The 106,386-nt window shown below is 42.2% G+C and overlaps 1 long non-coding RNA gene across 2 annotated transcripts; it reads right to left on the minus strand.

Moving 5' to 3' along the window:
- Window positions 1–20,747: 20,747 nt before the first annotated feature.
- On the minus strand, window positions 20,748–105,908 carry LOC309675262. 2 transcript variants are annotated; one of them, XR_014269477.1, is made up of 4 exons: window positions 105,857–105,908; window positions 99,635–99,721; window positions 98,372–98,479; window positions 20,748–20,955 (listed from the first exon to the last, which is right to left on the minus strand). It is a non-coding gene; the product is annotated as an uncharacterized lncRNA (long non-coding RNA). The 2 variants fall into 2 exon arrangements; XR_014269478.1 differs by lacking the exon at window positions 20,748–20,955 and having other exon boundaries at window positions 98,107–98,479.
- Between the last annotated feature and the right edge of the window lie 478 nt (window positions 105,909–106,386).

Genomic DNA, 106,386 nt, shown 5'->3' on the forward strand with positions numbered 1-106,386 from the left:
TTAAAATACTAGATCGGTTGCCAGTATGATGATCAACACAATTTTCTGTGCTACTTAAAATCTTTTTTCTGTTTACTGGCTGCAGTTAGAAGGTTATAAACTACAGAGCATGGATTCCTAAGTCTTTGAAAGTCAAGTTTCTGTATGCTTTCTTTTGAGTTTCATGTTCTTAGCAGAGGAGAGAAATCACAATAATTACAGCTTAAAATATTCTCATTTCATGGTGTGGCTAACAAGTGAAACTACAAGTAATGATGTAATCTAACATGTCAAAAAAGCAGATGAAAAGAGGAGACAGAAGGCAGGATGGAGCCAAGGGATGCGATGTGCCATGTCATCTTCTAATTAACTAACTGATCCTTTAAACTGTCAAAATCGGCAAGGAACTCCACGGCCCAGTGTCTTATTAATATTCATACTAGGTCACTAGAAGCTATGATTTCAGTCCCAGTGGTTATAGTTAGACATTAAAAAAAAAAAAAAAAAAAAAAAAAGCCGGGCTAGCCAGGGCTGCCACAGCTCCCCGGTCAGAAGGCAGAGAAGACAGACCACCCTGCTTCCGACAGACCTCTGCTGGGGGGAACTCTCCGAGGATGCATATTGATTTCTGAATTATTATGGGGGTTGTATATTGAAAAAACAATTATTTTTCTTCTTGCCACATTGTTAATCACATTGAGCTCCGTGTTGTCAAACGAAAAGAAAGATGCACATAACGTTTTGGAATATGAGCCCATTTTTAATTTTGCGCACACCAAATGAATATGCAGTTAATAAAACCCCGTCGTTTAGAGGAATGGGTGAATTAATTTTGCCTTGTAGGATGCAAGTCGGGATTGTTTTTGCAGAAATCTGGGGCCCGCAAGAAAAATAATCTCCCATAATCTTCTTATAATACAATTATTCTCTTGCATTTCAGCCTGCCAGTCTTTTCCCACTCCCACTAAGCAGAGTTTCCTGAACCTTGAAGTCTAAGGGAGCAGCTGACATTTGGTTTCTCCATCCCTTTTCTGCTTAATTCTTCATGGCAGGACAGTGCTTTTTTTAAAAAAAAAAAAATAGATCCTCTCTGCTCTGTATTACACGTACTGTTTTGGGGCCCTGTGTAGGTCTGTACAGACAGGGACGTGCCTGTGTGCCGGAGAAGATGGGGACAAGGAGATAATTCAGCACATTCTGAAGTCAAAGGGATTTTTGACATTGGCCTTGTATAAGTAATTTGAAGCCCAGACTATTTTGAGGGCAGTTAATCCCATTTTACACTTGCCATTTCTATCTCTGCACGACACAGTAGAAAGCAATATATTATGCAGCACTTTATAGCAGTACGATCAGTAAAGGAGTGGCCGCGCCATCAATCACCTGCTATACTTCTCAATGAAAAAATAATTAAACAGTTTGAATCTCATGATTTGACATCCTTTATTTAATTGACATACTAAAGGAGAAAGATCTTGGGTGACCACCCTGCTCCTCCTATTCTTTTCCCTGCCCTTCACCAGTTTCCTTTGATACAAGTTTTTAACCATTTCACCCCGCACCTAGAAGAAATAAAACTTCGCATCAAGCCCCGGCGTTCACAGCCCTGTGTTGGTCCCTGTCCCCTGGGAAGAGGCCGATCAGGACAGTTTTTGGTAAGGTAACCAGCTGCCCCTGGGGCTCTTCCATCGGCCGTGCCCCGGGGGCAGTGTCAGCAGAGCGAGGTCCTGCCCCGGTCCCCGGGACCTCGGAAGCAGTGGTGCGGAGCTCGTGGCCTCTTTCGCGAGGACAGGCTTCCCTGAGCCACCAACACGCAAAGCCTGTGCCAAAGAGGTGCGGAAAAACGTACCCGCTGTGCCGACGGAGATAGGGTATTTGGCTGGGCAGCCTCTCGGTGCTTTTTCACCCGGAAAGAAAAATTAATCTCTGAGCAAAGATATCAACCCAAGTATTTAACATCACATATTTCACTCCGTTGTTTAAGCTCTAGCATGGATAAAAGACAGTCTCAATAAAAAAAAAATAAATAAACCCCCGAAATCCTCTAAACTGCCTAGCAGCTAGGTTAACATCAGGCACGGAACTGCCTGACCACAAATCTTGAATATGTTGACGGTAAATGTCTACTAGGAGCATATGTTATGGATCAAAGAACACACTGATTAATCCAGGAGAGACAAAAGTCTGTCACTTTGGTCATGGTGGCATGATACCGCAGAAGACGGTACTAAGGAAGCAAATGAATAGAAAACAAATGCCAATGAAAAAAAAACCATAGCTATGAAAGAAGGTTACAATCTAAAAGACAGTTTTATTAGCTCAAACACTTCCACCCATGGGTGCAGTTTTCGAACACGTTTCCCGTTTTCTTAAAAAACGTTAAATTCTCAAGATTTTTTTTGGATCTTGATGTGTATCTGTTTCCCTGCTATCATTTATATTAAATCTATTCAAGCGGTTTATAATTTTTATTGTGAAAGCTGCCTGCGTGAAGCTAGCTATGTACATTGGTATATCATTAGGAAACAAGAATCTGGGATCACAGCAGTGCTGTATTCAGAGCTAGATTGTTTTTTTCCAGTACTTTGTTGGCTTATTTTCTATCTCTGACAAGCATTTCAGTAGAGTAGTATCTTGTTCGCATGCAGTTTTACTTCATCTGAGAGTGTTAAAGTAGAACACCCTCTACTTGAAGTCTACTTTAAAAGAGAAGACAACTTCACCTTTTTAGTGTTTTCCAGTATTTTTCCATACCGTATCACAGGTATAGGCATGAACACTTCCCTGTATCTAGTATGTCTTCCTTATGCTTCAAAAAACCTCTCATATAATTTACGCAGGAACATTTATGTTTCGAACATTTTCCATTTAGTTTCAGTGTTTACTTGAAAGTGTTTCAAACATTTTCTCTCTCTGCACTCATATTTCCTTTCTCGCTCTAACATTAATTTAATTTTGTTTTGAATTAGAAAGGGGGAAAAAAAACAACTTTGGATAAGACTTTCAAGCTTTAATACTGAAAATATTTCTTGTGCAGGAGGCAGCAGGGCCAATAGTCTGTGGGGATCCTCTGCTTGTAAACCAGGGGATTTGTACCCAGATTATGTTCTGAGGCATCTGATTCTTCGGAGAGAACGGGATTCCCAGCACTCTTTTTAGCTTCCAGAAGAGTTTCTGATTAAGCTCTGCTGAAAATGTTCCCAATTCTGTTTGTCATTCAAACAGTGTTTTAATGTGTCCCCTACATTTTGAAAAGATAGCCGCCTTCGTCGTAATAATATCCTGTCCATGCATGCATGTATAGTTGCTAACTTAATGTATAATTTATGAATTAGATTTTTCAAAAGTAGTCTGTGAGTGGGTATATTAACTACACACGTTCTGTAAATTTTCCGTCTCATTTTGGTAAAGGGTAAGTTATCAGTAATCTCAGAAGAGAGATACGTGTGTGAGTGCGTGTGCATATTTTATGTTGGCAATATGTATTTGCATCATGATATCTAGCAAGCGTGTCAGAATATACACGCACCTACAATTTTACCTGATTTTACTGCAAAGTGACAGTATGGGTTTTCTGAAGGAATAAAAATTGCTGTATTCAGTAGGTTCTTTTAACAAGGCGCTGCTCGGTTGTATTTGTCCTCAGCTTGTTCTTCTGCATAATTTAAAAGACAGCTGTCATAGCTACACGCTGTCCTGTCTAAAATCTGACATTTGTACAGTGTTAAATAAACCCCATCCTGCGCTCAGTGCTGTGACCGTGTACTCTGAACGCCCTCCCATCGCCTTCCCAGCCGCCGGCGCTGGGGATCCCCGGGCAGGGCAGTGGGGCGCAGAACTGGCCAGGCTGGGCTGCACCCCAGGCACCGCCGTACTTTGGGAAAGGGCTGGAAATGAACGGGGGAGAGGGAGAGGAAGAGGGAGAGGAGAGGTGGGGAGGGAGAAGAGAGGGAGAAGGAGAGGAAGAGGAGAAGAGAGGAGGAGGAAGAGGAGAAGAGGAGGGGAGGGAAGGGGAAGGGAGGGGAGAAGAGAGGAGAAGGAGAGGAAGGAGAAGGAAGAGGGAAGAAGAGAAGGAGAGGAGGGAGAGAGAGGGAGAAGGGAGGGGAGAGGAAGAGGAGAGAGGAGAGGAGTGAAGGGAGGGGAGAAGAGAGGGAGAGGAGAGGAGTGGAGAGGGAGAGAGAGGAGAGGAGTGGGAGAGGAGAGGAGAGAAGAGGAAGAGGAGGGGAGGGGAGAGGAGGTGGGAGGAGAGGAGGGGAGAGGAGAGGAAGAGGAGAGAGGAGAGGAGGGGAGAGGAGAGGAGGGAGAGGAGGAGAGGAGAGGAGAGGAGAGGAGAGGAGAGGAGAGGAGAGGAGAGGAGAGGAGAGGAGAGGAGAGGAGAGGAGAGGAGAGGAGAGGAGAGGAGAGGAGGGGAGAGGAGAGGAGGGGAGAGGAGGGGAGGGGAGGGGAGAGGAGATGAGGTGGGAGGAGAGGAGGGGAGAGGAGAGAGGAGAGGAGTGGAGGGGAGGGGAGAGGAGAGGAGAGGAGAGGAGAGGAGAGGAGAGGAGAGGAGAGGAGAGGAGAGGAGAGGAGAGGAGAGGAGAGGAGAGGAGAGGAGAGGAGAGGAGAGGAGAGGAGAGGAGAGGCTGTGTAGTGGTGTTGGCCGAGCTGGCTGGGACGGTGGCGGTCTATCTGCCAGGGAACGCCGTGCAGCAGGTCTGGGTGTCCCATGGCTGTGCCATCGCAGGGCTGTGCCGGTGGCACCCCCTTACCCAAAGCTCACCCCAGGCCGGGCTGTGGCTGAACCTGGCAATGGTTTAGAGGAACAGCACTGAGGCAAGAGCTTGAACGGAACGATGTGAAAACAACAGCGACAACTCATCAAATCACGTTACACTAGCAGACCAACTGGGAGTTTCTTTAGAAAAAAGAGTTAAAGTTAATTGCATGGTAAAGACCGTGAGATCAGGATCCAGGGGACTCAGGAGCTGATTTATGCGCTGCAAATGTGTATAGCCTTTGGAGAAAAGGCCATTTCCTGTTTAAAAACTTAAAAATACTTGATTAAACTCTGCGGTTACCAAACCAAACACATTACACTATTTAGTCCATTAAAACTCCGAAAGCCTGTTACTTATCGTCCGGTGACGGATTGATTGTATTTAATCTTTCCTCCTTCCGAAGTTGTTTTCATTTCCTGCAGCCGCGCGCACTCCCCGAACAACCCACCGGCAGAGCGTTCGCCGGCCACCGCCGGAGCCCATTATAAACATCTATTGTCACTTGCACAATATTTATATGAAAATAGCTACATTTTATGAACTCGTCTTATTATCATTGTAACAGACCCATATGAAAGCCAGAGCTGGCTGATAATAAGCATACCTAAGCAAGCGCCACGGAAAAAAATCTTATCGGCAGCGTCATAAGCTCTGAGACATTCAAGTGTTTACTACACTGCACCACTTTATGAAAAGCACTTTTTAACTGAGGCTAAACACAGAATAAGCATGTTTCTTAAAGGGGAAAAAAAAAGTGGATCTTGACCTTTACAATAATTGTCCAATAATAGTTTGTTATTTACCAAGTAACAAAGGTAAATACTATTATTAGACTAACTTTCCCAGCTGTGGCTATAAATACACTGGGGCAATGATGCAGTCAGACCCTTTCTTTCTCACACCTACTCACCGACATTTTGTACAGCTGAGGCTCTCTTAGAAGTGGCTGTCAGACTAGTTACAGGAATTTAGGAAATAGAAACTCTCGCTAAGTTGCAGCACAGCTCAAAGCCCTGGTATACAACCTTAGTGTCGCAGATAATTAATTTCCATAAAAATCAAGTTCAGAAATCTTTTTCTGTGGAGTTTCTCAGTGATAATTTCATATTTTAGGTCTGTGTTTATCACATAAAAGCTTCTTAAGGCTGTTTTCCAGGTCTGTGCTTCTAAATGATTTTCCTTTCCCTCTGCCACTCACGCGTTTAAAAATACATAGCTGTAACAGCAAAAGGATGCTAAACTGCAGTATTCATGAGTTTAATTTTGAAATAAGGGAATAATTTTTTAAAAACAATGTTATTGAAGAGTTGTAATACATACTGTACTTCTACTGGAGATGATTTTATATTGAGAAGTGCAACTGTTTGCTTGGTTTTGGCTTTCATTTAGAGTTCTTATTAAGAGGTGTCCACCCTAATTTCCCCCTTATCACGTTGTGTATAAGTTGTGTTGGGAACTTTAACAAATTTGGGAGAAATGGTGACAGAAAGTTACTGACTTTGTAATTCAAGGAACAGTAAGTCTGGTGATTTTTCCTTTCTCTTAAGCACAAATACCTATCTAAAACTCCGGATTTGCGTTAGTGCTTTTTCAATTCAATGCAGGGATTCAGTAGGCAGAATTAAAGAGACGGTTTCTGAGTTCTCCTGCAGAAGCTGAATTTGTCGGTTTTCAGTACTGTAATAAAGAAGAAAGGGGAGACTTTCTGTTCTTCCAATGAACACATCAGCTCTGAATGGTGGGGGGCAAGAATTGCTGTTACGAAATATAATGTAGCCAGAAACTTCCAAAGGGTGTCATGTTGGGATTTTGAAATGCCTAACATTGATTTAATTCAGAATGATGCCCCAATGGAAACGGGATTCTTATCTCTGCGAAAATATCTCTGGGAATCTAAAAAAGCTTTGCCTCATCAGTCAGGTACAGTTAACGTTACATCTTTAAGTTCTTCAGTAAGTCTATTTGAGATAAGTCTATTTGACTGTGTGGCTTTTAAAAATGACCATTTGTTAGAGAGTGTATCAGCAGGAAGAACTTGTGTGTATTTATTTTTTTTGCCACTACTGCGGATATAGCCTTTTGGTTGCTCTGGTAATTACTCGGATCAGGCTACAGGACTTGTATGATTAGCCTGCAAACTTTGCTCCTACCTGGGAGAGACAGGATTAATCTTTTCAACTGTCATAGCAGACAGCCGGCATTGTACTCTTGGTCAGGGTGGTAACTTCTTAAGTCGCGTGCTTAGGGTTAAAATCGTGCTCTTGAGTCGCAATATGTGACTAGGATTTAAGTATCTGTTTTGTGTGATTAAGAGTAATTCTGAGCAATTAAAGAAAACAGTTCATTTGTGGCAGGTGGCAGAAAGCTAAAGAAGATAATTACTCTTTTTAGCCATCTGTGTTAACTGCCATTAGCAGAATTAAACTGAGATTCACCACTTTGAAATTTGAGGCAAAGTTCCTTTCTCCTGACTACATAATATAACATTGTCTGAAGTCTAATTACAAAAAAAAGTAATTTCACCCTGCTCGCCATGAGGTGCCTATTTGTTAATTTTATTAAAAACGTTGGCACTGCAAGATATGATAAATCGAACAACTGCTTGTACTAAATGTCTTTGAATTACATGTTGGCTCTGAAAAGCTGCTCAACATCGAGTGAGAAGTTTATCCTGCAAAGTCCTGATCTATACCATCAGCAAGTGCGGAGATGAACTTCTGTTGAAAAGAAAAAAACATTTCTACCCCTTCCATCAAGTGTCACAACTCTGAAATAACCCCGTACCCCTCCCTGGGTCTGCTGACGATCCGAGCGCTTACGCTGCTGCTCGTAACCTCATCAAATGATGAGGAATCATGTCACAGCTGAGGCACCTACGCTGCAGAAAGGCTATGAGCAGATGTAGAAATATTTGTTGGGACGTGGAAAATACACATCATCAAAGCAAAAAAGCGAGCATAGGAAATCTCTCCTCCCATGAGCGGCAGCTGGAGGAATGGGCGCAGAGCGTAGGTACTGCTGCCTCTTGAAAGCACTACAAGCCCTGCTAGGGAGGTCAAACAATTCCTGCTCTCTGCAGCTGTGCCGAGGATGGAGCACCGAGCAGTTATAGACCGATGGAAATGAAAAGTACGATTCAGGCAAAGCAGTCATGTCTGAAATTCTAGCGTTTCTTCTGATTTCTCTCTTTTCTGGAAATTGTCAGGAGGCTGGGACTCATGAATACAGTGCCTGGCTCACGTTTTACCTTCTGGGATTTATCAATTGCATCTACTCTCTACTTTCACTCTGGGTATTAGGATTGTGGTAAAATTAATATCTCATGCTGTAATCACACAAAGACACAGACCCAGCCACTCTATTAGCTGGACAAAAGGTTACTCTGGAACAATTGTGAAATTTCCCAAATACTAGTGATACTTTTGAGTACTGATGTACTCGGGCTTGGGATTTTTTTATGGTAAACATTATGCTTAATCACCGGCAGGAGTTTTCATGTTCACAGGATGATCCCAGCTAATTACTGAATCTTTCTTACTGATTAATACCAACTAAGTTTCATTTAAAAATGAATCATAAAATCATAGAATTGTCTAGGTTGGAAGAGACCCTTGGGATCATCGACCCTACTCTACAAAGTTCTCCCCTACACCATATTCCCCAACACCACATCTAAACGTCTCTTAAACGCATCCAGGGATGGTGACTCAACCACCTCCCTGGGCAGTCTATTCCAATGCCTGACCACTCTTTCTGTGAAAAATTCTTTCCTAATGTTCAGTCTAAATCTGCCCTGTTGGAGCTTGAAGCCATTCCCCCTTGTTCTGTCGTTAATTACCTGTGAGAAGAGACCAGCACCAACCTCTCTACAGTGTCCTTTCAAATAGCTGTAGAGAGTGATGAAATGGGTGGATTATGTTAAGGGAATTATATTGGACTTTAATGACTGTAAAGACCAATTATAAATTTGAGAACACATTATGATTCCTCTCGTGTGTGAAAGTTTACCACTGTGTTTTTCAAAACCTGGATCTGTATTTAATGGTAGTACTTATGTAATTCTATACTACAATTATCCTTTAACAAGGAGAGAAATAGGACATCTAGAAGAATACCCCACAAGCAGTCTGGTTTTGGAAAGCACTGCTTTGTAAACGCAGAACAGAACGGTGATCTGAGATGGTCTTCAAATAAGGCAAATGTTTACAGTCTGATCTTCAGCTGATGTAACAGACATAGTAGAAATGAGGGACTGAGAACAGGAGCCCCAAAATCTAAGTTCTTACAAGTTCTTGGCAGCATTACTTGTGTGACGGGCTGTCCGATGACAGCGTGGGGTACTGCTCCTGGAGCTGCCACTCTGACTGTGCCAGAGGTTTTGTTCTTTTATATTCTTATCACCTGCAATATTGCATCCATCTTGGGAGCCCTCAACATAAGAAGGACATGGACCTGTTAGAGCGGGTCCAGAGAAGGCCACAAAGATGATCCGAGGGCTGAAGCACCTCTGCTGTGAGGACAGGCTGAGAGAGTTGGGGTGCTCAGCCTGGAGAAGAGAAGGCTCTGGGAGACCTTAGAGCCCCTTCCAGTCCTTAAAGGGGCTCCAGGAGAGCTGGGGAGGGACTTTTTACAAGGGCACTTAGTGATAGGATGAGGGGGAATGGCTTCAAACTGGAAGAGGGAAGATTTAGAATAGATATCAGGAAGAAATTTTTCATTCTGAGGTTGGTGAGCCCCTGGCGCAGGTTGCCCAGAGAAGCTGTGGCTGCCCCATCCCTGGAGGTGTTCAAGGCCAGGTTGGACGGGGCTTGGAGCAACCTGGGCTGGGGGGAGGTGTCTCTGACCATGGCAGGGGGGTGGAATGAGATGATCTTCAATGTCCCTTCCAACCTAAACCATTCTATGATTCTTTTCCTTTTTCCGCAGGCTTGGTCTGAAGAGGGAGTTCTCTGTGTGCGTGTGTGTGAATATGTAGTCTGTGTTGGCAAACTTGGATAAACAAAAGCTGCTTTTTGTTGCCAAGAAATATGAAGTTTCTCCTAGCATCAAGTATTTGAACTGAGTGGGTAATATGCGAGGAAAACATCCCCAGTTAGTGCAAGGGCAAGATCTCTCCCTCTGTGCAGGGACTTTGCGCATCTTCGGATGCACTTTCTGTAGAGAAACACTGTGCCTTACTGGGTTTTTTAGACTTCAGGTTTATGTAGTCTGAGGTGGAGACATTATGGACCCTCTAATGGCAACTGGCTGTGCAGACAGTATTTCTCTTTGTTTTGCGATTGCTGGTGGGGAGGGAAAGGCAGGTATGGTTGCTCTGCAGAAATAAAGGACTTACAGCATCAACTGACCTATGTTTTCAAGAGGGATTCCTGGAGGTTTGGTTCCCCTGCCTTGATTTCCGAGTGTTGTGAGTGACTTTCACAAGTTGACGGCGTGTTCTGTGTTTTCCCTAGAATATACGTAAAATCAGCAACTTCACTGTTAGTCTTAGTTAGTGTTAGTTAGGCAAAGTTCATTTGCCGAAATGTAGATATCCAGTGCCATCTAAGATGCCTTCAGACACCCACCCGCCTGGCAGACGGGACGCAGGACTTAGGAGGACCCTCGGAAGCAGTATCTGGAGGCCAGTCCAGATACGCCACGGTGCCTAAAATGCCAGTGAACTTCCACGCTGAGGCAACCAAATCCCATTTCAGGTTTGGTATGAATGCTATTGCCAAGTTGATCAGGCAGTTGGAAAAAGCCGAGTTGTAGCTACATCTAGATAAATTAAATACGCATTTACATAGATTACATATGATTCCGTACAAAGTTTCTTCCGATGTTTATTGCGCTTTGGCCCATAAGTCATTGCAATGTTCCTTTAGCTAGTGAGATGTCTTTATTTGAAATAAAGTAAGTATTTGCTATGGTGGGAATATAAACAAGTTGAATTCTAACGAATAGCTTTATGTTAAATATAAAGGACAGTTATTCAAATCTCCTCTGTGAAGCAGAAGTAGTGGAAGTGATGTTGCTAGGCTTGCTTTGCTGTGTAGCTGCGTGTCCTTCCTAGATACTTCTTCCTTCATTATTCCCTTTCTGAGCTGTGTTCTGGGACTTCGGTACAAAAGAAAGAAGGGAGTGGGAGGCAGAAAATGTGCAGGAGAACAAAAGCCCTTCAAATAACTCTTTTAGACACATTTCACACTTTAATTGAATAAATTGTACAGAAAATCCTATGTCTGTAGTATACAGCTCCCCAGGTGCTCTCAGCTACCATATCCGCAGCTGTTTATATTCAAACTAGGTAATTTAATACACTTATATCTGTATATATTGTACAGCGTATTTTAAAATCAAATGGCTGTGAATTTGGACTTGGAACAAAGCAAACACTCTCCGAAGAGACACTGCCTCTCTCCTTGGACCTTGCAGTTAATCTCTGGATATCTAAGCAACATTAAAAATAGCACATTATGCTGAGATATAAGCTCCATTTCCAATGAGCGCGTAATGTCACTAACATGACATACATGCACAAAAAACTGTATGTATCATGTCAGTTGGCAAATCAGCTCCTGCCTGCTGTTCCCCAAGGGGAGGGATTCATGCATGAGGCTGCCAAAAGAAGGGTCATGATTCAGTTTGGCAGGGGCATAGCCTGGACACATTTTCCTTTAATTGCTCCTTGTCATGTGAGATGTGGTCCTGGGTGACACTGTGGCTAGAATAATACAGAAAATAAATACACACAATCTCATATATGCCAGAATCTCTAAATGCTCTGTTTATTTTGCCAGTGATCATTAAAGATCAAAATAATTAGTGTTGCATTTTCTCCCACATTTTTTCCCATCATTCCTGCCCAAGTGATGCAGGAGTCAACATAAACAGTACATAAAACAGAATCCTTTTTCCTGGCTGATTTCTAATCCTACAGTCAAACTGCTCGCACCTCACTTTGTAACTTCATCAACACAGGGAAGAAAGGCTAAAGATACTTCTTAAGTCTCCCTGGAAAGCCTGATGGCTCGGGCTGTCCTACAGTTTATTCACAGCGGGACACAGTGTAATTGTCATCCCTGTTTCTCCCCTAAAGAGCTGTTCTCTGCTGAAGGGAAGGAGAAAAAAAAAAAACGTGAACAAGATTTTACAAATTTGGCATATGGTAGAGCAACTGCAGAGGCTGAAAATGAGTCAGTAGCTACAAACTACAGGACAGAGTACCATTCTGCACATAACGACACCTCTGCTTTTGAAACTGTGCAATACACGAGCCAGGTCTGATCTATGGGAGGTGCAGTTTCTAGGAGGAGGAGGAAGAAACTGCATGTGCGCGTACACTTTGGGGCGGCTTTGCGGGATACAAGGAAAATTAATGCTTATAAATACTTCAAGGGACGGTGCCGGGGGATGGGAACAGGCTTTTTTCAGTGGTGCCCAGTGATAGGACAGGAGGTAACGGGCACAAACTTGACCATGGGAAGTTCCATCTTAACATGAGGAGGAACCTCTCTCCTGTGCGGGTGGCAGAGCACTGGCAGAGGCTGCCCAGAGAGGGGGGGAGTCTCCCACTCTGGAGACATTCCAAACCCGCCTGGACGTGTCCTGTGCCACTGCTGGAGGTGCCCCTGCTCTGGCCGGGGGTGGGACTGGGGGAGCTCCAGAGGGCCCTTCCACCCCTGACCAGTCTGGGATTCTGTGAAAATTATAGGAAGGGCTGGAGGGGATGCACGGTGGAGTTTTGGGTTTTGTATTAAAGCGTGAATGCAACGCGTTCACAGGTAATGCATAATGCTTCCAGGAGGCAATCCTGGGGTCTGTGTATCGTTATAGTGATCCTATAGCGCCTCCCCTGTGCTCACATCTCATGAAATGATGTAAACTGGCCATGAATGACTACGAAGGATTCCCCTTCGGATACCGCTGGGTACGGTTGTGTCCCGGCCTGTTTTATGTGTCCCCCTGAGCCAAGAGTGCTGCTTTGCCATGGGAACGCTCTCCTGCCCTCGGGTCACTTGGGGACTTCATGGCACGGGGCAGACAGACGTTCGGGCAGCAGCGGAGCGGTGGGGTGGTGGCGGGTGGCTGCGGGGCGGTACCCTCGGCAGTGCGGCGGGACAGGCAAGCAGAGGCGATACTTCAGACTCAAGATGAGTGGTGACCCAAAAAAGTTGCACAGGACCCGGGCACAGTGTCCCGAGAGCCCCGGGGAACCGGCCCGCAGAGCCCGACCACCCTGGCTTCCCAGCGGATCGTTTACCGGCACCAAGAGAAAGGGCTTTGTCCTCAATAAGCTCTCCGACTCCTTGTGCAATTATCATTAAGAGTGTGTCCAGTGTTTGAAAGAGTCAGCCGTTTAATTGTATAAAAGCAAAGGTTTAAGTACAAAAGCTGCCAGGCGCTCCCACAATTATCATTTATCAGCCAAACAGAATGTCCTCGGGTTATGTATTCATCAAATGTTTATTGATTTAAGCTTTGGGCATTTACAGGATTAGGAATTATTACTTCTGATTTAAATAGTGTTTAGAGGACAGAAATCAAATACAAAACATTGTATTTATAAAACAACAGGTTTTTAAAGAATTGCACAACAGAAGCACGAGAGAACAGGAGCCTTTCACCAATGTTTTGGAAGGAAAAAAATGGTCTCCATATAGAGCAACTTGCCAAGTATTAAAAATAAAGTGGGCCCATTTTTCACTTCAAGAGAGATTTTGCTCTTCCCAGTGGCTCCGTTCGGAGCAGAGGATATCAGGTCCCCTGGGAATTTTTGCCGGTACCCGGTCACTCAGGAGAGGGGCTGTCTAATTATGGGGGCAATCTTCCCACCCAGTTGTTTCCCACCATAGATGCGGTCATCAGCACTCAGTCTTAAACAGAAACTCTCCAGGAGGACAAAGCACTCCCAGGCTGTGTGTCCAGGGTGCAGATATAAATATATTATCTATCGAACTGCGTCTCTGACACAGCTTAATCGTATCAACCTAATAATCCCCTGAATCCGGAGCCGATCCTTGTGGAGGGCTCAGCTGGGACGAGTCCCACGCGCTAAGGATGAGCCACCGACCCGGCCCGGCGTGTCCCCTGCCACCAAACACGCGTCTGCGGCGTTTGCTGTGCCCTGAGCAACCTGCGTACGTTTTCCGTGTCCCACCGGCAGCCCTGGTCTTCCCTTAAGGAAGTTCATTTACCGGGATGTTTATATATACAGAAGGTACTGTCATTTAATGCCTCACCTTGGCCCTTGTAGGCTTGTCCTATAAGTAGCCATAAAAGTGTGACATTTGTTTGTAGCTGAAACCTGTTTTAAGCGAAGGGCATCCTACACAGCAATCTGTCAGCGGCTAAAGAGCCCGGGGCTAGGAGGAGACATTTACTTACAGAATCTTTAGACTATTTTAAACAGCCCTTTGGGACGTCCCTACTGACCAGCCTCTAACGTGCCCTTCTGTAGCATCTCTCCGCGCTATTTCTTTTAATTGACTAACCTCAACACTGGCTGTTCCAAATCACTTTAACCCAAACATGCCCCCGGTCTGAAGCTCCTAATGACCTTCCCCTGGCCCTAAACACATATGGCTGAGACAATGCAAACATCATTTGGAAGATGAGTAAATTCAATAACTCAATTACCACTGCACCAAAATAACATTTATCAAACACTGGCCACAGCGGTTTGTGTCTTTAGCTCTCTCTGTTTCAATGGCACGGCATTTGGGTGAAAGTAACTAATCGATTTAGGAATGATTAAATAGAAATTTGTAACACTTGGCATTATTAAACCTTCAATCTTCATTACAACTGCTTAACGATTACATCATGGGCTGTGTAAAATAAATTAACGGTAGCTGGAAACAATCTCATCATAAATAAAGAAAGCAAAGGTATTAGACTAGTGTTCAATAGGACGCCTAATAAAATACATATATTGTGGCATTATTAATAGGTTATAAATACTGAGTTTTGGAGGATTTTCCAGACTGAAAAATTCCAAAAGCCCAACAAAAAACCCCCATTGAACTCATTTATTTTGAAAGGTCTAATTTAGTGGTGGAGCCAGCAGGCTGAGGGCTAGAGATGAACACCAGGTCACCCCCTGCATCCGCCTCTGAACCAGAAGAAACACTCCTTTACAGCCAGCCTAAATCCCAGGGTCTCCTATTGGGCTTCACACGCATCCTCCGTCCTCTCCTTTTCCTCTTTCAGAACCAAACCAGTCAATGTTTTACGAAAGTTAATTTTTAAAATAATTTTGAAAATCCTGTAAAATTCTTTCACCTGTTTTCCTACCATCTTTGTTCAAAGCCTGATCCTCCCACAAACATCCAGATTGGGCAAACCATTCTGTGTATAAAATACCTAATTTGAAAGTATCACTGTTACTGCTGAATGAAATCACAGCATCTCTTTAAAAATTACCCGGCTGCTTATTAAATAGGTACATTTGGTCTGTGGATGACTACACCTATCTACTTACTTAAAAAGTGCTATAATGGAAAATTATTTTGAGCTAATCTAGGCAGAGAGATGAGTCGGAGGGAGCACTCGGGTGGCATGAAAGCAGCTCGTGGGTACCGTTTAATGCTGTCAGGAAGGTCACTCTCCAATCCAAGAGGACTTTCCAGGTAGCTGCAACCCATATCTGCTCTTCCCTCCTTGGACTTATGCCAAAGCCAGTTTGCCTGGCATTGGGGAATGGAGACCAGGAAGTTCCAAACCCCAAACTTGAATCTCCAAGGATAAAATGCGAATAGCCTCTAGCTTTTCATTGTAGGTTCAAAAAATAAAGTAGCCTTTTCTTTCATTCCCTACTACCACCTCTTCTAGCATTGAAAGAGAAACAAGCAACGAACCTGATCCTGAATGACTAATGAAGTAAAATTAAGACTAGAAATAAAAAGATTTAACAAATATTTATCAAATAGTATCCAGCTATTTAGAAAGCGTTATACAACACAGGGAGGTTTTCCAACGCATCAACCGTTATTATTACAATGGAAAATAACTTATATCACAACTCTCCTCCTGTTAAAACTGGAATGTAAATTTAAGTCGCCACATACCATGACATATAATGAATAATAAATCAAATGTTACTGACAGTGGTAAATATAGTCCCTTGCTTCTTTTTCAGAAATGAATCAAAAGAAAAGATGGCTACATTAAAAAGGCTCAGGCCTATAATTTTCTTCCAGTCCTGAGCATATAGCAAATGCCGTTATTATGTTCAACGTTGTGGTTTTTTAAAGCTCAGAAAACAGGCCATTAGGCAAAAGCAATCAGCATGGGGTATAACCATTCAAGGCCCCCTTTTTTTTTTATTTAAAGAAATTTTTCTTAAGTGAATGGAAAGTGCAAAAAAAAAGCCCCCAAAGATGAATCTTCAGCTATAAAGGCAGCAAGCTGTGAAATGAGCTGTAAGATAAACAAGATGGTTCTTAATCCTCTAAAGTTCCAGCACGCATGCCTACTGCTCCGCCAGGATAAATGAAGATATGCATGCAAGGCTTGAATCCCAAGTTTAGCATTATTAAACCAAAGACCATAAGGTTAAAATCAGTTATGAACTGATTAATTGATTTATACTTGCACACCACTTGATTATAGTCTTTGCTTGTTTACTTCCATCAAACCTTGCACATGTACATGCAAATATATGCAATTAGAGTCTTCGCCATCAGGAGGGGGCTGCTTTATGTTCATGCTTTGCCACAAGGGAAACAAGTAATTCCTTTTTAAAGTGCAAGCATCCACTTCAGACTTTACTGCTACCGGTCACTACAAGGTTATTTTCTGTTCTCCTTATCCCACCCCATAAAAAACATCTTTAGTATGAAGAGGAACAATGTGAAGAACGGGTAGAACAGAAACTGAAGAAGACAGAAATATGAACTTGAATCCTCAAGGAGAGTTCCCAGCGTTCCCAGGGAACGCTTTCATCACCCACCCCTTTGCTGCTCCCGAGGCAAGCTGGTGTGCACATATAACCACATCTGGAATAATGGCACCCTTATACAAAACACCAATAATGCAAATCAAGGTGCTGCGATTAATAAAATGTAGGGTGGCGGTTACCTCTAGCTCCCTGCAATTAGAATTTTGACAATTAACATCAAGCTATTGTAACAGAAATGTTTTAAATAGATTTAATCTAAAAATATATTTTATGTCCTAAAACTTGGATGCTAAGACAGCAGACCTCAAAGTGAAATATTTGCATCACTGAAATCAATTTAAGTATTTACATTAACTGTTGTGTGTACTGAATTAGCCCTAAACCAGCTCCTTTTGTAAATTGACAGATATATTATTACAACCGAATGTTTGGACCCTAGAATATTTCCAAAGTATGTTTAAAAAAGTATAGCACATTTAAAACATTTAAAGTGAAATTTTGTATAAATCATTACTAACTGTATTGCAGCCATTAACATGAAATACATAAGGCACTTTTCCCATACAGAGGAACGTGTGTACCACATATCATTTAGTGCACATGAGGGCTGTTATTAAACGTCCATAAATATGATTTTGGGAAGTTCTGCTCCTCTTACAAGTGAGTTCTGCTAATCAGCTGTGAAGTCTCACATGTTAAATATAACAGTATTAAACCCATGGATTGATTGTGGGCCGGGAACTGGAAAAGGTGTTTTATCTCAAGGCTACTGGTTTGATTTATCCCAGGTCAGCGGTTGCTGCAATTCTTTCCATCTGGCTGAGCATCACTGTCCTGGGGGAAGGGGTTGGGGGGGCCTGGATCAGGATCTGGGGAATGTCATTAAAATCCTACAGCAATCAGTATCCTTAAAACATAGCCAAGATGCTAAAACCCAAAGTAGTAGCCTATTGCTCCAAAGCAACAGGTTTCCACGTTGTATCGAAGTAATGTGGGAGGAAGTTCGTTCTGTTCCTGGCTGTTCCATATCGTACCGTGTCTCTCTAAAAACAGAGCTTGTTCTTAAAAGGCGAGGAAAGCTGATGACGTTGATCTGGAGAGATGAAGCACATTTCTACACCCCCAGCCTTAGAAGCCAAGTCCAAAGCTGTATGAAGTCAACAGAAGGATTTCCGTAGACTTCAAACGCCTTCACATCAGGCTCTGGGGAGCACACGTGTCCCACGAGAACCTGAAGAAAGTATCAAAGAGTCTAGAAACTCAGATGCTTCCACTTAGTTTATTTTATGACCACACCGCACCGCATCAGAGATTCTCTCTGGGACTGATATCAATGTAATTTGTGTAGGGCAGAGCTAACATCATCAGCGCCACAGCCTAAGCAGAGCGCTTCCCAGAGCGGGCATCTTACCTCATCAAACCCTGGCGAGACAGATTCTGGTTTCATTATTGTTCAAAATAATATTATCTTGACCAGAAAATGTGAGATATGCCTTAATCTTTGATAGCCTAGTGAGGTGTATTTGCATTAACTCCCGGGGCTAGAATATAAATTTAGGATTCAGTTGGTGGTCTGAACTAATTCCCACTTCACTGTCTATGGTCCTCAGGTTTTGAACATCAGTGATGCAAACGAGTATTTCTAGGTTCATTATCTAAGGTTGATGTGTATTCCACTTATGCGGGCTATATAAATGAACCATTTCTGCCACGCACCCACGCTGCAGGAAGAACGGACTTTGTATCTGAATTTCTGAATCTTCATTTTGGCCAAAATATTTGCAAGATGTTATAAATCCCACAATATCATGCCATCTACTCAGTAATTCAGGCGCTGAAAACAACCAGTGAGAAGCAGAGGGCTGCTTATAAACGAAGATTGCAAAGGCGCTACAACCAAGACTAAAGAATTAGTAGTTGCTCCTCGTCCCAAAGCCTGTCCTTGTGAGCGTTCGTTATCCCCCGGGCTGGAAGGTGCTGTAACACTGAGTCGTGTCTGCTCGGACTCTTAGTTCAGTCCCAAGATGCCTGAAGCTTGGACAGACTTGGTTATCGGTGAAAACGACTGGGCATGTTTTCAAACGTGTCACTTTGTTGAGCTTTGTTTAGCTTCTGCAGACAGTTTGAAGAGTCGCTCCTGAGGTTCAGCCCACTGAGCTCTGCACTAAGCCAACTGCAGAGTAACGGAGAGCACGTGTAGGGCAACGCCGCACCAAGCGTGACTGTCGTGTTATCAGTCCACACGACAGCAGCTGATCCTTCCAGTCTTCTTGGAAGAAAACCACTTTGAAACGATTACTAAACCGGCAACGTATCCCTCGTGGTACGGCTGTAAGGATGAACTGCCGTAGGGTGAAGCACACAATCTTCGGGACAGTGGGGAGAGTCAGGACTCAAACATAGTAAAGATGGTTTGAGTTCAGCTCTCTACAATTCCCCATGGTAGTCCTTCTATTTTTGTTTATTTACAGGGAAATAAAGAGTATAATGTGGAACAGTAAAGCTAATCTGAAACATTTCAGCTAAATGTGTTTTAGTTGGCAGGACTGTAATAACTTAGAAATAACCTCACGACAGCGTTGGGTGTACCAGAGAACGAACGCAGCCTGCGCTCATAAATGTCCAAGTGTTTATGGAGGAGGATAAATTTATTCCCAGAGTTCAGCAGCTGCTACCGAGCAAGTTACCACTGTTCTGTTTCAGATTTTCTCTAGGTGTTGCTGGGGAGCTGTGCCTTGTCAGACACTTAAATCCTCTGGGCGTATGAGAGTGAAGGGAGTAAGACGCTATGTGCTGGTTGCAAAGAACCACCCTATTGTCAGCCGTCTGACTACCTGATGCTGTTTTTATTTTGTATAAAACATACACACCTACTTGTGTCAGTCTGGTGTTCGGAAGCCATTAGCACAGACACTGGGATTAAGTTGGAATCCCGAAGGCAATGCAGAGCGAGGGGACATCTGTAATCAAGCGTAACCTCCGAGAGGTGGGACTGCAGAGTGCCTCCTCAGCACTGTTGGTATTCTCTACCTTACATTAGTGTTTGAAGATACAGCAGGTGGGAGATCAACACGCATTGCCATGGGATAGCCCAACCAGTTCAACAGTAAAATTAACAAACTAATAAAAACGGGGGAGAACTAATGACTTTTCCTTGAATTTCAGCCTCTCATGTTTCTCCTTTCTGTACACATAAGGTTGAGTCTCAAAGAGACCAAGGAGAAGAAAACATCAACCTAGCTGTCCGTTTAAGTGGGCACATCCATCTCATTAATTTGCTAGAGCCCAGATTGTTCTTAAAGAACATAAATGCACCTGCAAACCTCACTCTTTAGTGAATGTGTAAAGTTCTGAGGACTTAATCTAAAGTCGTGATTAAATGAAGAAAAGTCTAGTTTAACCAGGTGAACTTTTTCTATAAGACCAAATTTAGTTTCAAACGTAATTTTGGTATTGGTATCTTTGTTTGGCATTCTCAAACAAACTCCAATTTCTAAAGCTGAATTACAAACCTATGAGAAATGGAGTTACTGTTTAGGTACCAAACCAGCCATACTTGTATTGGTGCAAATGATACCATTCTAGCACAATAATCAAATGAGTTTCTCATAAACTCTTCTGTAATCCAATAAAGTAGCAGCCTTTTTTTTAAACCTTTATCAATCTCAATCTGTAATATTTACATACATATCACAGATAGGGGATGAAAGGGAACTGGAATAACTGACGAGCAAACTGAGATAAATGACAAATAACCCATCATTATGGCAAAAACACAAAAGGCAGCATTATGTAGAAACTTTATCGAGTAATTAATGATCTATCTGGGAATAATTACCATGTGACTCACTGCTCCCATTTTCTTAAATGAATTTAAAAGCTATTAAATATCCCCTTAACAATAAACAGCATGTGAGATCCTGCTTTGCCACTTTTGTCCACAAAATTTTATCTTAATCAGTGAATATGGATAGTCTTGAGGAAGAGCGGATGAGCGGATACAGCTGCCAGGCAGTGAAGGATGTGCATGCTTGTAAGAAAAAGGCTGAGATAATGGATAAGAAGATAGAGAGCCTTACATATTAACACTTACTGTTACCGACATTGTATGGATCTAACTAGCTGATTATGTGTGCTTATGGCCAGCACAATCACGCTGCAATTGGCGTTTCCGACACGCTAACACAGCGGGATGTGGAAGAAGGATGTTCCACCACGCGCGCGGGTCCGAGTGAGCACAGAGGTCTAAGTGGGGTTTGACTGGAGAAGATGCTCTACGTGGAGGCAGTGCTGGCTCCATGAAGAGTTTCAGTGTAATGCATGGCATCACGCTCCCTTTTGTGTTAAGAAAAAATAAAAAAAAGAAATGATGATGAGTGTAACATTGACAGAAATCCAAGAGGACCCAAATTAGGAAGAATCTGACCCTGTGAGAGTCACAAGTTCAGCAGGACAGATAGAAAATGCATTTTAATTCCCTTTTCCGAAGCAAAATGATATGACAGTACCCTAGTTTGTGGATAGCGTAGATCTGAGGAGAGTGCTGCAGGTAGGTTCTTACCAAGTACTCTAAAGACTGGATTATCATGAAAGTATTAGCTGCATTAGTTGAAAAATAAACCAATTCAACTACTTTTTTCGAGGTACCCAATGCTATCAGTAGGGGTAGGGATGGAACGAGCCTACCTAACAGACTGAAGTGCTCAGGTTAGGCGGCTCAAGCAAGGAACGTTTTGCTTTTGCAGCTTGGCTTCGGTGGAAGGATACTGCTGAATTGCTTGGGGCAGCGATGGTTACGTGCAAAAAGAGAATTTAAAGCTCCTGGGATTATTAAATTGAACTAAATACATTAACCTTTTCTATTTGACCAAATTAATGCTTTTGTAGCAAGTCCTGTATCAGTTCTACTACTTCATCATGTTTTAGGATGAGATTATTCTGCCTTCATTTTAAGATTCCATCCTATTTATCTGCCCAGACTGTAATCTTTCTGGGCGAAGTCTGGCTCTTATTCTGTGTTTGTAAAGGTATGCATGATACAGTCTGTGTTTCAGCTGCATGCTCTAATCATCCATAAAGAATGTAGCAGTCTAAAAGCGAAGAACACACACACACAAACACAAAAGTCATCCTCATGGAGCAAAACTAACTCTTACAGTACACAGCTGTTTCACTTAACGGCTCCAGCTGTTTTTTTCTAAAGCTAAAATTTGCTTAGAATTCTACAGAAATTTCACTTATGAGCCTATTTTAATGCAATTCACACACAAACGAAACATCCCACAAAAAAATAATTGTATCAAAACATCAGCAACCTTTAAATACTCTATTTCACAAGACACAGCCTTTGCCATTAAATTCTTTTTTTCACCAAAAATACTATATTATGCAAACATGATAAGTATATGAGATGGTTTAGTGTCATTATTGGTGTTCTGTATGAGCGCTAATGACCTTGCATAAAGCAGGCATAAATTATTTTCACATATCATCCCTCGAGTAGCTTTATGAAAATGCATGTAGTGATTGTGTACTTAGCTCTTCAATTAAATGCCAGAGAAAAAGTGACTTTGGTAAGGTTTTGCTACTTGATTTCATGGGATGATCCCATTCCCAAAAGTGATAGTAACCTACTTTTATGCTAAAGGGCAGTGATTTGAAGCAGCATGTTAGAAATCTATAGCTGTTGTATTTAGCATTTAATTTCAACTCAATTAAACTGCAATTTGATTGGGAAGACATTTATTTTAAGTATCAAATGCAAGCATTCAAAGACAACTTTTTCATCACAAAGGAAGAAAAACGAATTCTTTTCATGCAAAATTTTGCATTCTTCTGTATCAAACCACAGGCCACCTTCAGGTTCGACTTTTCAGAGCGCACATGATGAGATATGCAGGAAATACACGAATTAGTTTGATCGTGACAAACTGAAAGAAATGTAGTGCCCATAGACCTATGCCATTTTGGAACTATTCCAAAGCAAACGTATATAATGAGCAAAAGACAGTTTTACATAGTTAAGTACTTGGTATTCTACAAACTAATTATCTGGTCTTATTCTATTAAGTCTGTTTATATTTCAACCCCCGGGTTTCCTTGTTTTTTCCCCGATTCCCCTTCCCAGGTGGGGAGGGGTCATGGGGTGAGAGAATGATTGTCTAAATGACAACAAATTGTTGTGGGTTCCTCAAACCGTAACAGTTTGAGGGAGAGCAGCCCTCCTGTGGAAAGAGCACCTGAGCTGAAGAGGATTGCCCAAGCGGCGTGTGACCTTCCCTCGCTCAAGCTGCTGCTTAGGCGAACGCGCAAGTAAAACCAGTGCTACACACGGACTGGGAATTAGCGTGGGGATGAAAGCAAGGTAGGGCAGCACTTCATTTCAACTTCAGTTAAGAAGGGGCAGCCAAGCTGCAAAAGCCACGCCAGGCGGGGTGAGGAGCAACGCGACCCAACCCTGCTCGCCTTGGCCAAGCCTTCCAGCCTCGAGGGGAAGGCGCTGCTTCCCCAGTGCCCAGCTGGTACAGCGGCTCGCTCCCTTTCCACTGCCAGTTTTCACTGGCGAAGAAATGCATGCTGGATTGCATCTTACGTAAAATAGAAGAGGGATTATTTGATTTTATTTCTCCTTCTCCTGTATTCATGGCTTAGCAATTGTATAGCACAGTGAGCGAGCACCTCCTAAATGCGTGTGCTTTTCTGGGCGTACGGAATAAGACGAGAAGCTTGGAACAGTGTCGCCGTTTCTGCTTTCCCGGCATACAGGGAAAATACGGCTAATTGTTATCTTTGGCCTCCGTGTGACTATATGAAGGCGATGCATATAAAATAGGTGTTGACAGAAAGCTGAAGTGCCCTGCTCTTTTCTTTTTGATCATCTCAACTTTAAATAGCTTTGGCTCTATGTAATTCTTCCTTTCCATTTAATTTGTGGGTTGAAGAAGTGAAAACAACTGTTTCCAGAGATAAAACCAAGGAATTAAAATTATATTGTCCTTTAGTTCCTTGCTCCTGTGCTGGTAAATTAATTCATAAATGGGAATATTAATACTTATGATGAAAATACATCCTATAATTGCCCTGCTTAATAGATAAAGGCCCAAGAGAAAGACAAAGCAAAAAAATGAATTAAAGAAAATTAGTGTTTTCATTTTGGGCATGAAGTTTTGAGTTGCAAATGAAGATAAGAAAACGAACACTATTTCCTGTTTATGTTACCAAGACTCTCATTAAGGTGTCTCCTCTTTGACCTATGTTGTTATGAGAAAGAAACTAAGGCGAGTAAGCTTATACTAATGAGAGGCGAGAATATCCCTGCTTTTTCACAATTAGAACAAATGTATTGGGGAGCCAGATGGGACCTTTAAAATTTTCCACAATTATATGCCTGCCACAGATAATGGCAAAGACCCCCAAAGACCCCACAATGGCTATTTTAAAGCAACATATAAATGAACAGATTAGCAGACTTCTTTTTTTTAGATTAATTTTTCCCCTTTTGGTTGTGTTTTGATGTTCGGCGAGTTCTGGGGAAGAGAGAAGGGTGGGGAAGAGGTGATTTACTGGAATGTTTTCATTTAAAATGACACATTTCATACAGCCTAACTAGAGAAGGCTTTTTACTTGATAAAAGAAGAGCTGAGTGAATTTAAAAAAAAAAAAAAAAAAGCCTATGGTGGTTTTCATAAGCAGCAACTAATTCTGTCGTTTTTATTGAACCAAAGCACCGGTGTCCTTGCTTCTCCCACAACCTCCGGTGTTGCTTCTCTGCTTACAGTCCCCCACTTCCCTCCTGCGCCGTTCGCGTCTCGGAAGGCTCTGGCACGGCAGCTACCCTGAACCATATCATTCGTGGCGTTCAGGTCTGTCCCTGTACCGAGTGCCTTTTGCATGTGTGAATGTGATTTGCTGTGCCTGCTTCTTGCTGATCAACGAATACTCGTTTTTCATCAGAATATACATTTCCTGAATTGGTTTATTTCTGATGTTTCCAGAAAGCCTGAGAAAGAGCGACCAAAAGAGTGCCTGTGCTCAAATACGCCGTTTTAGTTCAGTCACTTCAGAGGGACCTGTTCACGTACGTTAGATATTAGCAATCTCTGAAAATCAGATCCCATCAAGATATCTGAAACTGGACATCACCACGTGAAGTGAAAAGAGAGGTCGATCCCTGCAGAGACCGATTGAGCATCTTTTAATTGTGCAGTCTCCCGCAGTTCAAACACGTAGTGCCACCCCCCCCCCCCCCCCCCCCTCCCAAAGAGCTCACTCAGACTTGTATCGGAGACCCTCTGCCAAGAATAGGTGGGTATTTGAGTGAGTTTGGATAACCGTGAGGAGGAGAAAACCCTATAGAAGCAGTCTATCTCTGTATGAGTACAATAGAAAGTAGGGAAAAGCTGCTTCAAAATTTGAAACCCAGTTGTGCTTTACTTGATTTAAATCTGAAGATAATGCAGGGACCAAATAACCAATAGCAGTCTTAAATCTCTCTGTGGTATATGGACCATGGGTTTACTTAACTGCACGGCCTGCTGAAAACACTCATTCAGGAAAACTTACTTTGGCACTGTAAGCAAAGTCCAATTTATTTTATTTTACCGTGGCATTCAACAAAATTACCAATAAATAAAACAACTGGCAAGGTTTTAATATCCATGAGAGTATCCAGCAGTGCAACAAACAAAACAATCTAGTTATGACTGTTATAAAGTGGGTAATAGACACAGTGGGCCCAATTTTCCAAACTTATTTGAAAATAATTTGAATAAGCCGTGCAGAGCGCTTGCTTTTCACTTGTTCATCTTACTTCCTTCAATGGGGCTCATAATTAATTTAAACTGTATAATTTAAGAACAGTTGTTCCATTGTATAGTCAACTTTGTAGAGTTTTTAAATTATGGGAATGCTTGTTGGAAATAATTATGGAAAAAAATGAAATCGCAATTGTATCTACCTTGGTTGCTTGCATTGAATTTAGCACTGCTTAAGGCACGTCTGCTCTGCGCTCATGGAAATGAGGGATTGCCGGGTGGGCTCGACGGCAGCTCCCCTCCATCCAGGGCAGCAGACCTGACTGCAACACCGAGCGCAGCCCCAGCTCCTGTGGTTGTGGCGAATGGAGTTAAATCCGGTTGGCAGCTGGTCACAAGCGGTGTTCCCCAGGGCTCAGGTTTGGGGCCAGTTCTCTTTAATATCTGTATCGATGACCTGGATTGGGGGATTGAGTGCACCCTCAGTAAGTTTGCAGATGACAAGAGTTGGGCACGAGTGTTGATCTGCTTGAGGGTAGGATGGCTCTACAGAGGGATCTGCACAGGCTGGATCGATGGACTGAGGTCAATAGTATGAGCTTCAACAAGGCCAAGTCCCGGGTCCTGCACTTGGGTCACAACAACCCCATGCAGTGCTACAGGCCTGGGGCAGAGTGGCTGGAAAGCTGCCTGGCAGAAAAGGACCTGAGGGTGCTGGTCGGCAGCTGGCTGAACAGGAGCCAGCAGTGTGCCCAGGTGGCCAAGAAGGCCAACAGCATCCTGGCCTGTGTCAGGAACAGTATGTCCAGCAGGGCTAGAGAAGTGTTTGTCTCACTGTACTTGGCACTGGTGAGGCCCCTCCTCGAGTACTGTGTTCAGTTTTGGGCCCCTCACTACCAGAAAGGCATTGAGGGGCTGGAGCGTGTCCAGAGAAGGGCAGCGGAGCTGGTGAGGGGTCTGGAGCACAGGTCTGATGAGGAGCGGCTGAGGGAACTGGGGGTGTTCAGCCTGGAGAAAAGGAGGCTGAGGGGAGACCTTATTGCTCTCTACAGCTCCCTGAAAGGAGGGGGTAGAGAGGTGGGGGTCAGTCTCTTCTCCCAAGGAACAGGTGATAGGACAAGACAAAATGGCCTGGGGTTGCGACGGGGGAGGTTTAGATTAGATATTAGGAAAAATTTCTTCACCAAAAGGGTTATCAAGCATTGTAACGGGCTGGGCAAGGAAGTGGTGGAATCACCATCCCTGGAGGTATTTAAAAGGTGGGTAGACATGGTGCTGAGGGACATGCTTTAGTGGTGGTTTGGGCAGTGTTAGGTTGATGGTTGGACTCGATTATCTTAAAGGTCCCTTCCAATCTAGACGATTCTACAATTCTGTGATTCACTGGGATGCTCAGTCGGGTAAATTAGCCTACAGTAAGTACCTTGTTGGCAAAGCTAGATTGGTACCTATATGGGTGTACGTCTATACCGACTACCTCGGGACAGTGTATACTGTCCAAAAATGGCATGAGAGCACGCTGGCTTTCGGTGGAGTAGTACTGCTAAGAAATGACATGCCAATAGGCTCTCTTCCCTGCACCCCCATCCTGCCACATTGCCTGTGTAGCCTTCACCCATACATTGGGTTTTTTCCTTCTCTTGTAAGGGATGCTGTTTGCCTGAAACGTAGTGTTCAGGGTGGTAGTCCTCAACGTGAATAAGAGCTGTTTGCACAGGGGTCCATCCTAAGCACTCAACAAACGTAGGGTTTGTCTAAGCTTCAGGAGGATGGGGTATGATTTCAAGGCAATCGAGGTGAAAAGATTACTGCCCGTCAGCTTAGCTGCCTGCCCTGGCCGTGTGCGGGCTGACGGCCCCCCGCAATTACAAGGCAAACCCTGCACCTGTGGCGGAACGGGAGCTTATAGACAAGAAGTTATTGACGGTCAGCTGATGAATGGTAACTCATTAAGCCGTGGTAATATTATTGCTTGCAATGCTCTGTCCATACAGTTAATCAATTTTCTAAGTGAATGAGACTGAATTAAGGCCGCTTTAATTCCAAATGCGTATGTCGACACAAGCATTTAGTGAAGTTTGACTAATCCGTTTAAAACAAAGTTAGATTTGTTTCTCTCAGTAGCCGTACGAAGGTAACTGGGTCAGGTTCAACACAGCTACATCGGGCTTAGTCCCTCAGACAGCCCAACTTAATCCGGTCCTCAGCCGATAGAGGTGGAAATCCCACACCACAAGACAAGGCTACGATGCTGACTGTCTTAGCTCAGTGTCTACTCAGCCGTGATTTGATACGTTACATATGACAAATATTTAGGTACTTTTTATCAAGTGGATGATGAACAGGGCAAATAAAGCACTGAGTGCAGAAAAAGAATACAAGTAATCGTTAATTAAATCAGCTTATACATTCGCTCTTCATGTGTCATCGGCAGCTTACCTCAAGCATGCATGGACAAACAAAACCAAGTTGTGAGAACAAAGCAGATTTGGTTAAGAAATAGAGCTGATACAAATACAGGAAAAAACATATAGAAAAACTTTCAAATAAAAGTTGTTTCTATCCGTACTTCGGCAGGTACATTAGCCATTCGCTCTTCATTCATGACCACTCACAGAAATGTGTGCTGCCTGTCTCATTTTTAACTGCAGAGCAGTGAAAAAATAATAGGGATACCGAGAGTGTTAACACCCTTTGAACTACCACTATGCTTCAGAGTTAACATGCCATTGCGAGGAATTCTGCCATTTCTCATTTCGCTGAAAGCGTATTTCATTTTGGCATGTTTTAGCTACAGCTTGAAGCACCTGCCCTTCAATTCATATGTTGAAGATTTACTTCAAATCCAAAGGGACTGCAGACTTACTTTGTCTTCATGGTAAATGTTTTATTTTTTTTAGTAAAGGGCTGGATGGAAGCACCATGAAAGGGAAATTAAAGAAAAAAAAAAAGAAAAATAAGGTTTAATATAGGTCAATAGTTGTCGTATCAAATAATCCACAGGAAACATGGGAAAAGCAACGCATTGGCATAGCGTGCCACACAAGAAATATCACACTCGGAGACTTGAGAAGACACCCTTGTCTCCTTGAAGTTGATGGGAATTCTGCCATGGACTTGGTGGAGACAGGTTTACACCCACACTATCTTAAAAGTGAATGCTTAGCTGCTGAAGCACATGATGGCAGCTGCCCCAAAAAAACACCAGCTTGCCGAACCACGGAAAACGCTGACTCAGTCCAAAACTTGTTCTTAGCTCAAGGACTGAGTTTTTGGCATGGCTTTGCACCTGCTCTTGTTTTATTTGCCCCAGCCTTACGCAGGGATGGCACAAAGTGAAGTGAGAGAGCTCTTCTAACAAAAACGAAATGGAGATCACAGAATGACAGAATATCCAAGCCATTGAAGAGTGGCAGGACAAGAGATGACTGGAAGCAACAGCTAAAGGAAATAAAGATTTATTTCCTGCCCTGAAATATTCAGAACAAACCCAATCGATTAAACTTTATTTCATCCCATTAAAAGATACATTTTTGAAATGTATCTCCTGTGTTCAAAATGTTTTGTATACAGACTCAATTATTTCTCTCCATCTAGTTTCTTTCTGTAGAAGCAGTTCTGCGACTTCCCCGTATGTTCTGGTAGGCAGAAAAATCTGGTTAGGGATAAATACAGTTTTATTGCACTGACTGTTAAAAGCTCCTCAAAACCTGATGTGACTCAGCCACTGTCCTATGTCTCACCAATAGGTAAATTATCCCCTCAAGTTACATAGTCATTCTGTTGGGTTAATATGGATTTGTGTAACAAAAGTATCGGATTATTTTAAATACTAACCTGCCTCCAAAGCAGTAATTACAGTACAAAAGAAGCAAGCACCTGAGCACAACTGGGCGTCTGTTATCTTTTACTATTCACCCCTATGGCCCCAAATAAACCACCAGCAAAGTCCCTAATTAGTTCTAAGCACGCTGCTGCTTCAACTCATACTAAATCTTTTAGCCCACTCACAACAGACTTGGTGCACCACAGCAGACTTCTTCATACTTGCCTACCCGGGAATAGTTCAGTACAAAAAGACCTGAGTTTTGAAGCCATTCTGGAGCCAAGGAAACAGAGTTTTTGCAATCAAAGAAAGTATTGTCCTGTGCGGACTGCAACGACTCCGGCCGTGGGCAAAAGAAAGGTTTTCCTGCGAGGAATCCGCGAGCAAATGAGATATAGTATGAAAATCTAGTAAGTGCCCTTCACTTCGTTTTCTCTAAAGCAGTCTCCAAAGAACACGTTTCAGGCAACCCTGTCATTGCTCAATGTGCGATGGGCCAAAGGTGAAAGGCTGGTGCTGCCTCTGCCCCCTGGGATTGCCAGCCACTTACACCGACTATTCAAATGACCTCATTAGCTAACAGCCCTACTTCCAAAGATCCTTTCAGGTGCCCACAGAAAGACAATTTCTGTTAGGCTGGCATAATTGCCGTCTGATATTTTTTTCCTTTAAATGAGTTTTGCACAGTTGGCTGAAAGCTTTTCATGCTTACCTGGGGGTAAGAATCCCGAGCACCACAAATTCGGTGGTTTTGCTACCTATTCACGTTTATTATGACTATTACTTACATGAGAAAAGATCACAGAATCACAGAATTATCAGAGTTGGAAGGGACCTCTAGAGATCATCTAGTCCAACTCCCCTGCTAAAGCAGGATTACCTAGAGCACCTGGCACAAAAGATAACTAATTCTAGAAAATACCTGCAATTTATTTGATCCTGTGCATGAAATAAGGCTACACCTAAACTGATACAGCCACGAGAAGGTGTCAGATGTCATGGAAGGAAAAATTTGCTTTAGGGTGATGCATTACTTTTTGGGCAAGGTATTCCAGCTCCTTTCCCTTCTTGCTGTTTTGGGTGCAGAAGAGCTATCCATCTCTGCACCTCGACAGCCCGAGTACATCCCTTTCCCAGGGAAGCCAATGGCATCGATTAAGAAGAGAAGTGCCTCGTTAGCCACCTATCCGTTCTTCGGCAGGGAGAGACTTGACCATGCGTTATATCCTAATCTCTAGCATTACAAACAGGTCCTGCTTTTCCTTGGATTAATGGTTACAGACGCATCGATCTAGATGTGAGAAAGGTCACACTCCCAAAAGCCAGACCCAGAGAAAAATGGAAATGAAACGCCTTTACTCTTCCAACCGTGTGTTACGGCTGCTGAGCCACAAAGCCTCTTTCCAAAACTGTTTGTCTGCATTTAGGACTGAGATGGGGACTTAAAATTTGCCTCAGCTACAATATCCCGGTTCACCATATCCCAGTTTGCAACATCCCAACTTTTACAAGCCTCGCCATCATTACAACAATACCATGTTTTAATCACAGAGAATGTCACCTTCGTATTAAAGCGATCCAGAGAGTTTTCAGTGTGTGTGATTCAAGCAGAGTCCTCTGAGGCTGAAGTACGCCCATGGTATTATTCATTGTTTTATACTGAATGAAGAGAGAAACTAATTCACTGTCCTTTTGTGTAGGGAATAGAATAATGCATGTGATTTTCCACTTTGAAAAGATATTTAATAATCCCATTTAATGTTGAGTTAAACATTTCATTGTTTGCCATGACTAATCCACAGATTTGAAGGGAAAATTCCACTTTAAAGTGTAATAGAGCTTCTCTGTTCCTTCACTTTTGAATTAGTGCTAACACCATTTTGAAAGTAAGTACCAATTTGTGGAGATATTTTGCAGCATGTGTTCTAACGCACTTATCATAAGTACAGTGAAATAGAGGGTGCTCGGGATAACAAATGCAAATTCGGTCAGACTAGAAAAACCAGTGCAATCTTCACTTAGAGAAACCTTCTAATTAAATGAATGAACTTATTCTGAAAGATGTTCAATGAAGGATGCAGAATAGGATTATTCTACTCCATCAAGCACCCTTTTGATGTTTAATGAAACTACAACACCAGGTAAATTATGGTTTTGTGTTCACTGCACACTTTTTAATAAGATTATAAAGAAAAATCCAATATATTACAAGTGGGTCAAATATATTTTTCTATCTGTCTGGAGAGACAACCTCCAGAATGATCCTTTAAAAGTATGTAGCTGACTGCAGAGAGAACATTTAAATAAACACACTGTTATTAAAACATAGAAACCACATAACTGTTGCTATTTACTGACACTTTCAAGCATCAGACTGCTTTTGAATCTGTCATGGCCAGTGAACAGGCTCAAAAAATATGTAAATATTTATGGCTGTACAGTAATGAACTTTAACAACAAATTCTATTGCAGTGTTTTTAAAGAAACACAACTGCCCCAGCCATTTTTGATATTCCCATCATTTTTTTTTTTTTAAATAACACTGTAGGTATCAGTACGAAGGGGAAACAGGCACTCAAGCCTCCCGTGCCATGAAGCATGTGCCACGCTGCACGGGGTCGCAGCCCTGTTAACGTTTCCAAGTAAATGAGGCTTATTATTCAAATACCTCAATTATACCAGCTCTTTGTCAATTTAAAGTAATTGTATATGTCATACCTATATGTATGAGGGTGACACCGGTACAAAAGGGCTTTCTGTTTAACTAACCCTGCTCCCGGTGAGAGCGATGATCAAGCTCCTTTTGACTTCCAGAGGAACCCAGTTAGGCCAGATGAAGCTCCCACCCGGAATCCCCCATGGCACCAAGCCCCCCCCCCCCCCCCCCCCCGCTTCTGTCTCTCCCTTGCTCGCTGAACTGGCCTCCAAGGCCACCCAAACCGCAGAGCTGCTTTGGTTGCATTGCTGTGGTTGCTTCCTTCTCCTGAGCAAAAGTTGCATTGGCCTTTTGGCCCAAATGTGTCAGTACCCACCCTTGGCTTGAAACAAACCTAAAAATGTCATCACCTCTTGTTTTGCCATACCGAGGAACCTGCAGCGCTAGATCCGTGAACCCAGTCAACGTGGGGGGGGGAAGGGCCCATTTCAGTGGTGCCCAGTGATAGACCAAGAGGTAATGGGCACAAACTTGACCACAGGAGGTTCCATCTTAACATGAGGAGGGACTTCTCTCCTGTGGGGGCGGCAGAGCACTGGCAGAGGCTGCCCAGAGAGGGGGGGAGTCTCCCACTCTGGAGCCATTCCAAACCCGCCTGGACGTGTCCTGTGCCACTGCTGGAGGTGCCCCTGCTCTGGCGGGGGGTGGGACTGGGGGAGCTCCAGAGGGCCCTTCCGACCCTGACCAGTCTGGGATTCCGTGATTTATCTGGCACTTCTGCAAGCCAGGCAGTCTGTTTGCAAAACAAAGTCTTTAAATCCTGGCCAAATGGCTAAATCACTCTCCCTCCACTTGTCAATGCCCCTGGTTGTAAGAAGACAAGTTGTCCGGGGAGGGCTGGATGCATGTCTCAGCAGTCTGAATCGGATGGGAACTAATTGGAAACTTCATCAGAGATGAACTAATATCACGGCAGCGGCTTTCAGTCGCTGCGCACCAGAAGTCAAAGGAGGGCCAGATTAAAAAGAACGATTTTAACACTACAGAATTCATGTTGCATTTTCTCCTGAGATGATGGTGTTTGATGGCTCCACTGTGTTACACGCTTCAGGACCTGCTGGGAGTTGTGACTGGAGACAGACAAACTGATGTTCTCAGGCTCAGATTCGTGGAATTTGGGAAGACTTTCAGTTTCACTTGCATCTACATCTTCCCTAGCTAAAATCAAGATTTGTGTGACAGCCATGTGACATAAATCGAGTACATGTATTCAGCAGTTACAATTTTTATAGAAGTTTTTTTTTTTTACTCAGAGACATAGTCGTCAATAGTATTGGTCCCAGTGCTAAAAGCATATATCATACAATGAAACTTGCGCTTCAGGGAAAAGATTAACACTCCTTTTCACTGAATCAACAGGAAAAACATGCTTACCAGGCTTGGAAATCCTGGGTAAGTAATTTTTTTCTAAAAAGAACCTGGTTATGCTTCAGACTCATCTACAGTCCACCCTCCTGACTCTTTGCTGTCACTGCAGGACAGCCTTCGCAGGATGGGGCTTTCTACTCGGCTAACGTAAAGTGGTATTATTGCACTAAGGAATGTGACGTACTGCCGTAATGTCAGAAGGCACAAAATTGCAAATAATTTTAATAATGAAATGGAATACCCTTATTTAAATCCTCATTCAGACTTGATTAAAAGGTAGTCGGTGAGTTTTTGTAGGCTTCGGTTTGGGCACTAAGACCTGTGAAGTCAATGAGATGGAGAAGGCGCTCGAGTGTTTTGTTAATAGGGCCGGATTGAAGGATGCGCTTCTGGAGGTCTGCTGGTGCCTCTGGCTCTCATCAGCAAACCCCGACAGGTTGAGCTCCGGCGGTTGTTCCTACCCCGGCTGTCTGCTCGGTGTTGATGGCGATTGCTGGTGGCCATCCGTCTACCTCACGCTTGTATTTCACACTCAGTGCTTTAGGCTGAACTGCCAGGTTGGGAACTGGGGCACTTGAAGTGCTGACACATGTCCCGTTGTGTCACCCCTTCTAGAGGACGCTGATGCTGGAAGGCAGAGAGGTATTAGGCAAACAGCTGGAGGTGGTCATGTCTTAAGCCACTGCAGCTAAATCTGCCAAATTTCATCTGTCAGAGCACACAGTTTATACATTTAGCTTCATGTCTATGGAACCTTAGGATTACCAAATTACTGCTTTAAATACAATGCATTAGCCTGGATGAGATCAATTAAAGAAAAATGCAAGTAACAAGTGGGACATCTGAGTGCTTCAATGAAAAACACATTGTTAACACAATTTAGAGAAAACACAGGATGCCTAAACTTTGCACATAATTTAATAATATTCTCCAGGAGAACAACAACAACAAAAAAAAGATGTTATCTGCTTGCTCGATAAATGCTTCAAACTTACAGAGGTCTGATTTTCATCTGTTTTAAGTCAGAGTGACTTCACTTAAGTCAGAGGAGCCATAGAAGGCAACAGCAGATGAAGAGCTGGCCTTAGTTTGCTATTCACTAATCTTCAGGGAAATCATAAGATTACGGACAGAATACTTTCTTTCTCCAAGACAAGGAAATATAATATCCCTAGAGTACCTCTTATCTACCCTCAAATCCAATCTGGAAAGTCTTTCCTCTTTTCTAAGCTTTTTGTAGAGTTTCTGTTCTATAAACGTAGCCTTCCCAAGTTTATTGGCATTTTTAATGTGTTAAAGCTGTCGTCCCATTTTTGGCCACAGCTCCCTCTTTTCCCGATTCCTCTCAAAAACTTGAAACCTGTTCTTTTCCTGCTCCTTTCGCTCTTCAGAGAAGTCCCTTCCCCTCTTTTCTTTTGTGAACGGGAATATGTGCCCTAGTTACAGTTCCCCTCGAGTCTCTCCATTGTGTTCCAGCCTTTGACCTGCTCAGGGCAACGTGTCCGTGGTTGTGTCCACACGTGGGACGGAGCAAACCAGCGTGCGTGAGTCGAGATCTCAACATTGTTTGCATCATGGTAATACGCATCACCATCACACCTAATATGTATTGTAAAAGTAAACTGGATTACAGATAAACTTAGATGCAGGAACGGAACTACATGTTCTTCTGATGTTTACAGTACTGTAGTGCCATCTAGCGAAATATCTACAGTAAACATGCTACTATGTGAGTAAAGTCCATTTTTGCATTAACGAAACAAATTTAAATACAATACTGAGTGTATATACTGCTGTTCTCTACGAGTGTGCAAAATTCCATACAAATAGTGATCAGATAAAATAAAAATTTTAACTAATGTAGTCTCTTAAAAGCGCCCCAAAGCGTTGCGTTTCTGGGGCACTCGGGTTGCACGTGATTTAACAGCCCATTGCCCGTATAAAACTTGATTCTGAAATCTTTGATAAAGCCGTTCCAAGTAGAAACAAAGGAGCTTTAGTTAATGGTACCCAGTTTGTAGACTAAACACATAACTTGTATAATCGGTCTCAAAAAGATGTTTACACTGTTTGCCACATTTGCAAAGGAATGTCTAAGGGCCTGTTATTTACCTAGGGTATTTTCTTGAGATCTTAAATCCCGCACAGCTTCTTATTCGGAGCAGATGCTCCAAACTGCCTTAGAAAAGCAGCTCAAGACCCAATGGCTTCCAATGGGACATTTCACATTTAACCCTTCCCTGTCCCCCCAGGTCGGAGACGGCGTTTCTTTCTTTAGGGCTTCACCCCCTCGGGGGGACCGGCGCTTTGGGCACTGAAGAGTTGTTATAACCCCAGTTATAACTGTTGTTATAATTGTTATAATCCCCCAGTGGGGATTTTGCAGGAGTCTTGTGAATAATCTGCCTGGATAAATATGCGTACAAATGACATCACTATCCATTAATCAGTTTAAGGGAGAAATGGAAAAACATCGTGCACCCGGTCCCGTTTGATTACGGATATCATCAGTCTCAAGTACAAATAGTTTATAAGAAGTCAGTGAAATGATACAGGCGTTGTTTCTAAAACTCTATCATTGCGTCATCTTAAAACTCCCGTAGAAAACATCACATGATCAAAAGTGCTTTCTTTGATCTTCTCTGTTTCCACCGCACCTCTGCTATTACTGCTTTCTATGAAGCTGTAAAAAAGTCCACCCGGGCTTACGAACCAGCTCTAGTGTGCGAGGGGCTGTCGCTCGTGGAGACAGCCTCTGCCCCAAGGATTGCAAATGAAGGATTGGATCCAGAATCAGTTAATGAACGTCTTTTCACTCATCCCAGTGAGGGCTGGAGCAGGTCTAACAGCAAAGATGTTGTCTATTAAGTTGAATTTTCTTTTGAATGACGTTTTGGAACTGTTAGCATAGTTCACATTTCAGTTTCCATTGTCTGCAACCATATGAACTTAATATTTTACAACAGTTTTACGTACAGATTGGAAATCTGATTTCAGTTACTCCTACTGCTGCTTTATTTCATTTAAGGAAATTGGTATTAAATTGTTGGATATATTTACGTGTCCACATTTGTTACTGCTTTAGCCTGCCTGAAGTACCCTGCAAACTACAATACTTCATTCTCACCATTAATTAAAACTCTTACAAGGTTAACACACCCAGGAAGGAGGATTGGGGAGCAAGCGTTGTGTAACAGATGAACTCATATAAAATCTAAATGTGATTTAATTAGCTGATAATGGATCATTAATTACAAAGCTAGTGAAATGAAACACATTGTTGTGGGAACACATAATGGAACTATTGAGAAAGAATAGATTTGTTTTTACTAAGTACTTGTCTGCTAAGAAAACCACCTGTGCAAATAACTGCCTCAAATCAGATGACAAGCAGATTTTTTATTGCACAAGAAAGATTTTTGGTTTCCGTGACAACGCACCTCGGTCAAAACAGCAAATTGTATATTTTTCTGCAATAAACATTTCATTTACTCTAACAGGTTTAACATCCAGGTTTATAATGTGTCTAAAATATATTTATTAGCTAGCGATTATTTAATACAGCAGCTTCTGCCCAGAAACTGCTGTCCAGTGACCAGGGATTCAGCTAGAAGTGCATGGGATCTATCCTAAGCCTTTTGGCATTTTAAACAAATGCTGTAATGCTGTTTGGCTCACAGTAACCTACTGTGAGCTCTGGGGAGAACTAAGCAAACAGCTTAAATGTTATACGAAAGTTTTTATTTAATTGAATTCAAGCATTTATAAAATTATATTAAATTAGGTCACATTCATAGGTTATCCCGTATTTAACATTTTCGCCAGTAATTGCCTGTACATCTAATTTAAAAATTTAATGACATTATTTAAGAAAAAGGTTTTCTTGATCTGAGGGCAAATACGCTTTATTTATAGGCCCTTTCTCAGACCGAGAATGGAAAGTACAAATGTGTTACTCATTAAGCCCCACGTTGTTACGTGGTTGGATGACTAAATCACTGCTTCCCCAGGGTGCCTGCGCCAAAAAGCGCTGGAGTCAGCGAAAATAGAAAAATAGGTGTTCTCATTTCCAGTGTTCCGAATCAAAAAAACAATTAGTAAATCTCTGAAATAATGAGGGGCTTTATTCACCAGAGCCGCCTGGAAGCACCTCTGAACTCCAGCTCCGACCACTTGCCCGAGACCTGATGGAATTACAACTCAGCCAGAGAAACGAGGCAGTGGTCACAGCTCAGCCCCACTGCGTGGTGCCTCTGTAGCAGGACCAAGCCCAAGATGGTCAACCCTCTGTTGACTTGACAAAACCTTGACTGATGCGCCACTGTCTTCCTGCCTTCTGGGCTGGGCTCTTTTGATTCTGTGCAAGTGGTGAGTTCGCATGGGCTCGCAGCCACGGCTCGCTCTTGGAGGACCCTCCTGGCACCTCCTCGCTGCTCCCCACAGCACGGCAGCCCTGCCTCTGAGCAGAGCACGGGAAAGCACTTGGCACAAAAGCCAAGGGACACGCCACGTGCTGGAGCATACCTTTGCATTAGGTGTGACATTTTGCCTTATGGTAGATAAAATACTTCTCTCCTGGAAATGCTCCGCTTCCCGCAAGGAGGAGGATGATGTTGGAGCCTCCTCAGTGTCCCACAAACGCTTCCAGATCCCTTTTAGCCTGACTTCACAGGGAAACGCAGCTTGTCCGAATGTGCTCTCTCCAGTCCCCTCCCAGTAACTTTTGAACTTGTTGGCTAATTTTTGCCAGCCTTGACAGATGGTGGGAAGCCGAGAAGAGAGCCCAGCTGTCCTGAGGGCTGGCAGGGGGCAGGGGAGGGCAGGAGCCAGGCGGCCGCGGAGCACGTGTGCTGCCCTGGGCAAGCCACAGCGCATTTGAGTATCCCTCGGTGGATGGGTCACAGGGACACAAGGGAAGGCGGAGGCTCATGCCGGAGAGGGAAACAAAGGATTTTGGAAAATCCTTTAGGAAAAAAGGGCTTTAATTTACAGAATATGGTTTGATTGGCTTTTCTGGCCACGGAACAACTTTTTTCTTTAATGTCATCAGCCCAGGCTACATGGTAGAACACACCCGGTTCTACCTAGTGTGCTCATAGCGGCATTGTTGGCATCCATAATCAGAGACCACATCTTGGAAACAGTATTTCTTTCACAAAGATTTTCTTCTCTTGTTTCGGTCTGAGCCGTGTTCAACAAAGGGGTAAGACAGTGAGAGGTGCTGCAGTTCCAGCCTTGGTCTGGAGCTCAGAAGAGCACCCATAGTGTACGCGCACCAGACCAGTTCATTTCTAGTTGCAGTTCTTTGTGTAAAATGTCACACGGGACCTTTCCCCACATTACACGAGATGGATCTAAGGATGAGTAAGCAGAAAGGAGAATTCATGCAGCAGCGGTGGGCAGGACAGCCGGGACTGGGCTATAGCCACAGTTCTGGGCTGGACCGGGCTGGACCAGTATGGGGATGCTGAACAGTGTTTTATGGTCACTTTGGAAAATAAAGTGTAATAATTGCCTTTGAGTCTGGAACTCAAAAGATTGTTGTGTTGTGAGTGAAAATAGGCAGCTGTATCAAACGCCTTTTAATGCATATATTTTTTGAAAAGAATCTCTGAAGACAGCCTGGGTAACCTCTGTTCCTTTTCCCTAAACTTTATGCTAAAAGACATTTTTCTTGTTTCAGTAACAGTACATAAATACAAGTTACATCCTACTGAGACTTCTTTAGGACAAAAACTGAATATAAAGTTCTTGATAAAAGGAAGAGTATGCTTTAGATAATTCTGCTCCTCATATCAACTATTCCCAAGCAAAGAAAGAATAACAAATTAAAGGTTATAAGTTGAGGCTGAAAATGAAGTAGTGAGAGGGGAGGGCTGGTGGAAGATAGGAAACCTCCGGCATGTTCAAACTGCAGACGTGTTGCTTCCTATCCTCTTTTAATTTGAACATCCCTTGCACACACGGAATGGCAGTAAGTGTGGAAGGAGTTCATCAGATTAGCTATGCCCTACCCCTACCTCTGGTCCCACCTATTTAAACATTGCACAAACCAATGCAGAAAGCATATTCTGTTTCTTCACTCTTTTGTCTTTGATTAATTTCTACAGCCAATGTGTTAATTACCATTCAAAGTAAAGGTCAAATTCTGTGAGCACTGACAAGCAAATAATCAGCAGAACCAAAACATTTATATGCATATAGGCATGCAGGACTGGACACCAACTCTTGTAAGAGTTGACTTGACATGTTGCAGGTCCCTTTGTTTAGTTTGGGGTTTAGTTGTTTAATTTTTAGCCAGGTCAGAGCTGAAGCGGTGACACCCGGGCCGGCCGCTCTCCCGGTGCGGCACTAGATGGCTCCCGAGCGACGGGCTTGAGGTTTTTTTTAGAAATTGAGCTTTCTAATATCTTCACTTCCTGGCTTAGAACTTTGTCCAACGTTTCTGTTCCCTCCTACTCATACAGTGGCTTTTACAATCCAGCTTTACCTTCACAGGCATCCTGTGGTTTGTAGGGAGAAAATAGGACTGTGCTGTGCTCTTGGCGTAGGGCTTAAGAGGAACTGGCTGGAAGAGCCGGAGCTGCCGTCACAGGACATAGCTGTGGAAGAAGGAACCACTTCTTGACTTCCACCAAGGCATTCACGAAGACTTGCAGAACAGAGCCAGCTTAGCTGGGAGCCAGCTTAATGGGCACTAATTGGTTTCCCTTGGCTGGTCATGTCTCTTTGGAAGTAATCATCTTGTTACTTTTAATGGAGAAGCACTTCTATCTAGTCCTTCTCAGAAAGTGACAACCACCTTACCATTTCAGAAGGCAAACAGCTACCATCACGCGTAGATTTTCAAAAGAAATGAACTTTGTAAACAACTGAATGCTCTTAACATCTTCCCCCTGTTGTGATGAGGTGATCACACTAAAGTGCAACTGTTGACAGCAGCACAGCTCTGAGTTCCTCAGAAAATCCGCAGACCGAGAGATTTGGTAGCCTATCTCCAGTAAACAGAAATAAACAGAAACCTAATTTCCTCTCTGCGAAAACAGATAAAGGAGCGTACTTTCTAAACACAGCACGCATCCCAAGGTAAAGCTTTCCATCTGGGGAACGTGTCATGGAAAAGTAGGTCAGTTTGCATTTCACTGAATATGTATTCAGTGGCTTGGACACAGTCGTGACGTGGAAATGTTGGTGCAATATACTCTAAAATTCAAGCTCTATAATGACGGCTTTCAGATATAAGTAAAATTTTATGAAGAACGCCATCACGGAGAACGCTGAAGTTTCTAGCCCATTTAACGATGGCTGTATGATAAGGGTTGACCTTGGGAGCTTTTCTGCTGCTGGAGGACAGCAGCTCCTGCCGCTGACCCCCGGGACAGCACGGGTGTTATCTCAGTGCCTATTTCTCTGTTCCTACTCCCCCGTTTCTCCTGGAAGTAAAGCTGCTTGTGTGGGCAGGAGCCCAGGGATGGGCCCACGGCAGGACTGCACTGCACCAGCGTGACCTGTTCTGCTCATCTCTGCTATCGGGAATCAGTTTTCTGCGATTTCACAGTTTTCTGGGGAAGAAGTGTGTCACTACAACCTCCTACAAGTACAACCATTACTAAAATTCTTTCTGGATATGTGGAAAGGGTCTTCTTTACAGCTCAGGCAGGTGGCCTTAACAGCCTTGAAACGCTTTGCTGAAAACGCTTTGCTCCAGGGAGACCTTATAGCCCCTTCCAGTCCCTAAAGGGGGCCTACAAAAAAAGCTGGGGAGGGGCTTTTTACAAGGGCATGTAATGACAGGACGAGGGGGAATGGCTTCAAACTGGAAGAGGGGAGATTTAGATTAGATATGAGGAAGAAATTCTTCACTCTGAGGGCAGTGAGCCCCTGGCGCAGGTTGTCCCGAGAAGCTGTGGCTGCCCCATCCCTGGAGGTGTTCAAGGCCAGGTTGGACGGGGCTTGGAGCAACCTGGGCTGGGGGGAGGTGGCCCTGCCCAGGGCAGGGGGTGGAAAGAGATGATCGTTAAGGTCCCTTCCAACCTAAACCATTCTGTGACTCTATGATTCTATGAAATGCGACCTACCTCACAGCCCAGTGCGCCCAGGCGGACTGTTCAAAAAAGAACAAAGCACCAAACCGAGAACCTTACCAGCAACCATCTGTGGAATTACCATCAACACAAATGTCATGTGGAGGCACAATCTAGAAAATAGCAATTTCTATCCAGTTCTTCCCTTTCCCATTCCATGTTAGCGAAACTCTTCAGAGATCTACAACAGAGATGCTGCAATAAAGTACAACAGTCTCTTGTGCATATGAAACAGACTTTCTCAAGTCCATCCTCCACATTAGATTAGGCAACACCAGGATTTAAAAATTTTAACCATTTGCATTTTGAGGGATGAGGCAGAGTAAAACGTTATTTTGCTGCACATTAAACTTATAAAAGCATTGCTCAGTAAAGCTCTCATAAGCTAGCAGCCTTTCCAAGCTTCGACAGGAAACACCTGGACTTCTGTGGTAAAACATCACTGTGAGCGCACTGTACGTTTTGGAACAGATCATTTTGAATTGTTAATAAATATTCATCTTATTGCAGTAAAACACTGTGTGTCCAGTGCTATAAACATTGGTGGAGCTAAATTAAATACATGCAACGTTAGTCATCTTGATTTTTTTTCCCCTAAAATGAATACTTGACTTCCCCTCCAAGAACATCTGAAGTTTTAAAACCTTCTAACCCCAGAAGATAATTCTATCGGATATACAATTTAAATATCTCTGTTTCTGTTATATTTATTCTTTGTTAACACATTCTCCCATCTTTTCTAAATGGCTCATTATAAAGCAAACTAAAATGAAGCCTTTGTTTCCTTTCCTGGGAAAAGCCTTGTACCTTGGCAAACGCAGCCCTGGAGGCTCATACAGGAATTCACTGTTGCTCCCCTAACGCTCTCAATTTGAAAAACAAATCTAGAGATGTCCCTAATTATGTGAAAGCCAAAGGGCAAAATGCAAATTGCATCCAAATCCTCAGGCCTTTCCTCAAGAAATCACACGAAACGCACATACCTATTTTTGCTGCAATTGGTGTAACTTGTGTTTGTGACAACGGGCTCCAGAATCATGCCCAGAATTGAGAAGAATTTCTTAATTTTAGAAATAATCATTTAATTGCTGCAAATCAGCCCTGAACTGAGTGAAGACCTGAACTTTCCCGCTACGCTGTGCTACCTCCGGAAAGTGCTGCTGATGGGGCCGCAGGAGACGCAGCCGACAGAAGATCCAGTTTGGTTCCAAATCATAACAGAGATGATTCGTTAAAGGTCACGATAAACAAATCTCACGTGCATCCTGCCGCACAGGCTTACGTGTAAGGTTAATCTTTTACAGATAATTTGCTGAGGTTTGGGGGTCGTTTCCACGTTTCTCTTGCCTAGCTTTCTTTTTTAAAGCACGCTTGCTAATACTGTATTTCCGTGTCCTCACAGCTTGCATTGTTTAGGTTCAGCATAAGCATTCACCAATTTTCGACTGAAATGTATTGCCCGTGGAAAATTAATATATTTTTCTGTCTTTTCTCAAAGCGTTTTAATACTCAGGAAAAACAAGATATCATAAATCTAAGGGAAGAAAAGCTGCTTTCAATTGAGCAGGAAAAAAAAAAAAAAAAAGGCAAAGTCTGTTGTGCATGTGTGTCAACAGCTTTCAAAGCTGCGATCCCCGCACAAAAAAGCAAGCAGAAAAATGGTACTGCTCATACAACAAAAATTTCCCTTGGTGAGAACTCCACAAACACTGAAGCAACCTTCAAACTTGGCTTATTGTGTCTGTCTGTAGCTCCACAAAGAAGCCTACTTGTTTCTATTTTCTGAATGTGTTGAAAACTAGAACATGGCAGCTGTAATTCTGCTGTGAAGCTTCCCCAAACAAACACCGAACCAGTCCTGACCACCTGTTCCGCGCAGACTTCAGCTGGGGAAAACGCCTCTCCAAAGGGAAAGTGGTGGAGAATATTTATGAGAACCTCAAAGCAAGTGGGTTCTAGCTGGGATTTTCCTGTAGGCGTAGCACCGCGTTATTTATTAAATATCTATCGCTTTGTCCCTCCTGCCCCGGGGAGGTTCTTTATGTGTCTTATCGTCACTGCTGTAAAGAGAAGTGTTTCTTTACGGCGAGATGCAGGATGTAGGCAGAAAGCGAAACGCCAGCCTCGGTTGCTACCGCTGTCCCAAGGGGCTGTCCCACTGGGCTGAAGGACGAGGCGGGTGTCCACCCCGCCGCTGGGTGGGCAGAGGGTGCTGCGGAGGGGCAGGAACCCCCACCAAGGGTCACCCCTGCCTGGGGCCGGCCCGTCGGCTGGCCACCTCAGGGTTCTTGGCCTGGCCCAGGTATCCAGCGTGGCTTCCTTCATCTGTGTTTGCCTCTAGAGGGGATGAATGACATCTGGAACTCAGGGCACTTTGGGGACACCTCAGAGCTGCTCGCAGGCTCCCTTTAAATACTAGTCAGTCACCCTATGGGAGCATATGACAGCCACAATATCCAATAATATGATAAATAAATGGAACTGTACTTAGTACAACATCTGCTCTGCAAATTGTCTCTGAACCATCTTATTTCTTCACATACAATCACAGAATCATAGAATGGTTTAGGTTGGAAGGGACCTTGAAGATCATTGAGTTCCACCCCCCTGCCCTGGGCAGGGACACCTCCCCCCAGCCCAGGTTGCTCCAAGCCCCGTCCAACCTGGCCTTGAACACCTCCAGGGATGGGGCAGCCACAGCTTCTCGGGGCAACCTGCGCCAGTGTCTTGCCACCCTCAGAGTGAAAAATTTCTTCCTCATATCTAATCTAAATCTCCCCTCTTCCAGTTTGAAGCCATTCCCCCTCGTCCTATCACTACATGCCCTTGTAAAAAGTCCCTCCCAGCTCTCCTGTGGGGCCCCTTTAGGGACTGGAAGGGGCTCTAAGGTCTCCCCGGAGCCTTCTCTTCTCCAGGCTGAACAGCCCCAACTCTCTCAGCCTGTGCTCACAGCAGAGGGGCTCCAGCCCTCGGAGCATCTTTGTGGCCCTCCTCTGGACCCCCTCCAACAGGTCCATGTCTTTCCTATGTTGGGGGCTCCAGAATCACAGTAGTGACTTTTTTTAACCATACCTTTACAGTGCCGTGGTTAAATAATGCCGTAATCCCCTCCTGCCCGGCTCCGTCAGCCAGCGTTGCCCCAGGAAAGCCATCAAGCTGCTCCCTGCACCCTCTCCGCTATTGCCACATCCAATTTCCTGTTTTCTGTTGACACAAATAATCTTGCAAAATTGCTGACGTTTTGAAAGGCCATTGTGTTCAACAGATATTAGTGTTTCCATAAGTAATCAGGCAGTCTGGTAATGAAATGACACAGAAACCACACTCACCCAAAGCGTTCACGTGAATTCTTATTAAAATGAGTGGTTCAAGAGCTAGAAAAGGTACATGCAAAACATTCTCTGGAAGTTTGTAAAATTCTGCTTAGCAGCATTGCCTATAAAATAGTAGGGCAGAGTAATAAAGGCAGATACTAAATACTAAGCTTGAAGATGGATAGAGAAGGGTGGAAGGGCTTCATATGTGGATGAGACGCTGTTCCCCAAGCCATCCAAACGGAAGCGGTTTTCATGTAATAAATAGATCATAGATCATCTGACATGCGGGCTGTTTTTGCTAAGTGGTAGCCAAGCGAAGCATTCAGTAGCTTGCTTTGCTTTTTTTTTGGCTGATCATGGCCAGCGTGATGGAAATGAAATGGATGGAATGGAAGAAGATTAGCTCATCCACCTTGAACAGATTTAATAATCCTCATTATCTTTTTTTTGTCAGCTCCCTCCTCTAACTAGCAAAGAAGGAGAAGCTCCCGTTAATAACAGACCACCTAATTCCCCACTTCGGCATTGCCGACTGTCCCCACTGCTGAGTGTTCTCCTGGTTTTCATCCACCGCCTAGAGAGGCTGTCGGGGCACCGAGGTGCCTTCACCGCACCGCGGACATTCACCCGGAGACGGATCGCTTTCCCTGTGACGTTCAAAACACGCGTGGTCTTACTTGCTATCTAGAGACCTTTCATTTGAGAATTTCTTCCAGCTGGACTGCAGAGCTGGATGGAGATCTCCTTGGTAGCCTTGCCCCACGCTGCAAGGCTGAGAAAGAGCCGAGCCTACACGCGGCCTCGCCGCGCTCATGAATGGCTCGTTTGTACGGGTGGTTTTGCCACCAGGTTGGGGACTATGAACACGCTCACTGTTACTGTTTAACTATAGTAAATCAGTTAAAGACTAACTGTGGTGTTCCGGAGAAATATTTTATTTCATGCAATGAGACTGGCCTACAGTCATGTATCTGACTTCCAGACTGGAAAGACTATAAAGAACAATGATTTTGAACTTCACTGTATTTTTTTCTGCGACTTATATACACACATAGTAAGGAAGAGGAGGACTTTGTGCTTTAGCAAGCTCAGATGTGAATACATCTTCCCTTTCAAATACTGTACTGGCAGAGAAAATGTTCTACTGGCTCTAAAAAAACCAGCAAATAGGCATAACTATGAAGGTATTTTTAATGAAAGATTTCACTGTGCATTTCTGTAGCTAACTAAATACGCAACCAAGAGCTAAAAGCAGACATTATTATGATAACTCCGAAGTGACCAGTTCAAACAGGCAAAACACGCCCCTGCCTGGCGGATGTTAGGGTAAATGCCTTTCCAATAAACTCTCCAGATTCTAAACTACAGCTTTTCATTTTTCCAGAAGCCTCTCAAGTACGACCATGTGGCTTTTCAATGGCAGAAACATCCTGCTCACAGCTGATGTGTTGTCAAGCTGTTTTCCCTCCCAAGCCAAGGCAGGAGAAAACACATAAATATTCTTACAAGCAGGTCACTTATTTTCCAGCTGACATGTATTCTGCATTCCGCTATTTTCCCTCTATTTGCCCTACACACAGAGTCCATATTGTTACAGGGAAGGCAGTTTATATGAGAAAATTGACCTGGCACAACTTAAATTCTTCTAGCAAAACTTGAGTAAAAACCTGTTTGGACACTCTTTTCATTGGAGATTGGAATATTTGGATTTAATGTAAAGCTATTAGGAAAGGATTCAACTGAACTAAATAAGAAAGTTTAATTTGAAAGTTGGAGTTCGGCACCAATACTATGTTGTTGTTTTTTTTTTTTTTTTTAAATCAGATTCAAATTATATCATGGTGACTTTACCATGCAGAACACCCCTTAAATTCTCAATCATTTTGAGATCCTATGCTTTCTGCAACCAAACTGACTGGCTTTAGGCTATAGAGAGGATGGTCAGTCTGTTTTGCATTATGCACTGTCTGAACAGGGACTAATCCCACTAAAACACATAGACATAAACCAGTGACAGACAAAAATCAACTCAAACTGAAAGGTAGTATGGAAGAGGAAAAGGAAAACCACTGATGCAAAATATTAGAGAAAATGAGTTTTAAATCCCTGTATGAAAAGAACAAACTTCTGACATCTGAAGCATGATTTAACACTACACCAGATGCTGATGCATTTTGTGTTTTTAGAAAAGCGTATGACAATTTTGTACAGAATTTTTGCTTTAATTATTAGTGTGTGAAAACAGCATTAAGGAGGTGATCACAGCAAGTCTGAAGCTTTGCTCTGATTAACAAATTAGCCAGTTCTAAACAGATCAAGTAACAGTCAGAAAAGCCGATGACCCTTGAAAGCAGGCTTAAACTTTCATTGGGCCACTTATTACAGACCACTGGCTTTGGATGCAAACAATATCAGGTGTGCCCCCTTGGACCAGAAAATCTCTTTATTAAAAAATGAAAGAGCACTCGGTTTTCACTAGCTGCTTTGAAGTAACAGCAGTTATTCCTAGTAAGAGGGATTTTCAGGACCTAAAGAGTCTGTATTTAAAAAGCGATTGCTTTCACTGGCATACTCCAATTTAATTAACTCAGATTTGTAAGTAGAAGATCTATATTAGCTGCGTTTGTAATAGGAAATGCAAAATTAAAAAAGACTTTGTAATCAAATGAAATTTATAGAAAGGGGACAGTATTTTAAAAGTCAGCAAATATGATGCTGATTAATGCTGAATATTTCATTTTCCATATTGGGAGAGACCCCTTTCGAAAGTTTTTTGCCAACTGCTGTACAGCTCTAAAGTGACATTCGCAGGAGCCTTTTCCTGGACCCCAGTGGGTGCTGAGGTGGGCAAAGGCACCCTCAATAATGAAGATTTTTTCCTTTTAGTTCTTCGGTGTCTTCAAGATGTCTTCTCAAATTTTAAAATGCTAAATACTTCAGCTTTAATTACAGGTGGTATGTGTAAGAAAGAAACGACTCCTCTGCTGGTGTAAATCAGTATAATCGAGGACCTGTCCACCATACGTACTTACTCAAAGACAGATTTAAACGTGTATAAGTTAGGTGGTATCTCACAACCTGGGTCAATGCATTGCCTCGCAGTTCAGCATTAGTAAATAAAGTCTCTAACAAACCGTTTCAATGCCTATATTTATGAAAAATTCATTTTTGGCACAGAGTGAGACTAGGACTACAGCAAATGATACCATATACTGAACTTACAGCTGTTGCAGTGATTTCTGTTCATTATATACCTCATTCATTATAGATTCCCTATTGAAATGGCATTCCTCTTTTGAAGCTATACTATCACACGCTATAATAATGAGTCACGAAGGCGGTTTCAGCATTAACGTGCAGTTAATATTCGCTACTTTGAGAAAATGTAGGTCCTGACCTTCCACGTACTTTTGCATGAGTAACTTTATATATATATATATATATATATATATATATATATAAACAAATGTATTGCACATATAGCTCTGGAAATCCAGAATGCCTTTTGCCCAGAATCATAGAGTGGTTTGTCAGTGAGCATCTTAACTAGGAAAGGGTGACGACTGACAGAGCTCCCAGTCCTAAAGCTGGAAACACATCCAGAGTTCGTTTCTGCAGCCCACACAACACGGAATGCCCCCTATGATGGTCAACCAACTTGGTGACATCGGTAAGTTTATTCAGAGGTAACGCTTAGAGACCTGAGTACAGAACATATTTCTCAATCTCCGGGTTTCATGCTGCTACGGAATTTCAGTTCCAAAGTATGATCTAGTCTAGCTCGGGAATTTTCACATGAAGGCTGTTAGTGCATCTGGTTTGATTTGTTCCTGATCAGCCAAAGTGGATTTTTAAAATGTATTCCCTTGGAAAGTTTAGCTGATATTTTCAAGGAAAACAATAAAGCAAATTCAGCTTTGACATGCACTTTTTTTTTGCTTATACAACAAAAACTTTTGCTTTCAAGTCTGTGGTGTTCCAGAGACGCTGGGGAACAGAACTATTTTTTCATGCCAAAGTATGCATTTCTGTCGTAAGTAGATTATTTAAAGAAACCTGTCCCGTTAAATGAAAATCCTCAGTGCATCAGTTCATAAACGAAAATTGTCAGTAGGAAATTTAAAAAAAAAAACAAACAAAACCAAGCAATTAAACAACAAAAAAATTATTGCAGATTTATGTGTTTTTATCAGCTACTGAAATTACCTGTGGGAATCTGAAATTTCTGTGAGCCAGGTCTCTGCCCCAGCAGGGGAGCGGACCTCGAGGGGTGCCCAGGGAGCTGGTGGGGCCCGATTCTCTGCCGCCTTCTGCCTGTGTTTTCACTTGGCTTCACCATCAGAGTCTGGTGGTTTCCTCTTCTGTGTCACATCCCAATTCCCATTTTTGCCTGAATGTTTATCTTTCTACCGGTTGCCCTCCAGTCTTGGTTTACTGCTGTAATGAATGGGTTTGATATCTGTCTTACTTCATCCCTGCCACTTTCTGCATCATTGAACCAGTCCTTAGAAACAGTTATCAACCTCCCTGTGCCTTGGCCGATACCCGGCTGCGGAACACGCACTGCTCAGTAGAACCTCCATCCTTTATATGTATAATATGAAATAACTAGGCAGGTTTCCAAAGCAATACTATTTCACAGCACCCATTTTTACATTATATATTTTAAGTGGGATTGGTAAAAATACCTGTAATTAGTCATCCCCGACACCTTTTCAGACCATTTTTCAGTTAGTTACCCTTTGCCACTTTTATCCGGGAGGTTGAAATTATCTCGCTGGGGCTCTGCTTCCCATTTAGTTTTGTAGAAAAAATTTCAAGAAAAAAAAATTGCTCACCTGTTTCTGAGAACGAATATAGGGGAAAACACGCTGTTTTGCACACCGTAATTATTAGGCCGTCAAACCCCAGGCGTCACAGGAGGGCTGCGGCGGCACTTTGCTGTGCAAACCAGAGACACAGCACGAGGATGAGAGAGGTTTGGGGGGAAACATGGGCTCTTTTTTAAAAACAGCTGAACGCTGCTTTGCTGCAGATGACTCAAAATAAGCTTTTTGCAGGTGGCCACAAGCCAAACGCTCCCCAGCGTGTCGATGCACGGCGTGAGGGACCTCATCTGTCCCATCTGCTGGGTGCTGCCACCCCACAGGCGCACACTGCGGCAGTGTCCCTGCTTGAAAACATTCATACGCTGAGAGATCAGGTCTAAGGCTTACGACCTGTCAAATCCTGCCTGTCACCCACCACAGGATGATTTTTTTCCCTGTACTTCAGGTTCCTACCTCTTAATATCATCTCACTTTGTGTGTGAAAAAGACAGAGAAAGGGACAACAGCGGCAAAATTAGCAATTCTGTCCTGGAAGCGAAGTTCAGCCCCTGTCAATAAGTCAGCCATGTGAAACGGCCGCTCAACAATACGGGTAACACAAAAGTACCGCAAAGCCGCTGGTGGCAGCCAGCGCCGCCAGATGTGCGCGCTGAAAGGAGGTTTGGGGACAGTACGTGATCATAGGAATAAGGGAGAGAATACCCAGCTGCCCTGGCCGTTGAGCCTTTCAGTGTACAATTTAACTATCTTTTAATGCAATTTGTGCGTGTATGAGTTATCCTTTAATGCAGTTTGCGGTACACAAATGTGAACGTGAAAGCCCTTTGTGCGTAGCACATTATGGAGCTTCTTGCTGTTTGCTTTAGAAATTCCGAACTGCCCGACGGATGCAGCCCCGCGCACACAATAACCCTTAACAAATTGCTCTCGCCGATAATCAAGGTGGCAAGGGCCACGGTCAGAGTTCAGCTCCTTCTGATGTCAAGGGCCGTCCCCCAAAGCCCAAGGCGGCATGTGATGCGGGAGCGCTCTTCAACGCCAGCTGCCGTCAAAGGCTGCGCTCCTTCACGCTTTGCTGGAAGCTGGCCGGGACACTTGCTTACATGAGTGGGTAGTTTAAGGCTCCCGTTGGTTAATCCCTCAAACAGCCCAGTGACTGCTTTCATGAAGTATACTGGGAAGATTAAAACTGCCTGATTTTTTTTTTTTTTTCCCCCCTCCAAAGTTCACGAGAAACTGCCAGGGTAGTTAAAAGCCTGTAAGAGCACACGAAAATGCATTTGGAATAGAAACAGATATATGAAGAATATGGACATTAGAGTTTCGTGCTTTCCAGACAAGCTTCAAGTGACGATTAAACATGAATTATACAAAGACAATTAGGACAATACAGATTATATCTCTGTTATAGTTGGTGTAATGCTCCAAAGCTGGGGGCGACAGGCTAGTCTGACATTCAAAGCTTTTCTTCTCTGCAGTCGAGCTTTTATGTTCCCTAAGGAAAGCTGGCAAGCTTAAACAGATTATAGGGGAATATATGACACTTTTATTATTGCCTTTTCTGGGAGAAGCTAATATTCGTCATGAAACAACGCCGTCCCCCTTCAAACTTTAAAAAGGTGAATGTTAACTGTGACATTTACAATTCTGACCTCAGCAGTGAAAGTCACGCTCGCGTGTATTAAAGGGTGAAATCATGAGGAGCTGGAAGGCAGCGTGTCAATCAGTGTTTGGCTTTTCTGAGTGTTTAGTGCTTATCTCTTCTTATTGTATTGAATAGGTAGTTGGGAGCCTAACCTGGGGATCTGGATTTCATTAGGCAGCAAGGATCTTCATGAGGGTCTATACAGCTCAGGTTTGCATCATTTTAGGTCTGGTTTTGGATCTAAAATGGAATTTGGCCATGGCTGTGATGATATTCTTTCTCTTCTGAAAAGCACCCCAAGGTTTTCTGTGCTGTGTCTCCTCCTCTGTGGCTTCATTCCACAAGAATTGGGTTTTTTCTGCTTTAAACATAGGTAATTTTGGATAATCCTTTTTTCGTTTTTCTGTGCAGATCAGCATGTTCTTTGTGTCACCGTTTCTTACGATGACCAAGAACCAACATACCCTATTCTCATACTTCAATTCTGTAGATAATCCAAACACTTTCTACTACTAAACTTGAAGTTACAAGTAAGTACGGGAAAAACGGGCAGCTGAACTTTCCATTCTTGGAAATCCTCTCTCTGCTCCCTTATTGCTTCAGCCAGTGGGACAGCGTACAGAGCAAATTTAGCAGTACAAATCAAGATGTGGGATTATCTGCTTAATAAACTTAAAAATAATGCTCTCTATACTTTCCATCTGTGGTTTCTTTGGCCTTACACAGTCTGTCTTCTACTGCGGGGGTCTTCAGTCAGATCTGATGCAGAATGTCAGAAAAAGATGTATTTTGAAGTGATACAACCCGCAATTATCCTCTTCCTACAACTGCTTACTATGGTTTTTTCTGGTAGTTTATGCTTTCATCTTACTGCTTTGCAGCTGCAGGTTAAGATTTAGCGGTAAAGCACTACCGCCGATCTAAACTGCAGATCACTACCTGCTCAGGGTTGCTCTTCAGGGTTACTGTATTTTTGGGGGGTTTTGGCCATAGGCTTTCTCAGGGTTCTAACAGAACACTTGTGTACGCTGATGTTTTGATCCCAACGCCCTTTCTAAGACATGAGGAGTGCAACTTCTGAACGCCGCTGTGCTGTTCTGCGTTGCAATGAATGGTTGGCTCTGTGACATGGGCCACTGGAAACTCCCTCGGAATCTGCGCCCGGCACTGTTACTGGCGTTTTGATGTGAACTTGGAAATTTTACAACTTACTTATTCATACGTATTTGTAAATGGTCCAGAGAAATAAGCCAACTTCTTGCCAACACACTGGCCATTCTTCTGAAAGTGTGAAAAGATGACAGCATTTTTTTCCATCTTAATAGAAAATGTCTTTCACAGTGTAAATATTTGTTGCTGAAATGCACTCCTCATTTTCTACACCAGCAGCTTTCTCCTTCTTCAAAGTGCAACTTAAAGTATTTGTAACTTGTGCTGATTAGAAATAGCATATTTTTTTTAGTTCTAAGGAAATTTTCTCACTATCAGTCAACTGCTTTTATCACTCTACTCCACTAATATATTTACTAATGGTATAAATAACTAGTAATGAAGAGTTCTGAAGGTATGCAGAGCACATTAATTGGAAGGTAAAATAATGCTGCTTTTCGTACTTAAATCTCTAACTACAAAATCATATGGGAAGGCAATCTGATCCACATCTTGCCTGTTCAGAATTGTTTATGGTACATGATTAGTCTTCGATAAGTCAAAGAGGTGAATTTATATTTTCTTTTGCACCCAGGCAAAGCTACAAGTAAATATAATATGACTTCAGAGGAATTGAGTATATAATAATAAAGCCAATCAAAAATCTAGCCAATTGACTAGGCAAATAAACAGTACCCATAACTCCACAGATCTTTAATTGGAATAAGAAAGTAAATAGTCAAGCAGCTTTCAAACAAATTCAACTAAGTAATGTGAGAAATGAGAAATCTCTTTTAATTTAGTTAGAACAAAAAGGAAAAGATGAAACAAAAATGGAAGAATAGGACAGATCTTTTGGTGTTTTTTCTGTTGAACGCAAAAAGCAGTGATTTACATTAACTAAAAACCTAACCCATCATTTTTTTAACTGACCATATTTTTTTCCAGCAAACTAATGAGATGATGACAGCTTCTCGAGGCTTTCCCATAAATGACATTCTTCAGCATTTTACTAACACAGTGCTGAACTGCTACAGTATTTCATCTGTATGAATTAATGCCTATGAATTAATCTTATGGCTGTGCTTTACTCATTTACCATTACTTACAAGCACATATATTCCGTGACTACTTGTAAAAGAATAAGGTTCACATTTTCTACATAAATACATACTCTTTATGTCTCTCATGACTTACTCTCATTAGCTCTATACTAAATGATGTTAGACATGAGACTAAGTATGTTGATTCTGGAATGCAGCAGTTACACGTGGTAGACTGGCCTCTTTGCTAAGGTTTATAGTGTAGTTTTGTAGTTCATAATATAGGCAATTTTTACAATATAACACCCCTGCTAATAAAAATAAAATTGTTACGTAAGGCCACTACTAAATAATGAAACCACTACTACGTTTAATTTACCTATTAAATTCTGTGTAGCAGTAAACGTTGTTATAGAGTTTGTTATTAATGTGAGTAACCTCAACATTGCTGCCAACACTTCAAACATAGAATTTCTGTAAAGATGTTGGAATCAAATGATCCAATGCTTTGCAACTTACTCCTTATTACGAAATCGGGGTAAGTTTCCCAATAATCATATGAGACCCCCAATAACATTATGGACTGCCCTGGAAGGGAGCAAAGGACAGAAAGTTGAGCCCATCTGCTACATCATCTCCGGCGCCTCTGCCGTCGGCTTTCAGCATCCAGAGCAAGCTGTTACATTGCCATTTGTTTCTGGATTAACTCAGTTAAGCAATTTATATTTAGCATTCGAGTATGCATGAAATGCAAGGAAGTATCGTGACTGCGAAGATTTATTTTCTAAGTTCCACTTATTTCCATGAAGGACTGTGTAGGAGCTCCAGAGAAGATGCCAGAGGGGCTGTCAGTCCTCCTGAACATGAAGATGCTGTGACACGCTGGGGACAGCCCATTCACAGAACACAACCCTTTCTAGCCCCAGACTGAATGGATGACGGATGAGAAATAGCTTTTTGTTATAACTAAAGAATATGTAACTTTAAAAATATAATTATTATCTACCATCATCATTAAGGAACTTGAAATGAAAGCTTGTTGGAATAAGAAACTCCATAAATAACAGCTTTTGTTTTTCTGAAAGAAAACATAACAGCTCTAACAAAGTTCTGCCTTAACAAATCTTCACTGTGACCTCAGGATTCAATTTTAACAAGTTGCTTTTAATCCTGTTAGTTTAAGATCAAAGAAGAAGATTCATTGGCAGGGTTAAATGGAGCAACATTGAAGGATTTATAAAAGTAAGGCCAATACCCACCACCAGTCCTTCTGTCCTAATTAAGTTTATATTTTTTCTAAGTATTGCTGGCAGGAATTAATGCTCAGAGACCTAAGCCAAAGTAGCTCACTTTAACCCGAGGACATTTTTTCGCTTGCTTTGACTGTATCCTAAGTTTTCCATTTTGAAGTATTTAGCTTAATTTCCTACTTGAGAAAGAGAAGCTCTTCTCAGCAACTTTTAAAGCAACTACTATTTTCCCGTATATGACTAATGTCCTGGTGTCCACACCGCTGCGCTTGACAATAACGGGGTCTGGTCTTTCTGAGGAGTTGACTCTGGCAAAGGCACCTACCAAACCATGGCTCAACGTTCCCCCAAACAATGTTTGTTTCTGTTCTTGTGGCTGCTTTACTGGTGTTGAAAAAAAACGGTGAGAAAATTTAACCCTAAATGACAACAGTCACTGCTACGTAGCTACAGGCCAGTAAATTCCGAGCAACCTGGTCTAGTGGGAGGTGTCCCTACCCATGGCAGGGGGGTTGGAATGAGATGATCTTCAAGGTCCCTTCCAACCTAAACCGTTCTATGATTCTATGCTGCAATACACATTTACTGTTCACTAATTCCCCCCCAAAACCAAGCCCGTGACGGCCCATTGCTCAGTGGAACTTGTGCCCTAACACAACAACACGTGGCACCTGGAGGCAGGTGGGCTCTCCCTGCTCTGATAATGCAGCCGCTGCTCAGGATTATCTCCAACGGGGAACATTTGTGCTACTGGGGCTGGTTATACCTCGGAGCTTTGCACGCAGGAACGAATTCCTCAGCAGAAAATGCTCCCCAGGAATGGATCACCTATGGACCTTTTCTTTGTTCTTTGGACACTCTAAGGAGGAGGGGGGTATTAGAGGACAATCGGCCTGGACTCAGCCTACACGGAGAAAGGAAACAGGCAAGCCACATGTGAAAATGTCGGAAAGATAAGTGAACATATAAAACTATCACTGGAGCCTCTAATAATTTTATTCGTCTTCCAGTCCTTGCAACTTTACACTGCCTGTCCCTGAAAAAACAGCTGTCTTTTGGATTCGCAAGATATACGCTTACTTTACTACAAGTTAAGTGCTTATTAATTCTCCATCCTATTTCTACTCTTGGCTATCTAAAACCTTTCATTAGCTTTCACTGATGTCCTTCTATACAGGGGTCTGAATCCATGCTATAGGATCTTCACTCTTTATTGCCTCTGTGATCACCCGAAGATGAAGGATAGTTTCTGTTCTTAAATGACTCTCCTCGTTTCATATACAGTGTAGTACATGATGCAAGATCGTCCTGAGACAAAATGGAGAGGCCAAAATGTGGTTATCGGAGTTCTGGTGGTAAAATATCCAGTGTTGTACTGTCAGTTATCTGTGGCCTTCCTGGAAACCAGGCGAAAAACAGTTAACTTAGCCCATCCATTTCTGCATCTGTATGTATACATGTAATGTACAAACTTAATTAAAACCAATTGTAACTGCCGAAGTGTAACATTACTGAGCATAACATGTATTTTGTCATGACTTCAAAATGCAAATGTGCTTTTTGACTTGTTATGGAAGTCTTGCTTGCCAGACATTTCTAAATAAAGCCCAGGAGACTGGATTTACATCTTCCCTCTCTTAACCCTTCTCTTAATCACTTCCCTCTAATTCCACTTTTTTCACTGTGTGTGGCTTGAGCAAAGCCTCTTCTGTGTAATTGTCTTCTAAATTGGCAGAAGGACAGTGCAGGGTGTGACCCTCCTCCAGTTTTTTGTGCACAATTGTATTCTCCTGTGCCCCATTCTCCTGCGAGCTCTCCCACGTCTCTCCTAAGTAGCCAAGATTATACAAAGCAGTCAGATTCCTGTTTCACATCTGCGTCTTCCTACAGCAATTGGATCCATAAAATGAGTTGTCATCATGGTATTTGATAGTACTCTGAGCCAGAGGTACGTATCTTCACGTCTGGGAGCGAGTGGGTTCCCTCCTTTGAGCCGCAGAGGATGGTGTATCTCTCTGCACTGCACTAGCAATAGTGTAAGAGATGCTGCCAAGCATTTCAGAGGAGCAGAAAAAGGTCCATGCAGAAGAAGACAATACAATCACCGGAGAAATACTGGAGTAAAGGGTTCCTCAAAATGTTTCTCTTTGTCAGGGATTCATTTTGAGCTATTACCTTTACTGTGTATTTTGCTGGTAAATCCCATCTTCACTCAGTGCAGTCTTACCCACTGGTAAGATTTCACTGAGTGAAGGTGTCTCTCGGTTTATGCACACCGTTAACACGCTTTCCAGCACAGCAGCGCACACTTGGGCACGCACGGGCACACACCATACACTGCACGCTGCCCTTGTTTACGAGACGAACTGCCCAGTATCAGGTGTGAGCGTGCTGCTCCTGGGCAGTCCGAGCTCAGAAAAGACTGGAGAAAATGCATGCTTAAATAACAGTCAATACTGTGTTCTCGAAGACCAATTTTTTAGAAAAAACATACATTGTATGTTAGTCTAACATTACTGCTTTTTGCCTTAATTCTCTTCTGTTTGTTAAACACAAATGTTTTTGCCACCCGTTATTCAACAGTAAGCTTGTCTGACAGCTTTTGGCATGCAGTGATTTTTTAATAACTACCATTCATTGGCATACACTTCTTTAATAAGTACCATCCACTAAGCACACATACCAGAGATGTAAAACAGTTTTATTAAATCAAGGAGAGGCACAAACCGTTAAAATTATTTTCTTACTAATAAAAGGCAAAAGTTTACATTTATTAACACTATATTGAGTTCAAACTGTATAAATGGTAGAGAGGCTATTTTGCAATACCTCCCACATCAGTTTTCATGGGTTTTTAGAATAGGACTTTAAAGCACAGCATTTTCTTACCAAACATAGCCTTTTCCAACATTTTGATTGTTCCTAACTGCACTGTCAGAGTGAGATGCAGCAGCAGTTGCCTGTTCTAGAGCCCTTGCTCCAACATCACTCCTGCTCTGGGGCGAGATGTCGGTGTGGCACTTCCGTCCCCCCCCAGTCCCCTGCAGCTGCCCGTGCTCTGCTGCCGAACAGCGGCTGGGTCCACTGCCCAAACACAGCAGCACCATGCGCTCAAGCTGCTCCGTCACCTGGACTACTCCTGATTCTGCCTCCTGATAATCCAATTTATCACCTCAGTGACTGAAATTAACTGTCACCAGAAGCCAGGCAGCACGAGCTGTGCCCTGCAGCCGATCCTCACCGCTTGGGACTGGTTCTCTCACCCAGCAAAGAAGAAATACCCATTACTTTTCCCCAGTCTGATTCAGTTTTGGTGAACGATCTTTTGTTCCTCTTTTGCGATCGTCAGCCAGGAGGCCAGCTGCTGGTTGCTGGGTTTAAATGATTTTTAACTGTCTTTTAGCAGACTAGTTTAGTGTACTAGACCAACACAACTATACTGATAGCTACCTTAGTTGTAAGGGCTGTATAAATCTGCACAGGTGACCTAAAAGAGAACCTAAATGATGATGAAAAATCTATTGAGACCCGTGGCTATTAAATTTCTGTGTATCTGCTTAACATGGAAATTAGTATCATCAGCTATTGCATACTTTTCCAGCAGAAGAATCTCTTCAAAAGAAACTACCCAGGAAAGTATTCTTACTACCTAAATACATAATATATTATGCTAAACAACAATAACGTGTTATGTGAAATGCAGCACATAATATTTAGAATTCACTGTTGTTAAAGACAGAGTGTTCCCATAAATTTTAAGTTTTGACTGGTGTATTTTGGTATTTAAGAGTAGGCACAACGAGCAGGGACTATTAGAACTAGCCTTACTTAGACCTTCCTAGTAGGGCACTTTTGAACAGTCTCAAGCAAAAGAAATCTCAACATCTGCAAATATGGGTATTTTGGAATTCATCTCTGATCAATAATCCTACCAATAATCATATCTAATTCTTCCCTTTTCCCTCCCTCTTTTCTACCTCCCTGTAAGATTTCTGAACAACCATGTCAAAATGAGGAAAGAACATGATCCAGCAGATCTCCCGGCATCACTGACCAAAAGATTTTCACGCTCAAGTATCGCTATAGTAAGAATGTTATAAAATATATGGTGAGTTCTCACTGGCACATCCCAATACCCTCATGCAGTGAAGCAGCACTGTGCTCTGAACCACAATATATACGGTTATTCAAAACCTGTCAAACATGTAGCACTCAGTCCTGCTGTGGGTGCTGCTGCAATATGGGAGATGGTACACAAAGTACAAAGCATTTTAGTACCTCCTACTACATTTTCTTCTAACGTTCTGTTTGTTTCTTTTGGATACCATGATATCAAGTTAGTATCTCTATCATATGACAGCTCTCTATCATACTGTATACTCACGTCATCAAAACATAAGATTTATCTGTAGGTACTTGTACAACTGCAGTACCGTATCAACATTTTATAGAGTTTATCTGGAATTTCTTCTGATTTCTCAGATGTCTTTAATTTTCTGCAGTAATGTAGGTAAGATTAAATGCAAAGCCTGGCAAACAAACCTCCAGCATTGCAATAACACAGAGAGATATGGATTTTCTGTTTATTATTCTGCTAGAAGAACTTACAAAATGGGGGTTTACTGTCTCCCTAAACTCATATTAAGTTTCAGAACTACAGTTATATTTTGCACAAGACATTTATGTACTAGAAATGATGTCCTACGGCAAGAGTCACCCGGTGCTCTCTCACAGGACGCGGCATTCTCGTGCCTGTGCACACACGTCCCCTGTCTGTCCGAGCAGAGCTCTGTGGCCGTGGTTCCTGGGGAGAATCAGCCTGGAAGGTCCTGCCTGACGCCCTGGCAAAGACACCGTGCTGCAGGCTTGTTCGGGGATGGCACCTCCTGCAGGTGATTTCTTTTTGCCAGAGAGGGAATGGTAAAAGAAGACGAAATGAGTTACTGTCTCCACACGGCTAGTGTGAACTTCGGGAAACACTGGGGCGAATTCCCAGCTGGTGTCAGTCCCACAGCCCTCCGTGTCAGCCGATCTAAGCTGAAGAATTGCAAACTTGAGCATATTCGGATCACATGCTGTTTCTTTATGGTTCTATAGATGTGACAGATTTTCTGTTGAGCCCCAGCTGCTCTCACTTCCCCACTTCATGGACCAGATCCTCAACTAGTGTAAAATCATGGAAGGCCGGGCCAAACCATGACTATGCCAGCTTACACGCTCGAACAGCTTAACTCCCTGGAAGTTGTTGTGCGAGTGTAAACGGCGCAGTTGCAGCTGTGTTAAAAACACGCCGCAGATATTCTGGTCTTGAAAACGTCTGGAAGGAGTTGCAGTGTGTAGCTGGCTGGAGGAGGCTGCGGACCCTGCAGAGTGCTTGGGCTGACCGTGATTTATGTTGGCTTCCAGGTACATGTAAATTTTCCATCCCCCCTATAGACTCAAGCACTGTGCTACACAGTCACGAGAGATTAAAATTCCTGCACATTTTCTAGAAAAATCAGCCCTGCTGAGAAAGAAGTGCGGGAAGTATCGTTTGTTTTATGCTTACAAGAATCCCTTACAGATACATATATTTTCTTAGAAATTCATATTAGCATGAATTAAAATGTTCCATTTGGGCAGAATGTTATTTTAGTTAATTTCCTACAGACTGTTTTCAGCCCATTTCGAAGTGAATGGTGAATAAGTCTTCAGTTGAACACAGCGCCTTCAGATCCCGCTGCTTAGAATAGCTCCCCGCTCCTCAAGTATTAATTGTATCTGGTTATGTTTAAATGTCATTAAAATATGCAGCAAGTGATCTACGGGGATTCATATTTCTACCAAAAATCGAGCCTGCACCTTAACTTCCCGCTGCAGGAATCCGGGATGGGTTTTTCCCGCTGTGCCTATTGCAAACATCTGCCACTTCTGAACACCGAGAAGAGTCCTTGCAGTCCAAATTTTAACATTGTAGCCGAGCGCTTTTAAGAGAGAATACTGCTATTTTATTCATAAACTGTTTTAAGAAAGGAAGGGGGGGGCAAGGGGGGGTGGGGGGAGAAGAGGCGAGGAAGTAAGCCAAAAGCTTTCTGGTTTAAAGTGTCTCAGCAAGCGGTGAGCCAAGAAAAACAAAGTCCGGGGCTGGGAGCAGCGGGGAGATCCTGTTTCAGCAGCCCGGCACCTCGGGGGACGGGGCAGCCTCCGGCAGCGGGGAGGGAACGGAGGGGAGATGGAGGGACCCGGCCGCCCGCGCACCCCAGTGGTCACCTTCTTGGGTGGGTTCGTGGCAGGGACCCTGTGCGCAGCCTGCCCTGGCGCGGTGGGAGATGGCGTGAGCAGGAGATGCAAAACCTGGCCCTGGGTGGAGAAGAGCTTTGAGAAATGGGTAAATTGGCAATGGGAGAGGGCTTATTATTATCAGAATAAGACGCAAAAATAGGAAAAGGGAACGTGCATGCAGGACTACAAACTGCTAGCCTGTGTGGCCAGCACGGGTTTTTAGAGCTTCACTAATCACGTTACAATACGAGAAGGAAAAACAAAACCACCCCTTCCCCAGCATTTGTGTGTATTTTCTCTTCTAGGTATATTTCTTAGTCTTGTTTGAGGAAACAAGTAGTTTTGTCTGGTTATAGGGTAGCAAATTACTCTACTAAGGACAAGTCAGCAACTTGTCCTGTAAATTTGTACAGAGAACTTGGACAAGCCTACAAAGCTCCCGTTTCTCACCCTTTTAAGAAGAAATCAGGGCTGGTAGTCCTTCCAGATGGGCAAAGAGGGAATGGGAAAACACATGGAACACATACAAATCAGCGTAAAGAAGGAGTCTCTCATTGTCGTAGGGCAGTGCCAGACTGTCCCCCACCTTACTCAAGCTACACACATGAAGCCTCTGTCTCTCAGAGGGAAGACAAAATGGTAGAAGGAGTCAACATAAAAAGAAAAACTTGTGAAATTGTTGTAACCGGCCACACCAAACCTGCTATTGCCCCATACCATCACTGAAAGAGGACACAGCTGAGCCCAGGCAGCCGAGCCAGACCTCAGATGTTTTTGCAGGAAGGTGATTTTATTACAGGCAACCTCTCAGGGGGATAGCAGGTGGTGCATGGACTTTGATGGTGGGACAGCAACCCTGCTATTCCCGTCCTTAACTTCTCCAAGGGAGAACTGCCGCTCTCCTGGCAAGAGGGACTCCACACAGGCTGCGAATACCATTGACGGATGGCACAGACTACTTCCAGAAAAACTGGGACCTTCAGGGAGTGCATGAAAAAGAGGGACAACAAGGGAGGTAAGGCAGATAAGAGATGTGGCAGTTCAAGGGTGTCACAACCACAACAAGTTCACTCCAGATTTAGGCTGTGTCACACCTGAGAGCAGAATATGGCTCTGGCACCATAAAATCATCCTGCTGAAACAACAGAAAGAGATCTTTGTCCTGCCCTGGGAGAAACAGGGACTGCCTCAGGCACTCAGAGGCCTTGATGGCCCTGGCGAGCCTCAGCTGGGGTCTCTGCCCACCCCACCCACAGGCCCAGAAGTCTACTTAAGGTCAGCCCTGGGGCTTTAGTCCCTTCCTGAGTTTTGTTGGAGGTGTATCAGTCTCCAGCTCCATTCCTGGGTTGTTTGGATTTCCTGGCTTGACCATGGACCTGGCTCGCTGCCTTGGCTCCGCCTGGTGATCGCTGAACTATCGGTAGGACGTGTTGCCGTCACTGCTCCGCTTTATCAGGGGTGGTTTTATTTTTAATGGGGTGTTGTACATTGCTATCAAAATCACGTTTTAGTTGTATTAGGTCAAGAATTGCTGTCTGTTACTGGGTGGATCTTTCTGGGTTTTGGCACTTTGCCTGCGAGGTTGGTTGCATCCCAGTGAGCCTCTTTGCTAAGGAAAGCAACAGGCATAAAACTGAGTTGGGGAAGGTTGTGTTTTGTTGTGGATGAAAGGCTTGCTTCTTTGATCTGGCTCAGGGCCTACAGTTGAGTCTTTATCCAAGTCTTTCTGGTAGACATCGCTTCTTAGCTCTGTTAAAGTGAAGGTTTCTTCTGGAGGGGGAGGCTAAACCAGCCTTTTCCCATTCTTTGGTGGAGAAGCCTGTTTGAGCTCCTGACAAAAACTTGGAGCAATTCAGGTTTGCTCTAACTGGTGCCTAGCTGCCCACGGTCCCAAGGGGCTGTTCAAGCTGCCAGAGATTACTGTGGAAGAATGAGTGATAATTTGCTTAAGGCGTTGCCATGAGGTTTCAGTCTACCAGCTGCCCCTTTGAAACTGTTAAAATCATCCTCTTCCTCCCTTCAACTTGAACAAGGGGAACCATTATGTGGCCCTTGCCGCTGGTTTACAGATGAACTGCTTTGTGGATGATAAAAGTACTGACAGCATTGCCAAATGCTCCCTGGAGTATCTAACCAGCGCAACCCAGTCTGAATGCACAAGGACCTTTATTGTGGTTTCCCCGCCGTTATGTTGTTTGATGTTGCTACTTATTTCTGAACATAGCAAAAATAGCTAGTGCAACTAGCATGCACTTTGTAAAACTGACTTAGTTTACAACTAATCATTTAAGTCTATATGGAGACAGTAGAATCCAGTGGTTGGAGTGCTGAAATAAGATCCAATAAACTGTTTTCTAGTGCTGCCTTCCACCCCTCGCATCACCCCTCTGCACCTATAGATCCCCATCTGTAAAAACATGGGCAACAGCTCTCACCCACCTTTACAAATGGCCAAGATGTTCTGATGGAAAGGGTTCTTAACATATGAAACACATTAATACAATTGTATAGAGAGTAAAAGACATCAGCCAAATATCCAGCCAGAAATATACAGTAAACTGTAATTGCTCACTGCTGGCCCTCTCACATAGCGCTTTCCAAGACAAGGTACAAAACACTGCAAGAAAAGCAGTCCAGAAACCGAAATCTGAACTCTGATTATCAAGGGAGAATCAATTATTTGGAATTACAGAAGTTAATATACTTTGGGATCAAATAAGCAAAAGACTGTTCTAACAAAAATCTGTAATCCAAAATACAAGTTGCCTTTTTTAAAGGAGCTTTTCTTATTCTAAAACCCTTGTATACAGTAGTGTGAGGAAAGCTTATTGTGTGTGTATATGTGTGTGTATATATATTATCCAAATTCTGTTATCAATTACGCTGATATGAATCTGGAACAACTCCAGTGCTATTTACATGTGTCTAAATTGGAACAGACTGTGGGTTTTTAATGAGGTATATACTTTCCAGTGCTGTATACTGTTCTATGAAAGCAAAGACTTGTTGAAATCAGCTTTTCATTCTTACTGGCGATACTGGCATTAAGGGGTATTTTCTGCTCTATAGCAATGGGTACATTGATATTTAAAATGATCACCTATGAAAACTCTTTGGTAGTCTGAATATAATATTATGACAGAAAGTTTTGCATGTATAAACATAATGTATGGTTAATCTCAATATTTTTATTGATTTTGTACTAATGTCCCCACATATATTGATATTATTTGTCCTGTTTCTTAGCCAACAATTCAAGGTGTTAGTTATTTTCCATAGTAAAACATTGCCTCACACTGGGTTTTCCTCTAAATCACTGCGGTAGACTTTATCCTATATACTGTTCAATAAGGTAATTTTGAAACTTGAATGATTTACAATTGGAAAGAACATCACCTATATTTTCAGAATTCTCAATAAGTTATAATCGGCAAGTAGAAGTAAGCATTTATAGGTGATTGCACAAGGAGAAAACAAGGCTAGCTAACACCTATTAAGTGCCTGAAAATTAATTTATTACTGAAAATAACACCAGTGCTGCTTCTATTTTCATTCATTCAATCAGTGCTGGCTGTGCTTTACTACATTCTGATGGCACTTTTCATACCACTAAAACAAATTACAGTGTAGTAACACCAAGACTGTGCAGCCATTTAGGTCAGGAAACACAAAATACCATCTTATAAATAAGTCACTACAACAGCTCTTAGAGGTAAGGAGAAAGGCAATAATAAAGGCTTTAAGAATTACTCTATTTTTGTTATAAAACAGTATCAATTGTTCATGTATTTTCTTAGGTGGAAAGACAGGATTGATTAAGCTCTGGTGTGGAAAAGGAGCTATATTTCAATCATCCAACGGTGAAACTAATTTCTCCAGTTCTTAAAACTCCAGTGTTGAGCAACCTTTTTATTCTTTGACACTGTGCATTTTGCTGTTTAACATTGTTCTGACAAACAATCTGGTGAAAGTCAGATGGTTTCAAGTGAACTTCACTTTGTTCACTTAAACCCAGAGTAAAATTTCTTTGGGCTCGTTCACACTTCTCACGAACTCAGCATGAAGACAGTCAATAGACTTTCATACTGACCAGGCCAACTGTTTATGACAAGAGTTATGAGAGCCAACAGCTCTCATAAATCCCAGGAATGCACAAAATATAAATGAAAACTCTATTTTCAGAACACGCTACATTGCAAATACTCTATGTTCATCAGCTTGCCATGCTGGGACAGGATTTGAGAGATCTGGGCTTACTTTCCAAGTCTACCACAGACTGCTTTTATTGCCCTGAACAAACCTATATATCTTGGTTTTAAGCCTTTTGAAAGAAGGTTAGAACAACTCCTTTTCTCTTATCATGGACCAATACAAACACAGGAGGAGGTTTGGCTAGAGTGCGCGTACAGTGTCTGGCAGAAGGGAAATGCAAGGAACTAGGGCATACCTACACATCTGACTAAAGCAGTGCGCAAAAATTGCCAACTGGACGATTTGCCTTAAGTCAAATAAGATACAGATTTTGATTACAAACAGTATCTTGCATCAGAAAATGTCACCCAGTGCCAGCAGGGAGAAGCCAAGAACTGCACGGCAAGCCGGATAGAGCACTACTCGTGCAGAGCAGCCGAGTGGTACAAAGCTCCCCCGCTACCGGCGAGTCGGAGGATGGAGGCATCTTTAGGGCCATGAAGCTGGCCGCCTAAGTCAAATTTGGAAGAGAAAGCGATGCAGGAGATGGGGGACATACTAGCAGTGGAAAAATGTGCGTTTTCAGCTTATTCACTTATGCAGTCTGTACCCCAGAACCGAGAATAAGTTGACGAAGCATGGTATGCTTCAGAATCATGGTTAAATTTTCTAACAGGCCTATCTTGTACGGTTTAGATACTGAAAGAAAAATAATTGACATGTCAAGGAAGTGTTAGTGGTTTTTGTAAGAACATATACAACTACACATGCCCTATTCAGGACAGCACAGAGTACAATGGAGCTTTAAAAGTGTAATTTCAAAAGATTTTAATTTAAGTCTTCAGCTGCAATGACTTTTAAATAACAAGTTCGCTACAGATAAATGACAGTTGTTTCAAAACTAAAAATGCAAATTCATTCCTCAGTATGCTTAGCTTTCTGGCCCATTTCTGAAAGAAAACATGATGCTGATTTAAAGAAAGCAGCTGGTTTGCATTTATAAAATTTGCATTATCTTTTCTTGGATCCAGATCATCAGCCTTGGGTTAGGAAATCTGGAAATATTTCACTGAATATTTCTGCGCTGATTTCCGTCAGCATGTTTCCTCACTCTGACTTCAGGAGTAGGACTGGCCATGTGGTCACAATTTATCCTTGACTTCCATTAGCAGAGGTGAATACTGAAGGCAGGACTTCATCTGAAATGTTTCAGGACATAGTTCTCAAACATTAACTACGGTAGAAGTGTTCAAATCACCTTAAATGCCTTGTATCCCTACTTAGAAAATGCTTAATTGCCATATGACAAAAGGATTAGCATTTTTTTTATTCGCTTGTGTTTTTGCTGTAGATTGTTCCTTTCTGTTTTACAAGTTTAACTTTATAAAATTCTGCTAATAGGGTCCCTTTCCCCTCTGAAGGATTCCTACTATGAAGTCATTAAATCTTAATTGTCCCATTCATTCTTCCACTGATACAGATTACTCATTAGAAGTATCAGTTGTTACTGAAGAAAATACACTGATTTCATCATGCTGGAACTGTAGACCACTTCTTCACCTAGTGTAAATCAGCCGTAGACTTCTACTGAAATCAAAGAAACTCCGTTTATTTTTATCGGAAGAGAACTGGTCCCATGAGATATGCAACCAGCAGGCGTTGCAGAAAGATTTAACAATTGCAATGGGTAAATGTGCTTTTTCTGTACATTTTTTTCTTTATCTTAGTTTGCCATTGGCTCAAAAAAGAAACAAGAGGAAACAAAAAACCCTTTGTAAAATGAAATCGCCAAAAATCAGGAGATTAATACTTAAAGGTTGAAGAAAGTACAGTTGTATATCATTGCTATACCAATGTAAGTGTGGTCTACTCTTTTCAGCCATGGACTGAGAGGGCTTTTGTATGAAAACAGGACTCCGTTCTTCTGACTCTTCTCTGACCTTGTGTGAGTCACAGGGGTTAGTCTTCGATAGCCTTATGGATGTTAGAAGCGAAAACATTTACAGGGAGACATCAGAAACCTAAATTGGGGTCTGCATTTGTCAGATTCCTGCTCTGTGCAAACACCGAGCATGTCAGTCGACATCAACACCTAACAGCCGCTTCAGGGCCAAAATCTAGTTTATGACAGGCTAAGGTTATGCTGATGCCCGTGCTTAGCTTTGTCAATGGTCCCATTAAAATCAGCAGCTGTATAAACTTAAGCAGCAGAACTGGGTTCTTCTAAAAACTCTCTGGAACTACTTAAACATGTGACATTATGCCCTGGTAGAAAAAATGTGAAGTATCAGGACTTTAACGTGATCAGTAAGTACTGACAATAGCATAAATGCCATTTCACGCTAAAACTGGTGTGTTTACCTGTGAGATTTAGCAAACCCACTCCTCAAACTGAAGTTTTGGAGGTTGTCATTCTGATAGACCCAAGTATGCCGCAACTAAGTCTTAAGGGATATATACTGCAAGAGCCAGAACTGTGTCCCCAAGATGATTCTCTATTGGTACAAGTAACTAAGTGGACTTGTAAACAGCGTGTGAGAGAGGTTTCTATGCTCAAAGTCCCAAGAGGGACAGTTGCAGTGATTGGCATCATCAAGAATGTTTAAAAATTTCACAGCTGTTTCCTCAGATTTAAGCCATATATTTGCTATGCAGATGAAAAACTTAAAATGTCATAAAGTCCTCATTTGCATTACATGACTGACAGCTCCATATATTAGAAAAGTTAAAGTAATCAGAATTTCTCCAAATCTCAAAATTTTGAACACTGGAATGACTTGCATAAAACTATACAAATTGTGTTTACACGTTTCAAATGTTTTAAAATTAGTTAGTAATAAATAATAACACACGCAGGGGGGGTATGTTTAGCCAACAGGAGGATGGAACACTGTGTGGGTGGCAAGAGCTAGGTCGAAACCCCAATATGTGGGGCAATTAATGAGAGGTAGGACTGAACTATGGCATCCCTTGCTGTTCTCGGATATCTGCCTGGCAGAGTGAAACAACTTACTATTACATGTAGCCATATACCTTGTGAAAATTGCTCTTAGAGTTGGTAACTCCTTTTATTTAACACTAACAAACAATTGTTAAGTGAACCAGGTAGTGCAATGCAGAGTCCAATCCAAGCCCAAGTTAAACAGATGATAGCCTGGCCATTCTTTCACAGAAGTTGGATAACAGCCATAACTTTTATTTCTGAAAACATTCTGGCTGTGTGTCTTGATTGAGTCAAATGGAATGTTCTTACAGCAACAACCTCCCTTAAATATTTCAGCACAATTGGATTACAATTATTTGAGTGCGCTTAGCCCTGGAGACACTGGTGTATCCATAACAAAGCTGAGTGCAATAAGATCCCAGGATAGGAAGGACTTTTTCTCAAAAATGTGGCATGATTATATGTATTTTTTAAAACTCCTAAGGGTAAGGTATTTCAAGTCTGCAGATGTAGGCATCTATTTTGGGAAAGTACTAAATCATAATAACATTGTTCTGAAAATTGTGTTCAAGGTGTATATCCGCACTTTTTTTTTGTATGTGTGTATATATTTAAAAGTTAATGTAATATATCTGGTGGCCCATGGCTGGCTTATCTAAGGACAGTCATTCGAGTATTTGAGGGATTCTGGAGCTTGACAGTAACCAAACTAATCTTTAATAATACAGACCTAAACTTGCCTCGTTACAGTCTTCCATGAGGAGCAGGGAGTGTAAACATGAGTAAGCCTATTGCTGTGCAGGTCATTTTTCCGTGGAGCATCTGGGGTGCACAGCATTTTTGTACGGGGGAATATTTCTCCAACTGGCCACTTTTAAAAAGTGAACTATCTGATGGCTTTGCTTAAGGTGAATGTAAATTATTTTCACTTGATATTTGCTAGCAAGGGAGGGTTTGAATAATGTTGGCATACACCTGTCTGGATTTATTTTGTTTGCTGGTGTATTTCCTTTATTGGCTTAATTATTCAGTATTTCTAGATTTTGATACTCATTAAATATTACCGTAACTCGCAGCATGTAACAATAGTAACAGAGAAACCTGGGAGTTTTGTTGTGTCGGATTCCTTCTGCCCTGAATTACTTACTGTTAGGTCTCCCTATCAATGGTGCGGCTATAAAAAAGTATGTGTCTTCTGGTCAGTACAGTTCTAAGATCCTCTACACCTGAGGATCAACAGAAAATACGTTGAAATATTCCATTTAAAATAGCACTCTCCCAAAATGCTCCGTAATCCCTCTGTGTAAGTCTGACAGCTTGGTACCACCTGCCCTGGGGCTCTCAAGGTGTAGGTACCGCAGCCAAATATGGATTTCAGATGCGCGTGTGATTTTCATCAATCAGTTCACTGGCGTGAACCAAATTTTTTTTTACTTTGTTGCTGAGAGCAAACAGTTGCTCAGAGAAGACTGCTTGCTGCTGCCGTTTACCATCTTTTGTAATATTATATTGCTTTTTCATGCTTCAACTCTGTTCATAACACTTTTTGGTAACTTCTACTTATTTTAGTAATAATAGAGATGTAAATAGGAGAAGAAATAATTAAAACAGACTGTGAATGTTCTGGATCATTAACAAAAGTATTCATGACATTAGTCTAGCATATTTGTAAGAAAGTATCGTGGTGTTATTCGTTCACTGTAGCACACCGCAGTCAGCAAACGGACAGAGAGAGCGACTGCAGATTGAGTTGAGTATCGGATCATGTAGGCACACACAGTTTCACTGACTTCAGCTGAAAACGATTTCAGTCTCTGCCTGTTGAAAGTCAGAGGGTTTGCGTTTTCCAGTTCAGTGCGCTTACTGTAAATAAGAAGTATCACTGTTCACACAGGAGTTGAAATAATTCCCTGCACTCAAGGGCAGGGATTGCTACATGGATTTGCCCATGGATCTTCCCACTTCTTCCCTTTACCCTCCTGTACCACAGTACATATGTTTTTCTTGGGCTCTGTGAATACAAAATCATGCTGATGTTTGAGACAAATCTAAATGTCTGAGGAGAGAGATACTCTGATTTCTTGCTTTTCGGTGTCTATATGAAAACCCTGAGCTCTATGGCAGCCCAAGAGGATGAACATGACCAACACCTGCTGTCCAGGGCGAGAGTGGCCGCTTTCCCTGTACTGTGACTGTATCCCCGTTAGAGCTGTGCACAGGGTGTGCTGCAGTCTTCGCACAGACCTCTGACCTGCAGGATTAGCTGGGGACACCAGCAGAGACAACAGCACAATTCTGCTGTTAGAACTACATAGAATTGCCCTAATATTCTTGGAGGAGAATCAAGGAATAACCGATTATCTTTGCCCGAGAAGAGCGATGTGGGCTACCGCATGGCTCGTTACTTTGCTGGATGATGCCAGTCAGTTATTCTTCCAGTATTTCAAGGAAAAGATCAATTCCTGCGTCTAGTAAGAACCTTTGTACGCTTGCTGGGTGATTAAGGACTGTTCACAGGCTATGCTATTACCTAGGATTGTTAACAAATCCTTTATCATTGACTTCAATATAGATCTATTTCCAACCTAATAAAAGTCAGTGGGGATAATCAGAGTCAGAAACTGCTTGACATCAGTAAGAGCAGCAGAAAATGTGGTCTAAGCAGTCATCAAATACTGTGCTGTCTTTTTTTTTTTTTTTACTGTCATACATTATATTTTGATTTTTTTAAAACAAATCTGGTTTCCATATTCATTATGAGTACTTTAATTCTGTAAGGGCACACTGTGTTTGTGTATCAATATATTTAAGTATAAAGACAGGCATTTTTATTCTGGGCTTTTTTCTGTTCTCCTGCAAAAGTCTCCAAGAGACGCTTCTTACTATAAAGCACAAATAGAATATTTAATTATAGAGGCTCCAACAAGACATACGCTAATAACAAACAAAACATAATTCTTCTCCTTTTGCGTTAGTTTTATATTGTCATAGATCTCATGAAGCCTGGAGCTACACTAGCATAAACTTTTGCAATTAATAGAAAATCATCACCAAATACTTGCAATTAAACAATATCTAGTGTTGTGAACTATTGTACCAATCAAAGTCGTGTTCTGCAAAACTTCACGCAGAGATTTACACTAACTTTGCCTAGAAAGGGCTGCGTAGATGCCTCAGTGCCTTTTGAGGATAGCAAAGAACAATAAATCAGACTGCTTTGGATTCGATTTTACAACTGGAAAAGATTACGCTGATCTTTACAGAAAGGAGAGGATAGCATTCTGATGCACAGCATTTGATGGTTACCACTCATTTTTGTCATGAAGAAGAAAGGAGCAAATTGTCCATATGCTTTTAAATAGTACTGTCAACATACTGTATTTCTAAATCGGCTTAATCCATTTTGCTATAAATGGAAACCATGCTTTCAGTATTTCTGGTGGGAATTAGTTAACTAAGTGCTAAAACTTGCCAAACTGCATTTTATATAAAAAAGGAGCTTCATGAATCAAAAGCAGCGTTCGGCTGCATATAAATAGGCTTCCAGAAAAACGTATGCCTTGTAATCACATCTTGATAGTCTAATACCTTGTATAAAATCCAGAAACTATTTTCTGCATCTGACAGTGTTTACAACATGGAGCCTGAAGTCTGCCCTCCTATAGTTACTGTTTCATACAATTATTTATGGCCAAAAACTGAACTGGCTTCCTATTTACAGCTTGGAGGATATTTATCTGTCAGGTGAGCACCGAGTATCTAATTCCAGTCACCTTTTCTGGGTGAAACAGGATGCAAGGAAAAAAAAGCGATCTGGAGTAGGATGTAAATTGTCAAACACTTGTGGACTTGCATCGGGCTCAGCAGGCGGCGAGGGGTGTCCCACAGAGTTTGGACCTTCTATGCAAGGACAAAGCTGTGTTTATTCCAGCGCTGCCTTCTTTTATGGCTGCGGAGGCAGAAACTGCTTGAAACCAGAGCAGAAATCTCAGCCGCACATAGCGCAGATGCTGGATAAGTATTTTACTGTGTTACCTGAAGCAAGAAGGCAAAGTAAACACAAGGGAGGGAGAGGGGGAGGGAAATAAAGTTTTAAGAGACTGGATAAACTGTTCCCATTTGAGGAGAACTTGAGACATAAAGACGGGATGCTCATGTGAACCCGACTTGGCTGGAGAGAGCACCCTGGTGTTCCAACCTCTAGATTCCCCACGGTTATTCTGACCTGATATACTGCAGGTATATTTATATCCCGCAGGGTTTCCAGTAGATTATCAGGTGCTTGTTTTGCTTTCAGCTGGAGAGGCCCTTCAGGGGGGAGATACCTTTTACTATCTGCTCGACAGCAGTAGATTTGATGGATGTGATTTACAAAGAGGAGGGGAAAAAATGGAGTAAGTGCTTGGAGATGATTGACAGATGCAGTAAATCTAAGCCAGTCTTTGAAGATAAATAACGAATGGTGGTGCACATGCAGCACTACCCTTTCCCTCTCTGTTAAGGCATTTCAGCTTGCAAACAGTGCCCTTACTTTTTCATGTGTTGTTGAAAACCGAACATATGGTTACGCTCAATGAAAACAAGTCAGAATCACTCTCAGATGAACACAGATTAAAACCATAAGAGAAATCTGACCCACTCGGATGCTGTGGCATTAGTGCCCTCCCACTCAGCTGCAAGCACCACCGTCGCGACGTGCCTAGTTCCTTCTCGCAGGCTTCGCTGGAAGCACCCTGGCAGCAGGACAGCAGGAAATATTCATGTTAACGATGATGTACGATTTCCAAACACTTTCCACAAGAAAGAATTTGGTATTAATGTGATTATTTGCTGTGAAGAATACACTATCACTGCGTGGCTAGATGCCTCGCCTTTGTAAGGAAGACACTGTCCTGGCACAGACTCCATACTCTTTTTCAGGAATCAGTAGCTTAAGTTCTGCAGCACTCCTGATAAACAAGTAAACCCTGTGTAATGCAGTTTGAGTCTCCTCTTTCCCTGCTTGTTTTCCGAAGATGCTAAACTGTCCTTTGCTGGGGGTTCAGCCAGCCTCCCCCTGAGTTCACAGCTCCTCCTGCCAAATGCGTTAGGTGGGAAAGCCGGCTCTTCTGCAATATTCATATTCTAATTCCTCTGCCAAAAATGGAATTCAGGTGTTTTACAGGACACAGTAAAAACTGCCAGCAAACAGTGAGCCTTTGGAAACCTAAAAAACTCGTACTCGGCAAGGATTATTGTAAACAGGAGAATACAGGGATCCTATGTTTAATATCAGGTGGTGTCCAGTCCAATAACTGCAGCTTTTGTCTCGGTGCTATGCTTTGTAGTCACATCTTGAATTTTCTGGACCATCAGCAGCTCTTAATTGCCGCAGGGCGGCTGCTTTGGGGGTTCAGGAGAGGCGGAGACCAGCCTCTAACAGGCTGCTGACCCCACTTTCCTACGGGACCCACTCCTTCAGAAAATGAACCTTATTTGTAATAATAAACATAGGAGATGACTGCATTACAATCAGAGAGACTTAGGGTTGCAGTGCTTAGTGCTTTTCAATTAGTACTTTAAAATATTCAGAAAAAATCTTGCTTTGTACATGTGCAGTATATTATGGATCCAAAAATAATTTGTAATTCTGCGTTCTGCTATGGGATGTTAATAAGCCAGATAGCAGGTAGTGGCCAAGATTATTAGTATACCAGTTCAGTGTCAGCGCAGGGGTTGATGTTACCGTCTGATAGGTCTTTCCTATCTCCAATTTCGATGAGTCTGTGATATGTAATATGCATCATGCTTTACTGCATTAGATCATATGTTAGAGGTCTGTTGCAACATTTGTCAGCATCTTTATAGAGGAAAAAGAAACCCTAGGAAATGTACCAATTCACTACTAAAGTTTAGCCAAACATGCAAAGCTGATAATATTTAGCAAGCACTGTTCCAAACAACGTGGTTGGTAGCAAATCTGATCTGGTAGCTTACTTTTACAGTGAAATTGCAATTCCCATTTACAAGAACCAAATACGTAAAGCTTTCTTCCATTCATCCAGAGATTTAGGATTTATTTGTTGTAAGAGTAATGATATTATCTTAAAAAAAAAAAATCAACATGATTTAACAGACAAAAGAAGGAAAACCAATGTTTAAAGAGAAAAATCCCAGGAATAGTTTAAAAGTGTAACTTTTTCTAAACAGCTTCACTTAGAAGGAGTTATTGAGCGAAGTGGTTGAAACCCTTTGAGCAAAAGTATGCAAGGCTCTTAAAGGTTAAGTTGTTAGCTGTCAGTGTTCACTTCTACATCACGTTGCTGCTGGGGGAAGGGAGCACTAGCTACTCTATTTTTCCAGCTCCGCAGCCAGACTCTCTCTAAACAATTTCCTGCACTGGGTTCACGTAAGAGACTAAATTGTTTCTAATACAAGGAATGTAGTTAACCACAACCGATAGACAAATACCTTTTCTTATCACTAATGGATTACAACACTTGACTGCAAAAGCAATTTAAACCTTACAAATGGCATATTCAACCCTGTAACAACAGTTACGCAGGGGGAATTGTTGTTACAGCAGCTTTTCATTATAGCTTTGAATGTTTGCACTGAAAATTGATTGTATTTTTTTTTTAAATCAGCAATATAGCTTTGCTTTTATCCACTGTATCTCCGAAAATGATAGTTTCATGAGAATATTCTGTAGGTCTTCAAGCTGCAGACAATATTTCACGCTTAGCAGTTCATATTGATGCTCAGCAGCAAAGCAGTGATGGCTCAAGAACAGTTTATATGTTTAGAGTAGAAAAGAGTTCATTGTATTTATGAAAACATCTCAGAGACCTCACCAAGATTAGGGTCCCAACATGATAAATGTTATGGGTAAAAACTGTAAATGTGGATGTTCGTAACAGTAATCCCAAACCCATGCAAGTCTCGCAGGCAAACTGTGATTTGCCCAACATAACGTAGCTCAGGGAATTGGGGCATAGGCACACGAAGGGCAGATTCAGTCCACAAAACTCTCCTCTTTCCTGGACTATGCACCTAGTAGGCAGGCAGCAGAATTCGTCCCGCCTCTTCTTCTTTTGGACTTGGCATTTGTATTCCTGTGAAAGTCCCTTGTTTCCAAGGGAAGGAGCTACCACTCACTCTGTACTCAGCAGGAGCTTCACCTGAGCCATCATATGGATGGGTGACCCTCTCCTATCTTCTGCTTTCTGGATAAAGAAACCTCTTAAGTTTCTTCAACATGTTTTTAGTAAGTCTCTGCTACTAATGACAATGCAACCGTTGATGGAAAACTGCCAGTTTCTACCTATCCAACTCCCCAGCATCTGAGCAGGCTTCATGTACAAAGATAAGATCCATCTGGGCACTGACCTGCCAGATGGGTAAACTCCATGTGTGTCCAGGGTTCTTGAATATGACACACTTCTTCCCTGGAAGCACCACTGGGAGCTGATGCTCAGGTGGTCTCTCAGAGTAAACTATCTGAATTGCTCTGGAGGCCTCGGGTGCGTGAACTCTCCATCTCCCACTCACCAAAGCTGACTCTCAATCTCGCCCCGTGAGACTTGCTCAGGCTCACGCCCCCACCAGCCCCCATTTAGTTCATGTTTCTCTTTTAAAGCCTCACGTCTAGGAATCATGGTCTGAAGCGGGAACATCAGCTTTCATCCCAAAATTTTTAGCCCTTGGAGAAAGACTTGAAACTCTGAAATGTAAATTCAAAGAAAAATTTTCACGTTCTTTTTAGAACACTTTTGGTCTTGAGTCAACCTCCTGACTTTTTGCCATGCTTCAACAACAAGGACTAAGTTTGTGATGTCAGTTTTTTCAGGAAAAAAAACCCTACTTTGAAGATACATATTTAATGGAATACAAATATTAATCAGTAGATTTAATATAAAACAATATTTAATTCAGGCACACTAAGTCCTAATTCACGTTTGTTTATACGTGGCTGCAACTAAATGTTGAACTGATTCTTCCATGCATTTCAAACACTGTCCTAGAAAACAGAAGTCTTCAGTCATGCTTGTAAGACTCCCATCTATGTTGTGAGATATTTTTAGCTTCCCGGTGACTTTGGGAACAGTGTGTGTGTGAAGGGAATGAAGGAATGATGTTGTGATGAGCAAACAGGATAGTCTGTGTCTGTCCCTTGCAGCAGCAGTGCCTACAGGCGGTTTCCTTCAGGCACTGGGGATTCCAGCGTGAATCACTGGATAGAAGGACATGTGGTGCGCTCTGGGAATTTTCTGGTATTAATCAAGTCTCAGTTTCGCGTTCTTCTATACTTATCCTACTCGAAATCCTAATTACTAACAGGTTATTTCAGCCACATAATTGCATCAGTTTTACAGTAAATCTCCTGCAATCGTATATATGCAAATCAATACTTCCTAATGTAAAGCACAAACATCTTTTCCATATATCTTAACCTAGTATTCATAATTCATATATTCTCTACAAACTTATACCTGGCATAAGTCTACTCCCTAAGTTGAAACATATTATTTCAAGCTTGTGAACAGTTGCCCTGTTTTCCCTTTTCACGCACCAGGAGATCAAGTGGCACAGTCTTTCCCAAGCCTACGCTTGAAGGACCGAAGATGGGGCTAGTACCACCAGGCTGTGAAACTCCTCACTGAAAGTTAGGATCTGGAGACGTAATTAAAACCGGTTATGTTACCCTAAGTTACTGAACAAATAGCTGTATCTCAGCAAAGCTATGGTAACTTCCCACATGTGCACTTTCTGCATTCACTGAGTACCATGTGGAAGTATACTGAGCCAAAATCATCCTGGAAGTGATGGTTTCAGCAAACTGGAGAAATAAAGCCCAAAATTTTAATCTGAATTTGTTACCTCAACTGCCTATTCAATCACTACCTAATAGTCTTGGGTGAAACGAATTGAAAAGTTCTGAGTATAATGATACTCTGATAGTAATTAGATTACTTAAAATAGAAAATATTTTCTTTTATCAGGAAGGAAAGTATTTAGGGATTCTAGAACTCGGTCTAATTTCCATCCCTATTTCTTTCTGATTGCCTTTGTGGCCTGGAGAAACCCACCTCCCAGCAGCCAGCTGTGCATCAGGTGAACCTACCGAGAGGTTGCTCTAAGGTTGCCACTTGTCACCCGTGTGACAGAAAGCGTAAATAGCATGTGTATGCCTTGAAAAAAAAGTCAAAATGAAATGAAAGACGTGGCTGTCTGCCCCTGGTTAGGATGGCACTTCCTGCTGTCATGAAGGAACGGTAGGAAGTCCTTATAGTTTAACCTTGCTATACATACAGATATTTAAAGATCCGATGTTTAGCTGCAGCAGTGCTGTTACGAGTAGGCAGACTGGAGTACTGAGTCAGCTCCCAGGTTTTCTAGTTAGTGACACAAGTCAAAACACTGCTTAATGTTTTTCCTGTGTTGCCAAACAGCGCGGATGTGAATCATGGGGTTTTGGTGCGGAGCATCCAGGGGCAGAAAGTAGGAAATCAATGAGCATCTTCTTTCTGCACAGAAATTCTAGCTACACCGTGTGTCCTCCCCTCCTACCTTGTACAGTCATACTTAAATTACAGTGAGTGTGAAACACTATCAGTGAGAACAATAGAGTTTTTCATGCTTTTCACGTTAAAAGAAATGACCGCACAAAGAGCAAGGTAATGGAGAATATGGCCCATAAGAAAATTTACCTGAAATAACAGTTTCTTCCAAGTTTGAAAATCATTATTACGTGTATAGCACTGAGATGGTCCGAGTGTAACATTTTGATTTAAGGACTCCCAGACTCGTTAGGAGTGTCTGGATCTCAGTTTTTCTGCTCTCCAGAACCAGTCTCCCAGAAAGATGGGGACTGGTGATGAGCTTTAGGTCCCAGAGTCATCTCCATTTTGGCTATCATTTTATCACTCTTCTGCAAGCCATCGTCTCCAGTAGAAATAATGTCTACTCAGTAACTGTACTATCTTTGGTTAAAACCAGCAGTAATGTGTCAGTGCCATAGATTACGTATGTCAACAGATCCTTACTGGGTAATGGTTTAGTGTTTATTAAAATGTTTTCAGAAAATATATTTGGGGATGTATAATGTTATTTCATTTCACACTGTAAAAACTCAGGTTTCAACGCAAATGCCAGGGCATAACAACAGTGAAATCCTTAAACAAACAGTCTTTTGGGGGCAGTTCTGTTAGAAGTACATTTTTCAGAAGCGGGTGCCATTTGTTGGAGCTTGCCCTGAACTGTCAGCATACCTTTTCAATCAGAGTAACAGCTGCCGGACTGATATAGTCCTGCACCAGACTGAGAACCCTTCAGAGCTTACATGCCCTTGTCTTATCTCAGAAGAGTCTGTAGCTACTGATACCAAATCACTAAAAATGGCAGCAGAAACAGTAATTCGGGGCTAATCTAATATCATGGGCTGAAGGGAAGCTGCAGTCCACCCCACCCTACATTCCTTGAACACCCAAGTCTCCCTCTGTGACTCTTAGGTATACAAAGAATAAATGCTTTCTCTATCTGTAAACTGATTCACGTTTCGCTCGTTTTTAAAGGAGCCTTATTAATTGCTGTTAGAAATAGTCAAATATAGCAAGCTGTAGTTAAATATGGAATTAATGGATACAAAAATTTTTATTCAAATTGAAATTTTAAGCAGCTGTTATCACTATTATGGATGCTTCCTATTCACGAAAGTGTAGGTATAGCTTGTTTACAGGGAATGTAACTGCAGGTGGTGTAGCATTTTGACAATTTAAATATTTGCTTTGAGGACTTTTTAAAAAAGATTCCTATTTTGTCTCAGAATTCTCATTATTTTCTTAGTCTCAAGGTAACTAATTTATGTTTTCAGGATTAGTAAAATCCCACAGAGTATTTTGTTATTCATCAATGAAATAATACTTTCACCCGATTTTCTATCTGATAATTTTTCTACCCCTTTATGCTACTGCCATAACTCCACTGATTTCAACTCTGTTAGAACTGGTTAGCTAGTCTGTTCTAGCATGACCAAAAAATCTAGTGTAGGCATGGTAGGTACTTTAATATAGGCTCAGTTGGTCATATTAAAAATGATGCTTCCCTAATCTTTCCCTTGACTAGTTCAGCATGTATTAACATGTGCAGTGCCTTGTCAACCCCTCTTTAAAATGTGTCATATAGTAAAATTTTAGTATTATCTATCTAAATCTTAGTCTAGACAAAAGCACCGTGAAGTTACCACAAATTTCCATCCATACATGTGAGCAAGAGGAGTAGCACTAAAGCAGCCTGGAGCTGAGGATTATAATTGTCTGGGTTTATTCAGCCCTCCAGGGAAGCAGGCTGCCCTTGTGGTTAAGTAACTCGATGGAGTAAAAGCTCTGGGTTCCACACTGGCTTAGCCATGTCGTTGGATAAACTGAACTTCTGTGCCCCGTTTCCCAGATGACAATGATGATACAACCCCTCTTGACCTTGTCCTTCTGTAAATTTTTGAATATTTGTGCTGCACGCTTTTAGAGACAGGCACTGCTGTCAATGGGGATTCAATTTCCGTAAGGGTCCCCAGGCACTCCCGGAGTGAGAATGAGAAAAGAATAGCCACAGCCTTGGATCTCCTGTAACTTTTATAGTGTGGGTTAGATGTGAAGTAGGGCAGAAGGTGCCCACCCTCTGCACTGCGAGCACAGAAAATACTAGATCATGATGTGTGAAACGAGCCCACCGAAGCCAATATGAGCCCCTACCTTACTGCGCAGCCTCACTTTGTTTCTGGTGAGCTGCTTAAATAAACCTTTGGGTTTTACTGTGATAGCCGAGTAAGTAAATAACCTTTCAGATGCCCAAGTGGAATTAATACAAAGCCACAGTTTCTTAGCACATCCTCCAGGCAAGAGCCGTTCTCAGGATGTGAGAAAGCCAGAAATGGAAAGAGCAAATGCTCTTTATCCTAATGCACCAGTTGTCGGAAATAACAAGCCAGTTGTAAAACTGTCAAATATTTGATGCTTATGTAAAACACTGCGTTATTTACCTTCTCTTGCTCAAGTCCATTCTGTTCCATTCATGCCATTCAGCTAATTTCTCCATTTAGTACTGGTAGTAGTAACACAAAATTAATTTCAGTAAGTTCTTGTTATTGCCAGTATTTGAACATTTTCCTTAGGCCTTCTACCTCCTACCACAGAAAAAAATAGTGTCTGATGACTGCAGCAGAGAAAACTTGTAGAAGCTGAAAATATTCCATGAAGGCATTGCCACGTGAACCATTACTTATTTATACAAGTACAACGCTTTTTTGATAAGGATTTCGGATGAGTTTCAGAACTGACAGTGGATGCTGCAAAACAGAGCCGTGAAGCTTCCACACCGGACAATTTCTGATGTCTTTTATAATTGAGGAACAGGAATGGAAATGCTTCAGACCCTTCTGATAGCGCAGAGCTGAGTGGCGTCCTCAGTTCCGTTTTTATGCAGCAGTTTTGCTCTTTACCTGGTCTTTGGGGCCCAAACCTGGTCCCATCCAGAGGAATAATAAAGACAACAAACACGGGAGCAGACCTTAGAAAATCATACGTTATCACAGCAGGCCATGAAAGAAACTGATACTGATTCAATGCAAACATAAGATCGTGTAAGACCTTGAGAACGGAGTTGGTATTTAGCTGTATGACATGATGGCTCATCCAGCTCTATCTTTAGGAGTCCTTTAACTACGTAAGCGCAAGTTGAATGTCTTTAAAGTGGAAAGAACTTTTGTCCTATGGGCTTTAACAGAAATACTTTAAAGCATAAACAAGACATCTGGCTGTTGTGCTGCTACTGCATATTAGATCAGATGTTTTGCTACTGCATATTAGATCAGATGTTTGTTTGCTCACATGCATGTTGAAGCAGAAAGAGCAGAAATAACACTTGCCCTGACTGCTTATTATAAAAGGCATATAAAAATTACGAGCACAACTTAGTGAAACTCCTATCTAGCTAAATAAGAAATAATTCATGCAGCTAAAATGGAAATCTTGGAAAGACTACAACTTTTATGTAGTGCAGTTTGACTCTAACCACCTGTTGCAAAGATTCAAAATAGTTTCCAGTGTCTTTCCACATCCCAGGGCTCTGTGAAAGAGGTCTCTAAAAGGGGCACTCGAAACAATAACACTCCCCACCTGGAAAGGAAAGTTAGTGTCAGCCTTCGCAGCAGCCTGGGCAGCTGCTCATGTGAAATTCTTCCTTTGCTGATGGGGGGGAAAATGGCCATTTTGAGTTATAACTGCAATCTCACTTTGGTTGAAGCGTGTGAAGGAGAAAGCTTGCCCTGGCACCTGTTGAAATGTATCAGGCATCACTTTGCTTCCTTGAACCTATTGGCCTTTACAGCCTAATAACCGATTACATCGGTAGAAAACAGCCACGGCAGGAACATCTGTTTACCAAGAAAACTTTCAGTTCCCCCTTGAAGAAGAATCAACTTTTCCTTTCTCCTTCCAACTCCCCTCGCGCCCCCTGCAGCTGTTCTCTCACAAAACAATAGATCGATTCAGGCTTGCCCCAAAAGAAGAGATAACAACCAAAAATTACATCCCTCCCAGGGTTACCCAAGCAGCCAGACTCTCTCGCGTCTTGCTGATTTGCAGCACGTAGGAGCTGGCGTTTACACAAACGAGGATGAATCTGCTTGGCCTCGTGCACTGGTGCTGTTGGATTCCCAAGTGATGGAGACTAAGATAAATGTGTTTGGGAATAAAAGGTTTTAGCCTACTCTGTGTAAATTCTTATACAATGTTATCATCATGGAAGCTGAAGAGCCAGACAAATAGCAATGACGTGCAGCCCTTGTCTCCGGAAAATACTCTGAGTAAACTTAAATTTCAGTTGACAGCTTTTTAATTTCTTTATCACTTAAAGTTTTTCACTTACACTAAGCTAAACTGCCGTAAACTAATAGTGGAAATGCTCTGCTTTGAGTTCAGTAGGCCATAACAATGTACTTTTGCAATCAGATTCTCCTATTTCGAGACAATTCCACTGTCACTCTTCAAAATCCACACAGAAAACAAAAAAGTTAATTCCAAGGGTGATCATACAGAGAAATTAACCAGGTATGTATATAAAGTACTGCAAAATGCCCCAAAGTAAACCCATTTATTTAAGGGTGATGGTAAATAAAGTTAGGTAAATATTTAAGCCAAAAGTGAATCTTAAAATCAACTACATTCCTTTCATCAGCTGCCTTTCACTAATTCATCTGTAACAATATAACCCGCGAAAATCTTCACTTATATCGGGTACTTGACCACTGACTTATTTGCAGTACTTGTCTTTATGTGTATTACCGTATCTCTTCACATGTTTGCACTGAGGTCTTCAGTTTAAAAATCCCAATTCTTACCCCTTTGCATTAATTTGTTCAGCTTCTGTTAATCAATCTGTACTTGTTTAACATTATTATGGAACTTTTGATAAATATTATTATTTGGTGCATATCCAGCTTCTAGAAATTGACAAATTGAAGATGTGTTTTCAAGTTTTACAGGGAGGACAAGAAATACTCTTTTTCAAATTGTATGCAGTGCAGTGAAAGATACATCTATTCTTTGTCACTAGCTTCCATATTTTATCCAAAATAAATACTTTCTAGATAAATTGCTTGTTGAGGTCCCAAAACAACTACAAAAATCTGCCCTTGTGCTTTTCTTTTTAAAAAAGCCTCTTCTGGAGATAAGCAGGTTTTATTTTCTTGCCCTTCCTTGTGTTTTTACTTATAATTTTTTCCTCTTTTAACTGTACAATAAAGGAGTTATGTAAAACAACATCTAAATATGCAGAGCTTTTATCACAAGGTGTTTAAGTGTATAAAACTATATTAGGTCTGCCTAGGAAGTCTTTAAATATCTCTCTAATGTCTTTCCCCTAAGTGGCTCCTTCTTTTGCTTTATATTTTCCTTACATGTAAAGCTATTCCAAGTACCAAACTGCTAACAAAATGGAATCATATTTTATTGTTCCTCTGATTTTTCCACTAAGTTTTACCGATTTATTTGTTGCTCGTCTGTAGCTTTTTCCTTCTTTAGAACTTCAATTTGACTCAAACTCTCAGCCTTCTCAGAGTAGGTGGTCTGTAACATTAAACCATCAAGCAATCAGTTTTATGCTTTCCTTTCTAACTCCAGTCCCGGCTTTCTTTTCACAAACAAGGGTAGGAAATCCTCTGTCTGACATAGTAAAGGATGAAACAAAACAAAAATCAGGGCCATTTGTGATTCAGAGGTACTCAGTAAATGCTAAGTGTTTTTGATATAATAGTATACTTTAATCCAAAGGTGATTTAAATGATAGACAAAGTAATGGCTGAGAGAGAACAACAACAATGATAATAAACTGTAGCTTCAGAATTGACCTTGAGCTAGAATCTACAGAATTTGTACATCCAACCAAAAGAAAATTTTTAACTGTGAAGCTGAACTATAAACTTGTATAGAATGAATTTAGTTAGATCATAACATATTCAGAGAAGAAAAGTAATTTTAAATTACTTAGGACACTTGACAATGAGGTAAAGAAGGATATTTGTCTAAGTCACAAGGAAGGGTAGAAGTCAATGTGTTTCAGTTGCAAAGTCGTTATGCCAGGTTGCGAGCCTTTATCTACTCCGCAATTAATGGTAGAAACTGAAATTTAAAATAAGGAATAGGAAATGAGTGTACTGTAACAAAAATAATGGGAATATTCTGAAAAGGAAAGAAAAAAACCCAACTTTTTTCCATTTTCAAACAGAAAGCTAATGTTGCATTTCATTTTCTTAAAAAGAAAATACGTAGTAATACGTAACAAAACAGAGTGTTACAGTTCACTATCTCATGTCAAAAATGTAGTTTGCCAGGAGAATAAAAACAGCTAGTAATATGGGTGTTACAAATTGAAGAAAGTTAAAGTCGAGCAGTTTACAACTACTGGGTTGTCACGAAGTGGGAGACTGAACAAATAATCTGTCAATTGTTTTCCATAAAATTCTTCTCAGGTGTCAAATACCACAATTTGGATTGTTCAACGACTATTTAAGGGTTTACATACTCAAAGGAAACGTGAAATGAACTCCTGTCTCTCCTAGATCGGTGGATATGCCATTTGTGGATTATTTTCACATGCTTATAGACTCTGACGCTCATGAGTTAGTACCTAAGAGCCCAGTTTTTCTTCTTCTAAGGAATATATTTAAGCAGATGAGTAGTCTCTTTGGCTTTAGTAAAACAAATTCCATACTTACTTAAGTATTTACCATACATGTTTTACATGTTCAGGCTTTTTCTCCCTGGTAATTGACGGTTTATGGTAACACTACTTTCATTGGGGGCAGCTTTATCCCCAGGGATTCCTGCTCACCTACACATCATGCTATAGGCTTGTATGGAACTTACAATAATAATTACAATAAATAAATGACAACAAATTTATGTTTTGTCATTAGAAAAGATTTTACAAATGTGACCATCAGTTCTCATAAACTCAGTGAAATCTTCGCTGCTGACTTTAGCTAGACAAGCTTTCTGCCCTAGCAGATATCAAATTAATTGGACACTACGATCATTACTTCAAGTCAGGATTTGCCTTTCCACTTTTAACAGCTTTTAAAATACTGTCCTACTATCCTTGGCTACTTGCTTACTCAAAGACCATTTCCTTTGAGAAAGGGCTTGCATGGCTTGAAATGTTGCAGTTTGCAGTTAACAGCTCATTGATTAACACATCAAGGATAGATATAAACACAGACACTTACTCTTTTAGCATGTTTGACTTATATACTTATTTCCATAGTCCTTTTTTCCCTGCAAAAGATGATGAACATCATCTGATTGCCTGAGAATATGAATGACTTAGTGTGATTATTAGTCTGGTGGCAAAAAGCGGTCAAGACCTTTCCCAAGACCTCCATTTATAGCCTCAATTTGCATTCTTCTACAAGGACAAGTAAATTCTACCATGGTTTATCGCTTCATTGACAACTCACTTTAATTAAGCAGCCATGATAATTGCATTTCTTCCTGAAACTGCAGGAAAACACTTTCTAAGCAGTTAAAAGCTTTTGGGCTTAGTTTTTTTTTTTTTTTTTTTCCAAAGGTTTTGTAAAGGAGGGAAATTAAATGGTTGCTATCAGACACAAACAAGCAGTAAGGGCCAGACTCTCCAGTCCTTGTTCACACTGAACAGAACCTCCAGCTATGCAATAAACCAGTGGAAAGCAAATTATTTTTAGGGTAAGTTATTATTCAGGATAAAAGGGACAGAGTTAGTGACAAGTGTATCACCTTAGCTCTGACTGTGGGGTTTTGGTTCCTTTGTTCTATAAATCTATTCAAATTATAACGCAGTATTCAAAAGCGAGCATGAAGTCTAAGCAAGAGACTAACAGTGCATCGCTCAAATCTGGGGACTGGCAGGCACGCCACTTTTCCCTTAGCTTATGCATGAAATTAATTTCATCCCCAAAGAAACTTCACAGCGTTTCCTCAGCCCCCTAACTCCTCCCTATTTCTGCCGGAGATACATTACTAAAATGTTTCTCGTTAATCTAAATGAGTTCGGGTGTCTAACAAAGAACTGCAGCAGAGCGTCTGGGGAAGGCAAGCTGGGAAAACTGGAACGCCCAGTGTCAGCCCAGTGAAAGTAGCCGTTAATAGTCTATAAAGCTCAGAGACTTGGTAAAGCCGGCAAGAGGCCGATATATTATCTATCGCTCTCTTTGACGCCCTTGCTCATTCCTGTGTTTATTACTTGCTTCTAAAGTCCGCTGCTCTGGAAGTCTGCAAATGCCGTCTGCAATGAGAAACTCACAAAGAGGGCAAACAGACTTGCTTTTCGCTAAACTTAAGGAGAAGGGGAGAAAGAGAGAGAACGTTTTAATTAGCAGCAGGGGGTAAAACTGGCTGAAAGTGAAGGAAAAGGTTCTAGTTGCTAGAGAAGGGTTTGTAATAGAAACAGTCAAGCAATTCCCCTGCTGCAGAGGAAACTTTGCCTACAAAGCTTTTAAGAGGAAAGAGGGAGGCCAAAATGAAGGGAAAACAATGAAAGGTTATATTAAAAAAAAAAAAAAAAAAAAAAAAAAAAAAAAAAAAGGCAAAGCATTGGTATGTACTGGCTCCTTCAAATACAGGAAGGAATCAGAGAGCTGGCTGTGTGAACTTCTAAATTAAAACAAGAGTTGCTAGCAGGACACTTATGAAGTGTAACTGCATCTGAAGACAGTTCGTTGCTTTATGTTCCAAATTGTTTGACGCTCACCACTGCTACAGGCAGGCTGGGAGAGCCCAGCTTGTCTTCGGTCTACAGCGGGGAAGGTGCCAAATCTTCTACTCTGAAACAAGAGCTAGGGATTCTTGACGAACTAGCAGGAAAAGGAACGTATTATGAGCAGAGAAAGTGGGAAAATGGAAAAGTGAAAATGACATAACTTCAACTTTTATTGCAAGCCTGTGGTTACGGCAACTGCCTCAACTCCAGTGAAGGAGGGGACTTGGTGCAAGCCAGGGACGGTGCCCCCGAGAAGTGCCGCTCCCCGGGCTCTCTGTGTGCCAACGTGCTCCTTATTTTAGCAACATTTCATGTTCTGTGACACTGTCATTTCCTGGCTTTTGTTTGTTCGGATTTGGGATGAACTAAGCTTTAAAGACTTCGATAAGAGTATTTTTGAAAGAATGTAGGAAGAATTCTTAAATCATTCCAGCTGTAGATGTGAGATTTCTTTAAGACTTACAATATATGAATATTAGCTTTGATTCTGGATGAACTACACGGGAGACACATACAAACGTGCAGTCAGTGAGGTCTCCTCATTAAACAAAGATTTATTTCTTTTTCTTTGAGAGAAATTTGCATCAGAAGAAAGTGCAGTAGAGAAAGGGGGTTATTTGTTCTTAGGTTTTGGCAAACGATTATAAACTTCCACACATAGTGCAGCTTTACTCATCTATATGAGTTCATCAAACATGTCTTAAACAAAAAAAAGGGCTTAAAATTTTGTGAGAACTGTGGTAGAAGGAAGTAATGGTAGAAATGTAACACTACTGCCTCAGCCGCCGCTCCGGTCAGCAGATGGGATGTTTCGCGCAGGGTTCCTGGTGGCTCTGGTTTAAAGCCATGCCCTTGGCCATGGTTAATTCAACAGGTTAGACTGCATCTTTGTGTGGAACAACATGCCACCTGCTTACAGATCGCTCCCACCTTTGTCTTTTACACAAAGCTGTCCTTGCTCTCCGTCAGCAGCGTTAGGCTGCTGCAGACTCAGCATTTAGGGAAGAAAAAAATTCCTTTTTTTTTTGCTAGAGGGAAAAACAATTAGTCAGAAAACAATGGTGCATCTCCGTATGCCACACAGGAAGGATAATTTAAACTTCCAGCTGCTCTGTGTTTGCAGATCAGGTTAGATACTCGGGGATTGTGGCCTTCCAGTACCTAAAGAGGGCCTACAGGAGAGCTGGGGAAGGACTTACTAGGGCATGTAGTGATAGGATGAGGGGGAATGGCTTCAAACTGGAAGAGGGCAGGTTCAGATTGAACGTTAGGAAGAAGTTTTTCCCTGTGAGGGTGGTGAGGCACTGGCACAGGTTGCCCAGAGAGGTTGTTGAGGCCCCGTCCCTGGAGGTGTTCAAGGCCAGGCTGGACGTGGTCTTGGGCAACCTGGGCTGGTGGGAGGTGTCCCTGCCTACGGCAGGGGGGTTGGAACTCCATGATCTTCAAGGTCCTTTCCAACCTAAACCATTCTATGATTCTATGATTTCCAGTGAATTAAATGGGACCTGGTCTGAGCCCAGAGTCTGTGTTCAGCTTACATGTGGTATGGCCACAGGAGTCTTTTCTTTCTCACCGTGACCTTCTCTTTGTCAAACCAGAGTGTATCTCCATCCAAAAACATACTCTCAGAAATACTATAAGCCCTAAAACGCCTGCAATTTCAGCAACAAAATATTTTGTTGGTTATCTTAAATATTATCTTTTGTCCATGACACAGCTTCTTATTCATAAACAGTAATAGAGTTTGAAGTAGCAAAAATAAAAATAATCACCCTATTCATTTAACTCATGAAAGCTCTGCCTAGAGCCCGTTACTATTTACAGTCGGATTTTGGTCTTAAAAAAGAGAGGATTGTTAAAAGAAAGAAAAAGATTTTTGTTTGGAAATCAAGTTAGAGAAATACACTTCAGAGAACGTTGCAAGGGTGGAGATCTGATGATCTCTTTGTGTGTTACTTTAGGAGGAAAAAGAAGTTATGCAATTCCAAGCAGTCATGTGGTATGGCAGCTGCTAAAGTTACTGCTAATTTTTATTGGAGCTGGCGAGAGCCAGAAAAAGGTCTGCTTTATAAGCAAGACCTTTTAAGAAATAAACGAAATCTTCCTGAGCTGGGAAGACTGCAGAACTGAGAAGAAGAAAAAATAGCACTAAAGAGGTCTCTTTCTTTTTTTTTTTATTTTCTTCTTCCCCCCTCAAATGATTCATTTTCACTCTCCCTTCCTGTTGCTGGTTTCTTTCTCATATTCATCCAATCAAACAGTCAACAAACATATATATATATATAATATTTACTAGTTTTCAGCTCAAAATTCCTGCCCAACCCCATGGCCCAAAAGGACTATTCACATGCACAATGTATGGGCTTTAATTCACCCAAGGAAGAAAAAGACAGGTGGCCCTCGGCTACGGGGTTTAGTTGACCCTGAGGTGAGAAAAGGGGTTGGACTAGGTGATCTGCAGAGGTCCTCTCCAACCTCGGCCACTTGGTGATCACATTTAATGATTTTACTCTATTTGTTAAACTTGCAGATGGGATTTCAAAATTACCAATATCCTTGTGATATTTTACAGGACTTGAGCACCTGTGGCTCATGTCTTTGAAAATCTGTGCATAGCCAAGCTTGATGACCGATGCTGTTACTTCCTTTCAGTGTTGCACGCTTTTGTGCACTTCAAAGTTAGGCAGATAATGGCAAAAAATAAAGAATAAAGGCAAGTAGTTCCAGATAAAATTCACTACGCTAGAGACCAGTCATGACTCTTCATATGTCATCTAATCTCAATTTAAACAGGATTAATTCTGTACTGCTGTTAAATGGAGCATATAATTAAGCTGTGCATACTGGGGTTATGGATGATAACCATGTTGGTGTAAAAGCATATATAAGAAGAGCTTCCTGTAGGCTATACCATTCCTGAGATCCATCCATAGGTCAAGTCCCACATATAAATTAATGATTATATTCTTTAAAGATTATTTTAACACCAGGCTTCAGTAGACTTTTAAAAAAGGGCTTGCACCAACAAAAGATACTGTTTTCTGTATTCTGACTCTTTTTCCACCTGCTTCACACAACCAAGGTACATTTAATGTGTAAATTAAGTTGCAGACAAGACAAGATGCTCACACCATTTGCGCTATTTGGAACCTGCGTGGTCCAGAGCAGAGTTATCACCTTGTCCTTCACAAAAGGAATGTCTCCTGACACGTACACAGGGATGGGATGTGCACCTCTACTGTCTAGTGATCCACCCTCACAGCCCCTTTGTACCACTCTTCCTCCCACTCCTCACAAATTCTCAACTTTCATTTTTTTAAAATATTATTCCCCCACCCAGTCTTTAGAACTCAAATTCCACTTCCCAGGGTAAATTCCCTTTACAGACATAAGACTTTACAGGTAGAAGCTTCTTTAAAAATGTTACACCATTATATGAAAGCGAACGTAATACAAATTTACTTTGGATACTAAAATGCTTAATAAAGTCTTAAAAGCAACAACTGAAACACTATTCTCATTTAAAAGCCCCAGTGCTGAAGCAAAAAACTCTCAACTACTATTATTATCAGCCCAGTACCATTTGTATTTATGAGAGTCTAAAAACTTTATAAGTCCTGTAGTTGCACTTTGTAGTGGAATATAAAATACTAAAGTTATATTGTTTTGAAATATGTCAAAACGTCATGCATAAAGTAAGGAAGCAGTCAACAACGTTGGAATTAATTTCACAATGCTGATAAGTTGTCACCTCTTTGTGTTTAAAGCACAGAACTGCAGTTAATTGTGAATGACTTCCAATTTTTCACAGGGTAAGAATAAATTAATTAGGCCAAGGAAAAAGCCTCATGTAGGAGAGTGACTACGAATCTAATGCCATTACTGCTGTACAATTTGACAGAGTGAATTTCATCAACTTCTAATCAAGTACCCTCATTTTCCATGATTTCCTGTTTGTGATGATTCATGTCTTATCATAACTAACATTGCACAACTCTGAAAAAAGAAACAAAACAAACCCCCATACCACATATTGGAATATATTTTGTTGACTATCAAGCAGTAAGACTTTATTTGACTTTAAAACGACAAATATCATTAATCAGAAGTGACTTTGCATTGTACTTCTTACTAGAACAGATTCCAGGCTTTCAGTTCAGTTTCTGTATTCTGTGTGTGGAAAAAAGGAAACCTACTGTCGTGATGAAAGCAGAGATAAGGCACTCATGGCAAGCAAGTCTGCATGCTGTGCTCTTGTTCTGAAGAAAAATCCCACTACCAGAATAAACCAGGTTTGAGCTGCTGGATGAGGATTCAGGATCCCCAGGAAGATTTGGTCGCTCTCACGTTCAGTACTTTTTCCATTTGCTGGACAAATTCCATTTTTAATTCCAAATGAAAAGCTACGCTGATTTTATTCAAGTGCATTTTGAATAGTGATGGTCTGAGCTTGCTTTTTTGGCAGTTAATTTGCACTTATTTTATGCATATCTTTTAGTACAATTGACATGGTAATGTACCCCATATGTATTAAATTAAGGATGATTGTGTCTGATTGCCCAATTATTATGATACAAACAAAATGTGTGAAAATAGTTGATAGGACATTCTGTGTGTTTTCTCTAAAAAAAAAAAACTCGGCACAAAAATCTAAAAATAAAATCTAACAGTTAATCATAATGGTTTGGCTTCAAATGTGGAAAACTGAACAGGAGATGATTTAAAATGCAAGGAATTGTACCACATGTGAAAAGAAGATTAAATTGTCCCATTGTTATATGCTCTATATGCATCCTTTTAAAAAAGTATTTGTCTGTCGGAGCCTGACACGTTTCTCTCTGCTTAGCTTCAGAGAATATGAAACAGCTATTTTTCACTTCTTTGAAAGAGTAATAACTCATAACACCAAAATCTAGATTTCTCAGGTGGGTTGTATTTTCTCTTCAAGGCACGTCTCACAGGCGTGGGCTCATCTGCAGCATCGTGTCTGCTCCTGTAGCCCACGGGGTGACACACTGGCCTTGTCCTCTCCTGCAGGACCACTGTCCCACCACCCCATTTGATGGCGGGAACCACTGCTGCCTCGGCACTGAGCAGCAGAAGGCAGGCTAGGCACCCACCGATAGCTGCTTTATCATGGTAATTAGCACGGAGTGGCTTACCAGAAAATGGTAAACACAGCTGAGGGAGAATGGATGAGATATTTCACGAACTACCTGATCAGGCAACACGTGAGTCAACTGAGCGAGTCCCTTGCTTAATGTGAGATTTGACAGGCCGGGAAATGAGCAAAGCGGTTTGTGTTCCCCTTCCAATTCCTGCTCCTTGTGGTGCCAAACAAGGTAATAACCACACCAAAGACAAAAAACTTGTTCCGGCAGGGCATAGTGATCGTCCCCCTGTACTCGGCACTGGTGAGGCCACACCTCGAATGCCGCGTTCGGTGTTGGGCCCCTCACTACCAGAAAGACATTGAGGCGCTGGAGCGTGTCCAGAGAAGGGCAGCGAAGCTGGTGAGGGGTCTGGAGGACAAGCGGCTGAGGGAAGTGGGGTTGTTCAGCCTGGAGAAACAGAGGCTGAGGCAAGACCTTATTGCTCTCTACAACTACCTGAAAGGAGGGTGTAGAGAGGTGGGGGTCGGTTTCTTCTCCCAAGGAAGAAGCGATAGGACAAGAGGAAACGGCCTTAAGTTGTGCCAGGGGAGGTTCAGACTGGATATTAGGAAAAATTTCTTCACCAAAAGGCTTATCAAGCATTGGAACAGGCTGCCCAGGGAAGTGGTGGAATCACCATCCCTGGAGGTATTTAAAAGACGGGTAGATGTGGTGCAGAGGGACGTGGTTTAGTGGTGGGTTTGGCAGTGTTAGGCTGATGGTTGGACTCGATCTTAAAGGTCCCTTCCAACCTAAATGATTCTATGACTCTAGTCTATGATTCTAATTCCAGTAGTGGCAATTATTTCCTCTGATTTGTGCGCAGTTGTCATGCCCCCACCTCAAGAGCACAAAAGGTTTACAGGACAGATTTTACATTAGCTAAAGACGATACTGGGTTGTGTTCCAGCAGACTCTGTTAGCAAGGGCAGCAAGAGCAGAGGGAAGTGCAGGAGGAGAAGAGACACAGCCACCATAATCCCATTAATTTAAGAAGTGTTACACATAAGGCATCTATTCCTGAATTTAGAGAGCTTTTTTTGGATCGTTTAATTACCTGTCTTTCATTCAGCATGCCCCTGAGAGCAATAGTCTAGGCTTCCACAGAGTCAAAATGCCCACATTATGCTTAGGGTCAACATGCTGTGGACTTGAAAAGAAGAAAGAATAAGATGGTGTGGAAATTTGCAGAGAACTCACGCCGTACCTTTTCAAAAGTTGCGGCATGAAATGTGCTTATAACTTGAGCTCTGCAGTCCTCTTATCAGTGAAAAGGCAGAGACTGTAGGTCCCACAGCACTAGAAACGTTGTTTGCTTTGTTTGAAACACTTGTCTTTTCATCCCATCCAACTTATTTTTCTTTTTTGGTTGTGGGAAGGACAATAGTACAGTATTTAGTGTAAAAATCCTGTTGTACCTCTTTGGTTCGTTCTCTTTCTGCTGTCTGGCTCATCCCGTTGCTTCCCCGCCTCCCTGCCACAGCTTAGGCTGTAGCGCTGGTATGGAATCAGGCCAATAAAGTTATGAGAGGAAAAAATGCAGTGATAACCAAGGCTGCCTGTTTTCATTTAAATTTTCCTCTTAAGGTTATTATTCCCTTTTGACCAAGTTGCGGGACCTATGTTTTAGCGCAGGCATGATGCTCCTTTGTAAGATACCATTAACAGATATGGACAAAGGGCTTGGAAAGTTTTCTAGGAGTATAAACTCTAAAAAAAAGCTGACTCTGCTATAGCTGCACTCACTGCCCCGTCGTGTTCGCTCTCCACAAATACTCTAATGTGCTTGCGTGTCCTGGCAGGAACTCGAACAGCCAATTTTAAGTCACGGTCTGAAAATGTTTTCTTCTAGAAAATTAATTCCTAAGTGTACGTAGCTGCACAGTAAATCTTGTTTGCGGGGATGAACTCTTCCATTCATGACAATGAAAAAATTCTGTTAACCCATAGGCTTGTCGGCGTTCAGCTAGTACTTGCAGTAAGTTTCCCGCAAGCAGCTATAGGTTTAGGATTATCCTACTAAAGCTGGCATAATTTTAAAAGTGCTCACCAGCAAATGAGAAATTGAAGGCTGCGTTCAGTTAGTAATTTCATTTACTCATTACTCGTGGAAGTCTCCTGTGAGTTGTCTGTGAGTGGTGATAAGCAGAACAGTGCGCACGGGGTAGGGACAACTGCGTTCTGCTGGCAATGCACTGAGCCCTTTCAGCCCAGAGACTCCGTCTTGGGGAAGAAAACTCGACCCCATCACACACCAGCAGACCACATGAAACGTTTCTTCATTTATTCATTCACTCAATTATAAAGCCGTCCTTGCCTCAGCAGCACATCCTTCTTAGCGTGGACATGTCATAGGGAAAGGTTCACCACGCGCCTGCCAGCGCATCCTTTCTGGACGCTCCTGCGTGGCTGATGTACTTTCTCTGGGCTGGCTTGACTTTCCAGAGGCTATGCCGTTAACACAGCTACCAAATTATTTTTGCTGAAAGTCACCTAGCCACCTCATGTGAGCAGAAAGTGGCTCGGCCAAAACAGCACGCTTACTACAGGACGAAGAGCAAACCTCCAGCAAATCGCAAATTTTGTTTGTACATATGCAGTAGAAGAAGATTTGCTAAAAAGTTTCATTGTTCTTATGTGTAATCTGTGAAGAAATCCACGTAATAGAAAAGCAGCCTATAATTTGTAGCAAATGAGTGTGCTTTGGGGAAAATCAATCAAATGCATTAAGACGTGTTCTCAACTCCTAAACTAATGATCCTTCCTGTGAGCAGCATGAAACACCGGGCAAGTCCCAGGTGGCATAAATCCTCAAAGTTTCAGTGAGCTGTGACAGTTTATACTACCTCAACAGTACCCTAATTGTGCTTAAAACTTTTTAAGGTGGCAAGCAGTCAGCGTTTCAAAAGCCACCTTCTTTCTAAGCAGTCCCAAAGCTAAACAAACAAGTTTGCTAGTTAGTGAGAAGAGAATGCCATATTTAATTTATAATCTTTCAGAGCTGATGTGCTTAAAAATAAAAACTCTGAAAATGTAATTTTGTCTTAAGAAATGCCAAGCAGCTGCGTAGAGGAGGCATTCATGGCTGGGACTTGAACCAACTTCTGTTAAGAGAGGAAATTAGGACCATTTTGTTACCCTGACAAAAATGAAATCTATAAGAACAGTAATTCCTTTGCATAAAAATCAATAGTTTCAGCATGTTTTTAACACAGCAATTTGGTATGGAACATCTTAACAATAATTCAGTAGATCACTAGTACTGCATTAGATCATCCGCTTGCTTTGAATGTGTAAGTACAGAACTGCATGAAAAACAGTCAAACCAGAGAAAATCTCTTAGTATCATTACTTCCTCACTTCTAAAGCAACTGCAAAAGATCTGAAAACAGATAGAGGTAAGAAGCATTGGTTTACACAGAGCAGTTACAAACAGACCAAGAACCAAGACTTTAACCCTCATCTGACAAGAACTTGTAGAAATTATTTCCCTGAATAGCTCAGATTACCCATTTGCAAAATAAGGATAATATTAATAAACAGCGAGGGGAAATTATTAAGCAGTTGATATCCATAACGTGATCTTTATCGTCCTATGTAAGCACTAAATATCATTATGATTTAACAGATTCTATAAAACAAAAGACAAAGGAAAAAGGCTATTTCTCCGTATTTCTGTTACATGCTGCTTTGAAGACGGAATAGCACAAACTGTGCAACATTCATCTTGATGTATGTCATTTAGCAGGAGAAACATGTACTTCATAGTGGCATTACTTATGTCAAGGATATACAAAGGGCCAAAAAACTGCTTTTATAGAAGATTCAAGACAATTCTTAAACCCGATTAACAACTTTGCATTTAACCTTCTAAAAAACGTAGAACAGGAAATCCAAATCCCAATTACATTAGGAAAATATGTTTAAAAATTATCTCTGACATAATTCAAAGTTTATCTTTGTATCAGTTTGTCAAGGGATAGAATTGCCAAGCAAGTATGAATATAACAATGCATTTTCTATCAGCTATAAACAGTACTATGTATTTGTATTTTACACTGCCTAATCCCTACTCAGTAATTAGAAATGTTGTAACAGTTTTGAAAATGAGAAATGACACTCTTATTTTATATGTCCTCCAGAACGCATCCACCAGAAGATCCACAGCAAAGGAACATTTTCCAAAAGGAAACCAAATAATTTATGTTTAATTTCATTGTAAATTCACTGTGATGGATGCTGGAATTAATTTTGGAGATGTTATGCTCAGCAGCTTATATTGGAATAAGAGTTCTTTGTGACAGAGTCTATTTAAAATCATGCTGGCAATACACAGAATCTTGATACTGAATGAACAAGTCAAAGGAGTTATAGACAGCGAAGTTACCATCTTTCTTGACCATCTCTCATGCTTTTGTAAGCAATTGTTACCCAGTAGGATGCTCTACTCTCTATGGCAAGTTCCATCTGAGTCCTCCAGCTGTGTCCTGCCAGTTACAGCTAAATCTGTAAATGATTATTCAGCCAAAATGCCAAATCAAACTTTGGCAGTGTGAAGGTTATAAAAAAAAAATTACCTCTAGAAAGACACTATCACTGGACATTACCTATTTTTCATCTAGATCATTTACGGGGTATTTCAAGTATCTAAGATAATTAGATATTAGTATGATAAAGCTCACTTAGATGCCTTGACACAGGAAGTATTCCCTTTTTTCCTTGACCCAGACTTGGGTTAGACATAGCGCACTAAATATAAATTGCACAGAACACAGAATGAAACAGCTGCTTTCAGGAGCTGATATCCGCATTATGTGTATTTTGAGGGCTCTGTGTTAGAGCACTCGAGTCCAGTTCTGTGAACTGGATGCCTGTAGTGGCTGGGGTGCATTAAATGAATTAATTTTATTTTTAAAAAAATCCAGTTAGCACACTTGGAGACTACTCCACAATGGGAATCAAACCGCGTTAGCTGGGCACCACTCGGAGACTTGCTTGAGCAGGACACTCCTAATCCAAATTCAGATGCTGATGTGGGGGCACCCAAAGTCAACCACTGGGAAACAACATGCTACATTTTCATCAGCATTTTGTATATATGTAGAGGTGAGAAGAGCGAATATGAAAATGACTTTGTGGTCAGCACAACAAGAGTTGTCAACACACGTCAACCCATGTCAACACATGGGTTCCTGCTACCCTTGGTGTGTTATAAATACAACAAATCACTCTAATGTCTTTATTCTGGGGTTTTCTCTTACGTGCCAATGTAACGTGAACTGTGAAAAGACCCTGCACGAACACTGCTGACACAGGCCTGACTCCGCTCAGGGAGGAGACACAGCCAAGAAGCACAGCAGGAAAGCTCACCCAGCCTGGCTTCTTCTGTGTTCCTCTCAGGTTCCCAGTGTGCGCCCAGCATCGCGGCGTTTAGTCGCTTAGCCGGGCCTGCGCTGACATAGCCAAGTGCTAAATTTGTGGAGAAGTGGAGCAGTAGGGAGGGAGGTCCCTTGCAACGCAGAGCAGAGGCTGTAGAGCCCGCGGAGGTCAGCTGCCCTCGTCCCCCCGTGCCGTGAGCGAGGGTGACCGCTACAGCCAAATGCCGTGTGACTGCAATTGCAGACCGAGTTACAGTGCTTACACTCAAGGAGACTGAACCGGGCTTGCATAGAGAGACTAGGGACGTTTCCTAACTTTGGGGTATTTGATCTTCCAAAGTTTTGGTTTTCATACAGTTGTTTGGTTTGTGTGACTATGCACTACTTCAGAAACGGATGTCAGCTTTTCAAATAGGCTTTGGGGAAATACGTGCTTATGGGAAAAATTTCAGTTCAAACAAAATTGCATAGTTCTCACAAAATTGTCCAGACCTTTTCGCAATTATGTTACATCATATGTATAGTTTAAGCAACTCTGGATCATTTCATGGCTCAGCTTCTTATCTTTTTATAGTTGTGCTACTGTGACTCCATTCTTTCCCATATGAAGAAACTTAATTAATATTTTATATCCTTCTAAATTGTGAATACAATTTACCATAACAGTACAGAAAATAGCAAATACACATTGTCCCCTGCCAACAGAAAATCCTTAACAGCTGTTTATTACTCATTTGCAAAACATAAGAGCAATGGAATTCCATTACTTAGAGAAACTGGCTGTTCCATGATATCCTTGGCAACAAACACCGCACTTATCTTTTTGAACAATAGACTCCCAAAGTTTCTCCAGCCTACAAAAATAAGACAGTGAAGAATACTTTTTCTTAACTGTAAAATGCTAAACAACGGGAACTGACTCACAATTTTGTTTCATGAAAACTAACCTTTTCCTCTCTCTCTCCCCCCAAAAAAGAAATTTGCTCACTGCAACTTGCAAGAAATGTTTCAAGCAACCATCTCTTTCACAGGAAGGACTTTTTATTGAGGTCAAGACTTTGGCAGAATGAGAAGAAATTCAGACTGCAATCTGAGTAGTATAAGAACTTACAAACAACATTAAGGGAGTTACTTAGACAGGTTTATAATAAACCGTAGAGAAACTGCAGAGCAGAATTTTTTCTAACTGTTCAAAACTTGGTCTTAAATACCAAGAAAAATAAAATCATGGCTTACACCACAGATATTTCACATATGGTTTTAACTAAATAACTTACAAGTTTCCAATAGCTTTAAAAAGAAATATCTACGGCATACCAGATAGATGCTAGCTCCTCAGAAAGTCAGGACATGCACATACCATCCATAATCTGGTTTCTATATTTAGGTAAGAACTATACCTAAAGCCATGGAGGTCAGCACTGAATCAAGTCAAGCATATTTTAACAGACATGTCTTCTAGACAGTGTTTACCACTGTACATTTCTCCTAAACCCACACTAAACATCATGCCATTTGAAGACCTGAGATGGAACTCGCGCTATTAAAAAAGACTGGATAGTGTATTCACATACCTCAATAATCCTGTCGTGAATCTGTAGCCCTCCATCCTTAGCAGCAGGCCCCGTGTCAACTATTTTCGACACGAAAATTCCTTCGCTAGATGAACCATCTTGATTGTCCTTTAAGGATGAAAAGAAAAATATATAATTGTACCTTGCAGTAACTCTAGCCCTCAGCTAAAATTTGTCTGCGTCACAACAATGCATGTAATTTGGAAGAAATATTCTTACTGATGTCTTAGTACGGAATTACTTAGTGCTAATGAGAACACCCGATACTCCCATTCTGAAAGATTAAACAGCCAGGAATGGACTTCCATTAGGCACATGAGTTGCATGATAACCATTTTCCTCTGGCTTAGGCCAGCTCAGTAGTAATTGTCATTACAATTATTCTTAATGTAAAATGCAGCGAGACGGTAGCCTGCTTACACATCAAACAACCATAAGACAACGGCGCATTTTTATTTTTAGTTGTACAGCTCTTCCCCTGGAGGCTTAAAAATAAAACCATGAAAAACAACTTACACCTAACAAGGTATTTTCATATTCCTGTGTATTGTGTCACCAGCGTCTACCAGTGCAGAACAATGTCTCAGAAAATTGAAAAACTCTAACTATAAAGAAAGAATAGCTTTCAAGTGAATTTACTAGGAATAAATTGTGATTAATGTCAGATTTCCAAGCAGCCAAGAAGTAGTTCTGAATACTTTCTAAATTACTAGGACAAGGTATAATCCACTCCTTGATCTAATTAAAGTCATATGCAGCAGCTCCAGCCAACAAGCATCCAGAAAAAAATACATTAGTGAGTGCGTGGTGCAGGAAACATCTGCTGAAATCATAGAATTCAAAAGTAGGTTGTTTAAGTTACATCCCTTCACCTGCACAGAGGGCTGCTCAGTCTCTGGTGGAAAGGGGAGTAAATAACATTTTCTTAATGAACTGTAAAGAGCCTAAAGCTGTGGGCCCTGAACTCATGCAACATCTTCAAAGCAGTACGGTCTGCCAAAGTGATACCATGGGTTTCACCATTTTGGGAGTGCCCCTGCACCAATATTAATGCTGCTAGCTGTGACGATGTGCAAGAATAAGCACGTTATGAGAGAAAAGACAGTGTAGTCGCTAGACATCCGACACAAATCTGAATGTAAGAATTGCTCTGAAACAATCCCAAGAGAAGCAAATGCTTGTCAGCAGCATTTTTCCTCTAAGCGTTGACCTACATGCCTTCCCCAACTGGAAAGGGCAAACATATTTTAACAATTAACATACCACGCATGGTCGGCCACCAATAATATTAAATCCAAGAGAGCCAGAGTCACGATGAAGGACGAGAGTCAGCGCTTTAGTTTCTTCACCCTACAAAGAACAGATAAACATATTCAAAACATTTGCGTGCACTGCTAAGTTGGACAGATAATACTTCTATGCAGGTTTCTTGATTTCTTATTATTTTTCCTTCCATGTAGTTTAGAGAAAAATGGTTCGAACAACTTTGCAGGAGCAAAGCCAGCAGCTCCCAGCTCTGCTCTCCAGCCCCCCACCCTCCTCCAGCAGCGCCTCTCTGTGAAACCCACCCCGTAAGATTTATGCGTATTTTTTATTGAGATCTACAGTGAGACACTTAACAGCAACAAAAGATATTTATATGTAATTCTGGTTCCTGCAACTACTTGACCTAGTCATATGTGATGTGTTATTTAAAAATCTCCATGTTTCCAGTAGTCAAATTCTTGACGTGTCCAACTTTTGACGGTGACTGAATCTTAGGACAGCATTTCTGTATTGCTTCTCTCCGGTACTAGCTACAGGGCATTGTTTTAAACAGCATCAAACGTGAAGTGTTATACAACAGAAATTCTCTGGTGAGTTTTAGAAAACAGCATTAACAATACTGCTACAAATTTTGCGATAGGCTGAGGATGCCAATTGCTATTCACAGTGCCTGCCATGAATATTTTTTTGCTTGGAATTCTAACACTAGCAAACCAGAAATCTTCCATTGTTGAACATCATTATGTTAATTCCCTAAAATAGGAAATTCTGCAGTGAACGGTTCTCTGATTGGACCAAAAATGTACAACAAAGACTGGATGGACCTGTAGCATTTGGGGGACTGTGTAAACGTGATCGGTTTTCCTGCCCTCTTACCCCAGCTTGTTCCTAACTACAGATGCAAACTCACACAAGGTGTCCTTTATGGCACAATGATGCTTCTTAGGTCTATTAACATTCCGTAAGACAAAAGTAAGTGCATGTACTGTTAAATCCTCACAATGTACTAACTTCAGTCTCAATCAAGTGGCTGTTATTTACAGCACAACACTACAAAACTATACAACAGACAACAGCAGAACACTACAAAAAGCCATTTGAATAACAATTCTTTTTTTGAGGGAAAATCAGAATAGGATCGGTATGTTGTGCATCTACAGAGATATATGAACCCTGCTACCTCCGAGATCTTTTTCTTTGTTTTATCCAAAGGGTGAAAAAGTTATGAACACAAAAAAAGTTTGAGGAAGTTATCTTACAAGTCTGGTTTTCATAACCAATTAATGACAAAAATGACAACAGTTACATTGTAATTCGACACAGATGTTTTTAGTTTGTGCATTTTTCTTCTAACATGTCAATTTGAAGTTGTCAATCAAATATTAATGTCTATTAAACTCATAAAGAATGTCAAAGTAATCCTGGATTACCGAATTACTCCTACAGATTTGGGGCTGATACCAAAGCCCAGTTCCCTGCCAGTATAACCTGTCAGAGCTCCACTGACCGGCAGGCTCGGAGCTCCGCTGCAGGGTAGCTGCACCAACACGCTCCACCTGAAAATTTGGATGACGATTTTTGCATCAGTTTGTGATCATTATCTTTCCTGCAGGTCAAATAATTAATAGACTTGGACCTGATACTGAGAAACACGAACAAACTCTGACCGGTTTTATGTAAATTTGCCTACACTTGGCACCAGTGAGATTTGGGTACTCAGAAGAGGACGGAAAAACGAAGTAAAGGCTATTTCCCTGCAAGTCTTCAAACTCAAACCTCAGACAGGATTTCAAAGAGCAGATTTCCAGTCCTGTAAGACCACTTTCAGGCACCGGTAATTCAGGATTTGAAAGACAAGGACATGCTAGCCTCGCTGTTTACTTCCCTTATTATGCCTTTTTAAGAAGGCAAATCAATTAGAACAATCAAGAAACAATTACGACATTGCTCTCAAGGCACTTTCAGTAATTGAAGTTGAATGTTTTCATTAAAGCTTCTTAGGTGGCTATGATTTGATGCTTTTATACTGAGCAGAACAAGTATTAAAGCAGGGGGGGGTTGAATGAGTCAAAAATTATGGGGGGAAAAAAAAGGTAATGCAGTTTTTCGTAGGTATTCCTGAAGAACATCCACGGGGGGGTTAAAGAAACTTTCCAGCCTGTTCTAATGGATGTGTACGCTGTCTTCATCTTCTCTGCGTACGCAATCCTCAAGTCACTGCAGAGCGCTAATCCCACCATCGGTGCCCAACCGCCCTGGCACCGGGGAGGCAGCAGTAAATTGCCTTTAACACTCGGGCGCTTTTGCACATTCGTGTCTCGTGTCTTAACAATTTCTTTAATGGCCTTCTTCGCTTCATAAGGAAGCCACGACGCAAATGATTTTTCCAGGGCTCTGCCTTTCTCTCCTGCCCCCTAACGCATCTCGCGTTCCAGCGAAACAATCATTAAACGGTGAGGTAACTGTGGAAATGCGGTGGTCGGCATCCAGCCCTGCCCCGGCATCTGGTTCGGCAGCAGGCCTGATGGTTACTGGCATGTTGTATTCCCACAGCTGAACAGAACTCTTAAACATAATTCTTGAAATTACTGTACTTCCCAGCTGAGTAATGTGGAGCTAATAGACTGCCTTTCCCTTTAGCTATTGCAAGACTCTAATTTCTTTGGTAGTGCTGTGGCTAAGAAGGTCTCTCTCCGTTACGGGAAGCACGGAGCTCCTTGTTTACTGGCGAAAGCGCTGCCAGGGCCAGCCCGGCGGATCCTGCCCGGGGACAGGCTGACGAAAAAACAGCATCTTGTTTTGAAGGACTTTATCTGGCTTTTACACAATTAAAACTTGCATTACCACCTCCACAGAGGCATTAAACCAGACATCCTAAATACCAGGTCACAAACTGTTTCCTGTACGTCTGATACGTTTACTGCAAGTCCGTCCCTGCCGTTGGTGGTCAGTACAGCAGAAGGGCTTCTTCCACCGCGGGCTGCAGCCGGTACCGCGGGCTGCTGCCGACTCTCCCTCACTCATTTCTTCCCAAAGGACTCTGACGGCTGTGTACATAAAGGAACGACCAGATCAGCTTATCAATAGGTGTGAACAGTGGTATGTTTCAGCAAGGATTAAGCGTTGTTTGAAGAGTATGAGGTTTTCCTTGAATATTTAGACTTTGATGTTTCAGGATTGACGTGTCCGAGCACAGGAAATGCTAATTTTGAGTAAGATGCGCTGTCTTCCCTACCACTCCCTCCTCAAGCTCACCCACAATAAGCCTCACCTCTCCCCACCAAGGAATAAATATCCACTCTCTCAATAAACCCTCAAACTTGTCTTTTGGAATAAGCACAGATCAGGCGTCCAGTAAATACCCAGGAAAATGAAAATGTTCCCTCAGTGGCAACACGCTTGGAAAAACAACTGGAGTCACTTAAGGCACATTTATTTACTTAAGGGACTTATAAAATTGTGAGATATTTACAGATGAGTGTATATATAATATATATTTTATGCATGTCTTCTCTCAATATAGTTATGGCAGTGTTATAAAACTCACTTCAGAAATGGGAGATCGAAGCACAGGAGAGCTGTGTGATTCATGCAGTATCACAAAGGGAGTCTATGCTAAGGCAAACTCAGACCTGGGTCTCAAAAGCTGCTGAAAAAGTTTGCCCCAGCCAAAAGACCACGAGTGTGGGTCTTTCATGAATGGCCTAATGTCCCTCAATATCGTATTTCCCCTTTAACTAAGCATTTAAACAGAACTGCACGGGGGCATTTCTTCTGTTTTGACTAGAGCATATGTCATCTGATTTATTCTAGATTGGTTCTACATCTGTAGCGAGAAGCAACCATGAGGCAAGGAAGTCAGAAGATCATTTTTCTTCATCTACCGAGGAGCCAGAACATCCTACAGTAAGTTTTGGAATCGCCACATTTAACCTATGAACTCGGTTTGTTAGTGCTAGGCCTACTTGCGTTTTAACGTAGACTGAACAATGGCATCTTACAACAAAATATATGAAATATGAATAACGATTCTAATTAAATAATGACAACAATGGCACTGCATGCTTTGCATAAGCAATTACTTCTGAAATGGAAATAAGTTATTCTTCATTACCATACATGTAATCCATGTGTTCAGGGACCGAATCCTTAGTCCAGTTATGTGTGCCCTGCTGAGCGTTACGATCTGCATCGCGCACCGCACAGCCCATGCCAGCGCCTCTGAGAAAATAACCTCTGAGTATAAAACTTGGAAGCGTGCCACAGCCCAAAATTGGTAAAGCATCCCCTGCACTAGGTGCTTACCAAGGGGCTTTTAAAAAACCCTCTCATGCACAAAGATGCAAGTTTCCCGATTGTACTTCTCTGGGAGCTGGGCAGACTAAAGCTGTTAGTATTGGAAAGCTGCCCAAAATGCTGTGAAAGACATGTAATTGATTGACCGCTAGACCACAAGTCTGTGGTGACATGACACCTTCCAGCTTTCTTCAGATTAGGCGCTGCTTCAGAAAACTGTATAACAGCCTTTTGTAATGCAGCTGAAAACCAGCACAGTCGTCTGGGCCAGCTGTACGCATAAACTTGATAAAAAGTATTGCTGGAAACTAGGTACCGTGCACATTTACAACTCTGCGCAGCAGCACCTTTCACGCTCAGGGCAGCTCGCTACGCTTTACAGAGCTGAGTAACGCAAACCCAACATTATCAACGCTAGCCACAAGGAGATGAAGGAGGAGCAGTGCGAGAATAATGTTGGGCGGTTTGGATCGTGTCAGAAACGAGGAGGTAGAGGTTCAGCGAGATGATTTCCCGCAGCAGGATGGGACGGAGGGATTTCCTACCATCAGCAACGCGAGAGGGAGCAGAGGCAGCTGTGTGCTAGGCGGTGGGAGAGGAAAGCTTCGCAGCCATCGCAAAGTACAGGGGGCTGTAGGAAAAGGAGGAGGTAGAAGAGAACTGTCCTGAATCTTAACATCAGTGTGAAGCCCCTGATTTAAGTTTTACTAAGATTTTAACCAGCCAATATTGCCAGATGTTAAAACAGAGCATTCAGTATTAAAATACTCTTTCTGTTCCGAGTTAGCCAAAACTTTGTGGGTTGTTTTGCCCTGGATTTCTCAAAAGAAAAAGAGAAAAAAGACAAGAGAGACTCTAAGATGAAGTTTTGTTTCCTTTACACAGCTTTCCAAACCTCAACATTACCAAAGGTGTGAATACAGATGTTTGACAGTTTTGAACAGTTCAATACTGCTGTGTCTGTGGTAGCACATTCCAGGTCACGGGGAGGACTTTGAATGTCTTCATTTAAAAGATAATTGGCTTCAAGGGCTTCCCTCGATGGGGAGCCTCATTCCAATTAAAACTTAGGGATTGTTGTAGCTCTGGCTATTGATTCCAGTCATTTTATAAATGAACTAATTCTGAGGGGCTGAAGTCAAGTTAATTTTTCTCCTCCTAAATCGAGCTTTTGAAGAACCCTGTGTGACTCTGGAAACAAAATGCAAGTACACAGCAGCTGTCCTGTATTTGGACATGGAATTAGTTACAAAGACAATGGCTTTCAGATCACTAAAAAGCTGGGAAGGTGTCCCAGTTGCGTAACAGTTAATCCTAAAAACAGCATTCTCTGGGAAGCCACGCTCTGGGACGGTAGGTGAGCTAAGGGTCTGGAAAGCATTGGGTTCAACAGCCTCTTCCAGTTCACTCCCCTTTGCGTTCCTCCTGGGAGTTGATTTTGGGTGGTTTAATACCATTTCCAGCCCTGGAAACTCCAGATTTAGAGCCTTCTTCGGGGAGAGAACTGAGAAAAAAATACTAATACCGCGAGCTTGGTATTTTGATGCCTGAGCTGCCATATGTGGTGCAGATACCAACGATGGTCGCATATATATATGGAAACCGGTACATGACGGCTATTAAAAGCCAAAGCTCAGGCATCCCGAAGGCTCCGGGGCCGGCCGGACCCCTCAGGCCAGCTCCCGCTCCCAGGCCCCGGCCCCCCCGGGCAGGTCCACGGAGGGAGGGCGGGGGGAGCCCCCACGCCGGGCCGATGGCCCCGTGGGGCCCCTCCTTTCCGCAGGAATCCCCCCCCGGACACGGGCGGGAAGGCGCCTCCCGCCTCCCCAGCGGCTCGACCACCCCCCCGAGCCCCACACCGCTGCCGAGGGGTGGCGCGGCGGACGGGACCCCCCCCCCCCTTCCCCCCCGGTCTCCCCTTACCTTGCCGGGGGAGGCGGCGCGGGCTCGGGCCAGGGCGTCGAGGCGGGCGCTGTACTGCGTGAAGCGCTTCTGGTAGCGCAGCGCCGTCACCTGCAGCTCCAGCTGCGCCGCCGCCAGTCGCGACAGCAGCGACTGCTCGCGCTTGCCGGCTCGCAGCGCCTCCTTCTTCAGCGCCTTCTCCAGCCCCGCCGCCCGCGCCTGCAGCGCGGCGCCGTGGGCGCGCAGGGCCCGCAGGCAGCCGTGGCCGCCGGCCCGGCGCTCGCCGTGGGTCAGCATCAAGCCGCAGCCCTGCTCGCAGAGGCCGGCGGGCCGCGCCTCGCAGCGCTCCCGCATGTGGGCTTCCACGTCGCGGAGGTTGAGGACCTGGCGGCAGCCGCGGTTGCGGCACTTGGCCGGGGAGAAGTCGCAGGTCTCGGCGTGCTCGCCCAGGTGTTGCAGCGGCACCACCGCCTCGCAGCCCCGCGCGTGGTTGTCGCACTTGATGTCCAGCTTGAGGATGAGGCTCTTGAGGGGCAGGACGTGGTTGAGCT

The sequence above is a fragment of the Vanellus vanellus genome (genome assembly GCF_965231255.1).
Source record: "Vanellus vanellus genome assembly, chromosome: 9".
Lineage (NCBI taxonomy): Eukaryota > Metazoa > Chordata > Aves > Charadriiformes > Charadriidae > Vanellus > Vanellus vanellus.